The following is a 125,947-nucleotide window of genomic DNA, read 5'->3' on the forward strand; positions in this document are numbered from 1 at the left end:
CCATTGAATTGTCTTGTTACTTTAGTTGAAAATCAAATGACCGTAAATGTAAAGTTTTATTTCTAGACTTTCAATTCTGTTCCAATAATCTATATGCCCATATTGATGCCAATACCACATTGCCTTGATCACTGAAAATTTTTAATAAGTTTTGTAATCACGTGGTGTAAATCCTCCAACTTTTTTTTTCTTTTACAAAGTTGTCTTGGCTACCCTAGGTCTTTCCATTTTTCATATAAAATTTTAGGATCAACTTGTCATTTCTACCAAAAATCAAACTAGGGAGAAATGACATCTTAAGAGCATTGAGTCTTCCCATCCATGACCATTTCACCTTTGTTTATTAAGATCTTACTTTAGGGCTTCCCTGGTGGCGCGGTGGTTGGGAGTCTGCCTGCTGATGAGGGGGACACGGGTTCGTGCTCCGGTCTGGGAAGATCTCACATGCTGTGGAGCGGCTGGGCCCGTGAGCCAGGGCCGCTGAGCCTGCGCGTCCGGAGCCTGTGCTCCGCAACGGGAGAGGCCACAGCAGTGAGAGGCCCGTGTACCGCAAAAAAAAAAAAAAAAAAAAAAAGATCTTACTTTAGATTTAATTTGTTCTTCTTTTTCTAGTTTCCTAAGATGGAAACTTAGGTTTTTGATTTTAGATCTTTCTTCTTTTCTAATATATGCATTCAATCCTATAATTTCCCTTGAAGCACTGTTTTCACTGAATCCGACAAATTTTGATAAGTTGTATTCATTTCCATTTAGTTCAAAATATTTTAAAATTTCTCTTGAGACAGGAAAGTAGGTAATGGTTGGAGAGGTAGGTAGAGTGGCTTGAGACTTCTTTCACCATGAGTTATTTAGAAACATGTGATTCAATCTCCAGATATTTTGGGATTTCCCATCTATCTTTCTGTTACTGATTTCTCCTTTAATTTTGTTGTGGTGAGAACACACTTTGTATTATTTTTATTCTTTTAAATTGTGTATAAATGTTTAGTGGTCCAGAATGTGTCTATCTTGCTGAATATTCCATGTGAGTTTGAGAAGACTGTATTCTACTTTTGTTGAAGTGTTGATTAGATCCAGTTGATGAATTGTGCTATTCAGTTCAACTATATCCTTACTGATTTTCTGCCTACTGAATCCATCAGTTACTGAAAGAGGGGTCTGAAGTCTCCAACTATAATAATGGATTTGTCTCTTTCTCCTCGCTTTCTGTTTTGCCACTCTGCTGTCAGGTGCATACATGTTAAGGATTCCTGGGGCATTGGCTCCTGTATCACTAGGTAATGTCCTTCTTTATCCATGATAACCTACCTTGTTCTGCAGTCTGATGTGCCAGATGAACGTAGCTCCTGCAGCTTTCCTTTGATTAGTGTAGCGTGGTGCACCCCTTTCATTTAATCTATCTGTGTCTTTATGTTTAAATTAGGTTTCTTATAGACAACATATAGTTGGGTGTTGTGTTTTTACTCATTGTGACAATCTCGGTCTTTTGATTTCTGTATTTGACATTCATATTTTAAGTGATACTTTATAACATTGGATTAATATCTACTGCATTTATAACCATCTTCTCTTTGTTACACTTGTCCTTTGTTTCTTTTTTTATTTTCCCCTCTTTCTTTTCCTTCTCAATTTCTTCCTCCTGTCCCGTATAATATTGCTGGCACTCACTTATCTATATGGTATAATCACCCCAAATATTGTTATTCCTATTACTCTAAACAAATATTTATCAATTAGATCAATTAAGAATAAGATAAGTAAAAAATTTTATTTTACTTCACTTATTCCTTTCCTGATGTTCTCCCTTTGATTATACAGATCCAAGTTTCTGACCTATGTCATTTTCCTCCTGTCTTTTTCTTTGTCTTTGTTTCTGTTTATTTTTTAATGGAAGTATACGTGATTTACAATGTTGTTTTAGTTTCGGGTGTATAGCAAAGTGATTCAGTTATACATACACACATTATATATATACATTTATATTCTTTTTCAGAGTCTTTTCCATTATAGCTTATTACAAGATATTGAGTAGAGTTCCCTGTAGTATACAGTAGGTCCTTGTTGGTTATCTATTTTATATATAATAGCGTGTATACCTTCAGGTGAGACAGGAAGCTCTAGGGAACTGGAGCTGGTTAATTGCCCTCCCCCGCCCCCCAACACCCAGTGGATAAGGCTCTGGTAAAGTTGGTCCCTTGGAGAGCAGAACTTCGTTATGGAGAATGTTCTGGGCATATATAAAAATGGTCACTTCCCCCAACCTCTGCCTGAAACATGAAGGAATTTGTGTCGGGTCCTGACCTTGAGAATCCAGTGGGTTCCTGAAAGTTGAACTCATAAAAATGGGGGGGGCCTCCCTAAAACTGCACCTCCAGGAGATTCTCACTCCTAGCAAATCCACACTCAGCCTCCAGCAGTTCATCAAAATTATCATTTAAGTGTTCCTACCCTTTTATGGCCACAGCGACTTCTTCCCCAGATGAGCTGATCAAGGCTGTGGTTCTCCATATTCACCTGTTCCCCCAGGATGGTGCCTTGCCTGTGACGTCCATTTTCTGATATTCATTTTCTAAGATATTCATTTATTTTCAGTTGGTTCAGCTTTTATCTTGAAACAAGTATAGAAGTGATGAGTTCCAAGCTCTTTACTGTTACAGCTGGAACTGGAATTCCTCCATTCTTTTACTTTTAATCTCATTGTTTCTTTGACTCCAAGCCACTTCTCTTGTAGACAGGATATAGTTGGGTCTTGCTCTTTTTTATTGAGTCTAATAATCTGTGCTTTTTAAGTGGAGTGTTTGGTGACAATTCTGTACCCAGTTCCATGCGTGGGTCTTTTTTCCCACACCACCAAGCAATTCTCCGACATCATCCGGGTTTTAAATTCAATTTTGACACTACCTGGAAATAGCATCTGATCCCACAGGTTGAGGGTTCAGTCGCACAAGCCTGCCCCCCACTTCAGATGCCAATTGCAAGTCCAGGTTGTTACCTGTGCTTCTGACCAACCAGCTATAAACTGGAGGCTCCCACGACCCCCTCCTCTGGTTTGATTACTTTGCTAGAGTTGCTCACAGAACTCAGGAAACAAAGGATATCAAAAGATACAGATTGACAGCCAGATCAAGAGATACACAGCACAAGGTCCCACACAAAAGAGCTTCTGTCCTGGTGGAGTTTGGTGCCCAGCATGGTGGCACATGGAAGTGTTCTGGTTCACCAACCTGGAAGGTCTCCAAACCCCATCCTTTGGGGGTTTTATGGAGGCCCCATTACACAGGCATGATTGTTTAAATCGTGGGCTATTGTAATTGACTCAACCTTCAGCCCCTCCCCCTTGCCCAGAAATCAGGGGGTGGAACTGAAAGTTCCAACTCTCAGTTCATGGTTGGTTCCCCTGCCAACTAGCTCCCCCATCTTTAGGGGATTTCCAAAAGTCATCTCATTAATATAAACTCCGTTGTGGTGGAAAGGGGCTTGTTATAAATAACACGACACCCTTTTTACCTTTATTGACTCTGAAGCTATTTGGGGAACTGAGGACAGGAGACCAAATATTATAACAAAAGATGCCCCTATGGCTCTAATCACTTAGGAAGTCCCAAGGGTTTTGGGAGCTGTGAGTCAGAAACCATGGGCAAAGACCAAATATATATTTCTTACCATAAGTCACAGTATTGCAGTAGCCCATTTACATTTAGTGTAATTACTGATATGGTTGGTATATGGTCTGCTATTTTGGTATTTGTTTTCTATTTTTCTCATGTCTTTTTTAATTCCTCTCCTCCTCCCTTCCTTCCTTCTTTTGTGTTAAATAACTATTTTTAATGTATCATTTTAATTCCTCCGTTGATTTTTTTGCTATATTTTTAGTACTTTCTTGATGGTTGCTCTAAGTATTATAATATGCATCTCAACTTACTACAATCTAATTGAGAATAACACTAAATTAATTCTAGAAACTTTGTTTCGATATATTTTCCTTTCCTCTCCCTCCTTTGTTCCATTATTATCATATCTATTTCTACATAGCTTTTTCTACCCAATAATACAGTGTTATAATGTTCACTTTATACAACTTCTTTTAAAGAAGTTAGGAGAAGAAATGAGAAAATATATTTATAGAGTCTTTTGTATTTACACACATCTTTATCATTTCTGGAACTCTTCATTTCTTGTTGTAGTTTTGAGTATTATCTGGTGTTACTTTCTTTCAGCCTAAAGGACTTCCTTTAGTATTTCTTGTAAGGTGTGCCTGCTAGTAAAACATTATACTGGTCTTTGGTTATCTGGGAATATCTCTATTTTGCTCTCATTTGTGAAGGATGGTTTTGCTGGATATAAAATTCTTGGTGGACAGATATTTTTCAGCACCGTAAATATGCCAGTCCATTCCTCTGTGGCCTCCATTGTTTCAGAATGGATTCATTTGTATAATTTCTACCTTTTTATTGAGGTTTTTAAAATTCATTGAATCATTGTTGTCATACTTTCCTTAAATTTTTAAACATAGTTTCTTTTACTTACTTAAACATATTCATAATAGCTGCTGTAAAGATTTTGTCTGATAAACCCAACATCTTAGGGACACGCAGAGACAGTTTCTCTTGATTGCAATTTTTTTTCTGAATATGGTCACACTTTCCTGTTACTTTGCCTGTCTTGTCATTTCTTTGGTGAAAACTGGGTATTTTACATAGTATATTTAGCGACGATGTCTTCTAATTTTCCGCTAATGGTGTTGGTTTTTGGTATGTGTGTGTTTGTTTAATAACTTGCCCGCACTAAATCTGCTAAGTTTACCACCTCTGCAGGGTGCATCCAGGAAGGCCTCTGCTGTTTTGTTTTTCTTGTGTTTTATTCTTGAGCCTAGCTTTCTATACTCATCCTTTGTCTCCTTAGATCAGTGTTCAACCAAAGATTGGTCACAGGTTGGGCTCAAGTACTGCGAGCCAGTAAGACCTCCACTGTCTGCTGATAAATCTGTGAGTGAGCTGGGCAGCGCACCCCAATGTACAGGTTTGTTTTTTTTTTTCAAGTCTGCGCAGGCCTCTGTTTTCCATCAAGCCCTTGCATCTCCACCGTACATGTGGGCAGGTTCCACTGGCCAGCATTGTGTGGGTGACCTGAGCTGTTCCTGTCTGTGCAGTGTTTGCAACCTGGGTCAACCTGTGATACGTGGAGAGTTTATCCATCTCCCCATGGCTGCTTCACCTCCCTCAATTTCCTGTTAAATTTCCAGGTAATCACCAGTCCATTGCTCACCAGTTTCAAGCTAGCAGAGCTGCTGGCCCTCCCTGTCCGCTTGCTTCTGAGATCACTGTTTAAACTGACACCTCTCCAAATACAAAGAGGCCACTCTGGCAATGAGAAAACGCTGCTCATTTTTCCAGTCTGCCCTGGTTGAACCATCAAACAACAGAGCTTCCGGGGATGGGAACAGCTTCAGTCGTTTTCGTGGACAAACATTTCTCAGTTTGTGGCATGTTTTCGGTCAATTTCTGGAGGGCTGAAATGGTTGTTTGTGACAGTTTTGACCAAGCTTTATAGTTGCTTTTTGGAGAACTGGTTTATCCAACTCTTTACGTACTCATGCTGGAAGTTACCCTCTGAGCAGGAGATTTTTACTGTGTCTTTCCCAAGCCTGGAGAGGTGATGTACAAGGAAGGTAAGAGCTCTGGGCTGAAAGCTTTTCGGTCTGGACTCTGCCTCTTAACCAACTCTTGCCCTTTGCCATTTCCTTAGCAGGAAAGCATGGGGGTGGATGGGTGATTGCCACCATTTTTTGCATTTTGAAAATGTTAAGTTTCTAATAGAATTCAGCTCATAAATGTGCACAGTGGACCTAAAAATATTACTTGATTTCATCCTTTCCCTGATCCTGATGTCATTTTTATGTCAAACTTTGTCTCCAAGGAAGGTTATGTGCGTGTGTTTCATCTAAGAAGAGGCAAGTCCTTTGACTCCGGTAGAAAAAGGAGGTAATTGATTTCTTTTTCTCCCTTCTCTTTCCTTCCATTCCCTCCTCTCTTCTGTCCCCCTGCCCTGCCTTCCCCCCACCCTGTCTCTCTCCTCATTTCTTCCATTCTATCATTGTGAGCCCTGACATAGTCCCACGCTCTGGGCTAAGTGCTGCCTACGTGAGTTATCCCCTCTGCTCCCCACGACACCCTCATCAGGTTGGTCCTGCGTCAACGACATATGATACACGAGGAAACTGAAGATGGGAGAAGCTTCCCAGTTTGCTCAAAGCCAAAGAGTTGGTTTGTGTCTCCCACTCTGCCCCCTTCCCCTCCGGGACGCCAACTCCAGAAGTAAATTGGGTGCGAGGCGGCAGTGCGACGGTGTCTCTGGGAGACATGGTTGGGAGTCGGGGGTGGGGTGTAGGCTGCTCCTCCCTCTGTGAGCTGAGGGCGAATTCTTCCTGTGCAGGGGCAGCGTGGGAGCTGGATCTGGCCCTGGACTTTGGTTGGAGACGGCCGGGAAGGCCCTTTGGGCAGGAGAACAAAGTTAGCACAGCACTGATGCTGGAGTGCAAACGAGGGGCTCTTAAAGCCCTGTCGTCGGTGAGTCAGAAGGAGCAAACTCACAGGTGCCGAGGGCTTTGGAGGCCAGCCTAAAGATTTTGGATTTCATTCAGAAAACACAGAAAGGGTGTTCATGGAAGGGTTTTTGTGCAGAGAGGGGACAGGTCTAGACCATGCTTTGCATTTGTCATCATCTGGCCGTCCTGTGTAGGGAGCATTGGGTGCAGGAGAGAATAAAAGTATACAGTCAAGGGCTTCCCTGGTGGTGCAGTGGTTGAGAGTCCGCCTGCCGATGCAGGGGACACGGGTTCGTGCCCCGGTCCGGGAAGATCCCACATGCCGCGGAGCGGCTGGGCCCGTGAGCCGTGGCCGCTGAGCCTGCGCGTCCGGAGCCTGTGCTCCGCAACGGGAGGGACCACAACGGCGAGGGGCCCGCTTACCGCAAAAAAAAAAAAAAAAAAAAAAAGTATACAGTCCAGGTCATTGTGCAGAAAGAGGTGAGGAAACCTGAGCCCAGGTGACAAACTGCGAAAGGAGACAGGGGCAGGCCAAAGGCGTCACCAAGGAGATTCCATGGGACTTAGGAGGACTCACAACCTCTTGAATCAGTAGCAAAATCCTACTACAAATCTCATCTTTTATTGCTGTCTAGTGAGCTGTTTTATACCCTCTGTATTGTTTTTCCTGAAATAACGTTAAGCGGTTGTAGTCTTGATTCTTTTTTCTTTTCCAATGGGTCAAGAGACAACTGTAGCTCTAAAAAAAATAGGTCATTTACATTTTCTCTGGGAGGCAAGACAGATGCGGTCCTTCTGCACGGTGCCTGGGAGAGTCAACATTGAAAGGTCTGTTTGTTTTTTTGGCTTCCACCTGTTGGAAATTCTGTCATCGTAGCCGCTCATAATAAGGAAGAAGGGCCAACAGGAAATTCCTGCACTGGGACAGGGAATGTTTCCACGGTTCCCCTGGGGGACCACACACACACACACACACACACACACACACACACACACACACACACACACACACGAGCAACTGGCCTCCCATTATAGTTGAGAGCAGCACATTAGCAAGAAAACACAGAGACGCAGGGGGGCGGGGGTGAGGAGGAGAGCGCATCTCCCTGAAGCTGCCCTGCAAGCCCATGGACTGCTCTACGTGCGGCCCCCGCCGCCGGGGCGGGTGGGCAGCAGCTCCCTCACAAAGAATAAGTGGAGTTTGGTGAGAAAAACAGCCCCTTGGAAGCAGCGATTCCTTAGATGAGTCTCAGCCTTTCCAACCCTCAGTTACTCCACCTGTAAAATAATACAATGAACAGTAGCAAAGAATCAGTAAGAGCCAACGCATTTGGCATTTTTTATGTGCCAGCTACTATTCTAAACCCTTTAAAGACACACTCTTATTTAGATCCTTAGAGCAACCCTGTGATACAGGAACTGTCACTGCCTACATGCTAGCAATGGAGGAAAGTTCAGTGACTCGTCAAGGTTGCAGCAGACAGGTTGGAGCACCGAGGTCCAAGCCCAGGTCTCTGGCTCTAGACGTGTACTTCACCGCTAATATCTTAAGACCTCGTGGGACCCAGAGGGGCAAACAAGCATCAGTACGTGGAATGGCTTTAGGACTCGAAAGGCAATCTCAACCCGCAACGTAACAGTATTAATACTACCTTTTAACAACAACGACAGCAATGGTAGGTACCTCTGATGCCCCTGATCTCTCTGCCCTCGGGGATGGGCGGGCTTCACATCAGATGAGCTACACGAGCCCTTGCAATCCTCGGATGCTCATAATAAAGGTCCTCCTTTCCCCTCAAAGGGCTGGGAGAAGGGCAGGCCATCTGTACAGCTGGCTCTGCTACCTGGAAGGCCAGCCCTCACATGTGTATGATGGGACAGCACAAGACTCAGAGATGGACACAGTCATCTTTGACCTTGGGGCTGACGCAAGCAGGTATACCCCAGAGCAGGGACAGAGAAACCTAGTGTGTGGCTGAGGGGTGCGAGTAGGAGGGCGGGTGAGGCCTGACAGCCTTCTGAACCTCTGGTGGGGACGGCTCTGGTGCATCCCTGCCGCTGGGGTATGGGGCGGGGTGGGGCGAGGGGAGGCTGTGAGCCTGTGGTACCCGGGCTTCATGGAGAGGCACGTCCACAGCACATAGCAATTTATAACAGGATCTCGATAAGTGTTTATCGCGTGTTTCCATCCCTCCTGGAACGGGGCTTGGTGTGGAGGGGAGGGGAACAGAACGGGGGAGAGAAAGGAGATGCTAATCTATAAACAAGCAAGGGAACCGTGGGTTCACCAAAAAGGGGTTGAGAGTTCTTTTGGAGCCGGCGTCTGGGGAAGGATTCCCTGAGAAGCGGGCATTTCAGTGGGGCCTGGATGGATGAGTAGGATTTCGTGCGCAGGCAGAGAAGAATGGGAAAGCGCATTCCAGGCAAAGCAAGAGCCCCCGGCAGCTGGTGTGTGGCCGCCAGAGCGTGGCTGCATGTGTGTGTTTGGGGGAGAAGCTGTGAGTCTGGAAAGTTAGCTCGTGTCCAGAGAGTGTACGTGGAGGGCCCTGTGTGCCAGGCTCAGGGTCATCCTTCAGCCTGACTGCCTCGGGAGGCCTTTGAAGATTTATTTAATGCTTTATTAATTATATGCTTTTTATCACACAAGCCCTCATGGCCACGGTAGAATGTACAGAAGAGGCAGAAACGTACAAAGGACAAAACCCCAGAGATACCGGTTGGAGGGGGCCTGGGTGTTGCAGGTGTTCAGGGAGACTCACCTAGTCTGTAACTTTTTCTAGCGGGCGGCTAAGGCCGGGGACTGATGTCCACCTTTAGAGAAATGCCTGGAAACATCCTGGAATGGGGGCAAGAGGCCTCAGGGACTCCGGAACAGAGGGGCCCAGGAAGCCCGACCAGTCAGGCAGGCTGTCACCAGCAGCCCCGCCCTCGACACCCAGGCTCCCCCGCAGGGCAGTCAGAGGTCGCCGCCGGCCCGGCCCCCACACGGCGGGCGCGCGCAGATCCCGGAGGGCGCCCAGGAGGCAGCGGCTCCCGGCGCCGCTTCCGCTGGGGGCCGGTTCATTGGCACGGGGTCGCGCGGAGCGGCGGGAGGGCGGGCGGTGCCTGACAGCTGTGGGCCGGCGGCGCACGGTGGCTGCGGAGTCGAGGCGGCTGGTGCAAGGTGGGTCCGGAGGAGGGAGGGAGTGGGAGGTGCGGGTGGGCGCCCCCCCGCCCCTTGCCAGGCAGCCGGCCTGGGTGGCGCTTCCTGCTCTCTGGCCCGCCGCGGGGACCAGCGAGTGTGTGTAGCACATGGAGTTCCGAGGTGTGCGCCCCAGGGAGCAGCTGGACTCTCCACCCCTGTCCCCAGGCCCCGCCTGGCCCTGCCCCCCACCCCCCGACGCTCTGAACCCTGTGCGGACTAGAGGAGGGCCAGAAGCCCCCGGTCTGAGATCAGAAGGGACCTCAGGGACCCTGTCGCCACACCCAGCCTCTTCATTTCACAGAAGAAGAAACCGAGGTTCAGAGTGGTGAAGTGACTTGTCCAAGATGGCAGGTCTGGAAGCCAGAAGTCCTCACCTGGAGGTCAGTGCTGCTAGGAGCCCTTGTGACGGGGCCAGGACAGCAGGCTGTGGCCCTGAGTAGAAACAAAGCGCTGGGAGAGCCTGAGTCAGAAAGACAGAAAGAGAACCTCCCAGAGCAAAGGAGGGTCAGGAAATGGGGCGGCACTTCCTCCCTGGCCCCGCTTGAGCTGTGGTCTGGCTGCGTGACTCAGCCAGCCTTGCTGACTCTGGCCTAGGTGTGTGCGTGCATGTGTGTGTACGTGGGTGCATGCACGGGAAAGCCCTCTGACTACGTACGTCTGTCCACATACACACAGTGACCTTGCTGGGAGTCTGCCCTGGGTTTGGTATCTGGAGAGGATACCAAGGACCCCAGATGACTTAGTTCTGAGTGGCTGCAGACAGCAGGAAAGGCCTGGAGGGCGGGGGTCCCCGGAAGGGGGAGCCGATCACAGTGCAGGAGAAGAGCCTGACTCATGAGGCGGTGAGTTCCCTGTGTCTCTGGAAGAAACCAGCATGTGGCAAAGAATCCCTTTGTCAAGGCTGTAGCCTAGGAACATGACACTTGCTAGGGCAGCGCACTCCGTGTCGAACTGGAACGTGACACTGGCTAGGGCAGCGCACTCCGTGTAGAATTGGAATTATTTTATCTTGAGGGTCCAGGGTTCGTGTCCTCTTTTGGGTGACGTTACCATGCGCGGCCATGTTGGGTAGTGTTTGCCCATCAGAGCTGCTCTGTGCACAGTTTTGGGGGATAGATGAGAGGCTGGTGTCTGCCCTCTGAGGTCCCCTCGCCTCTCAGTGCTGACTGGAAAGGGTGATGAACAACGTGAGTCTAGGGTGAGTTTGCAGGAGGGGGTGGTCACCTCTGCAAGGAATGGGTCAGGTGGCCCTCTGGAGGTGGCGCTTCGGCTGGGCCTTGAGGAGAAGGCTGGGTCAGGGCATTTGGGGGCAGGGACGTCTGAGCAGAGGTGGGGAGGTGGCGGTGTCTGGGGACCAGGGAAAATGCAGTGGACTGTGTGGTGCAGGATGTTGGCTGGGACGCAGTCGGGGAAGGCCTGGTGTGTCAGGCCAGGAAACTTGCATTTCTTATTCGGCCTGGGCATTTTTGGATGGGTTCTGAGAAGGGCAGTGAGGTCACTGGGGTTCAGAAGAACTTGTCATTTGGCAGCGATATTTGGGAAGCAAAGGATGCTGTGGGAGGAGAACCCGGGAAGGAGAGGAGGTGAGCAGGGCTGCGGGGCGTGCAGAGAAGGGCAGAACCAGGGATGCTGCTAAAAGGGGCCAGGGTAGGAGGAGAAACGGTCTGTTATAGGCCAGCACACGTGGTAGGGCATTTCTACCCAGGATCCCATTTAGTCCTCCCAACAACCTTACGAAGAGATTGTCGCTACTGTCTCCACTCTGTAAAGGAGGAAACGGAGACTCAGAGAGGTCAACAACTTGTCCAAGGTCACACAGCACATGAGTGGTGGGGCAGGGACTGAAGCAGAGAAAGCTGGAATAGATCCAGTCTGGCAGCTAAATAAATGTTAGAGGCCTGAGCAGAGGAAGAGACCATGGTGATGGAGATTGGGGTTCCAGTGCTGGACAGGGAAGCCCGGGTTTGGAGCAGGGTCGGGTTTGGTGGTGATTGGAGATGTGTGAGCCTGTGATGGTCCCAAGCACCGGGATCGGGGCTGCAGTAGCTATGGCTCTGCACCCCTGCCTCGAGGCTCCCTGTCATGGGTTTGCTGAGCCCACAGACAGCTGGGGGGTGGCCGGGCTGAGGGAGTCTGGTGGGGGATCCCCCAGGGATCTGGTAAGTCAGTCGCTGAGTTCACGCCGACACAGAACATGCGTGCGTGCTGAGCCCGTGCTCAGGGCCCTCAGGCATTTGCCATTACTCCTTGGGCGAGAATTCGTTCAGGTTGTCACACTGTCCCAGGCCTTGGTTCCTTCCTGTGTTTCACCCATGAAAAGGGCTGGACAGACCCTGAAGATGTGTTTGCAGAATATTGCGGAATTCCACAAGTGCCTTTTCAGGATCCTAAGAACAGGGCCAGGCCTCTTACAGTGTCAGAGCATCTGGGTGACCTAGGGCCAAGTGTGCTCAGTTTTACAGATGGGGAAACTGAGGCTTCAGAAATCACGGTCCTTCACCAGTGGTGAGTGAGTGGCAGAGAGGGTGCCGACCCCTGAGCTCCTGGCCCTCTCCACTGCCATGCGGGGGGCAGCCTCCAGCCTCTCCCTTTATAAAATCGCCCTGGGGGGTTGTTTTCACAGACAGACCCCCGCATCGGATGGACCCTTTCCAACTGTTATTCTCTTTTTCCCCGTTAAACAATACACACTCACACCCATACACAAAATGGAAAATGATTTCCATTCACCCGTCTGGTGGTCGAGTCATGTTTGACGTCTCAGAGGGTTTCCATTTCTCTAAGGGAAAAGTGGTGAGACCTACCTAGTCTAGTCAGTGAGCCAGAAAGCATCCCAGCCCCGTGTGCAGAGCCAGGGGAGTCCCCGCTAAAGTCGGCCTGTAAATAAGGTGGCACCCATAGGGAAGCAGTGGAGAGAACAGGCGGGAGACCAGGAGACAAAGGGAAGAGAAAAGGAGGAAAGGAAAACTGAGCAAGTTTCCGGCACGGGGCAGAGCTACCTTTGGGGACACACCCTCTGGGGACCTGGCTGTCTGATGCTCAGTGTGGGGCAGGGAGGTAACCAGGGGGACCTAAAAAGAGACAAGAGCTTCTCAGCCTGACCATCCATCCTGCGACCCGTTCACGTTCACGTTTGAGGGTGAAAGGCAGAGTGTTGGCAATGATGCTGGGACAACGGGCAGAAGCTAGGCTGTCCTGGGCGAATTGTCGTCCTGATGGCAGCCAGCACATTGAGCGCCAGACGCGGATCTGCTTGTTAAAGCCTCATGAGAACCCAGTGGCGTAGATGCTGCTATCATTCCCGCTTTATAGGAAGAGTACCTGAGGAACAGAGAGGCAGAGCACCATGCCCAGGGTCACACAGCCAGTAACTGGCAGAGGCAGGATTTGCAGCAGGCTGCCCCCGAGCCGGGGCCCACACCTCACTGGCCCTGGAGGCTTGGACGCACCAACAGCTTTGGCACAGACAAGACTCCCTGTCCCTTTCCACGACTCAGCTCGTGACCTTTTGGTTCTTGTCATCCCTTCCCCGCTGTTCTCAAAGGCCGATTTAGCCTGACTTCATCTGTGGTTGAGCCCGAGGTGATGGGGAGGAAGTGCCCTGCAGGTTCTGTCCTCTGTGGCCTCTGCACCTGCTTCAGGCTGGTCTCTCCCTTCTTTCTTGCCTTGTAACCGCTCTGCCTGTTCAGACAAGGTCACGGGGACGGATGGACTGGGTCAGACACGGGAAGACCCTCTTTTTCTTTTTTTTTTTTTTTTTTACATCTTTATTGGAGTATAATTGCTTTGTGATGGTGTGTTAGTTTCTGCTCCATGACAAAGTGAATCAGCACATATACACATGTTCCCATATCTGGGAAGACCCTCTTGAAGGCCAGTGTGGGGAGTGGGTTGTCTGCCTGAGGGGACTCTCAGGGGCCACTGTCTGGGGGACTAAGTGACATTCAGGGGCCTCTCCCAGCTTGAGGAATATGAGCTTTTCTTTTGCGACAGATTCTTCCCTTTGTCAGTTTGTTTTGGCTCCCAGCCCTGGTTTCTCAGAGTGTCAGCGGGGTACCTTCTCCCCCGCCCGTTTGTTGACACATCCTGGTCGAGCAGCAGAGCCTGACTCTGGTGACACCCCAGCGGCTCTGGAAGATGCAGGGAGGAGGGAGCAGGCAGGTGTCCCAGGAGGCTCACATTCCAAGGGCCTCCGAACCCACTGAGCCTGTGCTGAAGGCCCTTTATTTGCATAGTAGAGCAGCCCTGTGGCTGGTTGGCTTGGCCCGGCCCTCTGCTCCCGGGACCCCTGGGTCTGTGCAGCTCCCTGTCCTGCTGGGCCGAGAGGAAAGGTGAGAAGGGCAAGACATAGTGCACACGCTGTGGGTGTGCTGAGACCTGTGGCATCCAGGATCCAACGGTGTGGACGCCTGCCTCCCAGACCTGCATTTGCATCCCTGGCCAGGGAGCTTCCTGAACCCCCTTTTCAACTCAGGGGAATAGGAGGCTGGCTCCAATGGCTGAATTACCAGGGCAGACGAGGAAAGTCTCTTATTACTGGGCGATTGGCTTATTTTCACTTTATTTACTTTAGAGATCACTCTGTGTTGAGCTCCGGGATTTGATGAATGGATGGAGCTTTGCCTCGTTGAAGCTGTGTAAACACAAACCCTTGCCCGCTGGTTTGGAAGGTTACATTGGTGCTGAGGTGGGGGAATGAGACCAGCTTCCCGCAGCGCTACCCTGATCTAACACAGAATGTCAGGAACCCCCTTCCCACCTGTGCCTTGAGGCTGGATGCACAGAAATGCACCAGGCATGGCTAAGAGCTTGGCTCCAGTGGACTCATTGGTCCTTACTACAGCCTTGCAAGATAAGTGACTATTATTATTCTCCCCATGTTATGGATGAGAAAACCAAGGCTGTGAGAGCTGGAGTAACTTGCCTGAGGTCATACGGCTCCTAAGAGGCTGAGCTGGGATTTGAACCCAGACGACCTGGCCCCAGGGTCACGGGCTCAACCCAGCCTGCCCCTCGGGATGCTGAGCGCCGGGAACAGTTCTGACTCGAACCAGCCATGTGTCCTCGGGATTCACTTTTCCGGCCGGCAGGGGCTGGGTCACCACACCAGCTCTTGTTCTTGATTGTGATCAGGTGTGCTTTTCTGTCCCCTCTTTGTGTCTTGCTGTCGCCTGATCCTGCGTCTGCCCAGGGCAAGGTACTTTATTTCTGGGGTGTGGTTGTCCTGCTACAAACGTGGCTAGGTGTGTTTCCTAGTTCTCCAGCAGGCATTCTTTCTAGCATTTTTATCTTCTGCGCTGTGTCTCTCTGGCACATTTCTTTTTTTGTTGGGGGGAGGGGTTCAGCAAGGCATTTAATTAATTAATTAGTGAACTTTTAATATTTTAATGTTATTGGAGTAAGTTGATTTACAATGCTGTGTTAGTTTCAGGTGTACAGCAAAGTGATTCAGTTATACATATATGTATATTTATATATGTATATTCATTCTTTTTTAGATTCTTTTCTCATATAGGTTATCACAGAATACTGAGTAGAGTTCCCTGTGCTATGCACTAGGCTCTTATATATAGTAGTGTGTGTTTGTTAATCCCAAGCTCCTGATTCATCCATCCCACCATGTTTCCCCTTTGGTAACCATAAGTTTGTTTTTGATATCTGTAATTCTGTTTCTGTTTTGTAAATAAGTTCATTTCTATCTCTATTTTTTAATTAGATTCCACATATGGGTGATATCATATGATATTTGTCTTTCTCTGTCTGACTTACTTCACGTCGTATGATGACCTCTAGGTCCAGCCTTGTTGCTGCAAATGGCATTATTTCGTCCTTTTCTATGGCTGAGTAGCATTCCGTTGTATATATGCACCACGTCTTCTTTATCCGTTCATCTGTCAGTGGACATTTAGGTTGTTTCTGTATCTTGCCTATTGTGAATAGTGCTGCTATGAATATTGGGGTGCACGTATCTTTTCAGATTATGGTTTTCTCCAGATATACGCCCAGCTGTCTGGCACGTTTCTTGTCGCTTGTCATTACCATCTCCGTGAACTATATTAGCCCCTGCTGTGTTGCCCTGTACTCAGATTTTGGGGGTTCATCTTTGCTCGGGGCTCGGGGTTCTGGCTTCAGTAGATGTGGTGTAATTCTGAGGATGAAGGCAGCTGGAGAAGCAGCAAGGCCCCCAACAGACTCCCACAGGGACCCCTGCAAATAAGAGAACGTATTGAGTGCCTGCCATGTGCCAGGCACGTTTTCTCCTCTAGGACTTAGCATTCCCATTTTACAGATGAGAAAACCGAGGCTCAGAGAGGTAAATCGGTCGTCTGAGTTCACACACCTAGTTCTGGTATAGACACCTCCCTCGGGGACACCCCACCACTGGCTGCCTGCAGAGAGCTGCCCTGGTGAGTGGAGGGCTCTGCCTGATACCAGAGCTCTGTTAACACACCTGTGAGATCCCCTGACTCCACACCAGCTGAGCTGCCCCAGGCACAGGCCAGTCAGAAATACAGGGGTGGGGAGGGCCAGTTAAAAAGTCTGCTCTGGAACTTCTTTTTAAGGAATGCAATTTTAATACATTGAACCACAGCTCAAATCAGAAACAAAGACACAGAAAGGAACTGCTAAGGGAAATGAATGTTAATGAAAAAAAAAAAAATGACTAGGCCTCCATTATGTAACCACACATTGCAAACGAAAAATATTTTTTTAAACGCACAAGCCCTATTTACTGGAATTAGAAATAGAATCAAAAGCTCTAATTTGTACTGAATAGTGATCATGTTACTCCACACACCACATCTGAATCTCCTGACACTGGAGGGACTAAATCAATGCGGTTTTATTGGATGTTAATGCACCCCCCCCCCAAAAAAAAACCCCTCCAGAACAAAAGCAAAATGGTTGAACACTTACTGTGTGCAGTGCATCGTACTGGGAGAAAGAACAAAGGCCACAGTACTTCTTCCGACAGCATAGGAGACCCCTGCCGAGGGAGCAGGACAGACTGTACGTTCTCTAGAAGGACATGGGCTTTGGAGAGGCTTAACTAGTTAGACGAGAACAGAGCAGGGCCTGCCAGGATGGTGGAATTCAGCAAATGGGAGTGGTGGGGTCCTGGAATAATGTTCCATGGGGGCTCTTCAGTCCATCTTAGTAGACAGCGTCTGAGGACCAGTCTGCATGGAAATTAGACCGATGAAGTTCTGCCCAGGCCGTAAGATGTGCCTTGACCCTCCCCGTATTTCTAAGGGTCACCTCCTCCTCTGGCTGGCCTCCACTGACTCAGTTTACCATCTAAAAGCTGTGAGGACCCAGGATGCGGCCCTGGACCCTCTGAACCTTCCTGTTTCCTGTGGATAGAGGTTGTCGTATAGAATCAAGCACAACTGGCCCTGCCTGGTACACGAGTGTCTGCTCTGGAGGGGGGATCTCTAGAATCTGCATGGGTGTGGGTGTGTGTTACATGGACCACGCTCCGTTAGGAAGGAGATGGTGATCGGAACCCCACGGAAGGTGCTGTGGGGCTGAGGGGGAAGCAGGTAGGCCCACCCTCAGAGACTGACTCCCTTCGTACATACTTATGCACCAGGAAAGCCAAACAAAACAGACGGCAAGGAGAAGCCAGGTGATACCCTTCTAACAATAGGCCACTGTTGATTTCTTTCCTGTCTGCTGCCTTGTCAGCCCTGGTTGGTTATAGGGCCAAAGGCAGCTTTTCACAGTTGGCCCCGTCTGTGTGCTGCTACCTCCTAGTTGGCGGAAGAGCCCTGGGAAGGGGTGGGCAGGACAGGCCATTTTTCCCCCGTGGATGGGCCAGCATGTGTTTTATGATCTCATGAAACTGTGAACACAAATTTATTTTAAAATTGTGAGTTAAGCTGGAATCCAGGGTCTATCCCTGGGGCTTGTGTGTTCCCATGCAGTATTTATAAAATAAAGAAATCATAAATATTTTGTCTGAAAGATCTTAGGCTTGCTACTGAAAAGACGAAAAGAAAACCTCTAAAGCATCAGCTCTGCAGTGCAGCCTTTTACGACGTGGAAAAGTGCTAGAGTTCTATCTCACACTTGAAGCAGAGGGAGGGATTCCTTCTTGCTAACACGTCTTATTTACTTGCTTGTTTATTAATTTTATCTCTGAGAGTTTCCAGGATGGATGTAGAGAGGACCGCTGAGTCCAAGGCAGCCTCCACCTCTCCTCCGCCTTTGCCGCATCGAACCCCTCCATCCTCTTGATCCCACTTCTAAATAGCTTAGCATCCATTCACCTGTACCTACTCACCTGCCTCCGCCCTGGTCAGGACACACCAGCGTTTGTCTGGACTGTAATATTCCCCTAACGGTCTCAGTGTATCCACGCCCCCTCCTCCCCCTCCTAAATTCATTTCCACAAGGAGCCCAAGTCACCTTTTAAAAATGCACGTCAGATCCTGTCTCTTGCAGCCTTTAGGTGTAGCTTCAGTGATTTCTCAGGGCTGTGTGGGTGGAGTCCCAGGTCAGCATTAAAGCCAGAGATCTCATCCCAGAGAACAAAGCTTAATCCTGCCACTTCCCTGATACCAGAGGAAGGTGGGCCTGCATCTCCCTTAGGGGCCAGGAAAACATTTCCAGGGTCCCTCCCACGAAGCCCCTCTCCTGTCTCAGTGGCCAGCGGGGGATCAGAAATCCACCCCCACCACCCTCCGGCAAGGGCCCGCACTTGCTTTGACTGGATGGGGCCCTGAGCTGAGCAGAAGGTCGCTTATTACCCTGAGTGATGCCCAAAATTGGAATCTTTTTGGAAAGGAGGAAGGGAAAAATGAGTGATCTTAGGCAGGCAACCGGGGTCTGCTGTAAAACCTGACCCAGACCACAGCTGGTAGCTGATTTCAGAAGTCCCAGGAGGAAAACTAAGAGACTTTCAGGGCGTTCTCTGTCCTGAGATCTATAATGAGTTACTTGAAGCCAAACTGAGGACACCTTCCCTCTGTGTGTTCTGCCGGCAGGTCCCGCCCTGACCACAGCTGCCCTTCAGGAGACTGGCCTGGAGCCACGGTCGGGCCATTGGGCTGCTTGTCAAGGGTGGGGCAGTGGCGACTTGCCACCTTGCCTTGTCAGCCTGGCCTGGTGTTCCACCTGGCACTCGGCGTGGCCACGGAGAGAGCTCCAGGAGGAGCCCCGGTGCAGCAGGACCCCGGAGACCGGTATCCAGAAGAAACCCCTGGAGAGACCAGTCAAGGTGAGCTGTCCCCACCCCTGCCCACCCCGGGTGTGTGGCTGGACACGAGGCTTCTTATGGTGAGAATCAGATGGTCCTAGAGGCAGGTATGGTGCGAGCAGCCACCTGCAGGGAGGCTGGGCTGAACAAGCAGAGGTTCTGAATGATGCCACAGGAAACAGTATCTCTCGTCTTCTGTAGTCCCTCTTCAAACCTGTTGGTCAGCTTACCAAAGTGGACTCCCAGACCACGTGGCCCTGGTGTTTGCTGCGTGCCGGGTTTGTGGAGGGCTGCAGAAAAGGCTCACTGTGCCTCCAGGGCCTGCCTCTCTGAACAGAAAAAGGAAGTGCGTGAGCAACCAACGTGAGAGCCTTCGCTCAAGGGTGGCAGATGAATGTCACAGACAACAGTGGGCCTCCGCGCTGGGCGAGAAGTTTGAGTTCCAGGCCAGGAGCAGGGGTGACATCTTCTAGAAGTTGTCTGCTAGCCTGACATTCTAGTTTCGCCAGTTCGGCGGAAAGGAAATACAGTAGAACATGGAGTCCGGATGGCAACACAGTGGGGTTGAGTTCCGGGTGACCGATGTAGCGTCCACTGGGGGCTGAAGTCATGCTTATTTGGCCCCTGTGATGTGTGTTGTTACGTTCTATGTGTCTGTCTCAAATCTTCAGATTGTCGACTCCTTGAGGGCAGTCACAGAATACTCTACTTGTCTTATATGCTTCACGGGGTCGGCACTCAGTAATTGCATACTGTTCGATCGTCCGCTGTGTACACCTGTGCGATAAAACGTGATCAGTCAGGGCCTAGAATTTTCATTCATTGAGCAGAGTCGCCATCAGCGTCTCCTGAGCACCTCGTGAGGTGGGAGAATGTCAGATGCCTTGGCCGCTAGAGCTGGCCTGAGTGTATTCATTCCTTAGGGCTGCCCTAAGGAGTGCCGCACACCGGGTGATTGAAAACAACAGAAATGTGTTGTCTCATGGTTCTGGAGGATGGAAGTCCAAAGCCAAGGTGTCGGCAGGGCCCTGCTCCCTCTCCGACCTGCAGGGGAAGTCCTTCCTGGCTTCCTCCTTCTTCTGGCAGTCGGTTGGCAATCTTGAGCGTTTCTCGCGAGGCTTGCAGCTGCATAATACACGCTGCGCCGGCGTTGTCAGACGGGTTACCCCGTGTGTCTCTGTCTTCACGTGACTGTCTTCTTCTGAGGACCCCGGTCATATCGGGCTACCTTCTGAGGTCTTGGGATTTAGGACTTCACTGTGCCTTTTCTTGGAGATCGTAATTCAACCTGGAACACTAAGTGAGCGATTTTCAGTGACAAGACGAGGACGTACACGGAGCCGGGGTGAATAGTTACTGTGTCCCTTCGTGCAGGTGGAAGGAACAGGGAGATGAATCAGTGGGCCGTGTCCTCTGTTCTCTTGGCATCCTCCAGGGAACGTGGCTGGGCCCAGTGGAACACACATGATGCTCTGGCCAGTGGAGGGACGCCATGCTTCTATCGCTGCACCTATTTTTATAGGACAAGTCAGGGGGAGGCCTCAACAGAAGGGAGCAAACAGACCATCTGGGTTCCGGTCAGCCTTAACTTTGGAGGAAGGTGGAGAAACCCAAGCTCAGAAGGGGGTGGAGAGCGGCACGCCCTTCTCCTGGGAGAACAGGAGCTCCTGGGCCCAGCCAGCTCATTGCCAGGCAACCCAGAGGGTGTTCCAGATGCCAGATTTGAACAAGCTGCTGGTCTTCAAAGCCAGTACAACTTGGACCCCTTGCTGCCAACTTTCTGCCTCCCGGTTGGGACCCGTTAGTGCAGAGGTTGTAAAACTGAGGCCAACAGGCCATGTGTAGCGTGTAGATGTGTGCTGTTCACGGTGGCTGGTGTTCACATTGTTTTTATATTATTTTTGGAGTAAGTGCTATATTCACATAGCTCAAAAACCAAATCATTATAGAAAGATATCTAGTGACCTCTTATACCAGCCTCCATATGCCCATCCTGCCCCCTCCCCAGTAACCATTTTTATTTGTTTCTTATACACCCTTCTAGACTTTCTTATTGCAAAGAAGAAGCAGTACAAACATACATTCTCCCTCCATCCCATTCTTTCGTACATAATTATAGTATACACACTCTACACGCTGTTTCACCTCGCTTTTTTCGCTTCCTTGATCTTGGCAATCTTTCCCTATCAGTGAACCAAGAGCTTTCTCCTTCTTCACAGGGGTGTAGTATTCCGTTATATGTATCGCTATGAACTTCCCTCTAAGAACTGCTGCATCCCATAGATGCAGGAGTTTTTTGTATGGTTGTGTGTTCTGTTGTAGGGATGCACCGTCATTGATTCAACCAATCCTTGCTGAGGGACACAAGCTGTTTATAGCTGTCTGGTGTTTATTACAAGTAACGTTGCAGTGAATAAAACTGTATTTTGTCCTGTACCCGAACACGTACAACATTTTAAAATTCGGAAATATCTTTGAATGATCCAAAGGGCTGGAAACACTGGGTTCTAATGACTGTATGTTGACAGCTGGTTGGAGCGAGTGGCAGCTGTCTCTAAGGGTCCCTAGCTGGGGACCAGCCTGCCCACATCCAGCGTTTCCTCCACCCCCTCTCTGTCTCTTCCACTAAGGCTAAGTGTGGACTTTCACGGAGCACATGAGGGTGCTGCTTTTCTCATAGTAGATTAAGAAGGAAGGGAAATTGCTCTCGTCCTCATGTCTCTTCAAAATGGAAAATGAAAGCCAGGGAGGCTGTCTTTTTCCAGAAGAAAGGGAAGGGCAGACGTCTACGTGGATGTGGTTCTACTTCATCTGCACCTGATGGGTCGGCCCCTGTGTGTTATCGTCCGAGCACTTGAGCACACCCCTGCCTTGCTAGGCCCCGGCCTTCTTCTCATCTCAGAGTAGGAGGGAAGGAACTCTGCTCGCCGGTTGCTTTTGCTCTGCTTGGAGAACTTTAGCTGCTCAGAGACCAGCAGTAAAAACGAACACAACAGTCAGGAGTACTGTTCGATGACATATATCATCTCACCAGAACCCCTACTCCTGTTTTATAGACAAGAAAGCAGTAATGGAGTGAAGTCGCTTGGCCAAGGTTCATAACTTGTACACGGCAGACCTAGGACCTGACCCAAGAATTTCAGGCTCTAGAACCTGTTGTTTTAGCCGATATATTATGCTGCCTCCAAAGTCTTAGAAAAGAGGTGAGGTTTACGGTTACACCTCTCACCTCTGTGACTGTTGTCAGTGGTGGCATGGTGAGGACGGTCAGGACAAAGAGAACATCTCTGAAAATGGGTGAGATGGCGACGTGCCCCAAAGAAGGCACATAGGAGGGTGCCATTTCGTTCTCCTGACAAAGGCGATGGCTCATCCTTTGTGGTCTGTCACATTGTGTAGAGAGGAATTGGCTTCATTGCCCCTGAGGGTCTTTTATACCCAAACATCTATGGAGCGCCTTGTGCACGCCAGGCCCTGTGCCTGGCGTGAGAGACGAGACGAGAGAGCCACATCCTGGTCGGAGGGGCCGAGTGAGGACACGTGGACCAAAAGCTGCAGTGCCACCTGGTACACGGATGTGTCAGGCTGGGTCCTGAATTTCTTGACAAAAGAAACAAATTCACTGTGGAGCAAGGAGGTGGGTGGTTTCCTGTCTTGGGTCCACCGTTGCCTGGTGAAGGAAGGAAGCAGGGCCCGGAAGTGGAGGCTGTGAGTTAAGGTGTTGAGCCACCCTTCTGCTCGCAGCAGCCTTCGGGGAGGCTGTTGGTCCTCCTCTCCGGAGGCCGTGGGCTCCTTGAGATGGCCTCGGCCGGGGTCGAGAGGCGGCCGGAAGGAAGCCTCCTTTCCCCTCGCTGTCCCCCAGCTCAGCTTTTCTCCTTCCTGGTCATTTGTTGACCAGCTGAGCTGGGCTTACCTCCCTGTGAGGCACTTACTCTCTTCGCCAGTGAAGGACCGGCCCGGCCAGCCTGGGGGCGGGGATGGGGCCGGGAGGGCACAGTTCACAGGCCGCAGTCTGGGACTTTTGAAATCACACCCCAGCAGAAGGATCTGCAGGCCGGGGCTTCTTGTCACTGGGACGCGCCTTTCTTGGTTTTTTATTGTCGCTGTCTATCTTTCATCTCCCCCAGGTTTGCAGCATCTGTCATCTCTGTGGTTATCTTAGAACAACGGGCTGGGGGGTTGCTTTCTATTTATTCTTTCTCGAGTGTGACGCTAACCACAAGGGCCTACAGGCAGGGGGAGGCGGGGGGAGCCAGTGCCTCTTCAAACCCTGTGGTCCTCCATGTAGCTGGGGCTGGTGGTAAAACTGACAAGACCAAGCTGGTAGATGTGCCCCAGTGACCGTGAGGGCAGGGGGGATGTGGCCTGCGCTTCTGTGGACGAGCAAAGGGAGCGAGTTGCTTTCTGGGTCCAAAGGAGAATTTGGAGTCCGGAGGGAATACAGACGGCAGGCATTTCTAGGGCCACAGCTGTGTGGGCTTCTCTGTGCTGGCAGCCGGGTGGACATTCAAGAGAAGAGTCTTGTGTCCTTCTTGTCCTCAAGGAACTTAGTGACAAGGAGAGGAGATAAATAACAAGGATTTACTGTAGAGCCCAGGGAACTATTCAATATCTTGTAATGGAAAAGAATTGAAGAAAAATGAACATAGATATATACATATATACGTATATATGTATAACTGAATCCCTTTGCTATACCGCTGAAACTAACACAATACTGTAAATCAAGTAATACTTCAATCGGAAAAAAACAAAAAGAGGAGCAGGATGTACAGCTGACCTGCGCTCTTGGGCCCGTTTTCTCATTGGAGAAATGAATGAGGTTGAAGTTGGTGAGGATCCCTAATGGGGTCGGTGGAGTAGTGCCTCGCTGGGTCCCGTGAGTGGATGCATCACCTGGGGGTCTCCTTATAAAAGGAACATTCTGATGCGGTAGGTCTAGTCCAAGTCTGAAGATCCTGCATTGCCAACAGACTCCCAGGTGCTACTGCTGGTCCCAGGACCACAGTGCTTTGAGTGTTGAAGCCCCGCAGGGCATTCTGGAAGTCTGTGGGGTGGCTTTGAACTGCCATGAGACTAAGAGATGCCCTTGGCATTGACTGGGTGTGGCTTAAGGTTAGGGTTAGGGTTAGGGTACAGGTTAGGGTACAGGTTAGGGTTTGGGTTAGGGTACGGGTACGGGTTAGGGTTTGGGTTAGGGTTAGGGTACGGGTTAGGGCACAGGTTAGGGTTTGGGTTAGGGTACGGGTACAGGTTAGGGTTTGGGTTAGGGTACGGGTTAGGGTTAGGGTTAGGGTTAGGGTACGGGTTAGGATTAGGGTGAGGGTTAGATTTAGGGTTAGGGTATGGGTTAGGGTACGAGTTAGGGTTAGGGTACGGTTTAGGGTACAGGTTAGGGTTAGGGTACGGGTTAGGGTTAGGGTTAGGGTACGGGTACGGGTTAGGGTATGGGTTAGGGTTAGGGTTGGGTTAGGGTTAGGGTTGGGTTAGGGTTAGGGGTACTCCTTGTGGTTCCACGTGCAAATCGACCCCATCAGTGAAGAATTGTTACCTGCCCTGCCAAACTCAATCCAACACAACGAGAAATCACTTAGTACCTTTGACATAGTACTGTGAAACATTTTCAAAGAAGTTATGCCCAAAGCCCAGTGATGTAGGAGCTGGTTGTTTGGGGACGAGAAGCCTAAATGGAATAAGGGCAGAGCCCTGAGGTGACTGTATAACTTCCCCACTCCACGCGTTCTGTCCAGTGGAGAGCATTTCCAAACACACATTTAACTGAAAAGGGTTTCAGCGCAATGTGGAGTTACTGCAAAGGCAAGGAAGCCTTCGTAACAGGAGATTCGAGACTCCGTCTTACGGACACAGACAGGCCAGCACGTTATTAAATTAGCAGTGAACTTCTTTATAGAAGCTGTTTCTGAAATAGTTTATAGTCTACTGTGTGTATATGTGTAATCTAATCTATCTGTATACATATATATAGGGAGTTCAATGATAAGAAACCTCTTGCAAAATTCATATATTACAATGATTTTCTTTGGGGTTGCCTGTGTGTTTCACTCTGACTCTGATGTTCTCATTAGAGATCTACCAAACAACTTTTTCCGATCCATCTTCCTCTCCCCTCTCCCTAAAGGAAAAGGGTATGTTTCCACGACTTTTTTAATGCTAAAGACTGAACAATGGGATTGACATATATACACTAATATGTATAAGATGGATAACTAATAAGAACCCGCTGTATAAAAAAATAAATAAAATAAAATTCAAAAAAAAAAAAAGACTGAATATGTGTGCCTACCCCCCTCCATGGGTGGAGTTTCCAGGTTAGAGACTTGTTCTCCACGATACTTTGTTCCATGTCTCAGCACGCTAAAGTATATTACGTCATACTTGTATATAAGGCTTAGCTCATTCACAAGAATAATTTACTTTTTTTTCTCTATTTCCACACTTGTAATTTAATTTCACAGTGAGGTGATTTCCTTCCTGTTGTCAGATGCAGACAGGTAAACGGGTTTGTTGTTTCTCATCCTGACATGTCTTATTCCGTTGTCCTCTGCGCTTTTATTTCCTTGTGGTCCTTATCCGGATTGTTCAGCCTAACCTTACCCATCACGAGTAGGTATAAGCATTGTCTGCCTCATTCTGGGTGCCAGGGCATGAGTACACACACGAGTACTTCCTCACTGAAAAAGTTATTTTGTTATCAGTGGCATTCCCTTTTCTCCTTCAGATTACAATTAGGGTTCAGTGATGCATATGGGCCAACTGATTTATCTAGGAGTTTCATTTCCGGTGGCGAAGGGGGCGTTTCCAAGTATTTGTTATAAAAATGGGGTGTTGATTGGAGAGGACCAAGGACGAAATGATCTCGGAGGTCTCTGACCTTCTTTGTGCAACATTGAAAAAACAATAGATGACAGGCAGTGTGATTTGTGAGTAAACTGCAAACCATCCTCTCAGTGAAAGCTGGTGTCACCCATGATGTCTGCTTGGATGAGAGGCTGTGAGTCTTCGAGCCTGGGAAACTCTAAGGAACCAAACAACAAAACCTTGTTCCCCTCCCCGACCCCGCTCATCACCCTTTGACCCCACTCGGGATCATGTGAAACTCTCCCCAGATGATTCTAATGTACTGAGAGGTTCTGGTTGTCCCAACTACCAGAACCTATGAATGTGAGCCTATCAGAAAAAGGTTTTTGCAGATGTCATTCAGCTACAGATCTCCAGGTGAGACCATCCCCATTATCCAGATGGGCCCTAAATTCAATGACAGGTGTCCTTATAAGAGACACACGGAGGAGAGACCCAGAGAGGACAAGGCCGTGTGAAGACAGAGGGAGAGCCTCTAGTGATGGAACCACAAGCCAAGGGACACCGGGAGGCGCCAGAAGCCAGAAGTAAGGAAAGGACTCTCCCTAGCGCCTTTGGAGGGAGCACGGCCCTGTGGACACCTTGATTTAGGACTTCCGGCTTCTAGAACTATGAGAGAATACATTTCTGTTGTTTTAAGATACCTAGTTGTTTCTTTTTTTCTTTTTTAACATCTTTATTGGCGTATAATTGCTTTACAATTGTTAGTTTCTGCTTTATAACAAAGTGAATCAGTTATATATATACATATATCCCTGTATCTCTTCCCTCTTGGATCTCCCTCCCTCCTACCCTCCCTATCCCACCCCTCTAGGTGGTCACAGAGCACCGAGCTGATCTCCCTGTGCTATGCGGCTGCTTCCCACTAGCTATCTGTTTTACATTTGGTAGTGTATATATGATACCGAGTTTTTGATCATTTGTTTCGGCAGCCCCAGCAAACGAATGCTCTGCCTATAGTGTGGATAAAATGTGGTGAGATGGGGACTTCCCTGGTGGCACAGTGGTTAAGAATCCTCCTGTCAATGCAGGGGACATGGGTTCAATCCCTGGTCTGGGAAGATCCCACATGCCACGGAGCAACTAAGCCTGTGCGCCACAACTACTGAGCCTGTGCTCTAGAGCCTGCGAGCCACAACTACTCAGCCCGCATGCTACAACTACTGAAGCCCGCACGCCTAGAGCCCATGCTCTGCAACAAGAGAAGCCACTGCAACGAGAAGCCCGCGCATTGCAACAAAGACCCAACGCAGCCAAAATTAAAGTAAATTAGATAAGTAATTTTTTAAAAGAAAGAACCATTTAAAAACATTTTGGTGAGATGGAGGGAGTAAAGGAGTTTTTCAGAAATTGAAGCAAAATGAATGAAATTGAGAAGGCACGGCTAGAGGTAGAATAGAGGCAGAGTGGCTACCACAGAGGGCTGTTCCTAAGACGAGTGGGAACTCCTTCTGTACAGAGACCCCCCAGAGCACCCCAGAAGTTGACGATGCCTTTCCTCTCCATCTCTCCCGGCATATTTCAGGTAATTGGCTTTGCCACACCTCCTTAGAGCACAAAAGGCCCAGGAACCCGGGAAGTGAGTTTGAACTTCCTTCCACAAGCATGGGGGCTACCGAGGGATGTTGAGGAGGGAGCAATGTGGCGAAGTTTGGAGGCCTTCCTGCCTGGCCTGAGGTTGCACGTCGCAACACTGGGTCCCTTCTGCTCTCCGCCCCTCCCTGCGTTGGGCGTGGCGGGGACCTCTTTCCATGGCGGCTTCGTGAGTTTGAGTGAAGCATTTGTTTCCCAGCCCGGGAGGTCTGGGTGACTTCACCGACATCAGTGGGTGGATCTGCCGACGTCTTAGAAGTTGATCCCTTCTGCAGACCCCTAAATACAGCTCCATCCCTTCTGATGAACCCCAGAGGGACCGTCCTCAGCCCACCGCATTGGCATGAGAGCAGCCAGCTTCCAAGCCTGCACGATGCCAACTGTACTTTGTTAATCACCAGCCAGTTATCTTCTGGAGGCATCTCGTGGGCACTGCGTTGAAACCCAGACCCAAACCCTACTTTCTGCCAACACAAGCAAGGGAAACGTTCTTTATGGAGCCTGGGAAACCAGAGTCCTACCTGACTCTTTGGCCAGCCCAGCGGGAGCTGACGGGTGAGAGTGTTTGTACTGGAACTCACTAATCACGTGACTGGATCGCGGGTGTGCATTTCCCAGGCGTTGTTTTGAATGGCAGACTCAGAGAGGACCAGTAGCACGGGAGCAGAGAGGTCACCCTAGGAATGATGGCCTTAGGGGTGGAGAAGTGATTAAATGCTGCCTGGCAGGAGCTGTCTGGGGATTACAGTGCCCTGAACTGGGGGTGGGCAAGGGGGCCTGGATGGGATGCAGAGAGAAGCAGAAACAAGGGAGCAGCCACCCATCAGCCGTGTTGCGGATTCAGCGTCACCTGGTGTCCCAGATATGGAGGAAGGACGCAGGAACACCTTCATTTGATTTTGTGGGCATGAATGTCTTTAAAGAAAGCAGGTCGGGCTTCCCTGGTGACGCAGTGGTTGGGAGTCTGCCTGCCGATGCAGGGGACACGGGTTCGTGCCCCGGTCCGGGAAGATCCCACGTGCCGCGGAGCGTCTGGGCCCGTGAGCCATGGCCGCTGAGCCTGCGCGTCCGGAGCCTGTGCTCTGCAACGGGAGAGGCCACAACGGTGAGAGGCCCGCGTACCACAAAAAAAAAAAAGCAGGTCACTTCCTCCATGGACACCCCCCTTTGACACTGTGAGGTCAGTGGCTTCTGTTTTAATGTCAAGGGCGAGGCTGCAGAATGCTGGGTGCAGGTCGGAAGGCAGCCGCTGACCTCGAGGTGCAATGTTGGGGTCCCCTGAATAGGATGCTCTGGTAGAGGTCATTCTGGGCATCCTCCACTTCCAGGAACCCCTGCCCATTATGGGTTGTGAAAAAGAAGGGCATCTTCAAGTGAGCGTGATGCTGAAGCCGGGGCCGGAGGACCACTGCCGCCGCTAAGCCTCCCCGGGCGCTGAGCTGCCCCCCCTCGAGCCTTCCTCTCACTCGGATCCTGAGACGCGGCACCAGTGAAGGTGTTTTCAGTCAAGCAGCAGAGTATTCTGAACGCAGACACACAGGCTGTTTCAAAGCCTCCACCTCCGATGTCGTCCTATTGGCAAGAAAACCGGAGGGACTTTCCTGGGGTGGGTGGAGATCACCCACCGATCTGACGCTCACTGGCCCCCTGAACTGTGGGGAGAAACTGGACCCCAGGGAGTCATGCCTCCCGGAGAATCCCTGCTGTGATGGGATGTCTAGGCCTGGCTGCCTTCCCACAGGTGGGGACGACCCGGAGAAGGGCGGCCCCGAGACCAGCCACAGGTCCATTCAGTGGACAGACACGGGGTGTGGCCTCGTGCTCAGCACGCAGGACAGGGCTAAGGATGCTGCCGGGAACAGGCCAAGCTGCCCTCGGGGAGCTGAGGTCCAGCAGGAGAGAGAGAGGTTAACTGATGCTACACATGGTTACGATGGGCATACACGCTAGAGAGGGGTCGAGGTCCCTGAGAACCTACAACAGTAAACCTAGTCTGAGGGTCTTAAAGGGCATCTGCCCCTTTAAGATCTGCCCTATTTACAAATGGACCCTGCCCATTACAGATGAGGAAACTGGCTCCCAATTCTGTGTCCACCTCGGCCGGGGGAGTTCATGTCTGCTGTGGTCGGGGCCAGTTTGACGGACATTGTCGGGACAGTGTCGAGGTCCAGGAGGTTGTAAAGCCCAGCGGTGGATGGGGGAGTGGCAGGGGTGTCTGCAGCCCAGGCTGGCGTGGGGCTCTTTCCACAGGCCCTATTTCTGAGAGGCGGGAGCTCTTCCAAGGGATGGGTGAGTCCCTGTGGAGCTGTTTGTCCCTGAGTTGACATCAGAAATAACAGCATGCTTGGGAGGCAGCCGAGGCACGGTCTGTGCTCAGGTGTCAGCACTGCCTCCAGGCTGCCCTCCAGCCTCTCCCTCCCCTCCCCTCCCCTCTCCTCTCCTCCCCACGCTGAGCCGCTGGGCCAGCCCAGGTCACCACAGCCCCTCGCTGCTCTAGTCTCCTTGTTTCTACGAGGTTTCTGTCTGACTCCGTCCTCCACACTGTCTTCAAACTGTCCTGGTTCTCTTACCCTTGGCTGTATGACCTCAGGCAGGTGACTTGACCTTTCTGAGCCTCGTGTGTCAACGAGGGCGGTCGACATCACACACGGTTGTAAGTGGGATCAGTCAGGACAATGTCCTTGCACCCAGCACAGCGCCTGGCATGTGTGTAAGTTTCTGCAACCCGTGATAAGTCCTTATCACCGACGAAATAAAGAATGACCCCCTTTGCATTCAACTCATCCAAGAAGCTTCTGTGGACTCCTGTTCTGTGCTAGTAATTGTGCTAGTGCTACGGCTACAGAATGAGCGAGCCGGGATCCCTGACCTCCAGGAGCTAAAAATTTAGTGGGGCGATAGATTTGAATAGAACCAAGCGTAACGCAGCGTGATGAGTGATGTATTGACAGCAAACACCAAGGGCGACAGGAGCACAGAGTGAGCAGCTGAGTCCGTTCGGCCTGGCCTCCCAGCCCCCAGGCCCCCAGTCCTACCTCTCTCGACGTGAATGCCCAGGCATAGTCTCCTTGCTCTCGTTACCCCAAATCGGCCTCCCCTACTGCAGCCTGGTGGGCCACTTCATGCTGCCCCCTTTGCCTGGAATCTCCTCCCCTCGTTTCCTCCCTGCCCAATTCTCCCTGTCCCGCGGGGCCCGTGTATGTACCCCATCCTCTACAAAGTCTTCACTTCTCACCAGATCACACATATGTTTATCCTAAGAAGAAAGATCTGAGAATGTAGCAACCAGTAAAGAAGAGAAAAAAAATCACCCATAAACCCAATAAACAGAGATAATCACTAGTAACATCGGGGTATATTTCCTTCCCATCTTTCTTTTTTCAGTACACACTCACACACACACACGCACACACACTTATTACCTTGCCCCATTCTACCTCATGTTTTAGGTTGTCACATGCATCTGTCTGCCTTTTTTCTTTTTTTAATATTTATTTATTTATTTATTTACTTGGCTGTGCCGGGTCTTAGTTGCGGTGGACTCTTAGTTGTGGCATGTGGGATCTAGTTCCCTGACCAGGGATCGAACCCAGGCCCCCTGCAATGGGATTGAGGAGTCTTAACCACTGGACCACCAGGGAAGTCCCCTGTCTGCATTTGACGGTGAGCTTTCTGCGGGCCCAGCTGACGTGTCACTCACTTTTTATCCCTGTCCCCTAACCCAGCATCTTGCGCCAGGGGCCTCTGTAAATGTTAGCCCACGAGAACTGCCGGGTGAATTCATCTGGCCCTGGGAGGCAGCACACAAGTATTCTGAGGAGGCAGATGTACTGTCCTGGGCTTTGCTGGTTGGTTAAAACTCACGTGTGTTCCTCAAGCACCAGCCACTGCTGGCCCGTCAGGCGCTCTGCTGGGTGGCTGGGGAAGGGGATGAAAATCCGTAACGATTCAGCGGCTGCAACACGGGTGGGTGATTAAGTGCGGTCTGCATCGCACATCGGGTTGAGTTGAAAGCAGCTCTACCCCTGCTATTTGATGGAGGTCCTTTTCTTGCGTTAGAATGACACAGTTGATTTCTAGCCAATCTTTCTTTATTCTTTCTGATCACAAATAGTGTCGGCGTGTCACCCGGGAAGGTGGGAGTGAGAGTTTTCTTCTCTGAGATATCAGTTTTGGCTCTAAAATACCTTTGCTCAGATAAAACTCAAGAGGCTCTTGACCTGGGGTTGGAAGTGGAAATGACAGATGCTTCCGAGAAGCCCGGTTTTGAGGGAGGTGGGTGGCGTCAAGTCAGGAGACCAGAGGGGAAAGTGGAGCGGAGCAGAGCACACCGGGGGGTTTCACGGGGACAGAGGCAGCAGAAAATGTTCACAGAACATCAGGACCCCTTCAAGGCGTACGTGGAGACCATGGGCGGCTGGAGGCATATTGACTACCTTCCTCTTTGGAATAAAATGTAGGCACTTCATCGGTAAAAATGACAACCGAACAGGAAGAACAGATATAAGGGCGACAGACCCACTTGCCTTCTGAGACTTGTATGTGAATATGGCAGGATGCTTGTTATTTAGCTGTCCTTTTTCTTTCAAGGAGATGTGGCAGAGCAGAGACTCTTTCTAGAATCAAATACCTCTGAGGGAATTTCATGACAAGATCGAGGAAAAAAGTCTACAAGGTTTTGGCTTCTGATGAAAAGTATTGAAACCCAAGTAAAATGAAAGGGAACCTTAAGCTAACACATTATGGATATGGGTGATGTGAAGGCATCTCAGCCAGAGAGGCTCTTTGGGAGCCAAAGCGTGGAGAGGAGAGCATGGACATATTTAGGGCTCAGGCTAAACGCCAGCATGAGACGTGAAATTGAGGGGCCCTGGTGGCTGCAAAAGGGGCACTCAGGAGCCCGAGGCCCAAAGCCAGGACATTGGTGGTGGTGGAGGGGAATGTGCTTTGTAAGAAAATCCAATATCTAGTTTTCTTCTCTACTCCGCATTGCTGTGGGTGGTAAAGGGATTTAGTAGAAAGAACGTAGGTTTGGGATGCCCTGGATTTGACTCTTGCCGTTTGGGGATACGGATACGTTCTTAATATTTTCCCCAGACTCAGTGAACTCCTGTGTATGACTCCCAAACTGCCCTCGCCTCCTCAAGCTGACCTCCAGCTCTGAAAGCTCTCCTCCAGGCCTCACACCTCCCTGTGCTCATGCATTCAGGGCCTGTCCCGGGGGGCTGGGGGCGCAGCAGTGGACCAGAGCGACAGAGCCTCGGTTTCGTGGAGCGCGTGTTCCTGATCAGGACCGTGCACCCGAAGTATATGTGAGCACACAGGAACTTTCTGATATTCTAGCTGCCACTGAGGAAGAAGGAAAGGAAGCAGGCGAAATTAACCGTATTAAGGTTTTCTCTAACCTAATGTACCCCGAGGCTATGACTTCAGCATGTAGTCAACCTAAAACCTTGTTAATTAGACATCGCACATTCCTCTTTTGGGAACTAGGTTATTCTTACGGCGCATCTCGCTTCGGACCGGCCACGTTTCCAGTGCTGGACAGCCTGGTGTGCCTCGTGGTGACTGTGCCGAGCAGTGTGGCTCTGGGGCTCAGGGGTGACAGTCCGCCATCCCCACCAGCCGTGAAAACAGAGGGAAGCGTTTCACTGCAGGCCCCGCTGCTCGCAGGAGGACGCTGCCAGCCGGGAAAGGGGGACCCCCTCCCTGGGTGCTCTGCCCCTCCCCCCGGCTGCTGATTTCATCCAGAGAGAGGAAGATGCCATGCCCCAAGGTGCTGCCCTAGTCTGTGGGTTCAGGTGAGGGAATGACACTGAGCTCTCCTCTCTGTAATAATAATAATAGTGATAATATAACTAGTACTTAATGAGCACTAAGCATAGGCCGGCCCTGGGCTAAGCACTGTGTCTTTTTTATTTATTTATTTTTTTTTTGCGGTACGCGGGCCTCTCACCGTTGTAGCCTCTCCCGTTGCGGAGCACAGGCTCCGGACGCGCAGGCTCAGCGGCCATGGCTCACGGGCCCAGCCGCTCCGCGGCATGTGGGATCTTCCCGGACCGGGGCACGAACCCGTGTCCCCTGCATCGGCAGGCGGACTCTCAACCACTGCGCCACCGGGGAAGCCCTATTATCCGTGTTTAACAGAGGAAAGTGGCTCAGAGAAGTTAGGAGCTTGCTGAGGGTCACACACGTTGCAAGTAACAGACCCGGGGCTTGAACCCAGGGCTTCCTAAAGCCAAAGCCTGATGCTCTTAACACAGAGAGAGCGCAGAATGAGATCCCGGATGAACCCAGCTTCTCCGGCCTCCGCTGAAGGCTCTCTTCCTCTGCTCGCAGGCCTTGGAGATGAAGGTTTCCCCACGGGTGACTCAGTGTCCCAAGGAGAGGTAGACGGGAGACGTCCAGCACCCTGGGCCTGGCCCTCCACCAGCCGTTGTCCAGAAGCCGTAACCGCTGACATGTTCTTATGACAAATAAGACGGCACGAGCTTTGGGTGCCATATAGTCATGTCTGTGTTACAAATATGATGTTAGCTGTTAGGCTTAGATGACAGATATCTCTGTTGGCTCTGAAGCACCGTGTGAAGCTTGCTGCCGTTGTTGTGTGGTTATCACCATTGTCAGGGCTGAGTCTATGTGGCTGGCTCACTCACCGTAGCCCCGATCACCGCAGCAGTGCCTGTGATGTCAAATGGCAACCAACACTCCTTGAGTTGTCTGCTCCGGTGGGTCCCAGCACCTGGCGGTCTGGTAGTTCGCTCATGCGTGTATCGCAGTAGAATCCGCTGTGCAGGTGACCTAGTTAGCCAGGTGTTCTCAGCATTTGCCAGCTCGCCCTGTGCTGAAATCTTCTTTACGTTCAGCCTGGGGTGGCTAGCAGCATGCCTGGCTCTTCAGAGCAGAGCGGGAGAGACACTTAAAAACCCTCTGACGTGATGGAGCGGCCGGGAAGCCAGCCACCAACGTCTGGAGGAGAAAGGGCCCACAGGCTGTGCTGTGGGTTTTCCGGGCATCCTCGTGACCTTGCTGAATGGGATGACCTTGAGGAACATCCAGATCCCATCCACTCTCTGAGGCCCACTTTAAATGTCCCCTCCTACCCTGAAGACTTTCTTCCTTGTCAGCCCCTCCCATCCTGTCCCATCTCTAGTGTCCTGTAGTGCCGAAGGCCTGGACCCTCACTTAGCTCTTGCATTGTTAGCTACACGTTCTCTGTATGGCCGTGCCCCTCCTTTCTGTGGCTTCTCTCACTGACAATCACGAATTGACTTGTGACATCCCTGGTGATCTGGTTGGTAAATTCTGCTTTGCTCCAGAGAGGGTTCCAGGGGCTGTTCCATCGCTGTGAGTGTCCGTGCTGCGCCCCCCCCCCCTTTTTTTAATTAACTTTTCGGCCATGCCACACAGCATACGGGATTTTAGCTCCCTGACCAGGGATCGAATCCACTCCACCTGCAGTGAAAGCACGAAGTCTCAACCACTGGACCGCCAGGGAGGTTTCCCCACACTGCCCGTAATTAAGTTTTCATCGGCTTTGTGCGCTGCCTCTCCATCCAGAATACACATCCTTTGAGAACTGTGCTCTTGTGATCTTGGCCTCCAATTAGGCTGTCTGCCTGGCTTAGGCTCAGTGACAATGTATTGCTCCGTATGGAGGAAGGGCGAGTGCCCCGATCCAAACAGCTTCCTCTGATGCTGATCGTTTGCGTAATACCCTTTACTTTTATTTCACTGCCATGACCATGATTTGTAGTATATATTCACTAATTTGGTAAAACCTCTCTCCTGCACTGGAGACCTTTTTGGCTCTGCACTGTATCCCAAGACCCAGTTCAATACCCCTAGAACCTGGCAGGAGCTTGGGAAAGACTATAGTTTTATAATGTGTGGATGAGTCAATCAGCTTGGTCACTGCAGGAGAGGCAAAGGCGGTGGTGGGGAGAGGGGCCGGAGCTGGGGTGCTCAGCGGCTTTTGGAGGGCTTCAGCTGTAAAGAGAAGTGAGGTCAGTTACAGAAGGACAGGTGGAATAACAGAAAACATATTGGCCTTGAAGTCAGGGCCCTGAGGGTCAGGCATTTTCCTGTACTGAAGTTTATTTTCTATGTAACCTTGAGAAAGTCTTGTGAGGGTCGAAGGAGGTATTTATTGTGAAATTGCTTTGTAAACCGTAAAGTGACCTGGAAGGATATTACTCATCACCCTAAGATCTGGTCCGTGCCTACCTGTCCAAACATATTTCTTATTCATTTGATCTAGCTAGAATAATCCTCTCATTTTAAAAAAATGTGTTTTTTCCTTTATTGCAAAAATAACACATTGAAATTACAAAAATATTGGAAAATTCAGTGAGGTACCACCTCACACCGGTCAGAATGGCCATCATTAAAAAATCTACAAATAACAAATGCTGGAGAGGGTGTGGAAAAAAGGGAACCCTCCTACACTGTTGGAGGGAATGTAAATTGGTGGAGCAACTATGGAAAGCAGTATGGAGGTTCCTTAAAAAACTAAAAATAGAGTTGCCATATGATCCAGCAATCCCACTCCTGGGCCTATATCCGGAGAAGACTATAATTCGAAAAGATACATGCACCCAAATGTTCATAGCAGCACTATTCACAATAGCCAAGACATGGAAGCAACCTAAATGTCCACCGACAGATGAATGGATAAAGAAGATGTGGTATATGTATATACAGTGGAATACTACTCAGCCATAAAAAAGAATGCCATTTGCAGCAATATGGATGGACCTAGAGATTATCATACTAAGTGAAGTAAGTCAGACAGAGAAAGACAAATACCATATGATATCGCTTATATGTGGAATCTAACATATGACACAAATGAACTTACTTACAAACAGAAACAGACTCACAGGCATAGAAAACAAACTTATGATTACCAAAGGGGAAAGGGAGGAGGAGGGATAAATTAGGAGTTTGGGATTAGCAGATACAAACTACTATATATAACCTAGAAACTGTCATACAGTGAAGTAAGTCAGAAAGAGAAAAACAAATATCGTATAATATCGCTAATATGTGGAATCTAGAAAAATGGTACAGATGAACTTATTTGCGAAGCAGAAAGAGAGACACAGATGTAGAGAACAAACTTATGGCTACCAAGGGGGGAACGGAGGGTGGGATGAATTGGGAGATTGGGATTGACAAGTATACGCTACTATGTATAAAATAGATAACTAATGAGAACGTACTGTAGAGCACAGGGAACTCAACTCAGTGCTGTGTGGTGAACTAAATGGGAAGGAAATCCAAAAAAGAGGGGATATATGTATATGTACATAGCTGATTCACTTTACTGTACAGCAGAAACTAACACGGTAAAGCAACATACTCCAATAAAAATGTTAAAAACAAAATAAAATAGGTAATCAACAAGGTCTTACTGTACAGCACAGGAAACTATATTCAGTATCCTGTGCTAAACCATAATGGAAAAGAATATGAAAAGGAATGTGTGTGTGTGTGTGTGTGTGTGTGTGTGTGTATAATGGAATCACTTTGCTGTACACCTGAAACTAATACAACATTGTAAGTCAACCACACTTCAATTTAAAAAAAAGAAAAAACAAAGAAAATTCAGAAGAAAATCAAACATCTCTTAAGATTATCATCTAGATCTAACACTATTAACATCTTATATACAGCCTCAATGAGTTTTTTTCGGAATACATGTGACCGAAGTTTGCCAGGTGTCAGCAGCTGGGAGCAGACACGGCAACACGCCTGTGTCCTCCCAGTGCCCTGACTTTGCTGACGGCTCTGCCTGGGAAACCACTAGAAGGAGGAACCTCCCCAGTCTGCTTTCTTCCAGCATCCCGGGGGGCAGAGCTGGCAGCAGTGCCAGTGAGGGCTGTAGAGGGGTGCTCTAGGGATCGGCTTATCTTCCTCCAGCACTTTCTATCATCTGAAAATGCTGAGTGGGTTTAGAGATGTATGGTTTGCCTCTCTCCACTGGAACATAAGCTCCACGAGGTCCAGAGCTTTCTGGATTTGCCTGTTGCTGCCTCTTTGGCACCTAAAACAGTGCCTGCCCAGAGTAACTATTCATTGAATGAATGAATGAATGAGCACCACATGCTGTACAGAATAAGGACTTGCTTCGGATGGATCGTGCATATTTTGAGCTGAGCAGAGGCCACAGTCATTGGGGATACCCATCGGGTCTGCTGTTGCGGCTGTGGCTGGAGCTTCGGCCGGGTGTGGCAGGTCATCCTCGCCCCCTTGGCCATCACCACTGCCTAACACTATAAGCAGCCATACTCCAATAGAAATTGTAAAGTCAGTCATTCCAAGCGTGCACGCAGGCCCTGTGACTTAGCACGTGGCCAAGGCATTCTGCCAAGTCCCTCTCCAGGTTCACGGTCTTAGCATCCCCAAGCTGCCCTAGGCCAGGAGCCCCATCCTCTCCCTGTCCCAAAGCCTGGTCCTCCCCCAGTATCCTCAGCTGGCTCTCCTCCTGGGGCCATTATGCTCCTCTGACAAATACTCTGCACGTCCCTCTTAGGTAGGGAGGCCACAATTCTGCATCTCAGTCTTCAAGGCTGAGCTTCAGTGATGCAGACGCCATTTGTGGGTTGCATGCAGAAAGCTTCACAGCTGAGAGCTGGGGCTTCTGGAGGGGATGTCTAGTTTGCCCTGAGGCCACCCCCTTCTCATGCACAAGGGTCTGCCCTCACTGGGCTGGGGACAGTCTCCAGACTCCCGTGGCTAAGCAGACAGCCCACTGCTACCCTCGTCCTCACCTCCTCGTCCCCCAAACCTGGAAGAGGATAGGACTGAGTCCGTTTTCTTCTGAGACATTGCAGCCCTATTAGGAGGGGCTTTTTCTGCCAGTTTTCTCTAAACTCATAAAATTGCGGCCCCAGTGGAAAGTAAGGCGTTCTCATCTCTGTGTGTTTCCTAGGTGGGATTTGAGTCACCGGTAGCAAAAATGTCCCCCAGATGTGAGGGTTTACCCATCCTCTGAAGAGCCAGGACCTTCATCCACATCCCACAGCCCTCAACACAAGGCCCTGTGCTCGTGCCTCTGATGCTGTGTTTAATATTCATGAGGATCGTCTGTGGACGCTTAGATTGGAGAAACCGAGTTCATCAGACTAGCCATTTCTTCCAAGCTTTCTTGAGCACAGCTTCTTTCTCTCTTTTCTTTTTCCCCCAGCTTTGTTAAGATGTAATTGACATATATAACATTATAGAAGTTTAGGGCATACAACATAATGGTTTGGTGTATGTTTGTGAATATATGTGAAATGAATCCCACACTTACTTAAGTTAACATCCATCACCTCACGTAGTTATAATTTTTTCTTGTGATGAGAACTTTTAAGATCTGTTCTCTTAGCAACTTTTAAATATGCAATAGAGTGTGATTAACTAGTCACGCTGCTGTACATTACATCCTCAGGACTTATTTATCTTATAAAGGAAGGTCTGTACCTTTTGACCCCCTGCACCCATCTCCCCACCTCCTACTGTTGGCAACCACCAATCTGTTCTCTATTTCCACGAGTTATTTTTTTTTAGATTCCACATACAAGTGAGATCATACAGTATTTCTTCCTCTAACTTATTTCACTAAGCACAACGCCCTCAAGGTTTATGTTGTCACAAATGGCAGGAATTCCTTCTTTTTTATGGCTGAATAATATGTGAATATCTAATTTCCCAGCACCATTTATTTAAAAGACTGTCTTTTCTCCATTGAATATTCTTGGCTCCCTTCTTGACTATATATGTGTGGATTTATTTCTGGACCCTCAATTCTGTCCCATTGGTCTATATGTCTGTTTTTTATGCTGGTACCATACTTGTTTGATTACTATAACTTTATAATATAGTTTGAAATCAGGAAGTGTGATGCCTCCAGCTTTGTTCTTATTCCTCAGGATTGCTTTGGCTATTAGGGGTCTTTGTGGTTCCAAACAAATTTTAGGATTTTTTTAAAATTTCTGCAAGTAAATGTCATTGGAACCTTGATACGGATTGCATTAAATCTGCAGATGGCTTCGGGTAGCATGGACGTTTTAACAATACTAATTCTTCTGATCCATGAACATGAACTATCTTTCCATTTATTTGTGTCTTCTTAGTATCTTTCATCAGTGTCTTATAGTTTTCAGTGTACAGATGTTTCACCTCCTTGGTTGAATTTATTCCGAAGTAGTTTATTGTTTTTGATGCTATTGTAATTGAGATTGTTTATTTCTTTTTCAGATAATTCACTGTTAGTATATTGAAACGCTGCTGAGTTTTGTATGTTGATTTTGAATCCTACAACTTTGCTGAATTTATTGATTAGATCTAACAGGTTTTTGGTGAAATCTTTAGGATTTTCTATATATAAAATTATGCCATCAGCACACAGACAATTTTATGTCTTCCTTTCTGATTTGCCTGCCTTTTATTTCTTTTTCTTGCGTGATTGTTCTGGCTAGGACTTCTAGTACTATGTTGAGTAGGAGTGGTGAGAGTGGGCACCCTTGTCTTGTTCCCGAGCTTGGAGGAAATTCTTTCAGCCTTTGACCATTGAGTATGATGTTAACTGTGGGCTTGTCACATATGGCTTTCCGTATGCTGAGGTATGTTCCTTCCATACCCAGTTTGTTGAGAGTTTTTGTCATGAATGGATGTTGAATTTTGTCAAATGCTTTTTTGGCATCTTTTGAGTCGATTGTACAATTTTAATCTTTTGTTCTCTTAAGGTGGTGTATCACACTGATTGATTTGTATATGTTGAACCGTCTTTAAACCCAGGCATGAATCCCACTTGATCATGGTGCACAGTCCATTCAATGGTGCTGTTGAATTTAGTTAGCTAAATTGAATTTTGTTGAGAATTTTTGCATCTGTGTTCATCAGGGATATGAGGACAGAGTTGCTTAAGTATTAGATGACAGAGGTCTGTCCTTCCCCATTGGGGAAGTTGGTGAAACAAGTGGATATCACTTAAGTTTGTTTAAAGGAGGCCTTTGGAAGAGGAAGCTTGTCACTTTTCCTAGATCTTTTTGCCCTGCAGTTACATGTGGGCAGAAGAGCCTGGAGCCTTTGCTGACCCCTCTCCACGAGGAGCTGGTGCCAGGCACTCGCTTCTCGTAGGAATCGATTCCCCATGGAGCATGTGCATCTCTCTGCCCTTCTTCCTCTGCTCTCCGTCCTTCCCCATAGCAATGGTGAGGATGCGTCTGCGTTTGTGTACAATGTCACTGTTGACTTTCATACTCACTGTTCCATCTGACCCTTGTCCCATGGGACAGGTGGGAAACAGTTCTGTGTCCACCCTAATGCCCCTAGCTCTTAGCTCTTTACTCTCAAAGCCCCTGTTTTCCCTTCGATCATGACGTTCCATCTGCTTTGGAGACTCGGCAGGGAAGGATTGGAACTAAGGGGAACTGGGAGCACGTATTTAATAGAAAACACGCAAAACATTATTATTCATGCTGAGTCGAGAGAGCTGACTTAGGTTGGGTTCCCTGGAAGCAGACCCTGAGAGAGGGCTGACCAGGCAAGTGGTTTATTAGGGAAGTGCTCCAGGAAGGCCTAGTAAAGGAGTGGGACACAGGACAGGAGAGGGGAGGAAGCCAGAGTGTGATGTGGGGCAGAGTTCCAGCTTCAGCCAGGCCTGACAAAAGTGTAAACCCCAGCTCAGAGTCTTCCGCACTGAAGCAGGGAAGAATGGGCTTCCCTGCTTCTGCACCAGGCAGGTATTGGCCAAGGGCTGTTTAGGGGTGACTGGAAAACTTCAGGCACTTCCGGCTCTGTCCATGAGACAAAGCAACTCCAGAAGCCCAAGGATGTGCCTTCTAAGAGTCACAGGCGCAGGGAGCTAGAACAAAGGTGGGGACGGTGGAGGGGGTGGGTAGTGCACAAATACTGGAGGGGATGTGGGTGGGGCATCCATAGTGTCGCCTTGGTAACTGCATCCGTAACTGTGTCCAGCTGTACAACTTTGTAGCTTCCTCATCTGTCAAACAGGGATCGTGTTAATTTTACTTGCCCATATCATAGAATGACTGTGAAAACAAAATAAAATGAGAACAGGGGGCCCAGAACCATGTTGACAATAATCAAGACATTATGCAAAGCCAGGTGCCATTATGGAATCATTCTCTTCCAGGCCCAGAGGATATATTAGCTCTTGGTCTTCGCTCGTCTGTCAGACATCAGCACTGACAGTCTTGGGAAAGAGCTTGTTCTGTTGGGAAGAAAGGAGGCACGTTTTCACTGTTGATAAATTTTGCAGCAGTGTCTTTAATATATACCAGCCGCCTTGAAATACATCTGATTAACCACCAGATCTCACGCTGAGCCTGTGTTTGGCTTGGATGTACTCATCCGCAAGGAAATACTGGAAAGCTAATCATAATAGGACTTAGTTCTTATAAAACGCCTTTTATCTTCAAAGTGCTTTACAACCACTAATTACGAGACGCATTGGTGTGAACAGCAACCGCGTCACGGAGACCTCCAAACCATTATCAAGGCCTTTAACGTATCTTATAATATAGCAAGAGAAGTGTGAATGGTGCCACTGAATATTAGCTGTCCAGCCTTGGAAGAGTTATTTTATAGAGGTAGAGACAACTGTTCCCTGTCTCCCTTGAGGCCAGACAAGGAAATTGGACCTAATTCGAGGAAAAAGGAGGCAGCACATAGCGGTTGCGTAAGCCACAGCAGGCAGAGTGGTGAGTTGCCCTCTCAAAGGTGCTTCCGTACAGCTGCCCCTTTAAATGGGCTGGTGGGGCATGTGGCCCCACCATATATGTGGGGCCACATGTGTGTCCTAGGATACAGCTCAATTCTAACACTAACACAGACCCCACAGGGTAAAGGCTCAGTCCCACGAGACTGTCCCCATTCAGATGCCAGCTGCACGTCCCAAGTTGTGTGCTCCACCCTGCAGACCTGCAAGCCCTGTACTCGCCCAGCCTCAAAACCGAAAAAAGAGCCTGGAGACAGCAACAGAGACATCAGTGGTTTATTGAATAGCGGATTTTACATGTCGGAAGCAAAAGGGTCCTGGAGTGACACCCCGCCATGCACGGCAGACGGCAGGCAGGACCTGGCAGTGGTGTTGACTCCCAGGGCAAGAGGGAGGTTACCAGTTATAGAGGGGATTGCCATAGGTTGGCCCATCAGTTGGTTACCAGGAAAACCAGCAGAGGGACACACCGCTCACCGCCCCTTTGATCAGCTGTCATAGTGGAGACGTTCTGATCTAAAGATGAGAACAGTCACTAGCTGGGGCTAGGAGCAAATACTAGGCATTTATTGATTAGGCTGTATGATTAAGAGGGAAGGTCAGTCATGTGAGTAGGTGTGGGTGCAGCAGGGACTGGTCGAGCAGGGGATGTACAGAGAGCAAGAGAGCAGCCACCTTGGGGGGCCTCATCATACACCCCCATAAGTCTGACCGACTAGCTGTAAATTCTGAGTTTCCCACCACCCCTCCTCAGGTTCAAAAACTCTCTAGCGCACGGAACTCAGGAAGGTGCCTTACTTATTATTACCATTTGTTATAAAGGATACAACTGGGGACCAGCCAGAAGGAAGAAATGCCCAAGGCAAGGGAAGATAGGGTATGGCATGGGTGTGGCACCCCCTAGATCTTCCACGGATTCACCAACCCGGAAGCCCCCCAAGCCCCATCCTTTGGGGCTTCTTATGTAGGCAGAATTGATTAAATCATTGGCCATGGGTGATTAACTCAAGCTCCGGCCTCTCTCTCCTTCCTGGAGGTTGGCGGTGGGGCTGAAATTTCCAACCTACTGTGGACAAAAAATGTCACCATTTCAGTAAACAACAATGTCGAGACCATCAAGCTATCGGCCACTGCAGCCACCCCCAGCCGTGCACCCTGAGGTGATGCAGGTTGGTGAAAAACAAGATACTGGCCCTAGATATTTACGATGCATGTGAAAGGAATAATTTCAATGAGCCCAGACTCTTGCATCTTCCCAAACATAGAAAAGTCCTCAAATCATTAACTTGAGATGTCTGTTTTTTGTGATTAGCAGTAATCTTTTGATCGTCGACTACAAGTTTTATTTTTCAGCAAAAACTCCTACGTATCCTGGCTCCTTCCTTTCCTCTTTGGAACAGAGCTATCTGAGAGGCTGCCTTCCCGTGCTAGGGTCCTCAAACAAAACATAATTCTGAACTTTTAGGCCGTGCATTTTTTTCAGTCGCCACTTCTAATCACACAGTTGGTTCCTCTGGCCACCAGCCCCCATTCCTGAAACCCACCCAGAGTCACTCCTTAGCATGAACTCAGGTGTAGTTGAAAAGGGGCTCATTGTAAATGACAAAAGGCCCTTCTTTCATTCAGGAAATTCTGAGGGTTTTAGGAGCTCTGCACCAGGAACAAAGACCAGATAGATACTTTTCCTTGTACCACCAATACGTTCCCTTCTCAGCCCTCACTCTCAGTGGCCAGTTAGGAAGCCAGCACACACTTACTGAGCACCTGCTCTATGCAAAGTACCAGGCTGGGAATTTGTTCATTTAAATGATCAAATATCAATTTCACACTGACTAAGATTTACTGATAGAGCTTCTGCTTTTGCAGAAGAAATAAGACATACCGTGCACTTGAAGATCTAGCCAGCTGGATCAAGCCGGGTGTTCTAATGCATAAAGCATGAAAGAGTAAGTACTCAGAGGGACAGAGGCCAAAGCAGTCCAGACCAGGGAGTCAGGGAAGACTTCTTGGAGGAGGCGGACTTAGAGCTGGGCCCTGAAGGCACATACAAGGCTGAGAGTTGGCGCAGACTGTGGAGTGTTCTTACAGGGAGGGAGGACGAACTGAAAACTGCCCTTCATTGAGTCCTAGAAAACAAACGCAGCCCCAGTATGCCTCTGGTCTTCTCACTTACTCTCAGGGGTGGTAAGTTTGAGTCCCAGCTCTTCTTGATGACCCTGGACAGATCACGTAACCTCTCGGAGACTGAGTTGTTCATTACTAAAAGAGGGAAAAGACAGCCAGTCCTGACAGCTTCACAGGATCACTATGGAAATGGGATGATACAAGTGAAAGTTCTTTTTCAACTGTGAAATATAATTAGCATCGTTATGGGTTTATATGTCTTTCATTATTTTATCACCTCCCAAGGAGTCATCTCGCTATCAGAATTTCAAACTAAAAAGAATAATACTGGAAATGCCCTAGGAATTATTGTAAGAGCTCACACTTACCAACTGCTTTCTGTGTGCCAGGCATCGTTTCCAAGTGTTTTACCTGTTTTTACGTTGCCCGGTCCTCACAGGAAGTAGGTACTGTCACCTGCTTTTTTACAGATGGGGCTATTGAGGGTTAGGGCCTGTGTGGATGGCATGTGGGTGGCCCAGAGCCTCTCCTTCCCCCACCTATGTACCAGATGCTTTTGGTGGCCTGCCCTTATCACAGTGAGAGGACTGACCATTTCCTTGTCCTGTGGCCACTTCCAGCTGCTGGCCTCTGTCCCTTTGCCTGGGGGCTTTCTCCAAAGCCATCACCCGTGGCCCACTGGAGCACTGGGGGTTAACACCCTCAGGGGCAGCCTCCCCATGACTGAGGGGTTGACATACAAGTAGCCTGACCCTTTCCCCTGGGGTTGGATCCCTGAGACCTGTGATCTACCCTCGAGTTCCTGGGAGGCCCCAAGCCCCAGCAGCTGCTCGCCCGTTGTTGGCTGGAGAAGGTGCCTCTCACAGGCTGCTTCCCTTCCCACTCCCTGGCCAGTGTTTCCCGCGTCCCTTCCAAACAAGCCACTTTCACCCAAATCCCTGTCTCAGTGTCTTCTACGACATCACCGATTAGAAGCTGAATTGTGTCCCTGAAAGGTATGTTGAAGCCTTAACCCCCAGGACCTCGGAATGTGACCTGATTTGGAAGTAGGGTGATTATGAATGTAATTAGTCAAGTTGAGATGAGGTCATTGAGTGGGCCCTTAATCCATATGACTGGTGATAAGACAGGAAGAGGATGGGGGCAGACACGGGAGGGGAGAGGCCATGTGATGAAGGAGGCAGAGCTCACAGGAGAGATGCAGCCGAAAGCCGAGGACTCCAGGGTGGCCGCCACCTCCAGACGCTGGGAAGAGGCAATCAGGATCCTACCTGGAGTCTCAGGGAGCACAGCCTGCTCTGAGACATCTGGATTTTGGACTTCTAGCCCCAGAAGTGTGAGAGACTAAGTTTCTGTTGTTTAAGCCACCCAGCGTTTGGTCCTCTGTTGCAGCGGCCCTAGGAGACTAACACACCTCCTGTCTGAGGCCTTGATTCTTCCTTAACTTGTTCCCTCCCAGGGGTCCGGTAAGACCTGTGAGCATCTCACGTCCTTTGCTGGTGCAGCTCCCTTTCAGATCCTTTGCTCAGCAACCCTCCTGTGTCCTCACAGCTCGACACGACTGGCCCATCCGCCTCTCTTTGACACGGCCAACACGGAGTTAGTGGTGGACATGTGGGGCACTGCCACGTAGGGAATATTCCTCCATTGGAGCCTGGGTAATTCATGGGATTTGAATGGATCCTGAAGATGCTTTGGGGCTCTTGACTTCCTAACTCTCTGCTGCAGGAGAGATTCAAGAGAGATCAGGGTGACTTTCAAGTTGGTCTCGGGCGTGGTGTGCCGCAAGGTATCAGCCATTGTCCAGCTCCGTGGAGCCCAGAGTGACGGGGAAGGGAGCTTAGGGCCTTCAGAAGGGATATGGGCTTGGTCCGTGAACGTCCTGATTACAGCAGTTACTAAGCTGTGAATTACTTTGGAGGTCTGGGAAATGTTCCTGGAAATATCTGAGGGCTGGATAATTTCCATCTGTGTATAAAGACTTTCATGGAACCATTCTGGAGGGAGAGTGGCAGTTTGCCGGCTCTGATAGAGACAGGCAGATTAAAGTGGGCTCTTTTTCCCCTTTGTGATCGTGATGGCCTTTGCCCTTTGCCTCTGGAACACATCGCACCCTTTTCCCTTTTATGGGTGTACTGTCTGGTGGCCAAAAAAATCTTGGAGACAGAAAGCTGTGTCCAGCCGGGGCCCAGGACGTCACAGGGCTTCATCCAAGTGTGAGGCAGCCAAGCCCATCACAGGGCTTCCATTTTATTTTGAAATGAAAGTAGAAGCACTTCTGTTGTTTTGTCTTCCCTTCTACTTGGAAACCCCACAGATACTGTGGGAAGATTGCAGGTCAAAGCCAGAGGAGAAATGAGGCGAACTCATAAGGGGAAATTGTCTGCAGGAGGGACTCTGCCCTGCTCCCTTACTTTCCAAGTTCACTTAGCTCCCTACCCTAAGGGACTGAGCATTTTCACAGGGAAATTACTTAATTTTCAGCCATTTCCGGCTTGCCAGAGTTGAAGGTAAGAGGAAGAAACAGAATCCTGGGAATAAACACAGTAGGCAGGCCTAGATTTGCAAGTCCCGGGGAATATGAGAAGGGTCTGGCTGACCTATTCTTTTTAAAAAAAAAATAGATCTAGGGCTTCCCTGATGGCGCAGTGGTTGAGAGTCCGCCTGCCGATGCAGGGGACACAGGTTCGTGCCCCGGTCTGGGAAGATCCCACATGCCGCGGAGCGGCTGGGCCCGTGAACCATGGCCGCTGAGCCTGCGCGTCCGGAGCCTGTGCTCCGCAACGGGAGAGGCCACAACAGAAGCCCGTGTAAAGCAAAACAAATAAAAACTAAAAAATAAAAAAATAGATCTAGTCAACTATTGACATACAATAAACCACACATATTTAAAATGTATAATTTGATGTTTTGATATATATTTGTATCTACATGTATGTATGTTTGCATATGTGTGTCTGTATGTATGTATATCTCCATGAAACCATCACCACAATTAAGATTTCGAACATATCCACACCCCCAAAAGTTTGCTCTTGCCCGTTTGTCATCCCTCCTTTTCACCTTTCCCCACCCTCCCTTATCTCTTTCCTGTCACTATAGGTGAGTCTTCATTTTTTATAATTTTATAGAAGTAGAATCAAATAGGATGCACTCTTTTAGTCCAGCTTCTTTCACTCACATGATTATTTTGAGATTCATGCGGTTTGTTGCTTGGATCAACAGTCCCTTCCTTTCAAAGCTGAATAGCACCCCTCTGTGTGTTTATACCACAATCTTACCAGTTCACCTGCTGATGAATATTTGGGCTGGTTTTGGCTACTACAAATAAAGCTTCTGTGAACCTTCGTGGACGAGTCTTTGTATGGACGTATGCTTTTATTCTCTTGGGTAAGTAATACTGAGGAGGATCATGGCTGTATCAGATGGTAGAAGTTTGTCTGACTTTTCTAGGAGACCACAAAGTGTTTTCCGAAGGGATTGTACGTTTGTGTACATTCCCACCAGTGACATATGAGTGTTCCATCCTGTCACCCCACATCCTTGCCAAGACTTGGTCAATCTTTTTCATTTCAGACATTCTAACAAGCGTGTAGTGGCATTTCATTTTGGTTTTAAATTTCATTTCCCTGATGACTAATAATGATGAACATTTTCATGTGGTTATTTGATATCCACATGTCTTATTTGGTGAAGCGCCTGTTCAAATGTTTGTCCATTTAAAGACAACTGAGTTGTTGATTTTCTTTTAAAATTTTTAAAATAGACATAGTGTTGTTCAGGCTGTATCTATTTCTTCTTGAGTGAGCTTTGATATTTAGTGTGATATTTCAAGGAATTTGTCCATCTCATCTAAATTGTCAAATTTATTGGCATAAAGTAGTTCATAATATTCCCTTATTATCCTTTTAAATGTCTGTAGAATTTGTAATGATGTCATCTTAAATTCCTTATGCTATAATATGTATCTTCTCTCTTTATTGATCTTCTTAAAGGCCTAGCTTTTAGTTTTGTTGATTTTCTCCATTGTTTTTCTCTATGGTTTTCTATTTCATTGATTTCTGTTCTGACTGTTATTATTTCTTCTCCTTACTTTGGGTTTAATTTACTCTTCTTTTTCTAGTTTCTAGAGGTAGAAGATGAGGCCATTGGCCTGAGACCTTTCTTCCTTTCTAATATATTTGTTTAGGGCTATAAATTTTTCCTGAGTACTGCTTTAGCAATATCCTACAAAATTTGAAATATTGTACTTCTATTTTCATTTAGTTCAAATTATTCTTAAATTCCATTTTCATTTCTCCTTTGAGCCGTGGGTTTCTAGAAGTATGTTACATAGTTTCCACATTTGGAGATTTTCCAGAGGTCTTTCTGTTATTGGTTCTAACATAATTCCATTGTGGTCAGAGTACATACTTTGTATGACTAAATTCTTTTAAATTTATTGGAACTTGTTTTGTGGACCAGAATATGGACTGTCTTGGTAAATGTTCCATGTGCACTTGAAAGTGTGTTCAGGTTTTGTTGGGTAGATTGTTCTATAAATGTCAAGTAGGTCAAAATAGTTGACAGTTTTGTTCAAGTTTTCTGTACCCTTACTGATTTCTGTCTTGTTTTATTAATTATTGATAGAGGGATAATGAAATCTGAATGTGATTGTGGATTTGTCTAGTTCTCCTTGAAGTTCTATCAGTTTTTGTTTTATGCATTTTCTTTTTGCACCTGTTGTTAGGTGCATATGTGTTTAGATTGTTTTATCCTATTGATGGATCACCCCACTTATCATTATGAAATGACTTTATCTCCATTAATATTCTTTGTTCTATAGAATCTACTTTGCCTGATATTAATATGCAGCTTTCCCTTGACTAGTGTTAACATGCTATGTATTTTTTCAGTCTTTTACTTTTAACCTATTTGTGTCTTTTTTTAAATATAAATTTATTTATTTATTTATTTACTTTTGGCTGTGTTGGGTCTTCGTTGCTGTGCACGGGCTGTCTCTAGTTGCAGCGAGCGGGGGCTGCTCTTTGTTGTGGTTCACGGGCTTCTCATTGCGGTGGCTTCTCTTGTTGTAGAGCATGGGCTCTAGGTGCACAGGCTTCAGTAGTTGTGGCTCACGAGATCTAGAGTGCAGGCTCAATAGTTGTGGCGCATGGGCTTAGTTGCTCCACAGCATGTGGAATCTTCCCAGACCAGGGCTCGAACCCGTGTCCCCTGCACAGGCAAGCGGATTCCTAACCACTGCGCCATCAGGGAAGTCCCCTATTTGGTCTTTATGCTAAAGTACATTTCTTTTAGGCAGCATATAGTTGGGTTGCCTCAGTTTAGGGTGTCTGTCAGGCTTCACCTGGGTTTCCCCTTCCTGTGCCATGAACTGAAAACTCTTTAGGCAGTAATGGGACATATTTCATTTGTTTCCCATCTCTCAGGAACAAGCCTTAGACTAGAGGGAGGCAAGTGTGGGCCCCTTGGGAGCAAAATTTAAAAAGCTAGTCACTCTCAGATACACAGCTTCGAGAGTGGAATCCTCTCCTTGAACCTTAAGAAGACGTTCTCAAGAGTGGGAGTACAGGGTTAGGACCTGAGACTCAACGCCTCTTAATCTGATACTTCAGGGGCCTCCCTCCACTCACCCTAGTCCCAGCCCTGCTGGTCACTATCCTTCATTGCCTGATATCCAGTGTCTGGAAAACCATTAAAATAATAATAATAATAATATATATATATATATATATATATATATATATGTATATAATCTGGATTTTGGGTTATTTCAACTGGGAGGGTAAATCCAGTCCCTGTTATTCCATCTTTTCTGGAAATAGAAGTCTGGACTTACTCTTTATGAGATGAAAATCCCATATAAAGAGCTTCCTGACTGAAATACCAATGCTTTCAGGCATCCCTGCAAAGAATTTACGAAAGAGCTGTCTTCCTTCATTTAACAGGGAATCAATGAGCACTGACTTTATACCACCTTTGGGCTGATACCTGGGGTTAAAATCAAATAAGAGGAGGTGCCTCTCTCCTAGTGCTCATAGCCGACCTCTTTAGAACTGTGAGATTGCCTCTTTCATGCCATGCATCACCTGTGACATGGGCCAGGGAAGCTGGGAGCCAGAGAAAGTCAGACCTAGAACGGAGAGATCAGGTTTACTAATTCCCAGGCCCAGAATGGCTTTGGGACTCTCTTAAGCTCACACGGCTGGTCAGTAGTAGTGGATTGCTACTCTATGCACTCTATTTTGAGGGCTATAGAGGAGGAACCCAACCCCGAAGACCTTCCTCCACTGCCGGTCACCGTGACTGAAATCCACCATTAGAGGGCGAGGAAATGGGAAAATGTATATAGAGACCACGGTGTGGTGCCTGCCTCCAAGTAAGCACTCCAGAAATGGAAGCTGATCTACCAGCATCTGTGTTCTTGCCGTTGATTTAGATCGGGAGAAATTTTCTGGCCACCTCCTTTCAAGCTGGAAATGTCTGTTTTCCTTTCCCCCTTCTTCTCTGCTCTCTTTGATGGGCTGGCCGATCTGTTAATGATCAGGGCACATTTCCCCTTGTTCCGAGCTTGTGCTGATGAAGAGAGAAACGGGCACTGGTGAGTGGTCCTCTGCTTCCCTCCCATCCCCTCTCATCCTTTTCCAGCCTTCCTCCATCCCTACCATGCCCACTCCTCTCTCTCATCTTCCACCTTCAGGTTCTGAAACGACTCGAAGAAATTGACAGATCTGGATGGCCACGCCCAACAGGAGAGTGGTCTCCAGACCCCGGGGACCTGGCTGGGGGCACCAGGGGAGCGGGGCCTGCCTGGGCTCCCTGGACGACCTGCCGTGTGAGGGGACCCAGGAGCTGGCACCGGCACAGCTGACCATGCTGAGGAAGGCACAGGAGTTCTTCCAGACCTGTGATGCCGAGGGCAAGGGCTTCATCACCAGGAGGGATATGCAGGTAAGAGGGTCCCGGGTTGCACCTGCCCACCTGGAATGCATGGGTCTCTCTTTCTTGGGCTGGGGCCTGCCCCACGGGAGGTGACGTCTTTATTTTTTTATAAATTTATTTATTTATTTTTGGCTGTGTTGGGTCTTCGTTTCTGTGTGAGGGCTTTCTCCAGTTGCGGCGAGCAGGGGCCAGTCTTCATCGCGTTGCGTGGACCTCTCACTGTCACAGCCTCTCCCGTTGCGGAGCACAGGCTCCAGACGCACAGGCTCAGTAGTTGTGGCTCACGAGCTTAGTTGCTCCGCGGCATGTGGGATCTTCCCAGACCAGGGCTCGAACCCGTGTCCCCTGCATTGGCAGGCGGACTCTCAACCACTGTGCCACCCGGGAAGCCCCGAGGTGACGTCTTTAACAGAAAAGATGCTGTCAACTCTGTCCTGGAAGGAGGCATCGGCCTAAACTCTCCTGGGAGCTAGATCTCCTGGGTTCATGCTTTTTCTGGCCTTCACTTGGTGTCAGGCTCGGGGGCTATTTTCTCTGAGTCAGTAACTCCCCAGAATTGTGGAAAATGGTGGCAGCAATATAAGAAACTTAAGTGAGACATGGAGAAGAACCTTCTGGAACAAAGATGGAAAGGCACTGACTTGTTACTTTACAACACAGATCCAAGCTGTGCCCAAGCCACTCCCACGAGGTGCCATGACTCTCAGTCAGCTCTGTCATGGTGTAGCTGAACCAAACTTGGATCCATTCGCCCGTGCCCAGTAAAGCCGATCTACTGACCCCAGATTGTGGTGAAAGAAAGGACAGTGTTTATTGCAGGCACCAAGTAAGGAGTCCGGGACAGCTAGTGCTCCAAACACCCGAACTCCTTCAGACTTCCCTGGCGGTTCAGTGGTTAAGACTTCACCTTCCAATGCAGGGGGTGCAGGTTTGATCCCTGGTCAGGGAGCTAAGGTCCCACATGCCTCAGGGCCAAGAAACCAAAACATAAAAGCAGAAGCAGTATTGTGACAAATTCAATAAAGACTTCAAAAATGGCCCACAGTAAAAAAAAACACCCGAACTCCTCAATGGTTTTCAGCAAATCATTTTTAAAGGCCAGGTGAGAGAGGGGAGTCCCGGGGTATGTGATCAGCTCGTGCACAGTTCTCTGGTTGGTGGTGGTACCAGGGCGGTGTCACAGGGGTTCACATGATCAATCCTTAGGCTCCAGGAGGCCTGGGGGGATGTGCTCGTGGTCATCGAGTAGTTTATGTCTTCCATTTGGTGGTGGTTTTAGCATCTGGAAAACAACTCAGGAAATGTGCATCAGATACTATTATCCAGGCCCTCCAGAGAGGAGCTAAAGCAGAGGGTATGGGGAGGCGTCTGTCCCGCGAAGGCCCTGTAAGGTCCTGCTTGGTTACAGCAGCGCTAGCAGCCACAGGCAGTGTGGAAAGAGCAGAGTGTGGCCTGTTCCCAAACAGCTTTACTTACCTACACTGAAGTGTACATTGTATGTCATTTTCATGTGTCACCAAACATTATTCTCCTTTTGATACTGTTTTCAACCATTTAAAAATGGAAAAGCGATTCTTAGCTCTCTGGCTATACAAAAACAGGCACTGGGTCCCATTTACAGGGTGGGGTGTGGTTTGCCCACCCCTGGTCTGATGCCTTCCCAGTGTCTTCCTTAAGTCTCTCATGCTGCAGTCATGATTTCACCCCGAGAATAAAGGAAGCGCGGGCTGCATGGAGCTCTGACAGCCTCTCTCCACACCGCCCTCCCATCACTCGTACGTCAGGGGCATTTTGGGGAGGGACACACAGCTGCACAAAGGAGGGGAAGACTCGCGATGGGCAGGTTTTCTTTTCTTCTTTTTTTTTTTTTGCGGTATGCAGGCCTCTCACTGCTGTGGCCTCTCCCGTTGCGGAGCACAGGCTCCGGACGCGCAGGCTCAGCGGCCATGGCTCACGGGCCCAGCCGCTCCGCGGCATGTGGGATCTTCCCGGACCGGGGCACGAACCAGCGTCCCCTGCATCGGCAGGCGGACTCTCAACCACTGCGCCACCAGGGAAGCCCAGGTTTCCTTAAGGCTGGTTTTTCATAGTACACTGAAGTTGGACCATGAAATGCAGACCCTCGTTCGTATCCGTCCCGCCTCCACTCGCTGCGTGAGCCTCGCATCCCGGAGGCTTGTGACCTGGATGGAGCACCGCAGGCCTTTCTCCCACCAGCCCCACAGGGTGGAATATTCTGGCTTCTCCCAGACTCTCCCCCATCCAGTAGGTGCTTCAGGATTTGAGGGGAAAGACCTGGGAACAGTGGTACCTTAGCCCACAAGAGAGCCTGGGCCTCTCTGGTTTTCAGCAATTGACACCTGGTAAATTTCTGCCACTGATACTCATCCCCAAAGCCTCACCCCACCTAGAAGTCCAGCCTAGGTGTGTTTTGAGAAAACCTTGACAACCCCAGCCTGGGAATTCATAGTTGACAGGCCTGTGGCCATGGGGTTGTAGGAGTGTTTTTTTTTTTTTTTTTTTTTTGTGGTACGCGGGCCTCTCACTGCTGTGGCCTCTCCCGTTACGGAGCACCGGCTCCGGACGCGCAGGCCCAGCGGCCATGGCTCACGGGCCCAGCCGCTCCGCGGCATGTGGGATCCTCCCGGACCGGGGCACGAACCCGCGTCCCCCGCATCGGCAGGCGGACTCTCAACCACTGCGCCACCAGGGAAGCCCTGTAGGAGTGGTTTTAATGGCATGTTTCGTTTGTGCTTCTCCTTCTAGAAAGAAAGAAAAGGGCATTCTCTTTTATTGAGGGCCAGCCGTGGGCCATATGCACAGTGCGGCTGAGCACTCTCACTGAGTATACCCCCGTTAGGGCACCGGAGCCCCTCTTTAATGGAGGCGGGGAGAGGCACGGTGAGTTTAAACTGTAAAGTATCAATTGTTGAAGAAGTCATTTGCGTTGGGCTCGGCATGAAGTCAGAAGCACCAGATCCCAGAGACGCCACAGCAGCCTTGCTCCCTCCGGCCTCACCCCTGGTCCAGACAGCAGGAGGAGGGCGGGGCCTCCCACCAGCTAGTCTGCTGGGTCCGTGGCATTCAGCTCTGCCGGCTGCAGTTTCCTGAACTTTCTGCGTGCCTGTGGACGGCGAAGCATTTGAAAAGTTCAGCTCTTCTAGCTGAGAGAATGATATCACGAGAGAACAAAACGCGTCATCGAAGGGCCGCCTCTCTGCCGCTTTCACGGTCACGTCTGGAGGAGGATGGGCTGGAAGGAGATTTGGGAAGAAGGTCACCCTCTTGTTGTCCACCCTGGGTTCCCTGTGAGGTCCACGCGCCCTTGGTTCTCCTGGCAGGACTGAGGACATCTGCCTGCTGCTGTCACCCCTGCACGTACCGCGGCAGCCGGTGGCTGGCCCCTGGGTGCTGGTCACCACCCCCTTCCTCACCCTCGGCTCCCAGCACGGCCTCTCGGGACCTGGAGAAGAGCTCACAGCATGCTCGCACACCCAGATCCAGACGCCAGGAAAGGCCTGTTAGGGCGGAGAGTGGCTGGATCGGGGTGGGGAGCCTGGGCAGGAGGGGCCGGCGGGCGAGGGGAGCTGGCACAAAACCGTACACAGTTGCCATCCTTTGAGGGAGGGGGAGGGGCAAGGCTGCTCCCCTCGTGCCCCCATTCTTCTTTCTCCTGAGTAATGGAAGAACTCCACCTGCAGGGACTGAGACAGGCTCCCAGCCATCCGAGAGGTGGGGAAACCCAGGCATCTGAGAGGTGATCGGAGAGCAGCGGCCGTGAGCAAACAGACACCCTGACAGAGCAGGGCCACAGACGGAAAGGAGCAGGTCCCCCGGCCGAGGCCAGGATGCAAGCCGCCCGGAGCTCGGGTTGTGCACGAGCAGGTCCTGCTACGGGAGGTTGGATGGATGATACCGACCTGTGAGCGCAGAGTTTAGGCAGGGGTTGGAGGGTCTTCAGCTCCACCCGTGGCCCCCCAGACCTCACTCCCTCCTCCACAATAAACCCCTCTGTGTGTCCCATGGAGATCATTCCAGGCAGAACTGGGGTGAAGATTGCTTTGCAGGGAGGGATCCCCTAGAGAACCACAGTCGTGAGCCGGAGGGTCCCTAGTGAGAGGCAGAGGGACACGGGAGGACCAGGCTGGAGAGGGCATGAAGGGACCCCTCCAGTTGGGAGAGGGAGATGGGGACAGGTCGGGCAGGAGATCTCTGAAGACACCAGCAGCTTCCTAAACCCTGTTCCTCTGATTTCTTAGAGGAGTGTAATGGTTATTACCAACGCCAAGTACCCACCCTGCAACACTGCCTGGAATTCCTGGATTAGCCAAACTGTGAAGAACCATCTAGGAGTTGGCCAGCCAGCCAAACCTGGCTCACTCGCTGTTTCTGTGAGTGCCGTGTAATTGGAACACAGCCGGGCTCTTTCCTTCTCATACCATCCACGGCGGATTCCAAGTTACAACACGGACTTGGGAAGCTGTGATGAAGGCCTGCAAAGCCTCAAATACGCATGATCTGGCCTTTACAGGGGCTGCTAGTTGACGCCTGATTTAGGTTAACAAAGAGACTCTTAAAGAATTTTGTGGTACATTGCCCTGAGTTTTAATCCTGAATCTGCCACTTACCAGCAGTGTGAACTTGTAAGTGTAAGTCTCTTAAGCCCTCTAAGCTGTAGCCCCTCATCTGTGAATTATTTATAACTAACTCCCAGCGTTAGAAGAGAATCAGGCGCGTGTGTACATGCAGAGCACTTAGCCCCGAGCTGGGACCTGAAAATCTCTCCATAAATGCTCACTGTGTGTGTGTGTGTGTGTGTGTGCCATTGGGGGTGGGGGGACTTATACCCCGAGTCTTAACACAATTCCTAGTGTCCTCCACTCTGTGATGTTTCCAAATTGTGGTAAAATACACGTAACAGAATTCCCCATCTGCACCATTTTTAAGTGAATATTTCAGTGCTTTTCAATACATTCACATTGTTGTGTAACCCTCACCAGAACTCTCCTTATTTTGCAAAAGAGAAACTCTGTCCCCATTAAACACTACCCATCTCCCAGGACCACCATCCTACTTTCTGTCTCTATGGATATGGCTCCTCTGGGGACCTCATATAAGTAGAATCATACAGTATCCGTCCTTTGGTGACTGCCTTATTTCACTTAGCAAAATGTCTTCAAGATTCCACATGGTGGCACATGTCAGAATTTCCTCTCTTTTTAGGGCTGGATAAGGTTCCATTTTATCTAATTACCACATTTTGTTTATTCATTTGGCCGTCGATGGGCACTTGGGTTGCTTCACACCCTTGGGTGTGAATCACGTTGCTGTGGAGAGGGACGTACAAATGCTCTCGGAGTCCCTGCTTTCAGTTCTTTGGGGTATATACCCCAAAGTGGGATTGCTGGATCATATGGCAATTCTATTTTTAATATTTTGAGGGATCCCACACTGTTTCCGCAGCGGCTGCATTGTCGTACTGGGAGGTCAAGTGCAAGTCATCTGTCTGCCTCAGAGATCAAGAAGGGGCATTTCTGCTGGAGAGGGTCCCTTCAGTTCGTCTCTAGTTGGTGCTGCTCTTGTTTGTATCCAGTCTATGTGAGCGAGGGCAGTTTGGCTTCTTAGAGGACATTTGGCCATGTCTAGGGACATTCTTGATTGGAATGACTGGAGAGGGAGATGCTACGGGCATCTACTAAGTGATGTCCGGAGATGCTGCTAAATGTCCCGTAAAGCACGGGACGGCTCCTCCCCCACCTCCCTCTCCAACAAAGAATTCATCCCGAGATGTCAATAGCACGGAGGTTGAGACTCCCGTCTGCACCCAGCCGTCAGCCTGAACCAAGCACATCAAGGCACTAGGCAGAATCAAGGTAGATCCCGCCTCTGGACCTCACAGTCCCATCCTGAAGATGTCTGGTGCTTCTGGGCTCTACCGCAGGGAAGAGAGTGGTTGGCGCTGGGAGAAGGGTCTGAACAGGAGGCTTTGGGAGCCTGGAAAGAGGGAGAGATTGATCTGGCTGTAAAGGTGGATCTCCTGGTTTTCTCTTTAATGAGCATCCCCTTAGATGCATTTGAAGCTGTGCAACCCTTGGCTTTAAGCTGCATGAGGCATGTTGCGGGCTGGTGACCAGGAAGGTAGAGGGTCCAGCTGGGCTGTAGCGGGAGACAGCGTTTTCCCCTGGCTCTGGGAGCCTGCGCCCTCAGCATGGCTCCTGCAGGACTGTTTCCTGTTCCATGCCCCAGTTTATAAGCCCTCGCCGAGCATCCCTGGGTGGGGGACGGGGGCTGGTCAGGATCTAGAGTGGATGGGGTCTAGACCAGTGCTCCGTGGGCAGGAGCTCAGGACCACCTGCTATCTATCACTCGTAGTCACTGGTTTATTGATTCACTTGTTCAACAAGTATCTAAATACCGCCTGGTTGTCAGCGTTGGGCTAGATCCTGGGGCCATGACAGTGAACAAAAGTGAACGGGGTCCCTCTTCCCAGAGCTTCCAGGCCACTGAAGGAGCAGACATTCATCCACTAATCGCATCCATCAGTATGTAAAGTACAAAGTGAGGTGAGACTTATGAACGAAAGAAATGTGTTTGGGGGCGTCCGGACCGCTGGTCTAAGCCGGGGGCTGCGGAGGCTTCCTGAGGAAGTGATACAGGAATTCAGAGTTCAGAGGAAGCAGGGGTTAGAGTGAACTGGAGGGCAGTGGAGGGAGGCCACGGATGGAGGGAGTGTGGAATCGTAAAGAGCCACTGGTTGGGCCATGGACAGAGTGAGGAGGGCAAGCCTGCCTTCTCCCCGACTCCCTCCCCCGTCACCTGCTCTTCCAGGTGGGAGTGGGAGACAGGATCCACCCGTGAAGCGGGATTCTGGAAGGCTGGCACGGGTGGTGCTGGCCGGGCAGACTTTTGGTGGCAGGTGTGGGATAGCAATGAGAGAAAGGAATTATGCATGGATGCACGGAGAACCCTTAGCTGACAGCGGAAGCCCTGAAGGGGAAATTGCTTCTTTATCCCAGCCTGGCCTCCACCGTGACTTTAGGGAAATCTCAGAGCTTCGCGGGTTATCAGCACCGTGGAATGAATCATCGCGTCCCTCTCCACCTGGCTTGGCTCCTTTAGTTAAAAATGTAGACAGCACTAGGTACCCAGGGGACAAGAGCAGAATAAGTTGGTTTTACATGGCTCTGCAGGCCCAGAGAAGAAAGATAAATAAGAGGTAATTATGGTTATTAAGACTAAAGGATTTTCCGGGTAGGGCCAATAAAGAGAGGTTGAGGCATCAGGCATGGGCAGTTTGCAGAGAAGGCTGGAGAAGCCCTCAATACTACTTTGGCAGGACGTGAAGAGGGAGGATGACTTGGAGAATGTCATACTGCCCTCCCCAGCTTCAGTGACAGCAAGAGGAGGAAGCTGGTTTGAGACAGAGACAAGGAATGGGATTAGAGCATGGGAAGGACTTGGGGTCAGAAGTGTTGTTGGATTCAGGGATGGCGCCCGAGGCGGGGTGTGACCTAGCTTTTCCTGGGTGATGCTAACAAGAGTACGGGTGCCCACGTGTGGGTATTTTGGGCAAGAGGCAAGTTGAGGGTCCCACTGACTCTGCAATTCCTTTCAGCCCCTTTCTGGGTCCAGCACAGTGTGAGAGACCACATTTTAGAGATCACATTCAGGCAGAGGGTAGGGAGGGGGGCAGGGTTATCCCAAGGAAAGGACTGGAATCTTGGGTTTTCACCCTACCTCCAACGTGATGCCTTTAGCTTCAAATGGAGCTAATGAACTTCCTGCTTGCGAACTTGACTCCATCCTCGCCCTGCATTCTCTGCCTTTGGCTTTGACACAGCTGGTTTATAGATTGTTGACAAGACAGAGATTCTGCTGCTTGCCCAGCAGGTGCACTTCTGGAATCCTTGCACACTCTCACTTACCTTCCTTTTTTAAAACCTCATTCCTATGTAATTCAGTGATTCTAAAGGGCTCCACATCATCCTGTCTCCCCACGTTGTAATGCATCATGGTCTCTCTTAATGCGAGTACCTGCCAAATTAATCCTTACGGCTTATCAGCCAGAAGGGTGCCTGAGGGTCCAACCGAGTGTCTCGCAAGTTACGTTATGGGCTTTCACACCCGCCATCTCTTTTTGACTGTTCAGATGGGCGTGTACCTTCCTTCCTGTGGCCCCGTGGTCCTTGTCTTCAGCTGTCAGTCACTTCCACAGCGGCAATTTTGTGCAGCCGTCCCTCGGGGAGCTGGGAGGATGGGGGAGGGTCAGCTGGGCTGTAATGAACTCCCTTGGGGAGTCTTCATTGGGAGGTTTTGATTATTAGGGTAGAAGAGGGTGCTTGCTTCAACGATGCAAATTAACATTGGCCTGGGGCCACCGGTGCATCAGGCAGAGGCCAGAGGGAAGCATCCTCAGCTCAGCCACTTTGCTCCTCGGCCATCAGTGTCTGCCTTTCTCTCCCTGCGTGGTCTGGGGCAGCCCAGGTCCAGTGACCTCACACCCCATCTTGGCCAGCTCCCTTTTACAACACAAATACTCTTTTATTTTTTATTTATTTATTTATTTATTTTTTTGATGTGGTCCTTTTTAAAGTCTTTATTGAATTTGTTACAATATTGCTTCTCTTTTATGTTTTGGTTTTTTTGGCCGCGAGGCATGTGGGACCTTAGCTCCCCAACCAGGGATCGAACCCGCACCCCCTGCATTGGAAGGCGAAGTCTTAACCACTGAACCGCCCGGGAAGTCCAACACAAATACTCTCATCCATACCTTAAGGCAGTGGCAGTTCATGTCTTTTCAGGAAGTAGTTGAGAGCCAGCAGGGAGTAGGAGTGGAGGGCAGGCTGGTATGATGGGTGCGCGTCACCCAGTGGCCTTGTCCAGCTCCCCTTCAGAGCTAAAGGACCATAGTGTGTGTCCACAGAAACTGCAGCCCTGGGACATGAGTGGCCTCCATCAGGGAAGGCTTCTGAGAGTGTGACCCACACCTGCATGGCAACAGGGGGACAGAGGGAGGGGCTTGGGCAGAGCAGGTGAAACCAGAGTGAAACCTGGCTGTGCCATTCACTCACTGAGTGACCTTGGTGGGTCAGCGGCCCTGGTGGGGACCTTCTGCTCCCCGCTTTCTTTCTCTACCTCCCTCATACGTTTTACTGAATGCCTTCTCTGTGCCGGGTACTGTGCATTATCCTTTACATTCATTATCCCAGTGACCTGGACCGCACCGTGTCGTGCAGGCATTATCCTACACGGGGTTCAGTCCCATGCAGTTCTGGTCCTTTACGGCTGTGGACAGTGCCAGTTTTGAAGTCAGACCTGGATTTGATCCCGGCCATGTCACTTACGGGCACGGATAGGTCGTTTAACATCATCTGTAAAAGGGGGATAGTAATGCCCACTTCAGAGAATTGTCGTGAGAATTAAACGCAAACATATATGTAATAAATTATATATAAATATAGTAATAAATGTACACGTTTACTTATAAATCATCCCGCAAGTGGCCTACCACATGAGTAGGCAACCAAGAGATGGTGGATGTCCTGATATTCAGAGGAGGAGAAGGGTGGTGAGGCTTCAGAATCTGGCCTCTGGCTTTTGTCGGCGGGGCGGAAGGCGCTGCCCCCCTCGGCAGCCGTCCGTGATGAGCGGTGTTAACCAGCGCGGTCTGGATTGTTTTCAGAGGCTGCATGAGGAGCTGCCCCTCAGCCTGGAGGACCTGGAGGATGTGTTTGATGCCCTGGATGCTGACGGCAATGGCTTTCTGACCCCAGCGGAGTTCACCACTGGATTTAGTAAGTTCTGGTGGACGCTGGAGCCCCAGGGTGTGGGTTGGCCTAAAGCCATATAAGGGGCATCCCTGCCCCACCAGCTCTGAGGGTCCACGGAGCACAAGCTTTCCTGCTTCCTGAAGTTTCCAGGCTTTGGGGCATTTGGTCTCTTTTCATGTGTCCACCTCCGCTGCTCACACCACTGCCCCCTCAGTGCCCACCACGCTGTCACTGCCAGGTCCTCTCCTACTGGAAAGTGGCAAGGAACGAGCAGAGAAGCTCTGGCAGGAAGGTCAGCTTAAGAGAGAGGCTGAGATGGGATTTCCAGCCTGTCCGTTTCTGCCGAGATACCAGTGGACAAGAGTGGGAGGCTTGTACGGCTCGTTTCGACCTGAGTGTGGCTGAGTCCTCCAGGTTGAGGGGCAACAGATTTCAGAGGAATTTGTAAAGGGTTGGAATGGACCAGTCGTTCTCAAGGTGACCAGGAGGAAAAACAACTGAGATGCGTGAACAAGATGAAAAAAAAGAAAAACAGATACACCATCAGATCCAATACTGATCAGATATTGATTAGAACAAGTATGGGTCAGATAAATCACCATACATCTGCTTCCTTCAAGGTGCCAGGTATTTGCCTGGAAGTATCTGGTGTCTTTCCTGACCTTCGGGAATTTATAATTGAATTCATACAATTGAATTTATTTACATTCACGTAAACGTGAAGCACAGTGACGCTGGCGGCCAGGATCACTAGGTGATAACACAGAGCACAGGCAGGCAGGCCGCTCGAGTGCGATAGGGGAAAGGTCTTGTTTAGAGAAGAAATCAACGAAGAGATGATTCTAAGCCGGCCTTTCAAAGATTAAGAAGCACAAAGGTGCCGTAGTACCCGCCATGCGCTCTGCCTTTCCCAGATTCTAGCATCTCTGGCAGAATCTCATCCAAGTAGGAGAGACATGAAATCCGGAGCATGACCTCCAAGGATCGTGGCTACAGGGAGTCTGGCCTCCCCTCTTCTCCTCTCAGCTGAACCTCAATCGATTCCTGGCAGCTGAGGAAACAAAGGTCTTCCTGGGCGAGTGTTGCCTAATCCAGATCTTGTGCCCGTGCGTCCCCCAGGTCACTTCTTCTTCAGCCAGAAGCCGAGTGAGGAAGAGCACCTGGCCCAGCTCCAGGAAGAGAAGGTGTATCAGACCAGAGGGTGTGAGGATCTGGGTGACATGGACGAAGATGAGGAAGGCCAGTTCCAAATGCTGATGGACAGGCTTGGAGCCCAAAAGGTTTGGGAAGAGTAAGTGGCGACTGTGGTCTGGGGGTGGAGCCCAGCCTAGGGGCAGCCTCCCCATCTGTTCTGTCCAACCTTAACGCCTACTAAGCCCTCAGCCAAGCCCTGGGTCCCTGCTTCCAGCTAGGCCACTGGCCCCATGCAGCCTGCCCTTGGCCGTGACCTGTCTGCGTCAGGGTCTAGGGCTCTGCCTCTGTTTTTTACATTATTTTCACTGGAAACGCTCCTATCCCCTGATCTCCCACACTCCTTCCTCACCCCCTGCCATCCACAATCAGTACAGTCCTTGGCTTAGCCTTGCTCCCTGAGGGCTGCCCGCCCATCAGAGGGCTGCCTGCCCATCAGAGGGCTGTGCAAGGGTTGAAACCCTTGAGGGGTTCGGTGCGTCCCGCCTAAGGCTTCCTGTCACCATCATCTCGCCAGCATCTCCACCTCCGCTGGGTCTCTGGGGCCGCAGTGCGTCCCACGTGCTGTGCTCCTGCCGAAGCCACCTTACACGGAAGCGCCTGTGCCTCAGATCCCTGAGCCGAACCAGCCCTGTTCTGGAAGCCGAGGTGGGAGGTGAACCTGTTTTTACCAGCTCATCACTTGGGTGATCAGTAACTCAGCTGAAAATTTTAGGTGGCTGCCACTTCAAACCAAACGTAATACCCCCATTTTTTTTTTCTTTTTTGCAAAAAGTGTTTTGTAAGAAAGAGACACATAGATGTAAACCCAGACCTTTGCCATTAATTGAAATGAAGTCAAGTGATGTTGTAGCTAGTGGAAACCAGAGAGTCGCCTGAAAAACATGGAATAACTTCCGCCCCTTGCCTTTTTGTGTTGGCGTCTCCAGGTCTTGGGTTGGGTGTGTGTTTCATGAGTGAGGGGGGAATGGCCTGATGGTTGGAGCTGATGTGTCTGGAGCTTGGGAAGAAGAAGACTGTGGAGGAGGATGATAAAGGGGAAACAAGAGAGAGGGGCCTTCACACAGCATGCAGGCCAAGGAAGTATGTGTAGCTCCCAGCGTCTTTTAGGCTGTGGCAGAGTTGAGACAGGCTGGCAGAAGCCTGGGCAAGCCAGAGGAGACATTAGCTCCACTGCTCCAAGGACAAGAGACCAGAGCCCAGTGACCATGCCCACGACCCCGTGAAGGCTCGTCCTGGAGGAGGGGACAGGAGAGGGCAGTGTGGGCAAGCCAAGGGACTGTCATGAAAGACAGGCATCTCTCTGCCCACCCATCACTTCTGGACCGCCACCCTCCTGCAGGGCTCTCAAATCAGAGTTCACCAGAGGTTTCTCTGAAGACATCAGACAAAGGCCCGTGCAGGGCCAAGCCAACACGAGAGCTCCTGGAGAAGAGAAGGCTCTGGGGAAGGTTCCAAGAGTGGTCGATAAAAACCCACACACAGGAGATGGTGCCCGGCCACTGTCATCCTCCTTGAAGTTAAACAAGAAGGAAGTGGGCTTTTGCTGCAGCGTGAGGGAAAACAGTCCAGACTGTAGGACCCCAGATGAGGAAACAGAGGAGGCTGGAAAACTTCGGAGGTCTTTAAAGATCTCACCGACCAAGATGGTTTGTGTACTGTTCTGGAAGCGGGGAGATGGATGGACTGACCACCCAGAACCCTTTCTCACCCTGCACCCCTGTATCCTTCCAAGAGAGTGGCCTTGGCTTTGTCCAGAAGTGGTAGACAGAGCACCTGGGCTCCCGGCTTTTCTCGGTGCTTCGACTGGCTGAGTGATTTGGCAGCTAATCGGCCTTAGCTTAATTTTCATCCAGCATTGAGAGACTTATCCCTTCTCCAGAAATCTGGCGGGAGGTGATGTGGCCACGACTAAGAGGTTCAGGTAGCTTTGGAAGAGCGTCAGGTAGGTCTGCAAATCTCACTGGAGGCTCTCACCCTAATGGTTCTCTGCCAGGCCGCAGCAGGAACCCAGGGGATGGGAGCAGGCAGACCTCGGCCAGCAAGGTGCATCTTGATTTTATAATGCCTTTACCTTATGAGGGGCAACCTGCCACAGTGATGGGAAGTCATCGTGGTATCTCCCAGAGACCCTTTATCTCTGAACCCTTTGAGCAATCCCCATTGTATCTACAGCCCAATAGAGCGACAGCCACTGCATGTTCTGTATGGGGGGAAATGGACATTTTTCTGGGAGACAGGAGGCTCCTTACCTCCCCTTCTCTTGTTTCCTAGATCTCTCATGTCATCCAGATCAGTGCTAGGTTTTCAACAAATAAATACTTGTTGGGTGGATGGATGGGAGGATGGATGGGTGGATGGATGGGAGGGTGGATGGATGGGTGGGTGGATGAATGGATGGATGGTTGGATGGATGGGAGGATGGATGGTGGATAGATGGATGCTCTAGATGAGTTGGTGGATGTTTGGATGGAATGGAGCAAGGGAAGGAAAGAGGGAAGGAGGGGTGATTGGATAGATGATCAGATAACTGACCGGAAGCAGGTGCATTTCTCGGCGGGCCTCTTCTCTGCTGGGTGCAGAGAGTAACACTTACACCCCAGGCACATTACTAACATGGCACCATCAGGTATCACTTTTGAGTAAAATTTCTCAGATATAGTGCTTGTTACACAGCACAAGGGATTTTATTCTTTATCCTGAGGGTCCCCAGTTGTAGCTGCCTTCAGATCACAGTGGTTTTAGAATTTAATGAGTGAGATCAGATCACCCTCTGGCTCTCTGTCTGATCACTGGCCGTAGACTGTTGAGTTTCTCCAGAGACAGAGCAGGTCCATGGGTGTGCCGCCTCCCGCCCCACCCCCATCACCGTGACCGCGGCCCGTGTGTCTCCTCTGCTCAGCGCCCACGTGCCTGTTGGGGAGGGAGCGGTTCTAGGCACGCCACTCTGTGTCTGTGCCTCTCTGCCGGCCTCCGTCCTCCCGACTCTCCACCCATCTCTCCGTGTGTGCACACACACATCTCAGGCTTGCTCCTTCCCTTGCTTTCTCCTGTCCGTCACGCCCGCTGCCTCCGGGCCCCAGTGGGTGCTGCATCTTCCCTTCCACTCCCTGCGGTGACAGCTGCTTCCTGCCATCCGTCAGATGCCACGTCCTTCGCTCTCAGCTGGGAGGCCCATCCCTCCCGGGGCGACAGGCTCGCTGCTTCAGCTCCACGGCGCCTGTCCTCACACGCGCTGGGCTCCCGTCCTCCCGCTGCCTCCTGGCGTTTGGAGATGCTCCTGGCCCGCGGCTGTGTGTGCGCAGCACCGCCGGCTCATCGCGGGAGACAGAAAGCAAAGCTGTTGAGCGTGGCCCTTAGGAGGCCAGCACGACTCCTGGCTCCATCACTTCCCAGCGGAGTGATCTGAGACGGCTCACCTCACCCCTCTGCATCCGTCCCCTCCCCCGTAAACGGGGGTGTTAGCAGCACCTGCCTCACTGGAAGGTCAAATGAGCAAACGTGCATAAAGCAGCCAGCACGCGGCAAGCGCTCAATAAATGTCAGCCGCTGCCGTCGCCGTGCTGACGGTGATAACGTTCTAGCCGTCGGTGTCACACCTGGGACCTCGTGCGTCCCATGAAGCCTCGCGTCCACGCTCCCACTCTAATGCTCCTTTTTCTCTCACAGTGAAAATGATGTCAAGCAACTCTGGCTGCAGCTGAAGAAGGACGAGCCTCACTTACTGTCCAACTTTGAGGATTTCCTGACCAGAATCTTCTCGCAGCTCCTAGAAGCCCACGAGGAGAAGAATGAGCTGGAGTGCGCCCTGAAAAAGTGGGTACCAGTCTCAGCCGCCCTCTGTACAGACACGTACAAACCAGACACACCTCTTCTGTCTTATATTCGGTGACGCCACCTGATGACCGTCCTCCAGAGCGGGGGCCGGGCCTGTGGCCGTCCCCGGGTGTCTATTTCTAAGACCTCACTCACATTTATTAGGCCCTCACCACGTGCTAGGCACGGTCCTAAATTCCTACACAACCCATTGGGATATTTATCATTATCCACAATTTACCAATGGGAAAGTCGAGGCACTGAAAGGGTAAGGAACACGCCCCCGGAACACACAGTGTGTGAGCGGCAGAGCCAGGACTCAGAGCAAGATGGTCTGGTGTCCGAGACCCATTAGAAACCACTGTGTCTGCCTTGGGGCGGTAAGGCCCCAGCCTACAGGACCTACCCCCATCTCTGGACCAGCCCCCGGCCCTCCTGCCGTCTCACTCCCGTCATGGTCTTAAGTTTCTCCTGCTGCCCTCCTGGCCCCGGGCTCTCTCCAGATATTTAGTGCTTTCTAGAACTCCTCCTGTACTGGAGGACGCCACCCCAGGCAACGTGCTTGGGACCTGAAGAAGCTGCTCGGGAGCCAGGCCCGAGTTGGCCAGGCCCCGGGCGCCGCAGGTGCGGGCCTGCCAGGCGGGTGTCCCTTGGCCTGCGGGGACGAGTGTACCAGCGGGGCGCTGTGCTTGTCCACACTCATCAACGAACGTTACAGCGAGGAGCTCGATGTTGTGACCCACAGCGTGCGGACCGCTGTCCACGCCCCACCCTGAGCTCCCTTCCGTCTCATGCCTCCCCCCATCAACTCTAAAGTAACTTGCTGAGGCCCACTGGCTACACACAGGTCTGGAAGAGGACCTTTCGGACCCTGAATTATGAGCAGTCGTGGCCGTGTGGTGCTGGAGGGAACGCGGTCGGGCTAGAGGAGTGTTCAGAGCATTCTGGGGTGAGGCTCCCAGGGCTGGGAGAGAGAGGGGTTGAGGGTATACGCTATAGAGCCTTTAGCTGAATAAGCTGTGAGTCAGAGCTGAGTCCGAATCTTGGTTCTGCTGCTTACTAGCTGTGTGACTTAGGCCAAGTTACTTAACCTCTCTGAGTTGCAGCTTCCTTATGTGTAAGATAGGGACAGTAATACCCATGTCATAGACCTGTGAGGATTACATGTCAGCATTTAGAACAGTGTGGGCACTTAGTAAGTATTCGATGAATGTTAAAATAATAACATTTATTACTAGTTTAAATAAGTATGTCTGTGAGTCTTGGAGGATTTGCCTGGCTGAAGTGGAGAGCTGGAGGTGAAGTATAAGGATCCCTTTATCCTTCCAGACAACACAGTGTAGAGCTTTGCTGTCGAAGTCTAGTCTATGGAATCACCTGGAAGCTTCTCAGGAATGCAGAGCCTCAGGCCTCGCCCCAGGCCTACCGACTCTGCGTTTTAACAAGATGTCCCGGTGCCTCTTGCGTGGATGTGAGAAGCAGGCCCAGGGAATCAGGAGCTCTGGGTCAGAGTCATGTGTGGCCCTCCAACCAGCTAGCTCTGTGACCTTGCTCTGGTCTCTTGGCCTCGATTTTCTCACGTGTAAAATAAGGCTTATTTTCTGCCCCTCACCCCCCCCCCCCCGAGTCCAGCACTGCTCACCCCAAGGAGCCACAGTGAAAGTCAGGGGCACCCCCAGAGGGGACGGCTCCCTTGTTTCCTAAGGAGACGAGGGCCGGAATGGCTGCAGTGACCCAGCTCGGGGCCCAGAATCTTACCTGCAGGGGGCCCCTCTGCTGGCCTGCACTTCTGCAGGGAGAGACTTACTGCAGAGCCTCTTGGGCCATACATCCATCTCTAAGTGGCCTCCATTCGTGTTTTGGTTCCAATTCAATGATGGTTAAAAAGTTCTTGAGCTGAAAGTCAAGGTCACTGTCAGCTGCATGGTCGAAACTAGCTCAGCCAGGAGTTGCAGTCGTCTGTGCCCATCCTCCGTTCATATGCCTGCCAGCTACCCCTGCCCCAGGTCAGCTGATGGAGTCCACTCCGGCCGGAGGACTCGGGTGGGCTCGGGGCTCACTGAGCTCTCTGGCAGTCCTTTTCCCAGAGACCCGTAGCGAGCAGAGCACTGCAACAGGAGACAGGAGCAACCTGAGGTCCTGCCCAGGCACCGCCACTGACCAGCTGTGTGACCTCAGGCAATGTGCTTTACCTCTCTGTGCATCTGTTTCCTTACCGGCAACATTCGAGAACGGGATTGGTGTTGTTCAAACTTTCTGATTGTGACTGGCCAGAAGACACGCGCTTGACTTTGCAGCTCCCACACACTTGTGTGTGTGAGTAACTGAGACAAAAGTTTCATGAAACGTGTTCACCCTCGTGACATGTGACGGGCCCTGAGGTTTTCTCTTAGAGTCTCTTGTGTTCTCTTCTCTTCTGTTAAAGAAAGAAAAAGGTTGTTCACATCTTGTTTCCAGGTTCCTCCTGGACCAGGGGATCCCTGAAGGTCCTTGCAGCGTAGAAGTCAAAGAAAAAACTGAAACCCCAATGGGATACAGAATAGTTAGATGGGAGGTTTTACAAATGGTTCGGCATGAGGCTGAGTGATTCTGGGACATCTAGGAGGCGAGTTTGGGGGTTGGGCTTGTTTGCAGGAGGGGCACCCTCTGGCTGGTGAAGGGAGAGAAGGGAAGGTTTGGGGCATCGTTTGACTCGGGCAGCAGTCTGGGGAACCCTGACTGTCAAAGCATCTCCCAGTTTCCGCCACGAGCCGGTTGTTCAGTCCGGGGGCTAACACGTCACTGCATCTGGGAAATGAGCGCTCGTCCCAGAGAGGGCGACGAGACTTGCCTGCTGTGCACAGCCGAGGGCTAGGCACCGGGCTACAGTCGCGTGTGACCAGTAGCTGCCGTGTAACGGGCACTTACTCTGTGCCAGGCTGAGCTGAGCCAACGGAGCACAGAGTCCCCGTCTTTGAGGAGTTTACGATCACACCAGTGAGGCAGAGCCGTAAAAATTCTGCCGCAGGGGCTTCCCTGGTGGCGCAGTGGCTGAGAGTCCGCCTGCCGATGCAGGGGACACGGGTTCGTGCCCCGGTCCGCGAGGATCCCACATGCCGCGGAGCGGCTGGGCCTGTGAGCCATGGCCGCTGAGCCTGCGCGTCCGGAGCCTGTGCTCCGCGACGGGAGAGGCCACAGCAGTGAGAGGCCCGCGTACCGCAAAAAAAAAAAAAAAAAAAAAAAAAAAAATCCTGCCGCACAGCCGACCAGGAAGTCCCCGTGCTGTTGAAACACCTGACAGCGTGGCCATTGGCAGCAGTGGCCTCAGCTGCCTCCCCCTTTTCCGAACCACACACCTCATTTCTCTGTCCCACGGGGCCCAGAGACTTGCGACCGACGTGGGGGGAGTCCTGGTCCCAGGTCCCCAGCCTAGCCGTGTCCCTCAGGGTTACAGTTTCACTGCAGTGAGTGAGAAAGGCCCCCCTGCGGCATCCTCCAGGGTCACCTCCAGCCTCTAGGAGGGAGGATGCAGCGGGGGCAGTGCTTGGGCTTGACATCTTGAAGCTGATGTCCGGAGCCCCAGGCTCTAGGGCAGTGTCAGAAGCAACTCCAGGCCTTTCCTCCCGGCCGTGTATTTTATTTTCTGACCCTGCATGTCGGGAGCAGAGGAAAGAGGCAAGCCTGGGGGCCTTCAACCTCCCACCCTCTTGCCTTTGGGACAGAAGGTGAGAAAACCTCAGATCTGAGTTAGACTCTGGGTTCAGTGTTTGACACTGGCGCGTGTCCACTGAGAAGCAGCCACGGACCGGCGGGGTGAGGTGGGGGCCAGGTGGAATGCAGGGCCCTGGGCTGGTGCCCAGCTCGTCTGCGGCACCTCCAGAGTGGACTGCATTCCCTCCACTTCCCTCGGAGGAGGAGAGGGTCAGATTGCAACCGAGCCGCTTTTCTCTGTGTGCACCACGCAGAGGCTTGGCGAACCTTACATTTTACCGTGGGAGGCGTGGTTTGACGTGAGGAGGAACTTCTGGCCGTCAGAGCTACGAATTCCTTTGCCACTGAAAGCACCCTGCCCAATTATGTTGATCTGGAAAAAAGACCTTGAGCTCTCCAGATGTAGAACCATGCTGCCTGGAGGCAGCAGGAACTTCAGACCTTTCACCAGTAGGGGATGCTGGGGCCCTACTCCAGGAGGGCCCCGTTGCCTTGGTCTGCGGTGAGGGCTCCAAGTCTGCGCGTATAAAATATCCCAAGGGATTCTGACTTTGGACCCGCGTTGGAATCTGCCAGAGGAGTTGCCCTGGTTGAGTTCCTTACCAAGATCTACCGCGGAGGATGGGGGTAAGAATGGATCAGGCTGTGTCTGGGGAGTGCTTTGAGCTCTTTGAAGAAAAGTGCTTTCGAGATCAAAGGCAGCCCTCTCAGTCTTCTGCAGCTCGGTAGCCTGTTCTGCATCCTCCGTGGACCACCCTTGGCCTTGACAAGTTTTCCGATGCTCCCCACACCCTCACGGGCATCAGTCCCTCCTCTGCGCAGTCTGTCCTCGTCCAAATGATTCAGGCCTCGGGCAGTTTCTCGGGAGTGGGGCTCTGGGAGGGCTTCGCCTGCAGCTCCCACCCGGCCACTATCCTGCAGCTTTCTGTCTAGACCAATTTCCCTCGGCTCTGCAAGGGTGTCCAGACCAGGAGGGAATGTGTCTCACAACCTGACAGGCAGCCCAGCCGTGATCCCGGCACCTGACACAAGCCCGGGAACTGGTGTTCTGTGATGTGTGTGTGTGTGGGCGGGGAGGTCATCATTTCCTTGGCCTTGCTTCCAGGTAGGGCAGCAATTAAAGCCTCGTACGCATGGCAGGTGGCCCTCATGCACCACTTGTGACGAGCCTTAGCTGTGTGGTTCTTGAATGTTAGCTTGTTTCAGAATGACCAGGGACTCTTGATTAGAGAGTAAATTCCCAGGTCCCTCCTCCAGGGGGTCTAAATCAGTGTGTTTTGGGGGCAGGGGACCCAGCAATGTGCATCTTAGCACACGTTCCCCAGGGGTTCTGATGCAGGCAGACCCCAGACCCCGCTGAGAAATGCTGCTCTAGCCTGTTTCTCCAGAAGGCACCAGCCTGCAAAAGGCACGCCCAGGAGCCCTTCCAGTCTATAATTCCACTCCTGTTCTCAGCGTGGAGGGAAGTTCTTGGGGAGGGCTGCAGGCCATAAGGCCACAGCTGAGCCACGCACGTGTCCTTGTATTGGTATATTATTATCGGAGGCAGAAGCTCACTGTTAACTTGGCCCCGAGAGCAGCTGGAAAGGTGAGGTCAATTTGTGTGCTGTGTGCGTACCGCCGGCGTGCTCTGTAAACCTGACTGATGAGAAATGGTTTGCTTTATCGGATGGGATAAAGCTGCAAAGTTGGTTTATACAAGGCAGCAGAATCTAACTGGGGAGAAACCATCCATCTTGAAAATCCAATTGGCGATTTTACAGCCTTTGCAGAATTTTCTACAAACTCTTATGTTTGCCTTTCATTCACCTCCACCCTCATCGTGTGGGGCTGGGTGCCTGTGAGAGAGAGAGCGACAGGCAGAGACAGAGACAGAGAGGCGTTAGAGAGACTGAGAGAGACTGATTTCACTGAGAGAGACTGATTTCAGGGGAACAAGGGAACCCTAAGTGGGTTTTTCTAGTAAGAGCCTCCCTTTGCAGCCGGAGACCGCAGTTGCGTGGGGAAGGCGGCAGGGGGCAGTGGTGAGTCTGAGGCCCTCACGACTGTTCTCATCCCCACGGCAAAGCTGGCGGAGGCTGAACTTGCTTCCATTTTCTTCTCCGGCAAATAGCAGACTCGTTGAGATGTTTCTGGCCCAGGGTCTTCAGTCCGTGATCAGAACGTGAGGGGCGGGGGCGGGGGTGGAGACCCGGGAAAGGGGGCAACCTCCAGACCTTCGGCCCCATTCCTCACCCCAGGGCGTGTTCACTCCACAATTGACAGACCCCAGAGGGAATTTGGATGCTGACAATCCTAAATGCAGAGGTTTGGAGTTGTCAGGTGTTTTTTTTTTCTTTTCTTTCCTTCTTTTTCCTTTTTTAAAATTTTTATTGGAGTATAGCTGATTTACAATGTTGTGTTAGTTTCAGGTGTACAGCAAAGTGAATCAGTTATACATAGACATATATCCCCTCTTTTTTAGATCCTTTTCCCATATAGGTCATTACACAGTATTGAGTAGAGCTCCCTGTGCTATCCAGTAGGTCCTTATTAGTTATCCATTTTATATATCGTAGTGTGTATATGTCAATCCCAATCTCCCAATTTATCCCCCACCCCTTTCTCCCCTGGAAACCAGATGTTTTCTACATCTGTGACTCTATTTCTGTTTCGTAAATAAGTTCTTTTGTATCTTTTTTCTTTTAGATTCCACAAATAATATCGTATGATATTTGTCTTAAAACTGAGGATGGTGGGAAGGCAGTGTGGTACTGTAGTTGCACATGGGGTGGGAGTCGAGGCCTGGATCCTTCCCCCACTCTGGCCCAAGGAACCAGGTGACCACACACAGGCCACTTGCACTGCCCCGATCCTCACTTCCTTCACATGGGATACAGGACACTTGTCTGTGATGGGAGGGGAACTCTTCCTCTCTCTGCATCTGCCTTTCCCCAGGCTTTGCAAACCAGAGTCCTGTGGATCGGACCACTGTCGGTCCACACGGAAACACATGAGATCAGAGCGACTGCTCTCCGAGGCCAGCGGCCATTTCTGAAGCTCTGCTTTGAGTTCAAGCTTCTGAAATTTATCTAAACTGTAGAAGAATGCCATTTGTTCTGTTCAAGGTTAAGACTATCCTTTCATTTAGGGAAGGAAGATGCTGCTTTTCTTCCTGGAATGATTTCAGCACACCCTGCCTAGAGCCTAGAGGCGGGACCAGATGACTTTCTCAGACCCTTTGTTCCTAAGTGAAGGCAAAGGAGAGAGGGAACAGGAAAAAAGTATGTTGACCAAGTAATATTCTATAGCAGAAAGGCTCGGCCTGTGTGCCATTAGCTGGAACCCCGGTGGAACTGAGTATTAATGCTCTGTTCTAGCCTGGTACCTTGACTCCCTGTGTGCAATGCACTTTGTGAAGCTTAATTAATTCCCACAGTACCTGTGGGAGGCTGGCAGGGAAAGTCCTTGCTCGCTGCAAATTCTCTCTGAAGGCCTCTTTGAACTTAAGCCTTGTATTGACACGAGCATCACTATTCCCGGCCCATTTTGCTTCCCACGTGTCCCATCCTTAGATCTCCAGTACCCCTGATACCATGCACGTGCACACGGCACCCCCCCCCCCACACACACACAGTCATCCTTCTGAGAGGGGGCATCCACCACAGTCAGACGTCCTGGGTGGCACTGCATCCTCGAGGTCAGACCTGGGCCTCTCACCCTGGCTTTCAGTAGGTTCCATCCTTTTCAATCCATCACTACCCTGGCAGCATCCCCAGTATGTAATTGCTCTCCTTCCCCCCACTGTTGAACATCTCCCTTTTCTGGACTCAGCCTTTCTTAACCTTTCCCCTGATAACTCTACACCCGCCCCACTGCTGGAGCAGGTAGCTTCCTCCACTTAACTCAGCCAAGGCTGTGTGGTCACAGAATTATGTCGGCTGGAGCTCAGGAAGGCACCATGGGGTGGGGTTGGCACCGTGGGGTGGTGTGTGGCCTCTTCTGCCTATTCCTTTCCTCCACGCCACTTACGCGTGGACTTGGAGTTCATAAACGCTGAATCCCTGGTGGGCAGAGACCATTCGGTAAGTCTAAATTACGTTACCCAGAATGTTGTTTTATGAAGTAGTCAATCAATGCTCGTTAATGCTGGTGGTGATGTAATGGGTCTGCTAGACCTTTCCACAAGCATGATCTTACTAAGTCCACATGATTTCTTTCTTTTTAAAGTATTTTTATTGGCGTCTAGTTGATTTACAGTGTTGTGTTAGTTTCAGGTGTACAGCAAAGTGAATCAGTTATACATGTACATAGATCCACTCTTTTTTTAGATTCTTTCCCCATATAGGCCATCACAGAGTATTGAGTAGAGCTCCCTGTGCTATGCAGTAGGTCCTTATTAGTTACCTGTTTTATATATGTGGTGTGTATATGTCAATCCCAATCTCCCAATTTATCCCTCCCCCCCTTACCCCCTGGTAACCATAAGTTTGTTGTCTCCATCTGTAACTCTATTTCTGTTTTATAGATAAGTTCATGGGTACCCATTTTTTACACATGACTTCTTTCTAATACAGGTATTACCATCTGGTTTTCCAGATACAGAAAACCTCGAGCTCATTGAGGTAATGTGACTCGTCCAAGGCCAGAAAGCTTATAAATGTCAAAAGCAGGATTTGAACCGAGGCCTTCTCACTCTGGCCCTAATGAGCTCTGAGCCCACTGTAGGTGTCAGCAGGGGTTTAAGACCTACACGACCCTGGACTACACAAGAGAGGCTCCGCAGCTATCACAGTGAGACAGAAGGGAGAGGATAAATAATTAGTGCTCGTGACTCTTACTCACTCTCCCTGGCTCCTTCACACATATGTCCCCCGCCCCCCTGAGAACTCACGTCTCTCTCCCTCCCTTCTCTTATCTATCTCTTCTCTGTCTCCTCCTCCCTGTGTTGTTCAAAATAACTAGGCATAGATATCATAGAATGAAATCATTAGACACTGCCCTGGGGGAAGGGAGTGTTTTCAGAGTGGTTAATAGAAGACAGGTTGCATATTTATGCTCACATGTAATTAATTGATAGCTCAGAGAGCTCCATTACACACTGTTCTCCTTGTGTTCAACATGTTTACCAATGACATGAATTAAGGGACATATGGAAGAATATTTTGTAGTAATAAAAAAAAAAGGTCCATCCATAGAGAAGATACAACTAATATAAACCTGTATGTGCCAAACAACATAGCAAAACACAAAAAGCAGAAACTTAGAAAAACAAAGAACATTTGATAAAAACAAGACTTTAAAAGCATTTTAAAAGTTTAAAAGAGTTCAACAAACTTATCTCAAATTTGACATATCAGTCAAGCAAAAAGCACATCAGAGCTTCCCTGGTGGCAGTGGTTGAGGATCCGCCTGCTGATGCAGGGGACACGGGTTTGTGCCCCAGACCGGGAGGATCCCACGTGCCGCGGAGCGGCTGGGCCCGTGAGCCATGGCCGCTGAGCCTGCGCATCCGGAGCCTGTGCTCCGCAACGGGAGAGGCCACAACAGCGAGAGGCCTATGTACCGCAAAACAAACAAACAAACAAACAAAAAAAGCACATCAAATATACAAAGTGTTTGAAACCATCAACCAGCAAGCTTGATTTAAGAGATGCATGGGGAGTTGTGTGCCTTGCAGTAGAATACACATTCTTGTTATAGAACTTATGTAAAAATTGACAATATGGGGATACAAAGGAAAGGCTAATAGATTCCAAAAAGTAATCCCTTACCAATAAACTTTCTTACTATAATACAATAAAACTAGAAACCAACAGTTTATATATTTTTTAAAATGCTCTTCCTTTTTTTCTTTTTAAAAATATATTTATTTATTTTATTTATTTGGCTTCACAGGATCTTCGTCATGGCACACGGGAGCTTTAGTTGTGGCATGTGGACTCCTTAGTTGCAGCGTGCGGGATCTAGTTCCCTGACAAGGGATCAAACCCAGGCCCCCTGCACTGGGAGCTCGGAGTCTTAACCACTGGACCACCAGAGTAGTCCCTAAAATGCTCTTCTAAGTAAATCTCAAATAAATTAAATAATCAAAACCAACATTATAGGTTATTTAGATTACATTATGATTGAAAACTTAAAGTGTCAACAGCATTTGGAAGGTCATTGAATACACTGGGCCACCAGTTGGGATCCATTAAGATAGTGACAGTTGAGGAAGACGGACTGAATCTAACAGGCATAAAATCTAACAGAATCACATTTGAGATCTTGCCAAAATCCAAAACACCAATGGCCAAAGCACAAGGTGGGAGAGATATGATTCAGTCACACCACCTTTTTCTTTGTTTTTTAAATTAATTAATTAATTTATTTTTGGCTGCTTTGGGTCTTCGTTGCTGTGCATGGGCTTTCTCTAGTTGTAACGAGTGGGCTTCTTGTTGTGGTGGCTTGTCTATGCTGTGGAGCACAAGCTCTAGGTGCATGGGCTTCAGTAGTTGTGGCACATGGGCTCAGTAGTTGTGGCTCATGGGCTTGGTTGCTCCGTGGCATGTGGGATCTTCCGGGACCAGGGCTTGAACCCATGTCCCCTGCATTAGCAGGCGGATTCTTAACCGCTGTGCCACCAGGGAAGTCCCTCAGTCGCACCATCTTTAAAACAAAAACCATCACTCTGCCATCAAGTTTCGAGGTTTTAGTCGACAAATGGGTTCAGCGTTCATCAACTATGTGATGTGACTGCCCAGAAAAGTGAATGTGCTCTTAGGCTGCATGAATAGGTAGGCAGCGACTAGAGCAAGAGAGATCTAATCTGCACCGATCAGCCCTCATACACTGGGCATTCAGTTTGCGACTCTATGGCTTGAGAAAGCTCAATTAGAGCCCATTCAGAGAAGAGTAAAGGGGATGGTGAAGGGACTTCCAAAAGAAAAATTCCATGTGAGACATGGCTGGAGGAAGTGGAGAGGCATGACCGCAACCCAAGGCTACTCCTTGACGTCTTAATGCTGTTTTAAAATATATGAAGGGTTATTACACAGAGGCAGGATAAGGTCATAGAAAGACACATGTCTATGAGCCAGAATAGTCCATAGATGAAAGAGCTGCTTAGAGATCCAGCATTCCCTCTCCCTGGAGGTGTTCTAACCCAGTCTGGGTAAATGCTTGGTGGAGATATTGTGGCGAGGATTTTAACCCTGGAAAAATAGGTGGTTGGATCAGACAAGCCTTCCAACCCCGAAATTCTTCAATTCCCCTGGAATCTGGTATTTCCTGCCATGTGGTCCGCCCATGCACTTCTGAGTCTGGTATCCAAAGTCTTAAATTTATTTCTTACGGATTTTCATTAACATTTTGAGCGCAGGCCCTGTGGGTGACATCAGTGTCTGAGTGTTCGTAACCTAGTGAAGACAGCATAAACCCAAAGGAAAGAGTAGTTCAGGACTTTGAAATGCTCACGTAAAGACATATGGTGTCCTCCGAGGTCAGAGAAGGGGGTCACTGCGTTGGAACAGACAGGGAAATACTCATGGAGAAGACTTCAAAGTCTGTGTTTGTGTGCGTCAGGCAATCTGAGTGGTTTTAGAAATAGTGGCAACAAAGGGGTGTATAATAAGCAAACATAATCCGTTGCCTCTTTCCTCTGATGGCAGAACGTGGTAAGCCCGGCTGGAGCACCATAAGTCATACGCCCAGATTTTTTTTTTTTTTTTGCGGTACGCGGGCCTCTCACCGTTGTGGCCTCTCCCGTTGCGGGGCACAGGCTCCGGACGCGCAGGCTCAGCGGCCGTGGCTCACGGGCCCAGCCACTCGGCGGCATGTGGGATCTTCCCGGACCGGGGCACGAACCCGTGTCCCCTGCATCGGCAGGTGGACCCTCAACCACTGCGCCACCAGGGAAGCCCTGCCCAGGTGTTTTGAGAGTGTCTCTAGCCATTGTTTCTCCCAGAAAAATAATTTCTCTGCAGCCCCTGCTCACACACAGCCTGCATCTCGAATGGATCTCGTTCCGACAGGAGGTTTGATTGACTAAGCTTCCTGTTCTTCATCTTGCTGATTGCTTCTGACCCTTTCCAAACCTAGCAACCCTTTTATTCTTGAAACAAAGACCCTCCTCCCCTTGGAGAGTGTTAGCCCTTGCCCCCCGCAGCCCATGATAATAATTACGATAATAAATAATCCCTTACATCCATTTAGGGCTTTGCAGTTCAGATACCTTGCAAACCTGCTCTCTCGTTTGGTCATCGAGATGATGCTGGGAGGAACCGGGGGTACAGGTGCTACTTTGGGATCGGAGGAGGTCTTCTGCCCTCTGAGCTGGTTTGGTGATGGGAGTGGTGGGCACAACACCTTAATGATCTCATTGCCGGGGCTCGGGTGTCCGGCCCTGGGTCAGGGCTCATCCTCTGAAGACATTCAGGCCTCGGCAGCCTACCAGGATGCTGGCTGGTTTTGTTCAAGAGCGTTTGCAAAGAATGAGCTCCATGTCTGATCCAGTGTGGGCCCAGGATCGCGGATGCCCGCCTGCATCCCAGGACTTCTTTGTGGTGGGCGCATCCTTTGTGTTGAGGGCTGGGAGTAGGTGCCATTCAGAGGCTACATCTCTCTTCCCCGCATTTGTTTGTTTGTAGCAATTTGCAAAATGACTTACTTCACGACTAACAGACTGACATGTGAGCACGAGAAGCATAGAGTTTATTAATTTAATCCAATAAAACTTCAAGTTAATATAACACATTTAATGGTAGTGTGGAATTAATGCTCTGCACGGTTGTTAGGCCTAAACGGTCACAGCTTATGTGCCTGACTGTAGCTAGCGTTGCTTTGGCAGCGTCAAATCCATTTTTAAGTTTTTCTCGTATCACTTTATTAGTTCCCTGGTGCTTATATAGTTGGAATCATTGTCTCTAAAGTTTTCCTGGATACCGTTTACCACGTAGCATTGGAATTTCTTCCAGCACAGGAAGATAACTCCAGGCACCAGGGGAAGACCATCTCTGTTTCTGAAATTTCCTTTCCACTGTATCATTTCTGTCCCTGAGGTGTCCCTATGCAACAGCAGGTGCCTCGACTCCTTATTTCTTGCCAAGGTTTTCCTGTAATTGTCATGGGGTAGCTAAGAACCAAAGTAACAATGCAAACATTTGTCATTTACCAAGAAGACAGTCCTCACTCTTCACCAGAAAGACGTTTGTTACTCCTGGGATGGGAAGCCCAGTGATGAACACAGAGCCTTGGCTTGGAGGAGTCTTGGAGAGCTGTGTCCTCTTGCTGAGCACACCCTGGGCCAGTGCCATACTCACTCAGAGTCGGGTTTGTGGTCTTGGGGATACAACCAAGAAAGGGAACTCAGACAGGTGAGTGACCTTGACCGTGCAGATCCACACCGGTTCCCTCGTCTGGGTCAGCTGTGTGGTTTCTGTAGAACTGGAAGGATGCCAGTCAAGATGGCAGCCTGTGCATGTGGTGCACAGGTAGCGAGTGAGGGAGGGGCAGCCTCTGGGCTGTGGTGCAGCCTCGGGCGGCGGGGGAGGCCTGGCGCTGGACTGGAGTCCCAGGGGGACTTGGGGATACAGGGAGGTGGGACTTTGAATGACGGAAGGCTCAGGGGAATGAATGCTTTCCTATCCTTGACGTTTTCTTCCGAAATCTCTCCGGTACCTCTTAGAACCGAGAACCAGGGCTGTTTGTTCAATTATAAACGCCTCCATCGTTGAATAAAGAACAAGGCAGTGCCAGCATTTGAGTTTAGAATGGCAGGTACCAGAATTGGCAGTAGGTGTGTATATTGCAGGTTCAAAGCAGCCCTGGAGAGCTATGACGTAAGCCTGCTTGCTGGAGCCTAGAGTTTCCTTAACAGGACGGAGGGCAGGGAGCGAGGGGCAGAGAGGACCTTCCATGCCCGGTCAGAGAAGAGGTGTAGAGGTGCAACCCCCTGGGAATGTCACATGTGATCATCTCCAGTCTTGGTTCGAATGCTAATACCTGGTCCTTCCCGTGCGAACTTGGGGGAGTACTTGAAGGAGGATCTATTACTGGGAGAGAAAGAGGAGGCATCCCGGGGTGACCCACAAACCTTGTCCCCAGAGCCGTATCTGTCTTCATCTCCATGTAGGAGCAGAGAGGCCAGCTACGTACTTCCTGTCCTGCGGGGCTCTTTGGAGTAGGAGGGGACGCTGAGAACCCAGCGTGTCACTATTGCCATCGGCATTTACCCAGCTTCACCCTTCCCATGGCCCTGTGCCGAGATGGGTGAGCCCTTGGACAGGTGTGGCCTCCTTCCTTTCTAGGGGTATCGTGATGGTGGCGGTGGTCACCACCATGGAACCCTTTGAGATCCTATGAGAAATGAGGGTCACGCAAAGTTCAGCACATAGTTTCCAGGAGTATACAGTTAAGGTGGTGCTGATGGAACCAGGTAGAGAGAAAGCGCCCAAAGTGGGAAACAGATACACCAAGAAACCACGCAGAAAGGAAGCCCACACCACACACCTTTATGCTGTCAGCAGGCATATAGGGATCAGTGGGCAATAGGACGGTGAGTGTCACAGAGGCTGCGTGGATTGGTGCTGAGATAAAGCAGAGGACAGGAAGGTGGACCCAGGGATGCCTGGGAGGGACAGCTGGGAGATAGGAGGATGAGAGGGTCCTGCTGGGCCTCAGTGGTCAGCTGATCCCGGGGAGCTGACCCTGCAGCCTTGGCTGACCCGACCGCCATGGTCACCCACGCCACCCAGAGCTCCACTGGGGGATAAAGGCATCTCATCGCGCTCTCTTTTTGTCACCTGTGCAGGAAAAGTGCTGCCTATGATGAAGAGATCCAGCACCTCTACGAGGAGATGGAACAGCAAATCAAAAGCGAGGAAGAGCAGTTTCTCCTGAAGGCAAGAGTCCGTTCCCGGGGCTTGGCTCTGCGGGCCGGGCTGCAATACCACCTGCTCTGAGCACGCCCTCTCCCCAGCCCCGGATCTAAGATTGCAGTGCCGCATGGCGCTATTGATTTCCTGTTTCCCTGCTTTATTTTTTTCAAGGCCATTGTCACCTTCAAATATGGCATATAATTTCCCGGTTTATTTTTATTGATTGTGGTCTGTCTCGCCCTACTAAGATGTAAGCCCCAAAGAGCAGGGATCTTTACCTTTTACGTACTAATGTACCCTCAGCACTTCCGCCGTGCTTGGAGCACAGCAGGCAGGCGTTCAACAAGTAGTTGTTGAATCAGTGAATGAATGAACAAGGAATCAATGCAGAGAAGGATGGAGGGGCTTTACCAGTTGAAGCAGCCTGAAGCCTGGCTTGACGTTAGCTGCTCCCGAGACCTCCACGGCAAGCCTGCACGAACGCGACAGCCCGTGCCACTCCATGCCCAGCAGCTCCCCTAAGGGGACCCTCGTTAGAGCCGATGCTTCCCATCCTTTCCCCTTGGAAACCTAGGAATTTTAATTCCCAAGACAACTCAAGTGCCACTCTTCTCGAATTCCAAGGGGGAAAACGTAAAACTCACATTCCTGCTCTTAGGCACTTAGCCTTCCACCAAGCCCCGTTGTTTGTCTTGGGAGCTCAGAACTGGTGAAATCCCTTCCTGTTCCAGGCTAAGCAGGATCCTTTAGGGGAACATAGTCATCAGACGGAGCTACAGGAAACTCCCTCTTATCCATTTTCGGATTATCCACTTGTTGGGTTCTCAGCGGAAAAGTCTTGGAGTTGAAAGGTGGCCTCCTGTCTTAGTTCGGGCCATTACAAAAATATCATGACCTGGGTGGCTTATAAACAACGAACACTCATCTCTCACGCCTTTGGAGGCTGGAAGTCCAAGATCGGGGTGCCAGCGCAGTCGGGTTCAAGTAACAGCCCTGTCCCGGGTTGCAGGCTGCCAATTTCTCTGTGTCCTCACGTGGGCAAGCAGGCTCTCTGGGGTATCGGACAAGGGCACTAATCCCACTCTGGTGGGCTCTGCCCTCGTGACCTAATCGCTTCCCAAAGAGCCCACCTCCTTGGGGCCATCTCCTTGGGGTTAAGTTTCAACGTATGAATTTTGAACATAGAGACCCCATCACCGGCTTGCTGCCTCTAAAGGCTGAACCTGAGCCGCTGTCACATTGCTCCCCTGCTCCTTAAGGCAGGTTGGTCTAAACCAGCGTTTCACTTCATTCTGCCGATTATTCACACCACGGCCCCATTTCTTATCACAGACGCCCTTCCAGCTGAGAGGGCGTCAGAATGCTTTCCAGAAAAAGCCGGTTGTGTTCTCCACCCAGAGCCCTCTGGAGGCTGGGCAGTATTTCCAGACCTCCCCCTCGCCTTCCTTTTTAGAGTGCTAATGCGTCCTGGCTGGCACCGCCCTCGCCCGACATCCAGCCTTAGTGAAGGCGAACAGGCAGAGAGAACACGCATCTCCTCACCGAGCGGACCCTACGGGGGCGGGGGGCTTTTCCGGAAGCCTCAGCCTTACCCCCACCCCCCGCATCCCCTGCAATAGTAGACCCGCTCCCTTTACCCCAGTGGCTTTGTGCACAGAGGGGCCGAGTTCTGGGGGGGGTGGGGGGCGGCATTCGGCCCCCTCCCCCCCACCATGACTACAAGTCAAAGGTCATAGCTAAGGAAAGATGCTGCTTCCAGAAGCAATAGGTGGGTCAACGCCTGGGGACTGGGAACGGAAAGAGGTCGGGGCTGGGGGGGGTGGTGCGGAATTCCAGGGCAAATCTGCCCCAGTTGGGGGTTCTGACCCCGCTGCCGCGCCCCACCCCCCAGCCCGGCTGCTCCCTTCTCAAGGCCTCTGAGCCCCAAACGCCTTCAGGCTCAGCTCTGCGATGTATGCTGTTTGCGTACGCGTGGGAGCCGTGAACACGTGTTGGCCGTGCTGCGAAGCCTGTGGGCGCGCAGGCGTGGCCTGGCCCCGTGTGAGGTTGGTGGTCTACAGTTCATGACAGCTTGAGAGGCTGCACCCTCTGGCCAGCTTGGCGCTCGGCATCTCACTGGCCGTGACCCCCTCAGCACTCTGTGCCCGGCAGGGCCGCTAAGATACTCCGTCTGGCCTTTGCGGGGCTGCCGGCATCAGCTGGGGGTCCTGGAGCTGCTCGCCCCACCCCCAGCCAGCGGGGTGGACAAGATTCCCTGCAGCAAACGTTGGGAGCAGAGGCTGCCTGGTCATACCCTGCCTCCACCGTCAGGTGTGGCCGACACGAGGACGGTCACAGGCTCCCCCCGAGCCCCGCTGACCTGTCCAAAATGGGCAGAGAGGGCTTCCCTGGTGGCGCAGTGGTTGAGAGTCCATGCAGGGGACACGGGTTCGTGCCCCAGTCTGGGAAGATCCCACGTGCCGCGGAGCGGCTGGGCCCATGAGCCATGGCCGCTGAGCCTGCGCGTCCGGAGCCTGTGCTCCGCAATGGGAGAGGCCACAACAGTGAGAGGCCCGCGTACCGCAAAAAAAAAAAAAAAAAAAAAAAAAAAGTGGTCTGAGGAACGAGGTGGCGTCCCCAGATGAGGGGCTGAGGAAGAGCCCTGGGCTTTGACGGGGGCTGCTGTCCCCTCACCTTGCTGCTTCCAGACAGGGCTGCCCCCTAGGGCTGAGTCTCACCACTGTCTTCCTTGGGGAGGTGTCGTTCCACATCACGGAAAGCCCGTGGGGCTCCTGTGGTGAGCTATATGGAGGCTATGATGCTTTCTTCTCTTCCTACCTGGCCTGCGCCGCGGCCATGCCTCGGGCAAGCAGAGAGCATGTTTCCCAAGAAACAGCGACGTGGAAGAAAAAAGCAGGGAGGCTGGGCAAGGCAAGGGCTGGACCCCAAGTCTCCCGCTGCCCACTCAGGGCCCTTACACCGGATCAGCTCTGGTGAGAGTGTCAGGCATCCTGCCAGCTGCATACTTTCCTCTTTGTCCCACGACCAGGCCCCTTCCCGCTTGCATCACTGGGGTCTCCACATCCCTGAGTGGGGAAGGCCGGTTCTAGGGCAGGGGGGAGGGGCTGTGGAGCTCACGGGAGAGACCCCCCCCGGGGCTTGGGAGCCCTCCGTCCCAGCGGGGACACAGCGAGGGCGTAGACCCGCCTGAAGGAGGAAGAAGTGGGGCCCCTGTGTTTTCAGAGGGAGGGCAGTTTAAAGGATTGAATGACTGCGCCCAACATGGACAGAATAAACGAGCCGGAAGGACATTCCATCTTCCAGTGGACAGACAGGAGCCTGAGGCCTGAGATTCCAGCTCAGCCCCTGTTCTGTTCCCCGTTCGGTGCCCGCCCACTAACCCACGCTGCCTCTCCTGTGGGAGGCGGTCATCCGACATGTCATACGTGGTGGGAGCTGGCGTTGGGCACACTCTCCATCCGCCAGGGCAGGCGGGTGACCAAAGCCCTGGGATGTTGTGGGAAGACCCCAAAGGATGGGCGGGCCCCTCCCTGCTGTTGAGCAGGTTCAAGGTGGGGGAAAATAAATCTCCATCCCGGTGCATCTGGGCCTCATGTGTCCTTCTTCCCGGCTTGGCAGGACACGGAGAGGTTCCAGGCGTGCAGTCAGGAGCTGGAACGGAAGCTGTTCTCCAAGGAGCAGGAACTGGAGCGGCTCATCCAGAAGCAGAAGCGGGTATGTTCATGTCCGTGTCCTCAGAGCACCTGCCCTGCACTCCATCCCCTCCTGTGGCGCTTGCCCACGTTCCCTGCCATTCACTTAAGGACTCTGTTTTCTTAAATCTGAGAAGAACCATTTAGTTGAACAAAAGAGAAAATCTGAAATCACAGGTGATCCCAAGATAAAGCCTTTACTCTCCAATGCCTGGTGTTTAACTTTGGAAAAATTGCCAAGAATTCTCCCAAGTATCCCCCGCAGGCATCGTGGTGTGATTATATAAGCCCAGGAGCCGCCAGAACGCCAAATCGTTACTTTGTTTCCTGCATCCTGTGTGAGAGATAAGGGGGATGCTGCGGTCACACACACTGATATCTGGGGGGAGGCTGCAGACCATGAGGTCTTCCTGCCAGGAGGGCCAGGGATGCCTCCAGCTGGAAGAGCAGGTTGACCAGGACAAAGGTCAACTTGTCCATCCCCTGTCTTCCCGTGTGCCCGTACGAGGTGCGTCAGCCTCCTTTGGGACAGTTCCCGTCACAACGCAGGGTGGATGCAGACACCAGACGCGCCCCTGATGCACCTGAGTCCCCAGAGGCAGGCTGGGTGGTGTCCCAGGGTCCACCCACTGTGGCTGGGAGCGCGTGGCTTAGGACCCCAGGGAGATGGGTTACCTAGGCAAACCTCGCGCCCACAGCCTCGTCTCCAAAGCAAGGGGCTCGTAGGAGAGAGAGGCCCGGGTGCCGCTTGGCCTCCTGTTTTGTTTTGTCTGGTGCTGGAAGGCATCCAGCCCTGGACAGACCCAGACACATTGGTTCCATTTGAATAGAAAGGGATATTTTTAGCAGCACATTAAAATACACTTGAAGACACCCCCATGCTAAGGCTGGAGACGGTCCCACTCCTCTGAGTACCCAACCTGTAGATTTTGGTTTCTCTCCTGCAGCAAGGCGCTCTCACTGCCAGCTGCCTCCCCCTCCCCCACCCCCACCCCCGCCCTGCACAGTGTACCTGGCTTCTCCTCCTCTCTTTCCTCTTCACTATTATGCATTAAGTTCTCACCAATTAGATTTATCCGTCCAATGAATGATTGCCACTCGACTTAATTACCGCATGCCTGCCTGATTACTCCGGGGCCTCTTGAGAATCACACAATATTCCTTGTTGTTGCTTCCTTCTTCTCTTACTGGCCACATTCATTAAACTGAATTTGTCCTTCCTGCCTCCAGAAGGGGCAGGACAAAGCTGACTGAGGCTTGAGGGCAGTGAGGGGCAGTAGCATGGGTTCCCGCCCACCAGGTGGAGGAAGCAGGATGCGGCTGGGAAAGGCCAGCCTGATGGGGGTGGGGCTTGCTCATCGCTCCCCTCTGCACAACGCCCCCGTTCCTTTCCAGCTGGAAGGCCAGTGCACCGCCCTGCACAACGACAAGCACGAAACCAAGGCTGAGAACACCAAGCTGAAACTCACCAACCAGGAGCTGGCTGGGGAGTTGGAGCGGACGTCCTGGGAGCTGCAGGATGCCCAGCAGCAGCTGGAAAGCCTCCAGCAAGAGGCCCGAAAACTCCACCAGGAGAAGGAGATGTGAGTGTCACCCTTGTGCCCTCCAGATCCGTCCCCTGCTGTGAGCGCGTTAGCCCGCCCCCCAGACCCTTCTCCTTGCTCATAACGTGGGGATGGGGCTCCTTGGTCCCTGGGACCTCTTCTAACCTTCTAGGATTCTGAGACTGTGAAGCAGACCAGTTCTGCGCCGAGCACTCCCTAGGATTGACGAGAAGCGTACAGCCTCATTCTCAGACAATGTATTACGTGATTAGAAAGACGTTATCCAGCCAACAAATAGGGGGCAGTCTGGGGGAAATCCTGAGTGAGTGCAACGACCAGACATTGACTGTCATGGTTCGGAGACCTGGGAGAACAGGGTGGGCCAGGAAGACTTCCGAGGTCAGCACGTAGTTCGACAGGGCGTGTGACAGTGCCCTGGACGCTTCACCCCAGCTCTGCCCATTTTTTTCCTTCCTCTTTTTCCTTCCTTTTTCAGCCTTCCTCTGTGTGGGCCCTGTGTGGGCAGCCCCATATCTCTGGGGACTGGTTTGCTGATAAACTAGGTGTCCAGCCATTGGGTTCGGCTTGCTGGATGGAGGTGCCCCTGGCAACAGTCCAAGGCTGGGTCTGCACCTGACCCAGAGAAGTCACTGAGGAAGCGGTCTCAGGAGTGTTAGGCTTTGAGAACAAGGGCTCTCTGAGGCCCCGGAATCTCACTTGCTTATCTGTTCACCCGTGTACCAGTGCACTCACTGGCGGATTCACATCAGCAACATTTGTGGAAAGCTACTCAGTGCTTTCAACACTGTCTTGGGCACTCAGCGTACCTCACTTACGGCGAAAATCTGACATTATCTCATTTGACCTTCTCAGCGTCCTGATGTGCCAGGTACCATGGTTATCAACTCTAGTTTATGGATGAGGAAACTGAGGTTCAGAGGTGTTAAGTACCTGTCCTGAGATGCTAAGTGCTGGTCACATGCTCCTGACTCCCCACAGTGACCAGTGAGTCAGCCGGAAAACTGTGCCCAGGACTAGGACTGGCCACCCTTCACTTACTCGTTTGTTCGAGGACTCATGTAGTCATTCTGCAAAACCTGGGTGCCTGGTCCTGGGTGAGGTAAGGTATAAAGTCGGATTTCAAAAAAAGGGCAGTCTTACCAATGCTTGATGTTTTACATGTGTTAACTGTCTTTGTTCAAAAGCCCTGACTCTGTCTGACGGCTGGCAAATCGTTGGTGCATCAGAGCCTAAATCAAATTGTTCTGCTGGGGCTTCCCTGGTGGCGCAGTGGTTGAGAGTCCACCTGCCGATGCAGGGGACACGGGTTCGTGCCCCGGTCCGGGAAGATCCCACGTGCCGCGGAGCGGCTGGGCCCGTGAACCATGGCCGCTGAGCCTGCGCGTCCGGAGCCTGTGCTCTGCAACGGGAGAGGCCACAGCAGTGAGAGGCCCGCGTACCGCAAAAAAAAAAAAAAAAATTGTTCTGCTGTACTGTTTGGGAATGATCTAGAGTGAGAGGGAGGGGATGTGTTTGGATTTGGAGTTTTACCCTAGGAAGACGTCTCCAGTTGAAAAAGATATGTCTTCCCAAGCAGCTGACTTAAAGTAAAATCAACCCCATTCCAAGGCTTGGATGCCCGGTGGAAGGACAGTATATTTCATTGTAAACAAGCAAAATCGGTCCCTCCCCATTGAGATCAGGTCAACCAGGTGCTTAACTTTATAAACAGAATTAAGGAGTCAGGCTCTTAAAATTCAATCAAGTCCTGAAAGCGACAAACATCTGAAAGGCACAGGCATGAGAACCGCAAATGGAAATGAGCACCGGAGCCGGCGTTAACGAATCACAGCGTGAGGATTAAAATCTTTCTGAAGTCTTATCTTAATTAAGCAAGCCAGACACACAATCTCTGGAGGCTGGGAATTGAAAAAGAGGGAAGGAGGGTTAGGAGGGAGAGAAATGAGTCCAGAACCTTCGCGACTTTGTTTCAATAAGACGCTTGCAGCGTGTGCTGCTGGGGAACCTGCTGGAGCCCAGGAGAGCGTGTCTCGTCCAGAGTGGCCTGGAGAGAAGGGCAGGGAGAGGCTTAGCTTGTCCTCCGTAAAGCAGGATCCCAGACCAGCAGAGCCGACAGGACCTTTGTGCTGGAACCCACCTCTTCATTTCACAAATGAAAACCAAGCTCAGAGAGGGGTAGTGAGCAGCCCGCAGCCACCCAGCTAGTTAGTGTCAGAAAACAAGGTCACAGCCTCGTCCTCCTGATACCCTGTGCTTCCCCGATGACGTCCAGCTGCCGGATGCTGCTGGGAGGGGGGAGAGTGGGCCTCTAGATCAACAGACCCCGTCACGTATCAGCTGGAGCTCTGAATGGACAAAATGAATTTTCCTGTTCTCTGAAGATGCCCAAGGAAGGAGAACTAGATTTTAAAATCAGATGAAGAAGGAGCAGTCGGGCAGGGGAGACAATATAAAGGTGAAGGTCGGCTGGAAGGCAGCACCTCTATTCTGTTAATTAACTTGTATCTGGGGGAGAGGTGGTTTACGACAAGGCACGAGATGTGGCAGAAGGAGGTTTGCCCCCCACCCCCTGACTCCCAGCCTCCCATCACCCAGAGGGCACCAGTCCTGGCTCCTCCCAGAGTGTTCTGTACATGTGCGTGCACACACACACGCACACACACAGACACACACCCACGCACACACACAGACCCCCCCCACACACAGACACACAGACACAGACACACACTCACACAGACACACACAAACACACACTCAGACACAGACGCACACACACAGACACACAGAGACACACACAGACACACACCCACGCACACACACAGGCCCCCCCCCACACAAACACACACACACAGACACACTCACACACACACACAGACAAACTCACAGACACACACTCACACAGAGATACACTCACAGAGACACACATGCACACACAGGCACAGACACACAGAGACACACACACACACCCACGCACACACACAGACCCCCGCCACACACACAGACACAGATACACAAACTCACAGACACACACACAGAGACACTCACAGAGACACACATGCACAGACACACAGAGACACACAGACACACACACACACACAGACCCCCCCACAAACACACACACACTCACACAGAGACACACACACACACACTCTTTACAAAGCGACAGCACACACACTGTTGTACATTTGCCTGCGTTTTCCACTTGACAGATCCTTTGGAGAACGCTCCATATTTCTTTCTTTCTCATAAAAACACAGCCAACAGCCCTTCCCTCCCAGCAGCCATAAACCTCTCACCAGTTACTACCGCAAAACGGCAAGTTCTGTTCCTTTCACTTCACCTGTTAGCCAGACATAAACTTGTAGAACATCTAGGTTAGAAGGACTTTCAAGGTCATTTTAGTCAAATATCCAAGTGTCTTTTTTTTTGCAGAAATGCTTTTCTATTTGTTAACACAAAAAATCTATCTGAATATACATATGTGTGCATGTTTAGACAGATGTGTGTCTACTAGACAAACAGACGTAGGTTTGCACCGATACATACCACGTACGTGTGTGTGTATATGTGTGTGCACGGTGCCAAGGTCCCTGGTGCCTTGTAAGCAGGGCCAGAGGAGGCTTGGACTGAGGTCCTCTTGGTTGTGGAGGAACTGGTCACTCGGTCAGACACTGTGAGGACCCATTAGGTTAGGTCTCCGGTGTGAGTGTCTGTCCTCAGCGGGGAAAGCCCTCTGCTTTCGGCTGCCCCAGGAAGAAGCAGGGCCCGGGATGGGGGTGGCGGAGCCCCAAAGTCGGATGCAGGTAACCTGAGCTCCCAGGGCGCCAGGCTGCGACCAGACAGCTGTGCTCACTGGGTGCCCTTTGGAGCAGAGTCCCAGACGGCGTTTAGGGACCCAGGTTGGATAATAGGGAAGACATTGTTTTCCCTCCAGTTGACATTAAATATAATTGGCAATAAAATGTTGGGAGTTTGCAGCTCTGCAGGAGCCAGAGAAGTTCTGTTACTGAATAAGCATTGTCTGAGGTGAACTTGGTATTTGAGACAGTCTGTTACTGTCGCAAAGTGACTTTATAATTCTGCTATAAAGGGGGAAACCCCACAGACACCGCTCAAGGAATAAGGCGATTGCGAGTCCTGTGGCCCCGGCAAGCTCGTGGTGACGTGGATGGGCTTTGCCGGGGGACCGTCCTTACGCAGATCAGCCTGTGCACGGTCAAGGCAGCCCTGATGGCCCGTGGCAGTGACGCATTTACTAGGTTGTGGCTTGGAAATACGGGACCCTTTGCAGTAAGCTTGGGGGAGATTTTAAGTCTCTGAACTGTGGTGCAGAGCACAGAGGGAAGGATGGAAGCAGAACTGTGAAGTTAAGCAAGGTTTATTTTCCAACATCACCCCATTCTGCTATTTTTTTTTTTTTTTCAGTACGCGGGCCTCTCACCGCTGTGGCCTCTCGGGTTGCGGAGCACAGGCTCCGGACGCGCAGGCTCAGCGGCCATGGCTCACGGGCCCAGCCGCTCCGCGGCACGTGGGATCTTCCCGGACCGGGGCACGAACCCGCGTCCCCTGCATCGGCAGGCGGACTCCCAACCACTGCGCCACCAGGGAAGCCCTGCTTTATTTTTTTCCTTTCTTCTCTGAGTGGTGCTGGCTTCCTCCTAAACCCCCCTCCCCCTCCAGCTCTCTTCCTCCCTCCATCCCTGCCATCTGCCCTCCCCGCCCCTCCTTTAGCCCTCTCTCTTTTTTCTCTTCCCACTGCTATTTGTTGACTGCACCTCCAAGCCAGCCACTGTGTCGAGGATACAGATGTAAACAAAGCACACACAGCCCCCTGCCTCGCGGCCTGAGTTGCCCTCCAGCCACGCTCTGTATGTCTCAGCTTCTCTCTCCCCTTCCTCAAAACTCCTATGATTGACACGCTCACACTGTGATGTAAATGACGGATTATGATTGATACATTAAATCTCTGCTTTGTAGCTAGAGATAAGAAATTTTAGTCAAAGAAATGAATGTGCAACAGTGGAAATTCCAGATCTCCGGGAACAGATTGGAGACTGTTGGGAGAAAGTGGGGAAGGAAAGATAGGTCTTCAATAGCTCCTGCATACAAACTAACCCAGCATGGGGGGGACCGGGGGGAGGGAGAAACACCAGCTCTGCTCTCACCCTCCGAGGCTGGGCTGGAGAAGAGTATTGATTCTGATTCCCTGACCTCTCGTGGGGGCGGGGCAGGACCACCGGGAGCCTGAGAAAACAGTGCAGTCATCATCAAGCTGTATCCTTGGGACAGGGAGTCGGGGGTCTAGATTAGGACCCTGGCTCAGTCCTGGGTTGCCAGGGAGAGTTATCAAACCTACTTGACTATCTGTGTCTATAAAACAGGGATCGGGCTTCCCTGGTGGCGCAGTGGTTGAGAGTCCGCCTGCCGATGCAGGGGACACGGGTTCGTGCCCCGGTCCGGGAAGATCCCCCATGCCTCGGAGTGGCTGGGCCCGTGAGCCATGGCCGCTGAGCCTGCGCGTCCGGAGCCTGTGCTCCGCAACGGGAGAGGCCGCGACAGTGAGAGGCCCGCGTACCGCAAAAAAAAAAAAACCCCAGAAAAACAGGGATCATTTCACCTTCCAAATAGGGTGTCTGAGACGACTTGGTGAGACCTGGCTATAAGGCCTGCTGGCTATAAGGCCTGCACGAGGCCGTGCTCTCCAGAGGAAGGCCAGCCCGGGCACCACCTTCCGGGTCCAACTTCATCACTGCCTCGTGCCCTGGTAGCACCCCCTTCCCCCACATGTCACTCATCACTGCCGTCTTGCATCCCCTGCAGGGAAGTGTACCGCGTCACGGAGAGTCTGCAGCGGGAGAAGTCAGGGCTCCTGAAACAGCTGGATTTCCTAAGGTGCGTCAGCATCCCAGAGCCTTGGGTGGGAAGGGGCACCCCCAGAGTCTCCCCTGCCTGCTGAGGGAGCACCCACATTTCCCTGGTCCCCAACATACTGTTGGACAACCGAGCACCACCTCTCCATTATGTTTGGTCCATTTACACAGGTGCCCAGCCCCCTCTCCAGTTCGTACCTCCGCAGGCAGGCGCTGCCTCCTCCTGCTTGGTACCTGGTACGGTACTTGCTCAGGTAGGAGAACTGAATTTATGGAGCATCTAGTCCATGCCAGAGGTAGTATCTCCTTCATCTTCAACAAAACCTGGGAAGTAGGGCAGCTGTTAATACAGGGGTTAGCCATCAAGGAAGCTGATATCAGAGAGATGGAGTAATTTACCAGAGTGACCCAGACGCTCGCTGCCAGAGCCGGAATTGAGTCCCCAGCTGGCTGGTGCTCTTTAGCCTGCCGTATTCTGTTCATGTTTGTTGAATGAGTAAATGAATCACAAACAGAGCAGCAAGAAGGGCGTTAGGAGTGTCCTCAGCCTGTTAAACTACCTGTAGATTCAAAGCTCATTGGTTTGGTTTGGATTATCCCCCCCAAAAAACAACCAAACGCAAACGGGTGTGGGGAAAATGGAATGTTCAATTTTGCCTCTGAGCTTTCTAAGTTACTATACTTGCTGCCTGTCAAACACCTCTTGGGGAATAGTGATGAAATTTGGGTCCTGATTTTTAAAGTGCAGGTGGGTTTGAGTTGGGTACCTTTTGAAGGTTTTTAGGTTGTTGTTTTTTTAATTTGAAAGCAAGGTAAGATCACTGCATCTGGCATCTTTGATGCCACCAAATAGAAAAGTTCTTCAAACTGAATGCATTTCAGATTTGTTTCCCTCAAGATGTGATTCCAAAGGCCAGGGAGATGGAAGTGGTTCTTAGGGGCCAAGTTTTAATCCCTGTGAGAGAAGGTGTGGATTCTCAGGAAGGCTTTAGTGAAGGCAGAGAATAAGATGTACAAGAACGAGTTTGGTTGGGTTTTTTCCCTTTTTTCTATTGTACTTAGAAAAAAATACAGAGGCAGATTCAGTGTGAAGGCGCAGGGGAGGATGACGAGGCAGCACTCTGCCAACACTTGGGGGTCTTTTTCATGGAGACCAACGTCTGTGCAGAATCCCAGCCTGAAACTTGCTGTGCTGTCGCCTGGTCCCCGAGCCAGCCAGGGAGAGCCCGGATGTGGCGGGAGAGCCCACGGCAGGCTCTTCCTCCACAGTGAGATCTCCGGGTAGAGACAGACAGCCGGGGGAAATGGGCATCAGGGAGAGACAGAGAGAGCTGGGAGCAGGTGGGGTGGGAAGACAGCGGGAATTGTTGGGGGGGGATCGGGACCATGGCCGGGGTGTGACCCAGGGGCGAGGGGCTGCCGTCCTAAGGGAAATGGGGGCACATGGAAGTAGTTTCAGGGCGCTTGGTAGGAACGTGCACTTTGGAGCTGGATCTGGTTCCAGACTCAGCCCAGCCCCTCATCACCTGTGCAACCTTGAGCAGTTGTCAACAGCCTGGACATGCCTGTGTCGCAGGCTTCCTGGGAGAATTGGGTGACTTGTGCGCGGCTGTCGCTACAGAGCGGTGCCATGAAGGACAGAGGACACATGTACAGAGCAGAACATTCCCTTGCCTATCGGAGCCTCTGCATGGAGATGCTCCAGGAGACAAGAGACGAAGGCGTGGCTCCCCAGCTTTCCAAAGAGTTGTTTCCATTTACAGTCGGCCATCTCCATTTCCCAGCCTCACATTTTCAACCCTCCACCAGGCTTTTTCTCCCCCTATTCCACCAAACGTGGAACCAATGACCTCCACGTTGCTTAAAATATGGGCCAGTTCTCAGGGCCCCATCCTTTTCCCCAGCACATCACTCTTCGCACAGCGTTTCTAGGACTCCTTTTAAAACTTGAGTCAGGTCAGGACACTCCTCGGCCAAAGCCCACCCCCCATGGCTTCATATCTCATTGGGATAAATTCAGAGTTCTGACAGTGGCCCACAGGCAGGGGATGGCAGATCCCCACCTCCCCCATCTTTCCTCTGACCTCTGAGCATCCGCTCCCTCGTTTCCGTTCCACTGGATGCACACCACGTGTCTCCCAACCCCAGTCCCTGCCCTTGCCGTTCCCTCTGCCTGTGACGCTCTCCCCCATCCCTGCTGGGCTCTCTCCTCCGCACCCTTTAAGCCTCTGCTCAGATGCCACCTCCTCAGTGAGGTCTTCCCTGACCACCCTCCATCTCTGGCCCTCTTTATGCCACTTCTTCCCCACTTTATTTTTCTCAATAGCAATGAAATAAAAATGCCCTGGGGGCAGGAACTTTTTCTTCCATTCCTTGGTGTAGCCCTGACAGCTGGAGCAGTGCCCGGCACACAGCGTGGGCTCAGGGAGACACGTGTGGCATGCAGCCACACATGCATTCATGAATGAAAGGTTTGGGGGGGGCACAGCAAGTTCAAGGCGGAGCCGGAACACCTGGTCAGCTCTGTGGAAGGCTCCCTTAGTGATCAGATGGACCAATGCAGGATCCTGAAGGGCCCTGGGTGTCACAAGGCCATTCTGTGTATCCCCCTGCCTCTAACCTGACTTATACACAATTACCCTTAGCCACAATCACTAAGGAAAGTGGTTCCACGCCCTCCCCGGGCCTTCCATGCCCGGCCTTCCTCTGTACCCATCTGACCGTCAAACCAATGCTATTGGATCTGTTGACCGCAAGCCCCATGTTTGAATAGATTCCCCTTTTCCATCCACAGGGAAAGGAACAAGTATCTTCGGGATGAACGGGACATATGTTTTCAGGTAATTGGCCAGTGCCCCCTCCCCTAGGGGAAGACGAAGACTGGGGTCCAGTGGCAGCCAGACCTGCGCTGGGACTGGCCCAAGAAGATCCTGAGGCTTGGAATCTGGCCACTCCTTTGTGTGGGCAGGACGGTGGCATAAGATTTTTTGAAAATAGTAAAAATTCAGGTTGACCTATAGGGTCATAGTGTGTTAACTTCCCGTGAAGTGACACACTTTCCTCTTGGCATCACGAGACCAGGATACTTGGGAGGGTCCCACATTTCTTGGATGTAGAAATGATCGTGCCGTCCATGAGACGGTGCAGTTGAAACGGCGCCATCACTTTTAAACCAAAATGCTCAGTTCTTTTCTTCATTAACATGTTGATTGCTTGATGAAAAATTTTCATTTTTACACACTGTCGTAGAAAGAATTAAAAATGTATATTTCGGGCTTCCCTGGTGGCTCAGTGGTTGAGAGTCCACCTGCCGATGCAGGGGACACGGGTTCGTGCCCCGGTCCGGGAAGATCCCACGTGCCGCGGAGCGGCTGGGCCCACGAGCCATGGCCACTGAGCCTGCGCGTCCGGAGCCTGTGCTCCGCAACGGGAGAGGCCACAGCAGTGAGCAGCCCGCGTACCGCAAAAAAAGAATCCACCTGCCGATGCAGGGGACACGGGTTCGTGCCCCGGTCCGGGAAGATCCCACATGCCGCGGAGCGGCTGGGCCCACGAGCCATGGCCACTGAGCCTGCGCGTCCGGAGCCTGTGCTCCGCAACGCGAGAGGCCACAGCGGTGAGAGGCCCGCGTACCGCAAAAAAAAAAAAAGTATATTTCACCATTTACATAGTTGATTTTATGTACAATTTTTTTACCCTATGGGGACCGATGCTTCTCTGACCCTGAGTGCCACAGTTACATACTTTCCCAAATAGCACGAAAATCCTGTATTTATTTAAAGAATTTCACTTCCGGCTGCGTTAAACAGAATCTAGGGTTTCTCATTCCCCTAACATCCTCCCCTTCAGACGGTAGGTGTGGAAGCTGTGAAGGGAAGAAAAAGGCGGGCAGGGTGGATTGATGTGACATTCTGGTTATGGGGATTATCGCACGGTGAATTTCACGTGTGTCCTCAGGCAAATCATTAGCCTCCTTGGGCCCTGACCCCCATTATCACATGAGGAAAGAGAATCTCTATCCTTTTTTCCATACTGTAGGGATTTTTGTACGTGTGAAAAACTCTTGGAAAGGAAGGTCTTGCGCTGGACTCTCAGCTGTTCAGTGCCCTAAATGTGGTCAGTACACAGCAGCTAGTTTGCCCCGGATTCGGTGCAACCTAGTTTATAAGTGCGGATCCCTTAGGGACCTTGTACATCACAATGTCTTTTCTACCACTGGCTGTCAGCAACATGTCTGTGCCGCCCACCTATGTGTACTATCAGAGCAAGGCTTAAGCCTACACGTTTGTTTGGTGGTGGTAATGGTTATAACTGTTTGAGAAGTAACACCGAATTTATTTGAAAACTTCCTAACAAATGTCGCCTTAATCCCTTGAACTGGCTTCCCTTCACCTGCCAAACTCATTCTGCTTTGAGAAGGGAATGGAATTAAGGGAATAAGAACCCTTGTGGGGAATGGAAGAAAGAGGGATAAAATCACGTTCATGCCGAATCACAACTGAAGATTAATTTGGGATCACAGCCATACCTGCGGGGGCCCTGGGAGCACTGCAGCCCCTCCTTCTTTCAGGAAGGATCCCTAGGAACCGTGGGGCTGGCTGGTTAATGAGAGATTCTTCCTGTGATCTAACCCCCCCTTATCTGGAAGACATCTGTCAGGGGAGCCCTGGCAAGGCAGGTGTAAGCCCCCCACTCCACCCAGTCTCTCCATTGCAGATATGTGAGCAATTTACCTACAGCCAGCCTACTTCCACAAAAGATCTGAGATACCTTGTCCTAGCTTCGTAGCTGTGGACAAGGCTCTGGGTTCATTGATCCTCCTATCTGGGGGTTTGGAAATAAAGAGGGATTGAAACCCCACTGAAGAATGTGTGTGATTTAAAGATGCACAGTTTTTTCTGCCCATAAATATTTTTCCTATGCATCCCACATTTAGCTTGTCCTCTTGCAAATTAGCACTACTCCTGGGAAGGGTAACCTGGCAGACCCCAGGCTCGAAACTTTGATTAGCTTATTAGATGGGAGATGGAGGAATTATGGTGAGAGATGACAGCAAAAGGGAAGAGTGGGTGAAGGCTAGCTCGCAGGGAGCCCAGGCCATCTCTTGCTTCCTTTAGAGTTTTATTTGAAGCCTGTACTATGAGGTGGGGAAATTGAGCCCTTTTCTGCTCCAACGTTGGGACAAATCAGTAGGCGTGGATCTGAGGGCATTTTGTGTTTCTACAGAAAGACAAGGCAGCCAAGGCAAACACAGCTGCTTCCAAGGCAAGCCAGAAGCAGCGATCTGGCTCTGTGATCGGCAAATATGTGGATGGCGGAGGGATGCTCAGAAGGTAAGGGATCCCTGCTGTGCTCATTCATTACCTGTTCCTTGGTCTTGCCAGGTTGGGAGCAGGCTCTGAGCCCAAGCAGAGCTCAGATTGGCCCAGGCGGGAAGCCTGGGGTCAGCCACTATCGCTCCCCTTGAGTCTTGGAGGACGCGTGCCTTCCTGTTCTGACATCTAGGTGCAGGGCAAGCACTTAGGACAGGCCGTTGCTGCCAGGGGGCGCTGAAGAGGGGCTGCAGATCAGGGGAGGGACAGAGGGGGTCTGAGGAAGAGGGGTCAGAGAGAGGGAGGGAGTGGGTGCTGGGCCGGGCTCTGCTGTCTTTTGAGCAGAATGGATGCTCTTGGTTTTCCAGGGACAGGACTGCGTGAGTCTGAAGGGTAATTAGAGTGTAGTACGGGATCTCCAATCGTTGAAGTCCTTTACAGATGAGAATGGGGCCTGTGCTTGCCAAGACTCCTTTCAATAATTCATATTTAATTAACTCAGGGATAACATGCTTGGCTGTTGTTGGACAGCACACGATTGCATTTAAGTCCCCAGAGGGGTGGCCTGTTGCTCCCCGAAGGAGGCACGCCAGCCCCCCGCCCCTCCCCCTGCCCTGTCTTCTCCGGGCCACGTGCTTCTTCCCATGGATGTGACCACAGAGAGGTGGAGGCTGCCAGATCCCCACGTATCAAACCCGGGACAAAGTGTGTGAACCTGCGCATCCGGGAGACCCTGGGGACAGCAAGCATGAAATAGACATGCCAAGCGGAGGTGCCCTGGGGATGTCAATCTGCTGATGGCTCAAGACCTTGAACCTGACCATCGTGGACTCCTCTTCTAAATTGCTGAACCAGGAGACACAACATGGGAGCCAGATTCCTGCATCAGCAGTTCGCCTGTTGGTTCCTCGGAGTGGAATATGTGCTTCCAACAAGCAGAGACCGATTGCCTACTCTGTACCTGACATTCTCTGAGTTCTGGGAAGTCTCCAAAGATCAATTAGACACGAGTCCTGCCCTTAATATCCATTACTGAGTGCCTGCCCTGTGCAAGACTCAGTGCCGTGTGCTGGGGATACGGAGTGAACAAAATAGACCCCATCTCTGCTTTCATGGAGCTTATAATTGCGTGGAGGACACAGACAATAATTGATGAGTAATCGATAAATTGCAAACCCCGAATTCCCATGCAGACTCTGTCAGAGGTGACTGCTGTCTGCCGCTGGCGCATAGCATTTTGTGGCAAAACCGAAAAGGAGCTTAGTCATGCTAAGCTGAAGGTATTCCAGAGTGTAATAGTACTCGAGAATCTCCCAAGTAAGAAGCTTTTGCCAAGAAACGCTTCATTTAGGGTCATTTCAGTGGCCATTTCTTTTCTAGTTGCAAGGCCTTTGAAAAGCCATGCTCTGCATCTGTGCGCGTGCATACATGCTCACAACACGTGTTCACACACGTGCACTCGTGTGTGTGAGCAGAGTGGAAGCAGATGGGAACACTAATTGTGTGCTGAAGTGGCTAGGCACTTAGTAGGCTCGTCAGAATGCAGAAGAAATTTGTTGGAAAGATGGCCGTCATTTTCTGTAAAAAGCTGATTTTATAAATAAGTGTAAGAGTCCTTGAATTGCTACAGACCCTTTATTTTATGTCAGGGGATCCAAGCTAAGTCAGCACTTTTGTGAGCAAGTGCTATACCTTAACTTACCTTAGAAGTGTCCGGAGTTCAGAAGAGTGATACACGCATTTTTTTCTCTTTTTTTTCTGTTTTTGATCCTTAGGGGCCAGAAACGCTAGGAGCTGGGGGGGGGGCGGGAGTTGGGGCCAAGTGAAGGGGCTTTCCCTGTGCCGCATTTTCTGTGTCCGTCGCCCACTTCCGCCTCATCACCGCATCCTGCTCGATTTTCTAGTTCTCGAGTGTGTGTGTGTGTGTGTGTGTGTGTGTGTGTGTGTGTGTGTGTGTGTTTCGATTCTGGACTCAAGTTCCTCCCCGTAAAACAGTCCTCAGCTTGACTTGTCCATAAAGGCCTGAGAGGGGGCCGCACCAGGAGGGTCCGTGGGGCCTCTGCTCACAAACCTTGGGGACACAGCCCGTGCCCTGGACCCACGTCTGGTGCCCGAGTGCTGCACCCCCCCGCCCCCGCTGCTTCTCCTTGTTCTGATTGCTCAGGTGTTTCTGGAAGCAAACGTGCACTCCGGCCTCTGAGGCCACTCACTCCTGATCCTAAGGAGAAAGGAAGGAGAAGCGGGTGGAGGGCTTCCTTCCCACCCTGAGCTGGTGGTGGACGCTTGCCGTGCCGGGGTCCCTCCCAGAGCAGTGGTCCCCCTCGCCTGCATCCCCGAGGGCTGCTTCCCTAACAGGTCTGGCTTATGCACTGGCTTACTGGGGAGGTGGGCAGGGCGGAAGGGTGAGGAAACAGGCCTGGAGAGTTGGTGTCTTACCTGGGGACACACAGCTGGTAAGGGCTGGCATGGGACCAGGGCAAAGGCCACCGACCTTTAACCCAGGATGCTTTGTTTCCACATCTGTTATGCTTCTTTCTTCACACCTTTACTTCTCCTCTGTGGCACTCCCCACAGTCTGGAACAGCGTAGTGAGTGTGTCACGATTGCTGTAGCCCTGCTAAGCCAAGCGCTCCACGAGGACGGGGGCTGTGTGCATCTGTTGCTGACTGTCATTAGCTTAATACCTGGGAGCCAGCATCACCCTCATCACCTTCACCTTCATCACCACCTTCGCCTTCACCACCTTCACCTTCATCATCATCACCTTCGCCTTCACCACCTTCACCTTCATCATCACCTTCACCTTCATCTCACCCTCATCATAAGGACATTGAATGAATGAGCTAAACAATGCTGGGTCTGGATTTCCCTTTCTTGGTTCCTCTCTGCACCCAAAAAGTGTGCTCCTCAGCTCTCTGTCACAGACCCCCAGCTTCCATTCAGATACATTTTACAATATTCTCCCCACTCTTCATTCTTCTCCAAAACAGCCAGTCAGAGGAGGAGGAAGATGTGTTTGGCTTCCTGCGGAGGAGAAGCTCCCTGGGCCTGAGTGGGCACCCCCTTACAGAAGAGGGGCCGGGGACCGGGGGTCTGCTCCCCCGGCCGTTCCGCAGAATCATCTCCATTGAAGAGGACCCGCTGCCCCAGCTGCTGGGGGGCGGCTCTGAGCAGCCACTGGGCCAATGCCCGGAAGAAGGGGAGGCCTCCAACCAGGGGGCGGAGGGGCAAATCGGGCCGTCCCGACCTCTGGAACTCATGCCTGCGTCTCCCCGAGGGCAGCCCGTCGGAAAAGAGACCCCATCTAAGGTAAGGGTGCGTCCCTCGCTGGCTTGTAGGTCACCCTGTGCCTTGTCCCTCGAGTGTGAGCCCAAGAGCCCCATGGCCACTCAGGAAGCCAGACTCAGCAGGCCTGGTGATGCACCAAGCTTGTGTCCCTCGGGTACCACCCTTCTCTGCTCTGCCGAGTGTCATGATGGAGACTCGGGGGTCTGGGGACACTCTCCTAACAACTTCTGTTGTTGGCCCCTATGTGTTCCTTTCTGATTCAGATTCTGCATTTATAGAGTAGGACCGAGCCTCTGCTGGGCAATTAGCGTCAGCTATCACACACTTTAAAAATGGTACCTCTTCTGGTCCGTTCTGTAACCGCCCCCTGCAGGCCAGTCCCCGCGGGGGAGGTCTGCGCACCATCGCTTTTCTCTCGGTTCCTAATCAGCTCGGCCCTCCCGGCAGTGTGACACTGCACTCCCACCCTCCACCCCCGCGCCCCCCACCAGCTCTCCCCGCAGTGTTCCCCGGGAGAAGGGGGCCGCGTGGACCGTCATCCTCTGGATCACAAGTGCTACTCCTTACCTTGTTTGTGACCCAGGCCTTGGAACTGGCCCCTCAGCCCTCCCCCTGCCCGCCGCTGGGTCCTCTAGAACAGGTCCCTCACCCTGTGGCGGCCTTCAGAGCTGAGCGGTCCGAGTGAGGCGTTGGTGTGCGTGCCAGCAAGCCCTCTCCAGCCCCTGCACGGGGACTTCTTGGCCTCGGTTATCATTCTTGGGCCTGGATTAAGATTCGTGCCCACAAACCACTCCTCTGAAGGGCCCTTGGTGGGTGGGGCAGCCCCCCTACACCCCCTTCTACATCCCCAAAAGTGGACAGACTACACTTGCTGGCAGTGGGCACAAATGGGGCTTTAAAGACCCCACGAGAGCCCCCCAAATGTGAAAGAAGTGTTAAGAGGGCCACAGGAGACGGGGTGAAGGAAGAGGCTGAGCGTCCGTGTCTGCCATGGCACCTGGTCCTTGCGGTCGTTGGATGACGGGCATCAGAGATCTGTTCTCCCCTTAGGCGGGTGGAGAAGTAGAGCACAGAGCGAGGAGGCCCACCCAGCCCGCAGTGAGGGGAGCCCAGCCTTCGCACCCACCGCTGTGCATCTCCACCGGCTTCACCGGGATGCGCTGCTGTTTAGCTGGGACAGAAACTGCAGCAGAGAGGAAGTGTGTCTGCTGGAAGTCAGTCACACAGCAGCCTCAACAGAGGGTCCCTTGCAAGGCCGCTGAGCCATCAATTGGTACCAGCTTTCGGGAAAGTAGTTTGATAATAGGAATCAAGAACTTTAAAAGTCCACCTCCTTTGAACCAGCCCTCCTACTTCTAGCAACCTTTCCTAAGGAAATAACCAAAATCAGACAAAAATTTAATCCAAGAATGTAAGTGCATAAGAGCAAATAATTGAAAAAACAACAATAGGGACATAAATTAGACGATATTAATAGAATGCTATCGTGCTATTAAAAATCGCAGTTTTGGAAAACTTCAGTGACTCAGAAATATTTATATATAATTCAATAACATAGGAACAAATAGAAACTTATACATAAATTTATATTATATATAATAATATAAATAAAGTATACATAGTATCTCAAATTTCTCTCAAAAAAACATATATTGATTCATCTATATAAAAAAAGAAGCCTGGAAGAAATGTATCCAAATAGGAATAGTGACCATTTCAGGGTTGGGGGGTAAATTATGAATAGTCATTAATTTCCTCTCTGCTAAGTTTCCTAATTTTAGAAATTAGTATGTATTACTTTCATTTTTTAAAGCTTTAAAAAAATAAAAACAGTGGTGGGAAGGAGAATGAGAACAGATTCCCTGACTTGCCAGTGGAGGGAGCCTTTCTCCAGCCCCTCCCCACAATTTTGTTGTCTCACTGTCGTTCGCCGGCGGGTGGATTGTCCCCCAGGTTAAGGGCAAGAACTGGAATAGCTTCGCTGCTCCTGTGAGGTGGGTCCTTCCCCAGACTGAACCATCACCGGGTTGATCGTATCCTGTCTGCAGAATAAGTGTCCTGCCGTAGGCGGGGGCCAGGGTGAGGGGAGCACAGAGAAGGGCAGCCACCGCCTCTGCAGCCAAGACCATCTCCTCCCACCGTCCCCGGGCCTGGGGTGGGCCAATGGCTGCACTGAGCTTTGGTCTCAAGCAAAGGACAAATGGAGCGCGAGCCTGGCAGAGCGATGCTTGTGCATTGCAGGAATAAAGAAACTGGGGCCAGGGCAGCGTTTCTGAGTGTGGGTTTCTCTCTCTTTTTTTTTTTTTAAAGTTGGGCTTAAGTTTCTGTAATTGCCCTTGAATTCCCTCCTAAGTACAGCATGGAATTGATTTCTCCCCAAAAGGCTGTTAATGGCTTTTCTCTGAAATTCAAGTACTGCTAATATCTCCTGCTACTCTGCTATAGTATTTGCTCGGTGAGAGGAGCTAATTCCCCCCAAATCCACTTCCAAATAGATTCTAAAAAGCCTCCTCATCTGGCCTGGCAGTGCTGGGGGAGCACACGGCTCTCTGGACTTAATGACCATTCAGAGAAAGGGCCCTGTGCCGGTCCTCACTCTGCCTCTCACTCACCCAGCATCCTGGAGCGAGTCCACTTCCCGCTGGGCCGTACACACCAGAGTAACAGGCAGGCCAGTTCCCAGTCTGTCCCGCTGCCGGGTGGAGAAGGACCACCATGACTGTGTTCTGAAAAGTTCTTCCCGTAGCCTGGCATCTTGGGATTTCCCAAGCTACTGAGTGGAGACTGTCTTGCCTTATTTCCAGGGCAGACAGGGACCCTAGACGGAAGGTGAGCTGGGACAGAAGGGCAGCATGCAGGGAGGCGAGCGCGTCCTCCATCCGGTCCAGGCTTTCAGTGAGGGGCAGAAACGAGAGGCCCAACCCCAGCCTGGGATGCCTCTGCCCCTGAGTTATAGATAAGCCTTCTATATCTCCCCTTCCCCTTCAAACACTCCACCTTGTCCTCCCCACCCAGCCCCTGCAGAGAATCTCTGCTTCCTCCTTACGCCCCAGCCCAGAGCCCCCCCGCTCCCCGAGAGCCTTGATTCCTGGTCCGTGCTCTGGGCACTCGGGACTTCGTGCCGTGACTATGTGTACACGTGGCTGCCTTCCCTGCACCACATGCCCGGCCCAGCGCGGGGCCTGCGGGGCAGCACGTGGGCAGCAGTGGTGGTGGAATGAAAGTCTCTCTTCCCACTGCTGAAGCTGGAAGGAGCCTTGGTGCGCTGAGCCCGAAGCTTCCTGCATCCAAGGCCCGAGCAGCCTCCCCGGTGCTGGTTGCGGGTCCCTCCCTGGACACCGCAGGGACAGGTCAGGGGCAGGGGTGGCAGGCGGCCATCCCAGCATTTGACCCTGCTGTCTGCCTTCCACAGGAGGAAGGCTCTGTGTCCACCCCAGACCGGCTCTTCAAGATCGTGTTTGTGGGCAATTCCTCCGTGGGGAAGACGTCCTTCCTGAGCCGGTTCTGCGACGGCAAGTTCTCCCCAGGTTCAACGGCCACCATGGGTGAGTTCTCGGCCCTGGGCTACACCCCAGCCCACCTCTGGGAAGGGGCGGCTGTGAGAAGGGTGCCCAGGGAGGGACTTGGAGCCCCGTAGGAGGGGCTGAGGGCTGGGCTGGTAGGCGAGGCCCCCCTCTGCCTGGTGCTCCACGGCTATGGGACCACGGACGGTTCCTATGCCCAAGATGAGGGGCTCTGAAGTTGGCACAGATGGACTTCCGGCCCTTTGTCCCCTCTCTGAGCCTGTCTGTCTTCAATCATCCCTTCCCCACTTTCTCTGTGTGTGTGTGTGTGTGTGTGCGTGTGCATGCACGCTTGTATAGACGGGCAGGATGGAGGACAGTGCTCTGGGGGCTTCTTTTACCCATCAAGTTTCCTCATCTTGCATCCCGGGCCTGCTGGGTAACAGCTGGAGTCCACTGTAGACACTCGTTAAGCTCAGCTACTAATAGCTGATCAGGGCTTCGTGCGCCTCCATTATTATCTTGGGTAATTCTGTATTTAGATAGGAGCCTTTGCCTCTTCACGCAGAGGTGCTCCTTGCATTGGAGTATGTGGGAAGATGCAAGGGCATATTGACCTTTTAGTTTCTCCCCAGGTGAATCACTAGAGCAAAAAAAATGATTCCTTTGGGTGCCTTCTATGTGCCATTTAACCACGCTAAGTCAACTATATTAAAAATACATTGCGGGCTTCCCTGGTGGCGCAGTGGCTGAGAGTCCGCCTGCCGATGCAGGGGACAGGGGTTCGTGCCCCGGTCCGGGAAGATCCCACACTCCACAGAGCGGCTGGGCCCGTGAGCCATGACCGCTGAGCCTGCACGTCCAGAGCCTGTGCTCCGCAACGGGAGAGGCCACGACAGTGAGAGGCCTGCGTACCGCAAAAAAAAAAAAAACCAAACAAACGAACTAACAAAAATACATTGATATGATCTGAATATTTACCATGGGTTTTGATATTTATCATTTCCATCTGTCTTCCCAACAACCCTGAAAGGCAAGCACTGCTATCAGCCCAATGGACAGACCAAGACGCTGAGGCCCAGAGACGGGTCCTCATTCCCACCAGCTGGCCGTGCCGATACTGGTCCCCCCGCAACCCCACATGCACCTCTGCTGTCCCAGCCCACTGCCTCCCTAACAATATTGCGCCGAACGTGCTCAGAGCCCAGCTTCTGCCACAGGAGGCGGGCAGAGGCTAGCACAGGCAGGCGAGGCCGCTAAGGTCCAATGGGGCATCGGAGGTCCCGGGCCTTCATCTCAGCTCTGCCACCGACCAGCTGTGTGACCTCGGGAGGAGGTGTTTCCTTTTCGGCTTCAGTCTTCCCTCACCTGAAAAAAATGAGAGATTTGAACCGGGCCAGCCAAGACTGCTTCCAAGCCCAGGGCTCTGTCCAGACCACCTCTGACCCCTAGAGGTCTCACAAGCTGGCCCTCCAAGACAATCCGAGACAAACTTTCCTGCCCCAGAGCCTGCCTGGGGAGAGTCTGGTCTCTTCCTCCAGGATAACCTGAACGGGCCGTTCCTTCCAACTTTCTTCCTACAGATGGGTCTCTTCCCACGACGGTAGGCGCCCTGTTCTTACTGCTGAGCCTCTGCAGTTTCCAAATCCGGAGCCCCCTCCTGCCCCACCCCCCGCCCCATTCCACCCAGAGAATGGGTGCATCCAACGGTGAAGAATCAGGACTCTGATGGGAAGACGGCTCAGAAGAGCCTGGCCTCATGCGCTGGAAGGGATGGCTAGGAGTGACCCCCGTGTGCCGAGTGTGGTGACACAGGAAACAGCGGCTGCAGAGCTGGACTGGCCCTCCCTGGAGAGTTCCATGGAGTGGCCACAGAACCTGAGGTCGCAGCTCGGGCATAGGCTGTGGGAGCAGGGGAGGGATGCTGCACCCCCAGGGGCGGCCCTCCGGCAGTGCACCTGGTGCCTCTCCTGTCGGTAAAATCAGGGAATCGGGGTCTGCTTACATCTCCAACTGATGCCCCCGAGATGGAAAGCTCTGAAAAAGAGAAAATCAGACTAATTCGCACTCCCCAGGAGGCCAATTATGGAAACACCTACAATTTAGGAAGGGGAAAAATATCAAAGTCTCCAAATCTGGGATGCCCTTCATCGAGCTGTGCAAAACGAGCCAGAGTAGCAGCTGGAATTAGCCTCCCCGGCACACGTGTCAGGGCGCTGATGTCACACCAGTCGCCTGGAAGATGCTCCCTTTAAAGACACAGATGAGCCACCGAGTCCTGGGCTCCCGGGGCTCAAGCAGGCCAACCCCTGTCGAGCACAGCAGCCCTGGACCCTCAGCACAGCACCAACAGGGGCGCGGTGGTGCCTTAAAGCTCTCCTCCATCACCGAAGGGACAGCCCCTCATGAGCACGTGACCTGTCCTCGACCTCCGGCTTGTGCGTGAAGTGGCTTCCATGATGCAACAGTCTGTCTTGGGGCGCCCCTGCCTTCCCCACCTTAGCACCAGCGGATCCCTTGTAAAGCAGGTGGGTGGGCCCTGCGGGTGTCCTGGAGACGTCAAACGACGGTTCTTGCAGAACGTTGGAGCTCATTTTGTCAATGAGAAGACGGACTGTTAGAGGCTAAGGCTCTAGAACCCAGGACTCTGAGTCCAGAGCTCTTCCCGAGGCCCCGCCTTGGTTCATGGCCCTGCTTTAAACCAGGGCCCATGGCCCAAGGTGTTTCTTCTGCCCTCTCCTGGGCACCAGTCCGTTGCCATCCCTCTCCTCGACTCCACAGAGAAATCCCGAGAGCCTCCCCTCCGGGACAGCTCGCTAGCACTCCCCGCTCCCAAGCCCTCTTGCTTGGAATGACCTGTCCTGTCCAGAAAGGACGCCCTTCCTGGGGTCCATCACCCACAGCTCTGACCCACACATCCCACACACAGCACACTCCACGGTGACGGGGCCCCCAAGGTCAAGTCTTCATTCAGGAACCACTGAGGTAGCAAGTCGGGGGTCACCTCCACGTGTTTGCCAAACGCTACAGCTGGACGTAAGATCATGGACACCCAACTCCCCTCCAGCACCCCCGTCACACCTCAGTTTACAGATGGGGAAAGCGAAGCCTCCCAGATGGGGGGAAGTCACATCGTCCAGGTCACACCGCTGGTCAGAGGCAGGACTGAGGCAGGAACATGAGGTCTGGGCTCCCGGACCGTTGGAATGGGTGCGGGGGGGGGGTCTCAGAAATCCCTCTGGTCCCTCGTCACTCTGTGCAACCTGCTGGACACTGACACCCCGTGTCCCCCCAAACCCCACTCATCCCTTGGGCTTGTTCGTCTACTTCCCGGCCTGCGGGTCTGAGGCTGCAGGGAGGGGTACCTCGTGGACCAGCGGACACTCGCCAAGCTCCCCGTCCACCAGCAGAGCGATTACCAGTGAGGTCGAGGGACCCAGCCGTCCCTCCACCACCTGCCTTTCCATCAGAGAGAGGGCTCATGCTCGGGGGCTTCAGATCAGGCCCCGAAGGAGTGATGACTGAGGCTGGCTTTCCCCTGGGTTGTTATCAGGCTGTGGGCAGCCCCCTGGCCTCCCAGAGCACAGATGGGGGAAGCCCTACCGCTTTAGCTAAGAAAACACCCTTGGGTTTGGTTTCCATCTGTTCTGATGGGAGCATTTAGCCTTGGACTTTCTAGGTGAAACGGAGCTGCCAGGGACCCCGTGCCCAGGGTACTGCCATGAAAAGAGGAATGAGCCTCAGAACTGGGTTTGCAGCTCACTGAGGCTGCTGACCAGCTTGGGCAAGGCTGGGGTCCTGCTTCTTTATCCTTCTGTGGTTTGGGAAGAGAAGAGGGGTGCACGTGTGAGGATGGGTACATGTGTGTGTGTGCAGGTGTGTGCAGATAGCAACCCGCACATGGATGTCTCAGGCGAGCGCGGTGAAGAGGGAGAGGTGGCACATGGAAACTGGGGATGCCAAGCATTCTACCAATGGGACACGTCCCTCTTTTCCTCACCCAGACACGCGCATCCTCTCTCCGACTCTCTTTTGTGAGCCCAGGGCCTCTGCAGTCCTGCTAACATTCTAGGAGCGGATGACCCTCCCATCTCTCCTCCCCTGCCCGGCCCCTCACACACTCGCCTTTGCCTGGAGACCGTGGCAGGGATGCCCTTTTCCATCAACTGCCTCTTGGTTGCCTGTCTGTCAGTCTGTCTGTCTGTCTCTGTCTGGCCAGGCTGCTGTCGCTGTCCCTACCTGAGCCCTCCAGAGTAAGGACCCCAGAGGCTGGGCCTTTTAGAGGTTGGGAGGGGATGCCCTCTGGTTCCAAGATCTGATGCCTTAAGGGGGAAAAACGTTTTAAACCTGGTTGAGCATCTGTGAACGTTCTCGCAGGGTGTAGGAGGGAGGAGTGTTTGTTATCAAAGCCCCTGCATGTAGGTCCTCTGTCTGAGGGCTGCTGTGGGACCTGCCTGACCTGCACCCTCTCTCTGGGATCCATGACTCCAGGTAGGGTCACAGCCTAAGAGGGAGGATTGCGAGTGGCTTGATGGCTGGGATTAGGAGCTCTGATTCCATCTCTAAGGGGGCTTTGCCTCTGATTCCCGCCCCCACTGCTTTCCTTCTCTTCTGTCCCTCCCTCCACCTGTCAAGCCCTCCCCTCTCGCCCCTCCTCCCCCACCTACCTTTGCATCACCACAGTGGGAGTCTGGAAGTGTGATCCATCCCCCAGGGATATTCGGATTTTACTAGGGAACTTTGAAAAGCATTTTAGGGGGAAAGAAGAAAAGGGAGGGAGTGAGGAAGGAATCTGAGGACAGTCTTTCTGTCGCTTATCTTCCCAAGGAGGGAGTAAATGATAATTCTTTCCGCTGGTAGATTGCTTTTCCATATGTGATCTCATTCGATCCCTAAAGAGGGTCTGGATTACACTGCAGTGAGCAGCCTGCGGTCCAGAAAGGTTCCGTGACTGGATCAAGGTCCCACAGCCAGTCAGTGGCAGAGACAGGACCAGGAGCCAGGTCCCGGGCCTCCCGGTCCAATGCTCTGTCCCGGCGCACACCACCTGTCAGGAGCTGCAGGGCGAGGGCCGCGCCCTCGGGCTGATGGGATTCCGGGCTCGGGCGTGGGTTCCGGACTTGGACCTGATGCTGGGCTCCCCCCACAGGCATCGATTACCGCATGAAGACCGTGCGTGTGGACGACTCGCGGGTGGCCCTGCAGCTGTGGGACACGGCGGGGCAGGAGAGGTGAGGATGGCCCCCCCGCCCCGCCCCCCGGGTAACCCCGCCTCTCCTCTCCCCGCAGGGGCGGGCTGTGGCGGCAGAAGAGGCCGCGCACCTGACCCGGCCCTTTGCGCAGGTATCGCTGCATCACCCAGCAGTTCTTCCGCAAGGCCGACGGCGTCGTGGTCATGTATGATCTCACAGCCAGGCAGTCCTTCCTGGCCGTGCGGCCGTGGCTGAGCAGCGCGGAGGTGAGCTGGGGGCCTACGGGCGGCCCCTCTTCCTGGGCCTGCTGCCCTCTCTGGACACCTGACTCACACCCCACCTACTCCGGGAAAAAACCGGTTCAGGCGTCCATGCGTCAGTCCACCCAAGTGCCCGGCACCAGGCTGGTTACTGGGGACCCAAAGGTGAACATGAGAGGTGCGGTCCCTGCCCTCATGGGGGGAGGGGGCTGGGGGAAGGACACAGGACAAATACCGAGTAAGCCGATAATGGTGTCATTAAGATTGTGAAAAGTGGGGTAGGATTAGGGGAGGGAGTGTCAAGTGTCAAGGATGGATGGGGTCCCAAGGTGTTTAAACTGAGTTACCACCGTCTCTCCTGCATTTTTCTAGCTTCAGGGGGTCCCGCCGTGACCAGCCCAGGACCGTCGTGCTCACGGTTTGGGGGCCTGGGTCACAGCCCTTCGCACGAGGGGAGGCTGATCTGCAATGTGCGGGACCCAGGCTCGCCCCAGAGTCACCTCAGGCTGGGCCCTCGAGACACAGGGCTCCTCCTTGAATTCTGGATTCTCTGTAAGACTCTGCTTTCTCGCTGTTATCCTTGCAACATGCCGCTTTGTAAGCGCTTTTTACTTCCCGACCACCTGCATGTCCTTCTCTGCCACTGAATGCAGATGTCTCAAGGCCAAGGGCAGTGTGCCAAGCCACTTAGTATTTTTTACAGGCCCCGTCCCTCCCGATTCTTTCACAGACAGTCAAATGGTCCCAGCTCCTTCCATCAGCAGGACCCACGCTTTGTTCGTTTATTTGTTCTAAACACTGCCAGGCATTGTTCTGGGGTCTGGGCATCCCAGCACCAGATAAAAGAGACAGTGTTCCTCTCCCCATGGAGCTTATGTTCAACCCTCTGCTCAAGCCCGTAGTCCTTGCCCAGCCCCTTACCGACTCATCAGTCAGGCTGCCACACTGCTATCCAGGACACAGCTGCCAGCCCGGGCCCCTGCTGCCCTCTGCACATCTTTGTCATCGTGACCGGTATTTGGGTCCCACAGTGCTGGGCAGATGTTGGACGCGTGCATGGATGCCGTGTCACCGTGCAGGCAGGATACGGGGGTTGTTCATTTCATTTGTTTCAACCCTAAGATCTGTGCTTCCTCGCACCAAAATCTGTTTCTCTTGAAGTTTGGATTGGATGGGCCACTTCTTTCTCTCCTGTTAATCTATGTCCTTGTCGTTACCAAGAAAAATGAGGAGCAAGAATGGAAGCCGGATGCAAGAGTTTCTCAGAAATTTGCTCGATACAAATTATTTTTCAAAATTATTGCGTCTAAAACACAATAGAGAAAATGTACGTTTTGAAATGTAGTGAATGGCTCTATACTGAGCTAAGAGTGGAGACAGATGGTGGGGTGATCCGGAAGTGAACTCTCCTCAAACTTTGTAATTTATGACATCATTTTTTTTGTGTGTGTGTGGTACGCGGGCCTCTCACTGTTGTGGCCTCTCCGGTTGTGGAGCACAGGCTCCAGACGCGTAGGCTCAGCGGCCATGGCTCACGGGCCCAGCCGCTCCGCGGCACGTGGGATCCTCCCAGACCGGGGCACGAACCCGTGTCCCCTGCATCGGCAGGCGGACTCTCAACCACTGCGCCACCAGGGAAGCCCTATGACCTGATTTTTGATAGCACCAGCAGATTTCTCTTCCTCGCAGAAGTTAAGCACCAGGAGAGACTTCAGGGATGACCTAACCCAGTGGTTTTGAAACTTTCCTCCTTGGAGCCCTGGAACCAGGCTGACCTTTCTCACAGCCAGAGACAGGCAGGGAAGGGTGGTGGTCACAGGTCTGGGCCTTCTCCCCCCACCTCAGAACCCCTCTATGACTTTCAGTTTTGCTTCTTGGAAGCTCAGCCACAATTTTGTTAGACAAGAGGGTTTCCCTCTGAAAATCACTGACATAATACAGCCATCTCATTCCAGATGAAGAAATTGAGGCCATGACCCGATCAAGGTCTCCTGTTCTTTTCCCAGCCACAGACATTTAATTGTTCCCCGTTATCTGAACTTTGATAAATGCACAGTGGGGTTTCCACGTGCACTGAACCCGAGGACGCGGGACCTGCAGATCCCGGGCTGGGGGCTGACTGTACCTCGCCATTTTATATAAGGGGCTTGAGCATCCGTGGATTTTGCTACCCGCGGGGGTCCTGGAACCAATCCCTTGCAGATAGGGAGGGACAGCTGTGTACTAGAGCTGGGAAGAGGCAATGCAGATAGTCTGGGCTTAGTAGGGATGGATGGAGAGAAGCTTACACTTTCTACACTTTCTGCCCTCAGTAGGGGGGACTGTAGTTTCTAAGGCCCCTGTTTTGCAGAGAGCCTGGGATCTAGCCAGGAAGTGGAACGTCTGGTTGAATTGGAAGGTGGTGGTGGAGGTGAAGAAATGTCAGAGGGTCATCGTTGCAGCTTGAAGCATGAGCTTGGCCATTCTGCAGAAAGCTGGGTCGAGCACTGCCTGGCTGGCCTGTTCCTGCCCGGGGTAGGGCTGGGAGGCTTCGCCGGCACGCACCCCGCCAGAGCCACTCCCCGGTGGAAGCTGAGCTGAGATGGCAGATCCACCTGTGGTTAACTCAGAATTATGCCTATGTGGATGGGGCTTCTCTGTATACTTTGTAGTTTGCGTTTTCCTGCTTTAAAATTTTAGCAGAAGGTACCGGTACATTTTAAATGATGATTCCAAACTTAGGTGGACATCAGGATCACTTGTGAAGCTTTCAAACAAAACAGACACCAGGGCCCAAAGAGAACGATTCAGGTCCCGGAAATGCAAAACACACAAAAAACAAAAACAGCAAAAGTCCCCCAGGTGGTTTTGTTTCTCAGCCACCATGGATTCCAGCCTAAACAAGTGCTTCTCAAACTCTAATATGCATGAAGCACCTCCTGGAGACCCGGTTAAAATACAGAGCCTGGGTCAGCAGGTGCGGGCTGGGGCCTGGGATGCTGCATTTCTAACAAGTTCTAACAAGCCAGCGCTGCTGGTCCAGGGACCACACTTCGAGAAGCAAGATTCTAAATCCTTTTCAAAGATGTTTGTAATTTGCGGGGCACAACCCACATACCCAGCCTGCGCCACGTGCTCTGGAGGACTCAGTGTGATGTACCGGTGCAGCAGCCCCAGGGTTCTGCGAGCAGGTGCTGGAGGCTGTCAGGTGGGGTTGTGTGTTGAGGATATGGACCCGTGGCGTCATAAATGCAGTTGTTCTCAAGATTCTTGAAAAGCTAAGTCGTTCTGCCTTGGCAACCAGCCATCAGAGACGTCAGGTGATAGATTAAAACTTGACACCTAATTGGATCGGAGGGGAACTGAAAATAATCAGCCCTTGATGTTTGTGGCACACCTTGAATTTCCGTAGCACTCCCAGCGCTTCGCCAGCCCCTTGCCAGGAGAAGGGAGGGTGGAGGGGGAGCTTTAATAACAGGCTTTGGGTTCAGAAGCCTTATTATTAAGTGAATCGTGACCAGCTGTTCCCAGCGCCCCTTCCCCCATCAACCTGAAAAGCCGTACCCAAGGAAAGGGCTGACATTGCCACGGATTATACATGGCAAAGACTGACTCCTAGGTCGCGACGGGCAGGAACAGCGGCTGGGGAGGCGTGGAGTTCCCTGCAAAGGACATTCTCATCGTCCCAGCCTAGCCACCGCCTGGCCGTGAAACGTGGGCCAGTCACTCCATGGAGGGGTGGACCAGAGGGTCTGGAAGGTTCCTCCTGGCCCCCGCGCTCTATAGGGTCTGGCACTCGACTCTCTGGGGGGCCGGGATGGAGCAGGTGTGTGTGTGGATGGGAGAACCCTGCCAGCCCAGAGGGAACCGAATGCCTTGGGCACAAGAGAAGGGGCGACTGTTCTGCCTTATGAGATGTCCTGCCCCACAGCCCCTCCTCTCCCACCTCAGCACCTTTACCTGGCCCGCAGGTCTCCTGCAGGAAAGACCCAAGCGGTGCCCACACATGCTCTGTGCTGATTCTCCCGCCATTTAGCTTTCCTGTGCACGTCCAGGGAATCAAAGCAGTTAGACCTTCCTACCGACTCAGCATCCCCCACCCTCCTGACCACCACATCTCGGCTGCGTGGTGCTGGTTTAACCAGTCCAATCTAGAGGAGAAACTAAGGGCCCCATGTTTAGACCGTCAGGCTCTAAGGGCCCCATGTTTAGACCGTGAGGCACCCTGGACATCTGAAGACTTTGGGGCCTGTGTCAGGTAGAGAAGATAGGATATGGTACAAGCCCGATGGGCTGGTATTCCTCCCGAATCCAGATGTTTGGTCTGCAATGTCTGCAGTCCTGGCGTGTTAACTTCTCGTCTGGATCTTTCTGTCATCCTCAGGGGCACTGTCCTGTTAGGCCTGTACATCAAGGAAGTGGCATCTGACCCAAGTCATCAACCAGCAAGACCAGTGCCTCTGAGCCAGAAAAAAACCATGGAGATTAATCTCACGTAGCCTCTTGTTTTATAGCTCTGCAGCTTTCCTCTCCCTTCCTGGACGGCTGACTGGCTCTCACTCTGTGATCTTTGCCACCGGTGACAATGTACAGCACACGGCAAAAAATAGCGTTTGATTTTTCTTTTCACCACGTTCCGAGCTGAGCTCAAAGTGCTGGCGGTTGAGAACGAACTACGCAAATAAATCTTGTTTTGACTCATCGTCCGGGGGGGCGGATAAATATGGAAACCCCCAATATATAATTTTGCAGTCATTTTCTTCTGAGCATAAATGCGTGCTTTAACGTGCTGAGAAATTTTTTTGTTCTGCCTCTGGAGAAATAGCAGCACTAAGTGCTTTTTCTTGCCTCCTAAAAAATAGATGTTAACACACACGCACACACACACACACGCGTACACGCACGCACACGCGTACACGCACGCACACGCGTACACGCACGCACACACACGCACGTACGCACACGTGTACACACACGCACACGCGTACACACACGCACGTACACACACACACGCGTACACACGCGTACACACACGCACACGCGTACGCACAGCAACCAACCAAATGCAACAGCTGCACGTCCTGAGCTGAAAGCCAGCCCTTGCTCTGAGTTGACAGCTTCTGTAAGCGAAAGTCAGAGACGGGGAATCTTTTGAATTTCAGCAAGTCTGTCTTCCACGAAGTTCAAGTTCAGAGAAAGGCAACTGAAGTGGTGGAAGGTGGAGAGGCTTGCTTGTGTGTCAGACCAGCTCTGGAGCCCACCTCACAGCTCAGGGAAGAGGGAGGGAAGAGAGGAGGGATCCGGGTGGGTCCCACGGAGAGACGTGGCAGAGCCAGACAGAGCCTGGGCCTCCTGCACAGAGCCTGTGCCCAGCCCGGGAGCTGCCCTCAGACCTGTCCCTCTGACCTGGTGTGCCCATGGGACTTCAGCAACATCTATAAAAATGTCTACAGGGCTTCCCTGGTGGCGCAGTGGTTGGGAGTCCGCCTGCCGATGCAGGGGACGCGGGTTTGTGCCCCGGTCCGGGAGGATCCCACGTGCCGCGGAGCGGCTGGGCCCGTGAGCCATGGCCGCTGAGCCTGCGCGTCCGGAGCCTGTGCTCCACAACGGGAGAGGCCGCAACAGTGAGAGGCCCGCGTACCGCAAAAAAAAAAAAAAAAAAAATGTCTGCAGACATTGGGTGGCCTTAGACTTAGTCACCAAAGGAGGTGCCTTTGGACTTTGAAAAGTAAGTGTGGCTTCATCTGGTGGATAATTATGAGCCCCTTTGTCCAAGCAGCGGACAGGCCAACACCCTCGTTAAGTAGGTGAATGATGTAAAGTGTGGGCAAAAAGCTCACATCTCGAGGTTCAAGTCGGAGAGGACCATGAAGCCCCCAGCCCAGCCCCAGTGCCTCCTGTGTCGAAGGGTGACCTGGGGCCGGGGTGAGGGTGCCTTGCTGCCTGCAGTGGGTAGCACATGCACGCCCTGGCCTTATGTGTGTTCTCACTTATTTTTGCCACGTCTTTGGAGATAGGCCTGATTCTCCTACATCAGCACAGACCAGGGCCCTGGGAGGGGAAACGAAGGGTCCAGAGAGTTTGTATAAGAGGGGAACATTGCAAAGGGCAGAAAACTACCGCTCCAGCTGGGGTCTGGGCTTTTTTTTCCTGCTCCTTCTAAGCTCTTTTATTTTTATTTTCTTAGCCAGGAAGCACTTTAGGAAGGAAGACTGCCTCTCCTTTTCCAAGAGGCAGCCCGGCTGCTCATGGTGCGGGGCCCAGATGCTGGGCTGACTGTTCCTACCTCATCCTATTTGGTCGTTCAGGACCTGGCATCCCCTTTACAAGGGAGGAACAAGCCATCGCCCGTAACAAGTAATACCAGGTTCCAGGCTAGAATCCCACCCTGGGATTTCAAGTCTGATGCTCTTATTTTCAGAGCATTTCCATGTCAAGAAATCCCACCAGCCTTAGTCATTCCTCACACATCAATCTACAAATATCTCTCTCGCGCGTGTGCTGCAAATAGCAAGTCTTCTGGCCCACATTCCTGATTCTTCCCCTTTTCTTCCTTTTATGTGAAAAACTCTTCACACAAGTTTCTGCGGCACAGCACAGGTGGGGAGCGGGGTATTCCCAGTACCCGCAGTCCGGTTAAGAGGGAGCCTTATGGTCCACGCACGTAGCCATCAGTGGGTTTCTTACTTGCAGATAACTGGAATATGGCCAAGTCTACCCAACACATCCACCACCACGTGCACAAGTCAGTCTACTGCTGAGGGGCGCTGTAAGATCTTGGGCCTCTGAGTCATCGTCACGAGTGTTCATTACCGTCTCACCACGAATATGTGGAAATACTGCCTTTAGAGAGTTCCGGTTAATGAGACACTAAATAGCAGAGAGGTCACTGGAAATAGTAATTCAGAGCGAAGATTAGAGAAAGGTGGCCCCGTACACTAAAGGGTGGGTGCTCAGAACACTGACTTCGTTGGGTGCTCCTTTGGATTCTCTGAGCTTTAACATTCTCATTTAATACGTGAGAGGCTCTTCACTACTGAACTACAGTAAAAATGAATGTGTAGGGCTTCCCTGGTGGCGCAGTGGTTGAGAGTCCGCCTGCCGATGCAGGGGACGCGGGTTCGTGCCCCGGTCCGGGAAGATCCCACATGCCGCGGAGCGGCTGGGCCCGTGAGCCGTGGCCGCTGAGCCTGCGCGTTCGGAGCCTGTGCTCCACGACGGGAGAGGCCACAACAGTGAGAGGCCCGCGTACCGAAAAAAAAAATGTGTAGATTGAGGAACCACGGAGGCTTCATTTCAAATGTGATGCTATTTAAACCCAAAACAGGTGACCTGTCAGATGGACCATGGACATTTATTTGACGGGGTCTAGGGTAAAGCAGACGAACTGTTGGCGAAAGTAGCCACCGGCAGGCTTCTGGTGTCCCACGGCCTTCCCTACTTAGTGACACAGAACTGCAGCGAATAACTATTTATTACCAAATTATGATTAAAAGCCCCTCATTAAATATCTCACAAAGCAAAAATAACAACCTGCGTAAATGTGAACATTACCATATTGACTCACTCAGTAGCTATGCGTCCTGGGCCCTTGGGGTGCAAAGACCCTGGGGTGCAGGGACCCTGGGGTGTAGGGACCCTGGGATGCAGGGATCCTGGGGTGCAAAGACCCTGGGGTGCAGGGACCCTGGGTGCAGGGACCCTGGGGTGCAAAGACCCTAGGGTGCAGGGACCCTGGGTGCAGGGACCCTGGGGTGCAGGCCCCTGGCTGATATGACACAGGACACAGCCCCTGGAGGAGTAAGTAGGGTTGAGCCCTGGAATAAACCTGTTCTTCTGGCCCATGAAGTACGACTGCTGTGGCTCCCATTCTTCCAGATCAGGGCTCCTTCAGAGCCAGGGCACCCAGGACAGGGGTCCCCATGGGGTGACCTCCAGGGAGGCACATGACAGTCATGTATCACGTGCTGTGGACCCAAGACCGTGACTCGGATGTGGACCCAGCCCTCGGGGAGTTACGTGCCCAGTTCAAGGCCGCAGGAGGTACACTGCTGACCGTGCAGCTCCTGGGCCTCCTCAGAAGCCCCTTGAGCAACTCCTTGTTCACTCTGGTCACATCGATCAAGTATGATCACCTGGGGATGCCCTCGGGGGCTCCGTACGGACACCTATTGTACCAGTGCCAGCTGTGCCCTGTCCTGCTCCCAGTGCCAGGTCACGGGGAGCGGGGTAAAGGGGGGATCCCTGCACTGAGAGGGCTGGGAGGCACCCAGAGACAGCCTTGAGCACCTTGCAGAAGCCCGGCAAACTGGGGCTCTGGGAGATGGTGGTCCCCTCTGTGCTTTGGGGTGACTCTGCTACCACCAGCCTCTGTGGCAGCAGGGGGTTCGCAAGCTAGTCTGTGTCTTTGCAGCCAGTGTTTCCACCTGCCCTTCCGGTTCTCCTTAAGGATGCTTCTCTCAGTTGGGGGATTATCTGTTCCGCAGGAAGCCGTGGGAGACCGCATTCCCGTTCTTCTGCTGGGCAACAAAGTTGACAACGAGAAGGAGCGGGAAGTGCCGCGGGGCCTGGGAGAGCGGCTGGCCAAGGTGAGGGGCAAGCATGCCCGTCTCTCTGGACAGGGAGGGACCCCAAGGGGAGTCGGACATGTACCCCAGAGCCGGGCTGGGACCCTTCTCTGGGAGCTCCCTGTGAAGTCAGCAGGCGGGCTGGGTGGTGTCCCGGCATCGTGGGGCTGGTCCAACTGCCGCACGTGGAAGTTTCCGCAGAGAACTTGACTCAGGTGTGGGGAATTTCCCAGACTCTCTTCTTTGGAACTCAGAACTATGAATCCTCAGATAGTAGGAGGTTACTTATTTCAGTCCCCCCAGCTGATCCTTGAATCCCATCATCTGTGTTTCCCTACTTGGTTGCCTTCAGGGATGAAACACTCACTGCCTGTCGGGCAGCGTGCTCTTCCTTGGGCAGCTCTGTTAGAGCATCCATCCTTCCTACCGAGACTGAGCGTCCAAGCTGCAAACTCCAGATAAATTCAGGGTGGGCGCTGCAAAGCCAGCCATTAAAATGAGCATCCACCCTCTTGCCCAAGCAGGGAACTGTCGCGGCGTGATGGCAATCAGGCAGCAACAAAAGCCATGCTCGCTCCTTGCTTCCTCTACTGCCTCAGAGTGGTTTTCGGGGAACTGTGTGTCTGGGGAGATAGGGCTTCCCAGCCCCAGGGTTCCATAATTCTCAGTGTGCTTTGCTCCAGACGGGGACTCGGGACCTCAGAGGCTAGGAAGGCAGGCACAGGTGGTGAAACTCAAGGGAAAAAGGAAGAAGAAAGTCCCACAGCTGCATGTCCACGGGCTGCATCCACAATTCCCAGTCCAAGGAGCTCTGAGCACAGAGGTTTTTGCATTGCGTTTGGCAGAAAAATCCTGACCGGAACCGATGTGAGGCTATTTATGGGTTTTGTTTACCTCACTTTGAATAAATATTCAAATATTTCACTGAAGAATTATTAATATATTTGATTATAGCCTGCTATCCCAGATCCACAGAGGCTATTATATAATATGTATTATAGACAAGTATTCACTTTCTAAAACTCAAAAATTCTGGATTCCAAAATACATCTGGATCCAAGGTTTTTGATTAAGGAACTGCAGACCTGTGTTTTTAGTTTATCATCCCATTTTCTTTTCTTTTCTTTTCTTTCTTTCTTTTTCTGTCTTTCTCTCTTTCTCTCTTCCTTTCTAGTGGAAAAAAACCCTGTGGCTCCGAGAAGTTAAGTGATTTATTCAAATTATCACCCGGCCCCAGGGGTGGGGTCAGGACTCGAAGCTGGAAGGCAAATCACGTCTCCCAGTTCTAGGTCCTGCGTGCGGCCCACACCCACACAGAGCCTTAAACCTGCCACAGATGGAAGGGGGGTCAGGGCCCAACCGAGGCGTGCAGGGACCAGACCAGGTGAAGGCAGAGGATGGAGCTGGGCCAGCGTTCGCGGGGCCTCCTGATCTGCAACCACAGAAGTGTCTGCACTCAGCTACCCGTCCCCCCAGGGCGTCAGCCTCCAGGGCTCATGCCAGATGCCATTAGCATTGTCATTAAGGAAGCAGGAAACCTATTAATGGGAGTGATAAGTGGAATAAGATGGGCCTTGGCCATGACACCCCTACCTCCACTCTCACAGTACAGCTTCTGCCTACCAAAGTGATGGACAATTGTCCCGTGGCGCCAGTGCGGACGGTGCGGGCAGCCGGCGTATTAATTAACTGGTGTATGAATTAACTGTGCCCATGTCGTGCGGAAAGCAGGCTGCTGGGAGCCCCGCTGTGACCCGAACAGGCCCACCGCCATTCGTACCCTCCTGAGCCTCAGTTTCCCTGCCTGTAAAGTGGGACGGATGTTGCCCACCCTGGCCTCTGTGTCTCGGCTTGCATCACAGGCTGGTGTGAAAAGAAAGGAGCCCGTACATCCCGGACAGCAATTCCACAAAGTGTAAAACACAAAGGCAGCAGTGTAGGTCCTATTGTTTTATAGCTGTCACGGCTCCCCTGAGAGATAGTTCCAGAGCCTGCATCAGTCAGGGAGCAGGAGGGACAGAAATCAAGCTGGTACAGAGTGGGGAGGGGACGACACAAGGAAGTGAGGATGTGGTAAGTGCAGAGGGGCATTCTCCCACGCCCCCCATGCCTCCCTCCAGCCCCCCCCCCCGCCATATTCTCCTTCATGCCCTCTGTTCTCTGATTCCAGGAGCACAACCTGATCTTCTACGAATGCAGTGCCTATTCCGGTCACAACACCCAAGAGTCCATGCTCCATTTGGCCAGGTAAAGAGACACCACTCAGCCGATCCCTCTGTCCATCTGAGCCATCTGGGTAGAGAGGCTGGAGGCCTAGGCCTTTGTGTGGGACCCCAGGGGTGAGGGACAGCCCTCTGAAACACAGTGACAAAAAGAAAGCCTCGTTGCCTGTCACCCCGCCCGCCCCCCAACTGCAGTCTTCTTCTGAGCCTTAAAGCCTGCTTTTTTCCCAGGGATCCTCTATTTAAATGCAAATCCTCCTGGGAAAGGTCAGATCAGAGGCCCCTCCATGCTGTCTAATATTTTAGCAGGGATTAGTTGGCAGCCAGCTGAGTTATACTATGGGCTCCTGGGGGAGGGGGAGGGGGACCCAAGGAGAGGGGCTGCGGTGGGGGACACAAAGGCACCCGAGAGGACAGCACTCAAAAGATCGGTCCCGAAAGCCTCTGCCTACACTGAGAGTAAAGAAACAGAACCACACAAGCCCCATTTCAATCCTTGGGCAATTCACTCATTCATCCATCTAGGCATCCATCCACCCCTCCATCTGTCCCTCCATCCATCCCTCCATCCATCTGTCCATCCATCCAGCCGGCAAATACTGACTAGCGCTCATTTTGCGCTCAGCCTTCATCTTGGGGCATCTAAAAAATATTTTTATTTGAGTAACTAAGAGCTCAGGACAACTTCTTCAATGCACTGGAGAGGCGCTGGAGTTATGGAAGACGTAGGGAGCTATGGGGAAAATTCTAGGGTTTTCTCTGCCACTGATTCCCGGGGCAAGTCACCCTGCCTTTCTGAGCTTTGCCCCCAGCATAGGAACATCCATCGTATTTTCCCTGCCCACTCAAGGGTTGTTGTGAAAATCAGAAGACATGCTTCAGGTGAAAGCTCTTGGAAGGTATAAAGCAGGGATAAGATACTTAAGGCTATTTTTAATCCTTCACCTCTTATAGTTAATCTGGAGCTGTGCTCATGCGGGAAGCCCCACCATAAAGTTAATAACCAATAGATATAATTTCTGAGCCTCTGCTGTGTGCTGGGTACTGTGATAGGCTGCAGAGACAAAAGATACAGTCTCTGCCATCAGCACCTCACTCTCTGCTGAGGGAGCCAGACAGAAGCAGTGCATTACACCCAGTGATGGGGCTATAATGGAGAAAGGATCCACATGCTATCAGCGCATCAGGGGAGACTTCCTGGAGGAGGTGTTATGAAGGACGCATATTGACTACACTGGCTTTACAAATTATAGTCGTGTACCTGTGCTCGCCGGGGGAGACTTGGAGGACTCTCTGATGCTCTGGGGAGGGTGGGTCCCTCCTCATGACCCAGATGGCCTGTAACCTGAGGTACCTAGCAGCTTCTCTGCTGCTGACACTCTACCTTCCCCTCTCCCAGGATCCTCAAGGAACAAGAAGACACAGTGAGGGAGGACACCATTCAGATTGACCGCCCCGCCAAGAAGAAAGCCTGCTGCGGCTGATACGGGTCCCCTAGGACTCCCACCCAGGCCTGAGGCCACAGGGCCTACCCTGCATCCTGCACAGATGCCCTCACCAGGGCCCACCCAGACCTTTATCCTTGTCAGCGATGTCCCCCAGCCCAAAGGAAGGAAAACACATCCCGTCAGGAAAGCTGCTCTTGGAGCATCTTGGGGTCTTTCTCCCCCTTCTCTGTCTAGAACCAGTTGCCTATTCCTTTCTTGTTTCTCCCCCAAGCTTGGTTTCCTGGGGAAACAACAGATGGGCTTTTCCAGAGAAGCCATCACATGCCTTTCCCACCTCCCTTCTCGCCCCCTGCCCTTAGGAGCCTCGGCACTGAGGTTGCCATGGCAACTAAGCAAGGCGGACTTGCTGCTTCCTGTAGGCCAAAGACACAGCACTGGGGCAGCTGGTCTGGCCTTGGAGCCTGTTCTCTGGACGGCAGTGGGATACCCTCGGCAGGTGCTTCGTGGACGTTGAGATGCCCGCGGGTGTTGAGAAAAGCGCACTGGGGCACCTGCATCCTGTCCCAGCCTCTCCACCCGCTGGTCCTGCTCCTTCCCAAGCTTCCGGGCCCCTCCTCTCTCAGCAGCCACCATGCCTCCAGTATTTGTCCCCTCGGGTTCTCTGAAGCCATGCCTTCTAAAAACCACAGGCTTTGCTCCCCGCCGCCCACCCAGACCCCTGACGCCAAGGTGGAGTGTGGGATAAAGGTACGCCTGGGGTCAGGGAGTGGCTTACTAACTGCTTGACTTCGACGAGGAGATGAAAAGAGAACCAGGGCAACAAAACCATCTGTTGCTAAACAGAGAGGCCGTGTCTGAGGGTATAAATAAGTTATATATAGCTGTGTAAAAGCCGTTTTCTAAATGTTTCTCAAAATAGCTCTTCAGAATTTGTACACGATGATTAACAGGGTAGATTGACAGGCGGGCAGGGAGGCCCAACGCCAGGTCCGCAGTTACTGATTTCACTTTATGTTACTTTTTTCTAGAAGGCTCTATTTTCTTTTTAAAGTGTGGCTGTGATGTTGACATTTTGCTGGGGTCTGAGCGTGAACAGAGGGTAGCTGTCGGCCTTGGCACCCCTGTGAGGTCCCCGGCACCGGGCACTTGCATGGAGGGGACTGATCTGGGCCCGTGTGTGGGCCCGTCCGCTAGGTGGTGAGGTCCCAACCCCTGGCAGCGCTCCAGCGTCACTGGCTGGTGTCCAGGGGGTTGGCAAGGGCACTCTTGCCCTGGCTGGGAGTTTGGATGCGATGACCATAAATATCACTGCCTATGACCGTTCTAGGGCTAGACCCAGGCCCCCCGTAGGAAAGTGGGTGATGTCCACGTGCGGTGGGGCATGCAGGAAGAAAGGGAGCAGAAAGTATCCACGGGCCTCCAAGAAGATGATTCAAGACACCTGCACACAGCCAGCCCGACCGCGGGGCGGGAGGGAAAGCCACCGGCCAGAGCTCCCAAGGTTATTCCTGTGGCCTCTTTCCCAAACCAGCCTCAGGGTCAGAGCCCATGGGCCACAAGCAAGCGCTAGCCGCCACGTGCAGACTTCTCTCTCTCGTCCAGCCTTTGCAGGCCCCTGGGAGCCCACAGAGGTGGGGGACAAAAGCCAGCACTGGGCACCAGGAGGTGCCCAGGACCTTGGGCAAGCCTGCTCCCTCCCGGGCCCCCGTCGCATCAGTAAAATAAGGGGTGGGCTGTTTCAGTTTCATGCTTCAGGTTCTTCCTGTTCAGAGGGCTTGTGTCTAACTTATGCTGGCCCCCAGTCCAGGTGTGAAGGGACCCACAGGAAGCTCCTTTCCCTAAGAGAAGGCACTGCTGATGGTCTCACTAGTGGGATGGGTCACCCAGAAGTGGCTCTCCAATGTCTGTGTGTGTGCATGTGGAGGGCAGGCAGAAGAGAGGGGACAGCATGGAGAAAGTGAACAAGCTCTCCCACTTCTGACAAAAAACAGAGATGTCAACGGGACTCATGGGGCCAACAGGCTGTAGCCGGGGCTCCCTAAGCCCACAGGTGCCTGTGTACCCAGACAGTAGTCCCTGGCTTGGGTTTCGAGCAGGGTGGGCTGACCCTAGTGCCTGGCCTTCCGGCATGTTGGGTAAATCCCCACGAACCCTCAAAGATCCAGGCAGAAAGAGGGGCAGGAAGGGTCGTTAGGCCTCTGCTGCTTCCTTCTCCAACCCCACCTGAAAAAAAAAATGGCAGAGAGGGACCTCAGAGAGACTCTCAGAAGTTCTGTGTCCCTGGGTCTCAGCTGCCCCTTCCCTCCCTATTCCTTTGAAGCAACCCCAGTGGCCGCCAGCCCGGCCCAGAGCCTAGCACCGCGTGTCAGAAAAGCCTCCTAGCTCCACCCCCTTGCTGCTGGCATGACCCTGAGCAAGTCCCTTAAGTAGGTTTCCTGTCTGTCTGTAGACGGGAGGTCTCCATGTCTACCTCACAGGGATGTTTAGGGATCACGGGAGGCAGTGCGTGTGAAGTGCCCAGGACACATAGGTGCTGACAAGGAGGGGCTGTGGTCATGGTCAAGGTCGAGTTTCTGCCCAGACCCCTTGCCTTGCCTCAGTTTCAGATTTCGCGGCAGCTAACACTAAGCGTCCTCCCGTAACTGGGAACTGCACGGACACCACCTCGTTTGTGCGCCTGCTTGTCCAGCCCATTCCCCCGGCTTCTGAGCTTGTGTCCGGCACTGCCTCTTGGCCCTGCCTGTCTTTGTCCTGCGGGTTTCCTGGTTCTCCAGTCGGGCCCACGTCCCACCACTCTCCCTCCCTGCCGTGGTTCTCCCGGACTCAGCCCGTTCCGGTGCTCACCCAGGGATGCTCTGTGCTCGTCGGCATCCCTGGCCCCATGCTCGCTCCCCGATTCCGATTCCTTGGGCTTCTCCCGGGTCTGCTGCTGCCTTCACCCTGAGTGGCCACCACGAGCTCCATCACCACACCGACAGCCCTGTCGCTTTGCTCCTTGTCCCGCACTTATTGCCCCTCACAGCCCCTCTGGGGTCTTTTCTGTTCCTCTGTGATACCCCGACTTTCTCCCACTCTCCCCGCCCTGTACTCTTTCCCCGGTGTTCATACCTCTGCCCAATTTTGGAGTCCCCTCCCCCCTTCTCTCCCCCAGGCCCACAGGCGGCGTCTGCATCCTCCATCATAAATGGCTCAACCCTTTGTCTCTGTCATGAGTGGTCACTGCTCCAAAGGGTCTTAAACCAATTTCAGCTAAGGTGTTAATGCCAGTGGTGTTCAGGGCCATATTGATACTTTAACAAAGAACTCTAAAGGAGAGAAAACTTTAACTCAAAGGAATAAATCCTTAGTGCTAGACTATTAAGCACCCCAGTGAGTCATGGGGGTCAAATATTTAGGACAGAGCTGCTTCTCCTGTACTCCTCTTAAAGATCTCAGTTTGCTTCATGTACTCTGGGGCTCTATTTCTAAGTCCTTATATATTTTTAAAAAATGTTTATTGGAGTATATAGTTGATTTAAAATGTCATGTTAGTTTCTGTTATACAGTAAAGTGAATCAGTTATACCTATACATATATCCACTCTTTTTTAGGTTATTTTCCCATATAGGTCTTTACAGAGTATTGCGTGAGTTCCTTGTGCTCTACAGTAGGTCCTTAGTAGTCATCTATTTTATATATAGTAGTAGTGTGTATATGTCAATCCCAGTCTCCTGATTTATCCCTCCCTTGGTAACCATAAGTTTGTTTCCTACATCTGTGACTCCTTGGTAACCATAAGTTTGTGTTCTACATCTGTAACTCTATTTCTGTTTTGTAAGTAAGTTCATTGGTACTCTTTTTTTCAGAATCCACATATAAGCGATGTTATATGATATTTGTCTTTCTCTGTCTGACTTACTTCACTCACTTGTATGTTTATAATGGTATCTCTTCTTGAGGAATTGACCCTTTATCATCATAAAACGTGCTGCTTTGTCTTTAGTCACAATTTTTGCCTTAAAGTCTGTTTTGTCTGATGTTAGTACAGCCGCTCCAGCTCTTTTGGTTGATACATCTTCTCTGCCCTTTTACCTTCAACCTATTTGTGCCTTTGAATCTAAAGTGGTTCTCTTGTAGACAGCATGTAGCTGGATCACGTTTTAAAATCTTTTCTTCCAGTCTCTGCTTTTTAATTGGAAAGTTTAATCTGTTTATATTTAATGTGATGGGTAAAGTATGATTTGTGTCAGCCACTTTGCTATTTCTTTTCTGTATTTCATATGTCCTTTTTGTTCCTCTATTCCTCCACTACTGCCTTCTTTTGTTGTTTGTATTAGTTATTTTCTACTGTACAACTGTAATTCTCTTGTAATTTTATTTACTATGTATAATTTATTTGTTTTCTTGGTGGTTGCCCTGGGGGTCACCATTAATATCTCAATTTACAACAGTTTGGATTAATAATGACTTAATTCCAATAGTATAAAAAATTTGTTCCTGTATAGTTTCCATTCCCCCCTCCCTGTTATTATTATAAATTACATCTTTATACATTTTATGCCCATC

At 51.5% G+C, this 125,947-nt stretch overlaps 1 protein-coding gene across 1 annotated transcript; it reads left to right on the top strand.

Moving 5' to 3' along the window:
• The first annotated feature begins 50,992 nt into the window (after positions 1 to 50,992).
• On the top strand, positions 50,993 to 121,438 carry CRACR2A (calcium release activated channel regulator 2A). The gene is made up of 17 exons (XM_065888117.1): positions 50,993 to 51,208; positions 60,882 to 60,993; positions 62,089 to 62,260; positions 65,830 to 65,976; positions 80,438 to 80,528; positions 84,123 to 84,218; positions 85,592 to 85,779; positions 91,582 to 91,653; positions 94,426 to 94,471; positions 96,858 to 96,964; positions 99,934 to 100,252; positions 103,644 to 103,776; positions 108,884 to 108,965; positions 109,078 to 109,192; positions 117,652 to 117,753; positions 119,903 to 119,979; positions 121,354 to 121,438. The coding sequence occupies exons 1-17, from the start codon at positions 50,993 to 50,995 to the stop codon at positions 121,436 to 121,438; spliced, it is 2,160 nt and encodes a 719-aa protein (XP_065744189.1).
• Positions 121,439 to 125,947: the final 4,509 nt, after the last annotated feature.

This window comes from Phocoena phocoena, chromosome 11 (genome assembly GCF_963924675.1).
Source record: "Phocoena phocoena chromosome 11, mPhoPho1.1, whole genome shotgun sequence".
NCBI classification, from domain to species: Eukaryota; Metazoa; Chordata; class Mammalia; order Artiodactyla; family Phocoenidae; genus Phocoena; species Phocoena phocoena.

Coding starts and splice junctions, on each gene's coding strand:
- CRACR2A (XM_065888117.1), top strand. CDS start 50,993: ATGGCCACGCCCAACAGGAGAGTGGTCTCCAGACCCCGGGGACCTGGC. Junction 103,777..108,883: donor AGGTTCAACGGCCACCATGG/GTGAGTTCTCGG, acceptor CTCCCCCCACAG/GCATCGATTACCGCATGAAG. Junction 108,966..109,077: donor GACACGGCGGGGCAGGAGAG/GTGAGGATGGCC, acceptor CCCTTTGCGCAG/GTATCGCTGCATCACCCAGC.